Below are 144,179 nucleotides of genomic sequence, written 5' to 3'. Positions count from 1 at the left end.
GCTCCATTGGCTCCCCATCAAAGAAAGAATTAATTTCAAGGTCTGTACAAAGATTCATAAGATCATTTACGGAGAATCCCCTGGCTAAATGAATGACTTGGTCGATCTCCCAATCAGAAACAGATCAATGTCCTCACATACTTACCTCAACTTACACCTTCCCAATTGCAGAGGAATTAAATACAAAACCTACTATGCATCCAGTTTCTCCTTTCTGGGCAGCCAGCTTTGGAATGCTCTGCCAAGATATATCCGAACAATTCATGACTATTTACTCTTCAGGAAAATGTTGAAGACACACCTCTTCAAACAAGCTTACCATAATGACCCAACATAAGCTTATCAGCCCACCCAGATAACTTTGCTCTGACACTGTTACTGATTTTGACACAGATTATCTATTTTCTCTGTTTCTTTGATTCTATTTTATTTATTTATTTAATTTATTTATTTATTTATTGCATTTGTATCCCACATTTTCCCACCTTTTGCGGGTTCAGTGTGGCTTACAATATGAGTTGAATGTTGGAAATACAATTTGTTACAGATTGGTTATGGATTACATTTTGCATAGTTATGCGAAACAATTGAGGTGTCGTTAAGGAATGTAACAATGGAGCACAAACATTGAAACTTTGGAAGGAAACAATGGGAGCTTAGAGGGCGATAAAAAGGCATGAAGACATATGGTATATATCTTTCTGTGAGTAAAGGTATGAATGATGTGATAATACGGGAATGAGAGTTCAGAGGTGAATGTATGATGCATTAATGAACAGTAAGTGTGGACTTTATGTGTTTTGGTTTTTTCCGTAAATCTTTTCAAAAAGATGGGTCTTTAGTGATCTGCGGAAGGAAGCTTGCTCGTTGATTGTTCTTAAGTTTGATTCTAATTTAATTGCAACTGTATCACCTCTGATCTGGCAATAGCCTATCAGTGCATTGAGCCTGCAAAACTGTGGGAAAACGTGGGGTATAAATGTACAAATAAATTATACCATAGACCCCGTCTCCATATCTCCTTATATTCATCCCCTAATCTTTTTCTTCCCCATTCCTCCTATACCATATCCCTCCCTATCCCTTCCCGTACCCAATTCATTTATTCTAAAACCTTGTTTTTCAGCTTGTAATATTTCTCCTTACAAGACTCTGTAATTCTAATTACTACGTAAGCCGCATTGAACCTGCTATGTGTGGGAAAGCGCGGGGTACAAATGTAATAAATAAATAAATAAATACATATTTCCTCCTAGGCAAACAATTCTTGCAGCCAAGCACCACAGGATATCTTGAGTATCAAAGCCACTTCTAATACTGACCTGCCCACTGAACACCAATGGCCAAATCCTTAGGAAACAACAGACTACCAATACCCAAACCCTTCATTCTCAGTGCCTCTGGCTCCTCCAGCCAATGCTGATGACTCTTCTCTCCATGTGCTTTGGGGGTCTTCATACCAATCATGGTGGTCTCTTCCTCTTCTCTTCCTACCTTGAATTCTCCATGGCAGTGTTGCTGTTACTTTACTGCTCTCCCTGTGTCTTGTAAAACCCATGATATCTGCTTAATGCAGCTTAGTAAAAGAGCCCCTTAATGTAATCCCAAAATTCAGTAAACAAGAAGAAAATCATATAGGGGACATCAAAATAGAAAACCTCACTGTAGAGAGATTAGGAAGCCAACCCTTGAATTAAACAAAAAGGAACCAGAAAACAGAAAAGTTATGAGGTATTGCCACATCCCCTATCACCCTACCTATAACTCGAGGGCAATAAAGAGGATTCAGGCTTTGTGCAAGGTTTAGTGTGGCTTTAATGCACAATTTTGTGGGTGCACAATGCAGAAAGGGGTTCTGTGCACAAGCTAAGTCCACACAAAGCCTTGCACACTATATTTAAAAAAATATTAGCAAAGATTAGCATATGCTGGACCCTGATGAAGAAGCAAAGCAAGGCTCATTGTTGAGCTGTGAGTGAAGAACTGCTACATTTCTTTGAAGGGGTGAACAAAGATGTGGATAAAGGGGAGCCGGTAGATATTGTGAATCTGGATTTTCAAAATGCATTTGACAAAGTAAAAAGACTCCAGAGGAAATTGGAGAGTTATGGGATAGGAGGTAGTGTTCTATTGTGGATTAAAAACTGGTTAAAAGATAGAAAACAGAGAGTAGGGTTAAATGGTCAGTGTTCTCAATGGAGAGGGGTAGTTAGTGGGGTTCCCCAGGGGTCTGTGCTGGGACCGCTGCATTTTAACACATTTATAAATGATTTAGAGATTGGAGTAACTAGTGAGGTAATTAAATTTGCTGATGATGCAAAGTTATTCAAAGTTGTTAAATCGCGGGGGGATTGTGAAAAATTACGAGAGGACCTTGGGAGACTGGGCATCCAAATGGCAGATGACGTTTAATGTGAGCAATTGCAAAGTGATGCATGTGGGAAAGAGGATCCCGAATAACTTCCTGAGCCCCTACGTATTGCCCCATCCTGGGCCACCTTTAAATCTAGACTGAAAGCCCACCTCTTTAACATTGCTTTTGACTTGTAACCACTCGCCTCCACCTGCCCTCCTCTCTTCCTTCCTGTACACATTAATTGATTTGATTTGCTTACTTTATTTTTTGTCTATTAGATTGTAAGCTCTTTGAGCAGGGACTGTCTTTCTTCTATGTTTGTGCAGCGCTGCGTATGCCTTGTAGCGCTATAGAAATGCTAAATAGTAGTAGTAGTATAGCTACATAATGCAAGGCTCCATTTTAGGAATCACCGACCAAGAAAGGGATCTCAGTGTCATTGTTGATGATATGTTGAAACCTTCTGCTCAGTGTACTGTGGCAGCTAAGAAAGCAAATACAATGTTATGTATTATTAGGAAAGGAATGGAAAACAAAAATGAGGATGTTATAATGTCTTTGTATCGCTCCATGGTACGACCGCACCTTGAATATTGTGTTCAATTCTGGTCGCCACATCTCAAAAAAGATATAGTGGAATTAGAAAAGGTGCAGAGAAGGGCGACGAAAATGATAAAGGGGATGGGACGACTTCCCTATGAGGAAAGGCTAAAGCGGCTAGGGCTCTTCAGCTTGGAGAAAAGGCGGCTGAGGGGAGATATGATAGAGGTCTATAAAATAATGAGTGGAGTTGAATGGGTAGATGTGAAGCGTCTGTTTACGCTTTCCAAAAATACTAGGACTAGGGGGCATGCGATGAAGCTACAATATAGTAAATTTAAAACAAATCGGAGAAACGTTTCTACACTCAACATGTAATTAAACTCTGGAATTTGTTGCCAGAGAACGTGGTAAAGGTGGTTAGCTTAGCGGAGTTTAAAAAAGGTTTGGACGGCTTCCTAAAGGAAAAGTCCATAGACCATTATTAAATGGACTTGGAGAAAATCCACTATTTCTGGGATAAGCAGTGTAAAATGTTTTGTACATTTTTGGGATCTTGCCGGGTATTTGTGACCTGGATTGGCCACTGTTGGAAACAGGATGCTGGGCTCGATGGACCTTTGCTCTTTCCCAGTATGGCAATACTTATGTACTTATGTAAGTTCAGGAGAGGACAGACAGGGAGGTCTGGTCCTGAGTGGAGAGCTTGCTGCAAACAGCACTACAAGCACAGCCTTGGATTATTCTGCCCAAAAGGAAGGGAAGAGGAGTGATGGAGATGTACATACCCTAGGATTATAAGAGACTGCTGATTTAGAGAATAGTATTTTTACCAATGGTACATAAGTGTTGCCATACTGGGACAGACCAAAGGTCCATCAAGCCCAGCATCCTGTTTCCAACAGTGGCCAATCCAGGTCACAATATACCTGACAAGATCCCCAAAAAGTACAAAACATTTTATGCTGCTTATCCCAGAAGTAGTGGATTTTCCCCAAGTCCATTTAATAATGGTCTATGGACTTTTCCTTTAGGCACGAAAACCTCTTTCAGCAAGCTGAATTGTTTTGCTAAGAAGTGAACTGTTTGTTACTAAAAGTGATGTGGAGTTCATAAAACCTGGAGTGAAGAATTTTTTTGGAGCGAGAGTGAAGTTACTTTGCTCCCAGACTTTTAAAGAAATAAAGCCCTACGGCCTACCAGGATCAAGCCCAGCCCTGGCCTGTGCTCAGCTCAGTAAGAAATAAAACTTTTGTACTCTCCTTGGTTCAGGTGCTGACCCGAAGAGCTAGCTGGTGTCTGGAACCTTTGGTGAGACCAGGGTCTTATCTGCACCCTTCTCCTCCACTGCTAACTCCAGACTCAGTTCCTTTTATCTTGCTGCACCATATGCCTGGAATAAACTTCCTGAGCTGGTACGTCAAGCTCCATCTCTGACCGTCTTCAAATCTAAGCTAAAAGCCCACCTTTTTGATGCTGCTTTTAACTCCTAACCCTTATTTTGTCATCCTCACTTTAATATTCCCTTATCTCTTGTTTGTCCTGTTTGTCTGTCCTAATTAGATTGTAAGCTCTGTCGAGCAGGGACTGTGTCTTCATGTTCAAGTGTACAGCGCTGCGTACATCTAGTAGCGCTATAGAAATGATAAGTAGTAGTAGTAGGTTACACTTGGGTGCATAGGGAGAGGAATGGCCAGTAGGAAAACGGAGGTGATGATGCTCCTGTATAAGACTCTGGTGAGACCTCATTTAGAAGATTGTGCACAATTCTGGAGATGCACCTTCAAAAAGGTATAAACAGCAGACCTGCCGCAGGAGACTCCTGTACTCCTGCCAAAGTGGGAAAGTCTCCCACTGAGATGCGGAATCGGTTTTTCCTACCTCTGCTGCTGCTGCTTCTCCCAATGCAGCAGTGGCAGCCAAACAAAAACAACCAGAAAAAAAAGCGGACATGGAGTGTAGCAGCCTTTCAGGCATGCACTGTCAGTTCTGCTGGTCCTCTGCCCCCCGGAACTGGAAGTTGACATCAACGGGGACACAGGACCAGCAGAGCTGACAGCGTATGCCTGAAGGCTGCTGCAGCCATAGCCGCCAAGAGGGGGGGCAGGGGGGACAAAATTCCCTGGGCCTCTAAGGGGGGCCCATCGCCGCACTCCCACCCACCCTCCATCGTTGACCGTCTGCCCCCTGCATTGAAATCGCAGTCTCACCTCTGTGAAAGCAGCGCTGCAGGCAGCAGAACGCCTCCCTTCGGGCCTCCTTCCCTCCCTGTGTCTCGCCCTCGTCTGACGCAACTTCTGTGAGGGCGGGACGCATGGAGGGAAGGAGGGCCGAAGGGAGGCGTTCTACTGCCTGCAACGCTGCTTCCACGGAGGTGAGACTGTGATTTCAACGCAGGGGGCCCAGCCCGGTGGCGGGTGGAGGGGGGAGCAGTGGCTGCGGTGACCTCGGGGGTGGGCGGTGCCCCGGGGGTGGCCTTGCCCCGGGCCTGGCCCAGTCTCTCGGTGGCCCTGGCTGTGGCCCCGCGTTTGCTTTTTTTATTTTTGTCACGGCTTCATCATTGAGAGAGACGGGATGAAAAGTTGAAGCCAATAGGTTAGTCTCTGTTTCTCCTTCAACAAAGTAAGCAAACGGTAACCTATGAGCTGCTGCATCCACTTGGTCATTCTTTATTGTTGGTAGAATTTTTTTACATTTATCTCACTTATATTTTCAAACATTGCTGGCTTGTGCAGTTTACAGGTGTACACAGAGGACGTATAGTAAGGGTATAACTTTTCAAAGGTAGAGTAGTAATTTGTTAGAAAGTGTAATCAGTCTGTCATTTGCAGGAGATGGTTATAGGGACACCCTGACACTGTTATATTTGTGAAGAGATTTTTTTTTCTCTCAAGGTAAATGACCTCTAAAACAGACATCACGTTATGACAATCAGGTGCTCAACATTCAGAGTTTCTATTTATTTATTTACTTATTTATATCCCACATTAAACATGAATTGTGTAGAAACCTGGGAGCATTTAAAATCCTTTTTTTTTCCTATGCCTATATCAAAAGAAAAAGATGACATGAGCCAGGGTGGGTGGAGCCAAGCCAGAGTGGGTGGAGCCAAGCCAGAGTGGGCGGAGACAAGGTAGTGGGCATGGCTGGGGCGTGTACTAAAATCTGCTCAAAAATCGGGACCCCCTTGGCAGCTCTGAAACAGGATGAAGTCAGTACAGAGGATGACTAAAATGAGCAGTGGTCATCATAAAGCATAAGAGGACAGACTTAAAAATCTCAATATGGAAGAACAGTGGAAGATGTTATAGAGATATTTAAATACCCATGTGGCATAAATGCACAAAGGTGAGTCTCTTTCAACTGAAAGGAAGCTCTGGATCGAGGGAGCCCCTTTCTTTCCGAGCACTCTACCAAAACCCTCATCCACACCCTTGTCACCTCTCGTTTAGACTACTGCAATCTGCTTCTTGCTGGCCTCCCACTTAGTCACCTCTCCCCTCTCCAATCGGTTCAAAACTCTGCTGCCCGTCTCATCTTCCGCCAGGGTCGCTTTACTCATACTACCCCTCTCCTCAAGTCGCTTCACTGGCTCCCTATCCGTTTTTGTATCCTGTTCAAACTTCTTCTACTAACCTATAAATGTACTCACTCTGCTGCTCCCCAGTATCTCTCCACACTCGTCCTTCCCTACACCCCTTCCCGTGCACTCCGCTCCATGGATAAATCCTTCTTATCTGTTCCCTTCTCCACTACTGCCAACTCCAGACTTCGCGCCTTCTGTCTCGCTGCACCCTACGCCTGGAATAAACTTCCTGAGCCCCTACGTCTTGCCCCATCCTTGGCCACCTTTAAATCTAGACTGAAAGCCCACCTCTTTAACATTGCTTTTGACTCGTAACCACTTGTAACCACTCGCCTCCACCTACCCTCCTCTCTTCCTTCCCGTTCACATTAATTGATTTGATTACTTTATTTTTGTCTATTAGATTGTAAGCTCTTTGAGCAGGGACTGTCTTTCTTCTATGTTTGTGCAGCGCTGCGTACGCCTTGTAGCGCTATAGAAATGCTAAATAGTAGTAGTAGTATGAAGGAAATACTTCTTTACAGCAAGGGTGGTGAATTCGTGGAATGGCCTCCCGGCGGAAGTGGCGGAGACAAGAACAGTATATGAAAAAAAAAGAGCTTGGGACGCACAAGTACGTAAGATCTCTAAGGAAGTGATAGGGACAGTAGATGTCATGGATGGTGTTGGATTATTTGTAGTAAATAATTAGCAGATTTTAGTACACACAGCTTCAGCTTTAGAAATGTTAATTTCTTTCTTCATCTCTCTCTCATTCACCCCTGAATAATTCACTGCTGAGTCACTTTAAAGTTGAAGTAACAAAACATCTGTTTACTCACAGTTTGTAGTTAGATTATAATCAGACAGGCTTATATATACATATTACTATACATTTGTATTATCAGCTCCTTCCATGTGCTTAGATGGTAATGGATGCTCACACCACCATAGATCCTCTCAGGTTAGGAGAGATCATGAGCTCCATGTGCTCCATGTGCTGCATGTGCTGTGTCTGCAGTGTCTAACCCCCACAGGAAGTTGCATAGCAGTGTGACCTCTCTAAGTAATTCACATCAGAGGTCACAGAGTAATCACAGAGAAATAATAGGTGACAGGCAATGCATGTAAAATACAATTACATTCCAACAAACCCCTTCTCATGCATAACTGTCATGCAATTATTTATTCATACAAAGTCCAAGCTTTATACGCAGATTCACAAAATGTTCTCTGGGTAACGGTTTGGTCATGATGTCAGCTGTCATCTCACTGGTGTGACAATAGTGTAGACTGATGACCCCTTCTTTCGCCAACTCTCGCACGTTGTGGTATTTCGTTGCGATGTGCTTGGTGCGTGACTGAACCTTGTCATTCTGTGACAGTCGGATGCAGCTCTGATTATCTTCCATTATCTGGATTGGTCTCTGTTCAGCTATTCCAAAATCCAGCAAAAGTTTTTCAATCCACATCAGTTCTCTGCACGCTTCCGATACAGCCACATATTCAGCTTCTGTAGAAGACAGACTCACAATACTTTGTTTATGACTGGCCCATGAAATTTGTACATTTCCATACATAAACACATATCCACTTGTGGATTTATAATCAGAATGATCCCCTGCCCAATCTGAATCACAGTAACATATTAGTTTTGGATTACTATTGGCTGAAACCTTTAATTTACAATCAATGGTACCCTTTAAATACCTTACCATCCTTTTAACTGCAGTCCAATCTGATTTGGTAGGTGAGCTGACCCTTCTGCTCAAAATTCCTACTGCATTTGCTATATCAGCCCTGTATGTGGTAGCTAGATATAAAAGCTTACCTATGGCTGATCTATATTGGATGTTATCTGGTAAAGGTTCTCTTACTGTTTCATCCTTCAGAAAATCAGTGATCATGGGAGTGCTTACAACTTGGGCATCTTGCATACCTAAACTTTCAATAAGCTCATTTATTTTCTGCTTCTGGCTTAGAAGATAAGAACCATCATTTTGTTTCTCAATTTCTATACCAAGATAGTATGACACATTACCCAGTTCTTTTATCTCAACATTGTGGTTTAAATATTTTACAATGTCCTTGTACTCTTGCTCACTTTTGCTTGCAATGAGCAGATCATCAACAAAAGCTAAAATGTATGCATATTGTCCATTTGTGCACCTAGTGTACAAGCATTTATCTGCTTCACCTTGCTTAAATCCTAAATTTGTCAATATTTCATGCAATTTTTCATTCCAACATTTTGCACTTTGCTTTAATCCATAAAGACCTTTGTTTAATTTACACACTAGCTGTCTTTGTTTTGTATTTATGAAACCTGTTGGCTGTTCCATGTACAAGTCTTCAGTTATATCTCCGTGAAGAAACGCTGTTTTCACATCAATGTGGTCGACTTGCATGCCTTTTGAGACTGCAATGCTCAGAAGTGTTCTTATTGTCGTGTGTTTCACTACAGGTGCAAACACTTCATCAAAATCTTCTCCATATTTTTGAAGATATCCCTTTGCCACTAATCTGGCTTTATACCTTTCCACTTTTCCTTGTGCATTCCTTTTTAACTTGAATACCCATTTGCATCCTATAGCTTTCTTGCCAGGAGGTAATTTTGTAAGAATCCAAGTATTATTTTTATCCAATGCATCAATTTCTTCTTGTGCAGCTTTATGCCATTCAGCAGCTTCTTCTGCTGGCATTTTCTCAATCTCATCCCATGTTAAGGGCTCTTGAGCTTCTGCTGACTTTGTTAGGTAAGACAGTCTTGGGGGTGGAACACCTTTGTTTTCCCTGGATGAGCGTCTGACAACAGGTTTGTCTGACCTTTCCGCATCCTCTAAATCTGAGAGTCCTTCTCCAATTGATTCCCCTTCTCCAACTGTACTGTCTTCTTCAATGATCCTTTCTGTGTCTGCTTCCTCTGCCTGTTCCTCGTTAGATACAGATGAGTTGCTTTCAGACATCTGCCTTGGTATGGCATTTATATACACTGGCATGTCTATTATGGTTCTAGTTTCATATTCTGGATGATAAGGCTCATCTGGGATAATCCAGCCTTTATCAACCCTTTTGTTTTCATCAAAATATGTAACATGTCTTATGCCAACAATGCCAGTTTTCAGATTCAAAATTCTATATCCTTTGTGTCCTGGAGCATAGCCAACTAAAATGCCCCTTTCTGTTGTGGAATCCAGCTTATGCCTTCTTTGCTTTGGTACATGAGCATATGCTGTACTTCCAAATGTTCTTATGTGTGACAGGTTTGGCTTCCTACCATGCCATGTCTCATGTGGTGTGCGCTCAGCGCCTTTAGTTGGCATTCTGTTTTGTAGGTACACTGCTGTGAGAATGGCTTCCCCCCATAGTCTTTTAGGGAGATTGCTATCTGACAGCATACATCTGGTCATTTCCACAAGTGACCTAAATTTTCTCTCTGCAACAGAATTTTGCTCTGGTGTATAAGCTACTGTTGTGATATGCTGAATGCCTTCTTGTTCTAGAAATGTGCGCATGCTTTGTGAAATGAACTCACCACCATTGTCGGTCTGAAGAACCTTTGGTTTTCTTTCAAATTTATTGCTCACCATGGCTACGTATTTCTTCAGCATGTCTGTGACTTGACTTTTCTCTTTCAGCAAATAGGCCACACAATATCTAGAGAAATCATCCAAGAATATTAGCACAAATCTGTTATTTCCCAATGATGGGATATTAAACGGTCCACATAAGTCACTGTGTATTAAGTCCAGTACTTTATTACTCCTATTTCCTGTGTATTCAGGAAATGAGGGTCTCACACCTTTTTGAGTAACACAGTCTATGCATTTCTCCATTTTACCAGCATTTGCACTTATCTGAATGCCGGTGGCCAGTTGCTTACTGTAAAGATCCTGGATCACCTTAGAATCACGATGTCCCAGGCGGCGATGCCAGATTTCCAGACTACATTTACCATCATTCTTCCTTACTTGCGCCATATGTGAGGCTTCACCTGAAATGCTCAGTTTATAAACATCATTATGCATAAAAGCTTCAGCATACACTTCATCATTTTTAGAGATTGTGCACTTACTGTTTTCAAAATGAATCACAAATCCCTTCTTATCTAATGTAGATACACTAAGCATATTGCAAACTGCTTGGGGAATATACAAGACATCACTTACAGGAATTTCTTTAACTTCATTAGACACTTTGCATTTTAAGAATCCAATACCTTTTGCTTGGATCTTAGCAGTCCCTGCGTTTGCAGTTTTAAGAATACCTTCCTCTGGACACATTTCCTGAAAGAAATCCTTACAATTGGTTAAATGGCATGTGCTCCCTGAATCCAAAATCCAAGTACTTTCATTTGAATTATTATTTACCATAGTCAAAGATTTTTCTGCCATTAGAAAGCCCTTGTGTTTATCTTTGTCCTTCATACATTTCCTGGTTTGAAAATTCTTTAGTTCCATTGGCTTAGGTGAGCTAGAGGGAGTGTTTTGTGTTTCCTTACACCATTTAGATACATGTCCCTCCTTTCCACATGAGTAGCAAATCAGCTTGCCCTTGGGTGGAGTTTTCCCATAGCTCCGCCTTCCTCTGTTCTTTGCCAAGAAATTTGTTTCATTTCTCTCTGACTGACTTTGAGAACACATCTCCTCAGAATCATTTATTATGCATTCCTGCCTTAGTTTTGATGTTGCCTGTTCAAAAGATTGCCCTTCAATGGCCTCATTTACAGACCTAAAAACATCAAACTTCTTTGATAGTGAGGTAAAAAGAAATGCTCTTTTCAATGCATCACACATGGGAATTCCAGAAAGTTCTAGCTTTTGAAATGAAGACATAAGATGCATAATGTGATCATTACATTTACTTTTATCCCTTAATTTGGTTTCATTCAACTCTGCCAGCCAAATTGGTTGCTGCTTTGCATATGTAGTTGCATACATAGTTCTCAGTTTATATAAAATGTCCTTTGGTGTATCTTTTCCCTCCACTAATATGGCTTGTTTCTCTGAGAGAGCTTCCAAAAGCATGCACTTCACATAATAGTTTGCATTGTCCCATTCAGCCATATTTTCATCTGTTCTGTCTTGGTCTAAGCATATATTTAATCTTTTTGCTCGAAGGAGACATATGAATCTTAGTTCCCACTGCTGATAATTAAACTCAGTTAATCTAGGCACCTTGAGAGAATAGAAAAATGGTGAATTTCTTCCCTCAGCCATTTTCTTAGCCTTCTGTCTGCTGTGTGGGGGGAGAGAGAGACAGACTGAATCTTTCCTTTAAAACTTAAGAGAAAAATGTGGCCTTTTTTTTCTGCCTGGTAATATTTCTCTTCTTTTTCAATTCCTGGGCCTGGGCCCATAACCCTTTTGTTGGATTATTTGTAGTAAATAATTAGCAGATTTTAGTACACACAGCTTCAGCTTTAGAAATGTTAATTTCTTTCTTCATCTCTCTCTCATTCACCCCTGAATAATTCACTGCTGAGTCACTTTAAAGTTGAAGTAACAAAACATCTGTTTACTCACAGTTTGTAGTTAGATTATAATCAGACAGGCTTATATATACATATTACTATACATTTGTATTATCAGCTCCTTCCATGTGCTTAGATGGTAATGGATGCTCACACCACCATAGATCCTCTCAGGTTAGGAGAGATCATGAGCTCCATGTGCTGCATGTGCTGTGTCTGCAGTGTCTAACCCCCACAGGAAGTTGCATAGCAGTGTGACCTCTCTAAGTAATTCACATCAGAGGTCACAGAGTAATCACAGAGAAATAATAGGTGACAGGCAATGCATGTAAAATACAATTACATTCCAACAGATGGACCATATGGTCTTTGTCTGCCTACATTTTTCTCTGTTTCTATACAAGTACCTGCAGGTCCCAAAATGTAGATCTACTTCCTGTCGCTCATTTTCGCTCTCTAAAGTGTACCTGGCTAATAATGTTGATAGATGTTTCCTCCACAAACCTGCCCACTTCTCTTGCACCCTGCTGTCTTCATCAGTTTTTCATTTCCACCATTGGAAAATGATGGGGGTTTGAACTTTCTGTCACTGTAAACCTCCAGGAGCTGCAGAACTGTAAGAAGTGCTGCTCGATTACTTCTATGGACCCTATGACGAACTTTAATTTGAGGAATGTTTCTTTATTTTAACCTTCAGGCCACCTTCCTGAGAGCTTTATTGCTTTTTTCATAAGTTCTGTTCCAGCAGTATCGCATTCCTTTTGCTTTTCTCATTTTGCAGGCTTGTAAGTGCCCCCAGGTCACAGCTTGCCTGTGCTAGGCTCCTGGGGAGGGTATTTAGCTCTGGCATAGACTCTAAGGTGGCCTTCTGAAGTCGCAAGATGTCAGACCTAAAAGCATCCCAGACACACATAATAATCTTTTGAAAAATAATTCTTAAATAAAAAAATTAATGCAATTTTGTATTGAGTCAGCTGGTAATTTGTCAGTCACCCTATTAAGATTGGCAAAATTTGAGTCAGAGATCTATCTATGTGAAGGGTGTGATAAGAGCAGGGCAGTAGTTTCACTTTACATCTCCTTAAACTTGTGCTGGTCCTTGTTTTCCGAGTAAAAACTGGATCTTTCCTTGAGTAAATGTTACAGTAGAGACATGAAGCGAAGAGGCCACAATATGCAAATATGTTTTGGCAATTACCAGAAAAGCGCATGCCAATGGATTGTTTCAGCATTTAGTGGCTCAGGAAAAGGTTTTAGGACTAGATTCTGTGCGAGTTGTCCTAATGTCCTGCACGTAGGAACGTGCAGGACGCCAGGAGGACACAGAAACAGAATCCTTCCAGATCAGCTGCAGCAACATGTCGGCCCAGAGACCGGCGCTGAAGAGAACCGGTTGGTGGGGGTTGGTGACCCCCGCCAGCACAGATACCTGATGGCGGCGGTGGGGGAGGGTTGGTGGCAGCAGGGGGGAGCAGGGCCAAATCTGGGAGGCCCATGCCCCCGTGGCCCCACATAGCTACGCCCCTGGACAGGGGATCATCAGGCAACCAAAGACGCTTCCCCTTTATGGGCATAATTCCAACCTTTATCCCCTTTATCACTCCTCCCCCCTTCTCGTTCTCTACAAGGGCAACTCTTTTCCTGCATCCTATTTCAAAATCATTCCCCATGGGCTGGGCCTCCAGGGCTGGCGAAACCCGGTAAGTGCGGTAAGCGAGGTAAATGCGGCAGGGGGGCACCAGCCTTTGGAGGGCGCCTTCATGCTGACAGTCATTGCAGATGTGGGAACAAAACTTTTTACTGCCCTATGGGAATAGTAAAACGTTTTGTTCCCGCAGTAAAAAATCCTTTCCTCACTTCCCATCTTCTTCCCCGCAGGTCTCATGTACAGGATCCTGCAGCCAGCAGCAATTCACGGTAAGAGGCTGTCTCTGTGGCCTTCCTCCTCCTCCTCCTACTACTATTACTTAACATTTCTAAAGCGCTATTAGGGTTACGCAGCGCTGTACAACATAAAAGGACAGTCCCTGCTCAAAGAGCTTACAATCTAAAGGACAAGTGAATAGTCAGTTCCTGCCCTCTCTACTGCAGAGAGACACATTGGTGTGGAAGAGGAAGAGAGGGGAGAAGCTGGACACAGGGAGGTAACAAAAACATAGAAGAAATTATGTGCATGGGGGGAGCAACAGGGACACAATGGGGAGATGCAGTGTGGGGGTGGTATATGGACACAGAGGGGCAATGCCAGACACAGAAGGGAGATGTGGTTTGACACAAGGGGAGAGGATATGGAGTTAGAAAGGTGATGATGAATGTGGGAGATACTGGACAGGAAAGTATAGGGACACAGAATGGAGATGCTGAACGTAGGGGACGATAGGGTCACAGAAATAGAACATGGATGGTGAACATGGAGAGAGAAGAGGAGAACCTGGTGAGTGAGTTAAGAGAAGATAGAGGGAAGTAGAAATCAGAGCCTGAGACCAACATGACTTAAAAAATAAAATGGCCAACAACAAAAGGTAGAAAAAATATTTGTTTTGGTTTTTTTTATTTTTGTGATTAGAATATGTCAGATTTGAAATGTACAATATTACCAGAGTTAGTGTTAGACATGGCTGGGACCTAGGGCAGAAATTTGGGAGGGAACCCCCAAAACCCACTACCAGGCTGTTTCTGGTCAGAGGCCAAGGACAGTTGCCCAAGTTGACTCCCCTAACACCATCCCTGGCATGTGCCATCTTTATATTTTTCGCAATATAGGAATAAAAGCATCGTTGTCTATATCTCTGCCGTTATACTACATAAATGTTTGAGGTTTGTGGAGATGGGGTCAACTTTGTTCCCATGTCATTCTCTATGATCTTCTGAGGGAACCAATTTATAGGTTTATTGGGGGGGGGGGGGGGGGGGGGGGGGGAGGGCACCAGAAAGCATTGCTCCAGCCCTGTGGGTCTCCTCCCACCCAGGGACATCTTACCACTCCAGCCCTCTGGCAGACTCCCCCCCCCCCCCCCCCATGGCTCTGGAAAAATCTATCACTTTAGTAATGCCCATTCCCATCAAAGTAGTTGGACTTTCATGGCATAGCAATGATTAGATCTGGTGTTTCTCCTGATGACACCATGGATCTGCTCTGTTCTGCTGTAGTACAGAAGTTCCCCCCCCACCACTACTATCTCTTATATTATTATTATTATTTGTTACATTTGTATCCCACATTTTCCCATATATTTGCAGGCTCAATGTGGCTTACATAATACCGTGAAGGCTTTCGCCAAATCCGGTACGAGATAGGTACAAAATGTTGCATTGGGTTAGGGAAGATAAGATTCAATCAAGTTGGGTTGAAGTAAAAGAGTCCATTAATGTCCAATACGATCTTTAATAGTGAAGTATTGCAGGGTTAAGTCATTTAAGTTGGGTCATTCGGATATGCCCTTCCAAATAGGTGAGTCTTTAATGACTTTCTGAATTTTAGGTGATCATAAGTTGTTTTCTCCACTTGTGGCAATGCGTTCCACAGGCGCATGCCTATGTAAGAGAAGTTGGATGCATGGGTTGTCTTGTATTTTAGTCCTTTGCAATTTGGGTAATGGAGATTCAGGTAAGACCGTGATGAACTGGTACTATTTCTAATATCCATTTCCTGTGTGTTCAGAGCAGCCCAGATGAGAGGCTACTTTTAGTGTTATTAAGTGTGAAGTGGGGAAGGTTTGATCATGTCATTTGATTCGTACTTAATAGCAAAAACTATGGTGACCACAAAAGTCTCCAAATTACCCACAAAAGCCGATCACTCCATACAGGAATCTCACAGGGGATGTTGATTTTCTCTCCTTAAACTCCCAGATAAGAATGGATTTCGTAGCTCCTGAGGGATGAATCAATGCATGGTTCTTTTTATTCCAGCCTAATAAACACTTCCTGGGAGCAGTGAGTCATTAGGTTATTTATTGCATCGGTGTTTCCCTTAACATGTTCATCTCAGTCACTTTGTACTGCTCAGATGGGATACAGGATGTGCAGTCTTAAGAAAAAGGTTTATTAGAGATTCTGCATCCATAAGTAGTATAACCTTTGCATGGAAGTTCATAGCTGCCAAGACTTGTCACTGCTGGGTCTCAGTCTGGAGGCCTGGGCGGTAAGGGGGTCCCATGAGTTACCCTCCGAGATGGTGACACCAGAGGGGTCTGAGAAGAACCCATAAGAAATTCCCACAGTATAGCTTAGGGCTTTGTTGTAAACAATCTTAGTTTCCCCTTTAAGGTGTCAGGAGCCTGGAAGTTCTAAAATAAAAATCAGCATCCTGCACGTGGAATATCCAGACTTGTCCTAATCTTGTCATTTCTTTTTCCTGCCTGCCTTGGTGATGGTGACGCCAGAGGGGTTTGAGGTGCTATGGGAGAGAAACATCGCCTCCAGTCCATACCACATTATGGATCTGCTGTCATCTCGGTGTCTGGGAGCAGGCAGCCTCTTCAGACGCTCATTTACTGCTGCTCTTTGCAGGTTCAGCTTTCCAGCTTCATGAAAATGGCCTGTAATGAATTCTCTGAAGACTCAGCTTTCTTAAGCCACTTTTGCAATATTACTCTTATGATTTCCTGAAAAGCCATTATTTACTTGAAAGGTGTTGCACTTAATCTCCTTCTAATTTGTCTCCTTTAGTGTCACAGGTAAATAGAGCTGTGGAAAGGCTGCAGTGCCTGTCATTCCCCTCCCCCTCCTCGCATCAGAGAGAATTAGGAAAGTAGTTCTGAATCATTTCCATGGCAAACACATGAACTGCCTGCAGGGACTATAAGGCTGAAATCTCTATCCTATTGCTATTCAAAACCTCTGAAACATAATCACTCTTGTGAGGCACAGAAACAGGGTCCTTGCCATTTTTTTTACAGGGGTGTAGCCATACACCCAATTCTCAGTGGGCCTGGGACAAAGTTGGATGGGCAGAAGAACAATGCCCCACAGACAGATCTCTCAACCCCCAACCCCCACATACCTCATTGGCATTATGAAGCAACTTAAGAACATAAGTACATAAATATTGCCATTCTGAGACAGACTAAAGGTCCATCAAGCCCAGCATCCTGTTTCCAACAGTGGCCGATCCAGGTCACAAATACCTGGCAAGATCCCAAAACAGTGTAATACATTTTATGCTGCTTATCCCAGAAATAAGCAGTGAATTTTCCCCAGGTCCATTTTAATAACGGTCTATGGATTTTTCCTTTAGGAATCCATCTGAACCTTTTTAAAACCCCGCTAAGCTAACTGTTGGGGACCGGTAGTGCGTATGTGTCTGTGTGTGTGTATTTTGGGGAGGGGTTGTTTGTTTGTGTGTGTGTCTATGATTTTTGAGGAGGGGTAGTGTGTATATGTGCTGGGGACAGGTAGTTTCTGTGTGTTGGGGGTGGGTAGTGTGTATGTCTGTGTGTGTGTATTTTGGAGAGGGGTAGTTAGAGAAGCACATAAGTGTTGCCATACTGGAACAGACCGAAGGTCCATCATGCCCAGCATCCTGTTTCCAGCAGTGGCTAATCCAAGTTACAAGTGTCAAGTCTCTCGAGACTTGTATAGCTGTTTCTTAAGTTATTTAGCTATAAGTCTCAATATCTTGAAGTATAAACCCCTAGCACATCAACACACCTAAATCTCTTGTTCTTTTCTGAAGTTCCTTTATTGAATAACATAGATGATTACTCACAGTTAGATGTTCATAAGCACAAAGGAACCCTGTAGTTTCATGAGCTGTATCAGTGAAGAGAAGGTAGAAGTTTAAGTGGGATCAGCTCATTGCAGAGATAAGAAAAGTAGTTCCACAGATTGAGGCAGCTCGGAGTTAGGTGTTTGGGAGTGCAGTACCCTCTTTTAGGAGGATATTTTCAGGGTGAAAAGACTAGTGCTTTTCCAGAGCTACAACAGGATCATTGCTTTGTCCTGGAGCAAGATGAATACTGTCCTCCTCATGGACGGGGGGGGGGGGGGGGGGGGGCGGAGCTAGAAGCTCATACAGACTCAGAGAAGAAAGAGTAGAAAGGCCAATAGGGGCAAAGCCTGCCCTCGAGTGGCAAGGGCGGCTCTAGGGGGCAGCCCCTGATTGGAGGAAAAGGTCATACCTGGCTGACCTCTCAGGACAGAGATAGCAAGAATGGCCAGGAAGTGCTGGCACGTAAACAAAGAAGCCAAGCTTGGCTGAGACAGAGGAGTGATCTAAGCAGCATCACAACCAGTTGTAACGGATCTTATACAGACAAGCAAGTGGGGTTGCGTTGTCTGTGAACTACATTACACACAATGCATTGCTCACACACATATCCTAGCAGTGAAGACATTAACACATTTCAGGGTCACATTATAACTAGTGCCAGGCTGTCAGGGGACAGAACAACAAGTACCTGGCAAGATCCCAATTTTGACCCCCCCCCCCCTTTCAGCAGCCCTAATGGAGGCTGGAGGCAGGCAGAGCTCAGCAGTCTCACTGCATGGATGAGATGATGGTACAGAAAAGAGGGATTCCGATTTGAGAGGAATTGGGCATCATTCTGGGGAAGGGGGGCTCCAGTTTAACCGGAGTCGAACTAGGCTGCCGGCACTGAGATTAAGAAAAGAGAGAGCAGCTTTTAAACTTCCCACTACAGCTCCGTGTTTTGTTTTATTTCTATTTATTAACATTGAGTGAAGAAATGGAGGCAGAGCATGCAAATTACTCTAATGAATATTCATTGAATATCCTGAAAACCTAACTGGCTGGAGTGATTCCAGGACCAGGTTGGAGAACTGCTGTAGCCCATAGAAATAAGAAAACTGCTTATTTCTTGTTCCAGTTACAGTTTTAGTATTAAAGCTTATTATTTTGGCAGAGAAGAAGACAAATGACCAGGGTGGAATTTTAATTGATAATAAATATTTCAGAATGATTGATTACCAAAGGAAAATGTACTCCAAAGGCTGAGATCAAGTCATATATCAAGATGAACTAATCCAGGCTTATTCCTCACAGTGAGAATGACTTGCTTTTATGCTTCTGAAACAGAACTGCTTTATTTTGGCTTTACTACAGCTCTTAGGAACGGCAGCCCAGACAGAACAATTTGTAACAATTATAAACATAATACACAATCATAAATACCTTAAATTAAAAGGTTATCTTCATGAAATAATCCAGTTTGTTTCCACTGCCCAGCACCTCTCTAATGATCTTTCTTCCTGCACAAAAGACATTTTTAAGACCCGTTTTCATCAATGCAAATGAATTCCAAATGATTTTATTCCCATGAGGGCAAATATTGCCAGATATTTTGACTTTATCAAATTAAAGCCGCTATGTTCTCCTTTTTGTTGGTTACAACTTTTCTTCCGTGCCAAACGAATCTCATTGAATTCTTTGATTGGGTGACAGGAGAATTGAATCAGGGACGAGCTATGGACGTAATCTACTTAGATTTCAGCAAAGCTTTTGACACGGTTCCCCATAGGATGCTCTTAAATAAACTGGATGGACTGAAGATAGGACCCGAAGTGGTGAACTGGATTAGGAACTGGTTGACCGACAGACGTCAGAGGTTGGTGGTAAATGGAATTCGCTTGGAGGAGGGAAAGGTGAGTAGTGGAGTGCCTCAAGGATCGGTGCTGAGGCCGATTCTGTTCAATATATTTGTGAGTGACATTGCCGAAGGGTTAGAAGGTAAAGTTTGCCTATTTGCGGATGATACTAAGATCTGTAACAGAGTGGACACCCCGGAGGGAGTGGAAAACATGAAAAAGGACCTACGGAAGCTAGAAGAATGGTCTAAGGTTTGGCAATTAAAATTCAATGCGAAGAAATGCAAAGTGATGCACTTAGGGAATAGAAATCCACGGGAGACGTACGTGTTAGGCGGGGAGAATCTGATAGGTACGGACGGGGAGAGGGATCTTGGGGTGATAGTATCTGAGGATTTGAAGGCGACGAAACAGTGTGACAAGGCGGTGGCCGTAGCTAGAAGGTTGTTAGGCTGTATAGAGAGAGGTGTGACCAGCAGAAGAAAGGGGGTGTTGATGCCCCTGTATAAATCGTTGGTGAGGCCCCACCTAGAGTATTGTGTTCAGTTTTGGAGGCTGTATCTTGCTAAGAATGTAAAAAGAATTGAAGCGGTGCAAAGAAAAGCTACGAGAATGCTATGGGATGTGCGTTACAAGACGTATGAGGAGAGACTTGCTGACCTGAACATGTATACTCTGGAGGAAAGGAGAAACAGGGGTGATATGATACAGACATTCAAATATTTGAAAGGTATTAATCCGCAAACGAACCTTTTCTGGAGATGGGAAGGCGATAGAACTAGAGGGCACGATACGAGATTGAAGGGGGGCAGACTCAAGAAGAATGTCAGGAAGTATTTTTTCACGGAGAGAGTAGTGGATGCTTGGAATGCCCTCCCGCGGGAGGTGGTGGAAATGAAAACGGTAATGGAATTCAAACATGCATGGGATAAACTTAAAGAAATCCTGCTCAGAAGGAAGGGATCCCCAGGAGCTTAGCTGGTGGTGGGAGGCGGGGCTGGTGGTTGGGAGGTGGGGATAGTGCTGGGCAGACTTGTACGGTCTGTGCCCTGAAAAGGACAGATACAAATCAAAGTAGGGTATACACAAAAAGTAGCACATATGAGTTTATCTTGTTGGGCAGACTGGATGGACTGTGCAGGTCTTTTTCTGCCGTCATCTACTATGTTACTATCCTGCTTATAATCGAACGAGAAAAACGCCCAAGTTCCGACCTAAATCGGGAGATGGACGTTTATCTCACAAAAACGAATAAAGCGGTATAATCAAAAGCCGAATTTGGACGTTGTCAACTGCACTCCATCGCGGATGCGGACAAAGTTGATGGGGGTGTGTCAAAGGCGTGGTGAAGGTGGAACTGGGGCGTGGTTATCTGCCGATCAGAGATGGGCGCCTTTCGCCGATAATGGAAAATAAATATGTGCTTTTAGCGAGAAGTTGGGGCACTTTTCCTGGACCCTGTTTTTCCACGAATAAGGCCCCCAAAAGTGCCCTAAATGACCAGATGACCACTTGAGGGAATCGGGGATGACCTCCCCTGACTCCCCCAGTGGTCACTAACCCCCTCCCACCACAAAAAATGATGTTTCACAACTTTTTATTTTCACCCTCAAGTGTCATACCCACCTCCCTGGCAGCAGTATGCAGGTCCCTGGAGCAGTTGTTAGGGGGTGCAGTGGACTTCAGGCAGATGGACCCAGGCCCATCCCCCCCACCTGTCACAATTGTGCTGCTTAATGGTTAGTCGTCCAACCCCCCCAAACCCACTGTACCCACATGTAGGTGCCCCCCTTCACCCCTTAGGGCTATAGTAATGGTGTAGACTTGTGGGCAGTGGGTTTTGAGGGGGATTTGGGGGGCTCAACACACAAGGGAAGGGTGCTATGCACCTGGGAGCTCTTTTACCTTTTTTTTTTGTTTTTGTAAAAGTTCCCCCTAGGGTGCCCGGTTGGTGTCCTGGCATGTGAGGGGGACCAGTGCACTACGAATCCTGACCCCTCCCACGAACAAATGCCTTGGATTTATTTGTTTTTGAGCTGGCCGCTTTCATTTTCCATTATCGCTGAAAAACAAAAACGCCCAGCTCACACATTGTCGAATAAAACATGGACGTCTATTTTTTGCGAAAATACAGTTCGGTCCGCCCCTTCACGGACCCGTTCTCGGAGATAAACGCCCATGGAGATAGACGTTTCCGTTCGATTATGCCCCTCCAAGTATCATCTCTCTCCATCCAACTATTCACTCTACTGCCTTTCCAGGTAGCTCTCATTTATTGACCCCCACCCCCTCCTGACTTTCCTTCTTTCTCTTTCCCTTATTCTCGGGGATTTTAACATTGATGCTAATGACCCCTCTGCCTCTCAGCTTCTGGCTTTAACATGCTCATTCAGTCTTCAGTTGTGCCCCTCTACCCTTATTCACCAGCACGGACACTGCCTCAATCTTGTTTTCATCTCCAACTATTCACTCTAATTTCTCCACCTCAGTTCCCTTTCTGAGCATCATCTGATAAATTTCACACTTAATCACCTTCCCCCCTCCTACTTCCCCCCCCCCCCCCCAGTACTGTCCAATCTCTACCAATACATTTAGGGATCTTCAGGCTATTGACCCTTGCACTCTCTCCACCACTGTCTCATCCCTCTTCTCAACCACTACACATTATCTAACTTTGTCAATGACCTACTACTTATTATCATTTCTATAGCGCTAGTACACATACACATTATACACAGGTACTTTCTCTGTCCCTAGTGGGCTTTTTGTACTCTGTCAATGACTACTACTACTTCAGTAGAGGAGAAAAGTGGGAACTAAAAGCACGGATTCCAGAGACTGGAGCACGCAATGTCTAAATTTTAAAACAAGGTTTATTTAAAAATCACAAATGACTCAACACAAGGTTGTGTTTCGGCTGGAGGGCCTCCATCAGGAGTCTGTATAGAAGAACAAAACCAAAAATTTCAAACGGCTCAAAATCATGTAGAAAAACAGGACAGTCTTTATAAAGGCCGTTTGTTATTTCCGCTAATAAAGAGTTAGACTAAATGTGCCTTGCAAAAGCTTTTAATGTTAATAACCATCACCTTTTCTACTAATTTTGATTTTACTACTACTACTTATCATTTCTATAGCGCTACAAGGCATACGCAGCGCTATACACCATACACAAAAAAGACAGAGCTTACAATCTAGATAAGACAGGCAGACAGACAGAACAATTAAGAGTAAGGGAATAAAGAGGTGAGGATAAAAGGACAGGGCAAGTGAGTAGTGGTTAGGAGTCAAAAGCAGTGGTAAAGAGATGGGCTTTAAGTTTGGACTTGAAAACGGCCAAAGAGGGGGCTAGACGTACAGGTTAGGGAAGTCTATCTGATGAAGTATGTTTCAAAGCAGAACAAACTACTCCACATTTCCAACCTGGAGGACTGAACCCAGAGAAATGAATTTGACACACTGCTCTTTTGTGGTCTAACATTTATGATATGCAGGTACTTTCTCTGACCCTAGTGGGTTCACAGTCTAAGGAGCCTTTTAACGAAAGCTTAGCGAATGCTAATGGATATCAGTGAGCACTAAGTGCCATATGGCCCATAGGTAGAAAATACGACGGGCAGCATTTAGTGCAGGCTAAGCTTTAGTAAAAGGACCCCTAAGTTTTGTACCTGGGTCACTGGAGGGTTAAGTGATTTGCCCAGAGTCACAAGGAGCTGCTGTTCCCCAGGTTTTCAGGCCACTGCACTAACCACCAGGAAAATCCTCCAGTCCCAAACATAGAAACAGAGAAAATGTAAGCCAATAAAGACCATATGGCCTGCCCAGTCTGCCCATCCGTGCTATCTACTCTCCCTATCACTCCCTTCACTCAACGCGTAATTAAACTCTGGAATTCATTGCCGGAGAACGTGGTGAAGGCGTTTAGCTTAGCAGAGTTTAAAAAGGGATTAGACAGTTTCCTAAAGGACAAGTCCATGGACCACTACTGAATGGACTTGGGAAAAATCCACAATTCCAGGAATAACATGTATAGAATGTTTGTACGTTTGGGAAGCTCGCCAGGTATCCTTGGCCTGGATTGGCCGCTGTCGTGGACAGGATGCTGGGCTCGATGGACCCTTGGTCTTTTTCCAGTGTGGCATTACTTATGTACTTATGGACTTGTCACAAGCTCTATTGAATTCAGATACAGTATTTCCATAGGGAGGCCGTTCCATTCATTTTTCACCTTTCCCTTTTCACCTTTATCCTATGTCCTCTTCAGTGTGTTTTTTCTAGTGAAAAAGGTGCCGGTACTCAACTGCAAGGCCACCCTTCAAGGGTGGGGTGATCACTGAGGGACCCACCCCACAATAGCCAGGCCCCCTGCAACCAGTCACAGAATCTATGACAGGGCAGAATTGGTGTGTACGGCCTCAGCTGTTTCATTAAAACATGGGGACCATAGGTCAATTGTAGCAGACAATGGAAAAGGTGCCGGTACTCAGTACCCCCGAGTACCCCCTCAAAAAAAGCCCTGGTCCTCTTACTCCATGGCTTCCTTTCAGTTGAAAGAAACTTGCCTCCTCTGCATTTATACCAAAGAGGTATTTAAATATCTTTATCATATCTCCCCTCTCCCACCTATCTTCTAATGTATACGTATTGAGATTTTAAGTTCGTCCCCATACGCTTTACGATGAGAGTAGTTTGGAAGTAAGACCAGTGCTGGGCAGTGTTCCAAAAATAACAAAGACAGATCAGGATCAAGTATAGATATTTTATACCACATTCATATCATATGATATGAGTGCGAGTGCTATGCAATTCAGTGGGGGAGGGGGTGGACATCTTAAAGTTAAATTTAGTGAGTAAAATGTTGTTAGTTAATAACGTTGAATTGTTGATTAACCATGAATTGAGAATTGGGCAGACTGGATGGTCTGTGCAGGTCTTTACTTGCTGTCATTTATTATGAGTGCTTATTTTCGAAGCATATAGACATCTCAAAAGGCCAAAATGGACATCCATGTGCTTGAAATATCCAAGTACCAATTTTGCAAAGGCAGAAAAGGGAAAGCTAACACTGCAGTACATCCAGCACCAAGGGCATGTTGTGGGTGGGATTAGAGAGGGCCTAAAATCTGGACATCCAAGAGCAATTACCAAAGGGGAATAAATGTCGAAGTCTAAAAAGAAGGACGTCCCTATTTAGACCTGTTTCAGGACCATCTGTTCACTAAAGAGATTAAGGCATGATACCTCCTTAATCTGCCGGTGGCTGCTGTCCTCCTCCCTCTCCCCTGAAACTGAAAGGGGATTCCAGGCTTTATGACAGTGTCAGGTATTATGGATATTCTTGACAAAGCAAGTCTGAGTAGTAGCCTAGTGGTTAGTGCAGTGGATTTAAAACCAAGGGACGGTATCTCACCTTTTGTAGGCCTGAGTCCTGGGTAGGACATGAACCATCTTTTCTGAACAATGTCATCATGGATTCTGCATGATTTTCAGGAAGCACCGAGCTAGCTAGAATCATCCAAGGACATGCTGTCCACCTGCACTAGCCTTCCAGTCAATCTTGTGTGAGGTTGCGGAGAACAGAGTTTTCGCAGAAACAATGGAATGAGGTAATACGCTACCTTGTCAGTGAATCATCCTGTACCACACTTGATAAGGTGGACCATCTGGAAGCCGAAGGGCCCCTGATGGACAGATGTATACAGTTACTGATTGGTCCAGGATAGTCACTAGTGGACCACTGGGGCAGAGCTTACACTGGGCTTGGTGGAGAGTTTAGACCAGAGGACCAGAAGAAAAAAAAGACCTGGTGGTGTACGCATCTCTCTTAAGAGAGGGACTGACTTGTCCGTAACACCTGCGAACTGCATCTTTCTGTGCAAAGTGCAATTCAAGAAAGAGTTCAGGTGCTACAGTAAGGACACTGGTTGTTTTGCTCCTGTCCTTACTTTAAATTATCTAAATGTGCTTTGCTGAAGTTTTTTTATCCTCATGTCTAAATGGAGGGGGAAGTTAGATGCTTCTGCCCAGCTGCTGCAGAACTCTCCACTATGGCTGGCGGCTTCTTGTCTTCCTCGAATCGGGGCGTACTGGCTGGCCCGAGCATGAAGGAGAGCTCGAGCCTTGAGAGTGAAGTTTCACTTAGCCCTGCAGGACTGGTACCTCCTCAACAACCATGAGACCCCGCAGCTTCAGGAGGATACTGTGTCTAGAACAAGGTTGGGTGACCTAGCACAGGTTTCCCCACTTAGGAACTTAGTAGGAGGTCACTCGGAGGGGAGGGGAATTCCAGCTATCCTGCCTCTGGTGAGGCCTGCAAAGGTAACTCTTGATGCAATTTGGATGGTATATGCAGGAATTTCTCCTTTTATTCAGCAACATTCAGAAAGAATTGCTAAATGTGAAGAGGAGTTGAAAGCTCAATCAGAGAAGATTAATATTTTGGACTCTCAAATTAAAAAGTCTCAAGCAACTCAAGTGAGTTTAATTCAGGATAAAATGATAATACATCAGAAAATAGAAAATGTTAATATTTTTACTAGGCATTTAAATTTGAGACTTTTGAACATTCCAAAATTACTTACTACAACTGCAAAAGATTTGTTTTATAGATTTTTGAAAGAGAAATTTAAATACTCTGACTCTGGCTTACAGCCCCTTCATAAGATACACTACCAGTCGGATCCCTGGTTCTCCTGCTGGCAATTTGATTGTGGAAGTATTATCTGATAGTTTGAATATCACCAACATTTTGGAAAGTTTGGTTGAAGAAACGATCTCAAGAACTGCTTTATTGATCACTTTCGTTCTTCAGAAGGATAAAGAGGCACTTTTGATATCAGGTTTTTTGATGGGAAGATCTCTGTTTTTCCAGGTATTTCCAAGTGGACTCAAAGTAGGAATTCAGTGTTCCTTTCTTGATTTCTTGAGACTGTGCTTTTGTAAACTGCTCTGCTCTGCCTTGGCAGCTACAGTGGTGTAGTAAGTCTAAATAAACTAAAAGTAAAACTATAAACTATAACTATTGCGGTTTAAAAACTGGTTAAAAGATAGAAAACAGAGAGTAGAGTTAAATGGTCATTATTCTCAATTGAGAAGGGTAGTTAGTGGGTTCCTCAGGGGTCTGTGCTGGGACCGCTGCTTTTTAACTTATTTATAAATGTCCTAGAGATGGGAGTAACTAATGAGGTAATTAAATTTACTGATGACACAAAGTTATTCAAAGTCGTTAAATCGCGGGAGGATTGTGAAAAATTACAAGAGGACCTTACGAGACTGGGAGACTGGGTGTCTAAATGGCAGATGTCGTTTAATGTGAGCAAGTGCAAAGTGATGCATGTGGGAAAGAGGAACCCAAATTATAGCTACATCATGCAAGGTTCCACGTTAGGAGTCACAGACCAAGAAAGGGATCTAGGTGTCGTCGTTGATGATACGTTGAAACCTTCTGCTCAGTGTGCTGCTGCGGCTAAGAAAGCAAATACAATGTTAGGTATTAATAGGAAAGGTATGGAAAATAAAAATGAGGACATTATAATGTGTTTGTATTGGTCCATGGTGCGACCGCAACTCGAATATTGTGTTCAGTTCTGGTTACCGCATCTCTAAAAAGATATAGTGGAATTAGAAAAGGTACAGAGAAAGGTGACGAAAATGATAAAGGGGATGGGACGACTTCCCTATGAGGAAAGGCTAAAGCGGCTAGGGCTCTTCAGCTTGGAGAAGAGGCGGCAGAGGGGAGATATGATAGAGGTCTATAAAATAATGAGTGGAGTTGAACGGGTAGATGTGAAGCATCTGTTCACGCTTTCCAAAAATACTAGGACTAGGGGGCATGTAATGAAGCTACAATGTAGTAAATTTAAAACGAATCAGAGAAAACGTTTCTTCACTCAACATGTAATTAAACTCTGGAATTTGTTGCCAGAGAATGTGGCAAAGGCGGTTAGCTTATTAGAGTTTAAAAAAGGTTTGGACAGCTTCCTAAAGAAAAAAATCCATAGACCATTAATAAATGGACTTGGGGAAAATCCACTATTTCTGGAATAAGCAGTGTAAAATGTTTTGTACTTTTTTGGGATCTTGCTGGAGGAGTGGCCTAGTGGTTAGGATGGTGGACTTTGGTTCTGAGGAACTGAGTTTGATTCCCGGCACAGGCAGCTCCTTGTGACTCTGGGCAAGTCACTTAACCCTCCATTGCCCCATGTAAGCCTGCCATGAGTGGGAAAGCGTGGGGTACAAATGTAACAAAAAAAAATTTGTGACCTGGATTGGCCACTGTTGGAAACAGGATGCTGGGCTTGATGGACCTTTGGTCTGTCCCAGTATGGCCGTACTTATGTAAGTGTAGAAAGCTGCTAACAGTCTCCCAAGGTGAATACCAGTCCTGGCTCTGGTCCCAGCCAAACATATATACTGTATATGTAGGCATCCCCAGAACATGTGGGGTCATAATGGGTCCTGCCTTACACTTTCAAATATCAGGCTGTTTAGGTTGACTTTTCAGAGTGAATTTAAGTGAAATTTCACAGCTTTTTGGTTTTGCTTTCAGAATTATTTCAGGAAAGCTCATTGTCCATATTTACAAGCTGCTGTTTAGAGTACACATTTTTTTCTGGGCTGAAATATGTGTTTTCTCAAACAGCAAATTCAATTACATGTTTATAAGTACATAAGTACATAAGTAGTGCCATACTGGGAAAGACCAAAGGTCCATCTAGCCCAGCATCCTGTCACCGACAGTGGCCAATCCAGGTCAAGGGCACCTGGCACGCTCCCCAAACGTAAAAACATTCCAGACAAGTTATACCTAAAAATGCGGAATTTTTCCAAGTCCATTTAATAGCGGTCTATGGACTTGTCCTTTAGGAATCTATCTAACCCCTTTTTAAACTCCGTCAAGCTAACCGCCCGTACCACGTTCTCCGGCAACGAATTCCAGAGTCTAATTACATGTTGGGTGAAGAAAAATTTTCTCCGACTTGTTTTAAATTTACCACACTGTAGCTTCAACTCATGCCCTCTAGTCCTAGTATTTTTTGATAGCGTGAACAGTCTCTTCACATCCACCCGATCCATTCCACTCATTATTTTATACACTTCTATCATATCTCCCCTCAGCCGTCTCTTCTCCAAGCTAAAAAGCCCTAGCCTTCTCAGCCTCTCTTCATAGGAAAGTCGTCCCATCCCCACTATCATTTTCGTCGCCCTTCGCTGTACCTTTTCCAATTCTACTATATCTTTTTGAGATACGGAGACCAGTACTGAACACAATACTCCAGGTGCGGTCGCACCATGGAGCGATACAACGGCATTATAACATCCGCACACCTGGACTCCAGACCCTTCCTAATAACACCCAACATTCTATTCGCTTTCCTAGCCGCAGCAGCACACTGAGCAGAAGGTTTCAGCGTATCATCGACGACGACACCCAGATCCCTTTCTTGATCCGTAACTCCTAACGCGGAACCTTGCAAGACGTAGCTATAATTCGGGTTCCTCTTACCCACATGCATCACTTTGCACTTGTCAACATTGAACTTCATCTGCCACTTGCACGCCCATTCTCCCAGTCTCGCAAGGTCCTCCTGTAATCGTTCACATTCCTCCTGCGACTTGACGACCCTGAATAATTTTGTGTCATCGGCGAATTTAATTACCTCACTAGTTATTCCCATCTCTAGGTCATTTATAAATACATTAAAAAGCAACGGACCCAGCACAGACCCCTGCGGGACCCCACTAACTACCCTCCTCCACTGAGAATACTGGCCACGCAATCCTACTCTCTGCTTCCTATCTTTCAACCAGTTCTTAATCCATAATAATACCCTACCTCCGATTCCATGACTCTGCAATTTCTTCAGGAGTCTTTCGTGCGGCACTTTGTCAAACGCCTTCTGAAAATCCAGATATACAATATCAACCGGCTCCCCATTGTCCACATGTTTGCTTACCCCCTGCATATCAGCTTGGCAATTTCTGTGGGTAAAGCACAGTTTTACTGATGAAATTTCCTTTTAAAAATTACCGCCCATATTTTCAGTAGTTTCTACCCAGCTTGTAAGGCTTTCCTTGCTTTTCTAGATGCCTTCAGAGGTTTTGACGTCAATGAGCAAAGTTCACTTAATACCAACAAACAAAGATCTCCCAGGAGCTACTCCCTCCTCCAGTGACTTTTCAGCTCTGAATCCTAATCAGAAGTCCAGAACATATATTCTTGCAACTTTAGCTCTTTGAATGTGCTCAGTCCCACAGGCCTTTTGGAAGGATGGTGAAGGTCGTAAGCAGTGACCACCGTCCTCTTCCATGCTGAGAGCAGAGTGATTCTGTCAGTGCATAAAAGAGACTTAACTCCTGCTCGACATTTCCTGGGGCTAATGCACTGTAATGTTATGAGAGGCAGAAGATTACATGGACATTTTCTCTATTTTCTTAGTTTCTGTAATGAATCTTGCACATCCAAGGGCTGAAGGAGATCCGCCTAACCTTGCAAGTCTGTGCAGTTTCCAAGGAGCACAGAATTAATGATTTCAGCTCCTTAATAGCTCCACTAACCCAGAAACAATGTTAACGCTATTATTCCTGAGTTTAAGCAGAAGTTCAACCTTCAGCCCTTCAGAATATCAAATTACTCCTTTATAATGAAACAGACAATACTAAAGACATAAAATATCTATATCACAATATCAGTGTCTTACTGGGAGGAATTTATGTTCCCAAAAGCTAAGGATCCTCTGTGCTTATCCCAGAATTTACCCCTCACTCACTCCCCCCACAGCTAAGGATCCTCTGTGCTTATCCCAGGCTTTGCCCCTCACTCCCCCCCCCAAAGCTAAGGACCCTCTGTGCTTATCCCAGACTTTACCCCTCACTCACTCCCCCCACAGCTAAGGATCCTCTGTGCTTATCCCAGGCTTTGCCCCTCACTCACTCCCCCCACAGCTAAGGACCCTCTGTGCTTATCCCAGATTTTGCCCCTCACTCCCCCCCCCCAAAGCTAAGGACCCTCTGTGCTTATCCCAGACTTTACCCCTCACTCACTCCCCCCACAGCTAACGATCCTCTGTGCTTATCCCAGACTTTACCCCTCACTCACTCCCCCACAGCTAAGGATCCTCTGTGCTTATCCCAGGCTTTGCCCCTCACTTCCCCCCCCCCCAAAGCTAAGGACCCTCTGTGCTTATCCCAGACTTTACCCCTCACTCACTCCCCCCACAGCTAAGGATCCTCTGTGCTTATCCCAGACTTTACCCCTCACTCACTCCCCCCCACTGCTAAGGATCCTCTGTGCTTATCCCAGGCTTTGCCCCTCACTCCCCCCCCCCCCAAAGCTAAGGATCATCTGTGCTTATCCCAGAATTTACCCCTCACTCACTCCCCCCACAGCTAACGATCCTCTGTGCTTATCCCAGAATTTACCCCTCACTCACTCCCCCCCCACAGCTAAGGATCCTCTGTGCTTATCCCAGACTTTACCCCTCACTCACTCCCCCCACAGCTAACGATCCTCTGTGTTTATCCCAGGCTTTACCCCTCACTCACTCCCCCCACAGCTAAGAATCCTCTGTGTTTATCCCATACTTTACCCCTCACTCACTCCCCCCAAAGCTAAGAATCCTCTGTGTTTATCCCAGGCTTTACCCCTCACTCACTCCTCCCACAGCTAAGAATCCTCTGTGTTTATCCCAGACTTTACCCCTCACTCACTCCCCCCCACAGCTAAGGATCCTCTGTGTTTATCCCAGACTTTACCCCTCACTCACTCCCCCCAAAGCTAAGAATCCTCTGTGTTTATCCCAGGCTTTACCCCTCACTCACTCCCCCCCACAGCTAAGGATCCTCTGTGTTTATTGAGGAAAGACTTCCCTTGACTGAACCAGTAAACAAAGTTTATTTATGTGTTCAGTAATTATGTTATGTATTATAGTTTCTACTATTTTGCCCAGAATGAAAATCAGGTTTACTAATCTTTAGTATCTGAGTATCTGAGATTACCTCTTGAGCCCTTTTTGCAATTGGTGTTATATTGGCCACCTTCCAATGTTTAGGAGAACAGTAATGTCAAGTTATAGATTACCAATAATAGTTTGGAGTTTCGTGTTTGATTTCTTTCAATACTCTAGGCTGTATGCCATCCGGTCCAGATGATTTGCAGCTCATTAACTTTTTAATTTGGCTTATCACATCTTCCAGGATTGCTGAAATTTGATTCACTTCCTCATTATGGTCACCCTTAAATACCATTTCTGGCACAGGTATCTCTTTCACCTCTCCCTCAATAAAAACCTAAACAAAGAATTTCTTTAAGAACATAGAGAGGTGTGGTAGCCGTGTTAGTCCACTTTTAAAGGTAATCAATAGAAATAAAACATGGAAAAGAAAATAAGATGATACCTTTTTTATTGGACATAACTTAATACATTTCTTGATTAGCTTTCGAAGGTTGCCCTTCTTCGTCAGATCGGAAATAAGCAAATGTTGGTAGATGACAATATATATTTCAGTGACAGTCTAACAGGATGGGGGTGGATAGGTGAGGGACAGGGAGATATGCATGGAGACAGGAAGGTGACAGAGCGGTACAACTTTATGGTTTATAATGGGCTAGAAAACCCAGATCTTTGTTAAGTCCTGTCTGGTGGGTATCAAAATATTTAATCATTCTGACTTCAAAGGTCTTAAGTTCCTGTATTGTTTTAAAGTTACCTTTCAGGATTCTTACTATGAAATCACTGGTACAGTGTTCTGGTTTTGTAAAGTGCCGCCCCACAGTCGTGACATCCTGGCTGGCACTGGCATTTTTCATATGATGTCTATGTAAATTAAATCTTGTCTTTAGCATCTGGCTTGTTTCTCCAATATAGCATCCTTCGTCACATTTTTACACTGAATTTTTTTTTGTTACATTTATACCCCACACTTTCCCACTCATGGCAGGCTATGGAGGGTTAAGTGACTTGCCCAGAGTCACAAGGAGCTGCCTGTGCTGGGAATCGAACTCAGTTCCTCAGGATCAAAGTCCACCACCTTAACCACTAGGCCACTCCTCCACTAACTCCACTAATGATGTATACCACATTGGAAGATGGCCATGTAAAGGATTCCTTTATGTTGAATATTTTTCCTTTGTGAATGGACTTGGGGAAAATCCACTATTTCTGGGAAAAGCAGTATAAAATGTTTTGTATTTTTTTGGGATCTTGCCAGGTATTTGTGATCTGGATTGGCCACTGTTGGAAACAGGATGCTGGGCTTGATGGACCTTTGGTCTTTCCCAGTATGGCAATACCGTGGGGGGTCCTGTGAAATGTTTTGGCATAGTTTGCAGCTGGATATAGTGCAAGGATGTTTGCCATTCTCTTCTTTTTGAGTCTGTGTTGGAAGCTTACTTCTAATTAGCTTGTGTTTTAAGTTGGGTGGCTGTCGGAATTCATCCTCCTGGAGTAGAGGCTGCAGATATTTTATGATTTTTCTTAATTTTTCCAGCTCTGGGTTGTATGTCACTGTAAGGGGGATTCTACAAAGCAGCTAAAAGACCTTATCAGAACATTTCCTACACAAGCGCAGCCTCATCTGAAGAAACTCATACCAAACCAGCCTTCTGTGAGCACATTCTACATGCTACCCAAAATCCACAAACCTGGAAACCCTGGCAGATCAATCATATCGGGTACTGGCACACTCACGGAGGAAATATCTGGGCTCATAGAGGGAATTCTGAAACCTCTCGTGCACAAAACAAACAGTTTCATACAAGACACCACAGACTGTGGATAATGAGTGGAATGGAAAGGGTCGATGTGGAGCGTCTGTTTACGCTTTCCAAAAATACTAGGACAAGGGGGCATGCGATGAAGCTGAATTGTAGTAAATTTAGAATGAATCAGAGGAAATATTTCTTCACTCAACGCGTAGTTAGACTCTAGAATTCGTTGCCGGAAAAAGTGGTTAAGGCGGTTGACTTAGCAGAATTTTTTAAAGGGTTGGATGGCTTCCTGGAGGAAAAGGTCATAGAATGTTATTAAATGGACGTGGGAAAAATCCACTATTTTTGGGATGGGCAGGACAAATTGTTTGTTCTTTTGGCCGCTGTCGGAGACTGGGTGCTGGGCTCGATGGACCCTTGGTCTGTCCCAGCATGGCGATGCTTATGTACTTATACTTGGCACGACAGTCGGTTTAGGCAGTCAGTGCTGCAGAATCTGTTCGGGGTTTAGGATCCAACTCCACCCCCCCCCCCCCAGACCCATTTTTGTTCTGTTCCAGGCTGCACTCCCAGTTAGTTGTTTATGGTTTCAGGTCAATCTATGTTATGTCCTCGCCGTTGCGATGCCCAATTGACCAATATTCATTGTTTTGAGTGAGCCTGCTTGCTAGGGATACCCCACATGTGAGAATAAGCAGCCTGCTTGTCCTTGGAGAAAGCGAAGATACATACCTGTAGCAGATATTCTCCGAGGACAGCAGGCTGATTGTTCTCACAAACCCACCCTCCTCCCCTTTGAAGTTGTTGTTTGCTTATTTTTATGCTTTTTGATTAAACTGAGGTAGCACGCTCGCGCGGCGGGTGGGAAGTTGTTCGTGCCAGGGGCGTTGCCAGGCAACAGATTTTAGGTGGGCCTAGGCAAGAAGTGGGTGGGCACCAAGTGTTCTCCTCCCCCCCCAACACCAAAAAAATATCTCAGTTGGCAGAAAAATGGTCCGCGCATGAGTGGTGAGCGCAATTCGCGCGCCAGAACTCTCTGGCAAAACCTTTTGTTTATTTTGCTTGCAAAATTTCCGATTCCTGTGCTACCATGGATGTCGACCCACATGTGAGAACAATCAGCCTGCTGTCCTCGGAGAATACCTGCTACAGGTAAGTATCTTCGCTTTATGTAGTAAATACAGTATTGATGTGCCTTAATGATAGTTTAGTGTTATAGTTCTCGTGATTATTTTTTTTTACTTGAATTTGATACTGTAACCATTGCTCTGCTCTTGTATCTTTTCCCTCTATTTATGACTTTCTTTGTTTCTTATTTCTTTCCCTTTGATGCTTTGTTGTGAACCACACTGATATGTTTTATTTATATGCAGTTTATCAAATAAATGTGAACATATAAGGATGGCTGGGCTAAGGATCATGAAAGTAGAGCATCTGGATGATGGTCCCCAAGGGTATCTACCAAGTGCCCTACAGTGCACTCCATCCTCTCTGTGTGCTCCTGTATGACTCTTACTCTCTAGTCCAGAGCCTCCTAGAACCAGGCCGTCTCCTGTGCCAGTACAATGAATGCTTCATCTCCTGCAGGACCTGAGGTCATAGACAGAGCTGCTTCTTTCTCCACAGAGGATGGAGCATTGGCTACATGAGAGGCAGGAGATGGCCACTGCTGGACCTCCTCGCTGTCTGAGATGAGTATCACTGTCTAATCATTGTCATCCTCATCCTGGTAGTGGCACAATGGGATGGAGGGACGGAAGTTGCTGTGAGGGATGGTTGGGAGTGCAGGGAGTGACTCTTCCCTTCCTCCAAGTCCATAGTTTCTGGTTGATGGGCTAGGCCTTTGCCCTTACATCCTGGGGGTCCAGTATCTTGATGGACAAGCAAGACAGCTAGTCAAATCATGTTCCCATGTGAAATGCAATGAGAATATCTTCCTTATTTATCTATTTGCTGTGCAGGTGACATCTGGCCAGCAGGCAGATGTGTGCATTTCAGAGACAGGGTGATTAGTGGTTGCTATGCTTTGAGCTTTCACTAGACAGATATCTCTAGGGCACTCACAATGTGTAGATTGAGATGAGACTGGAGAGGCATACAAACTCCCATACTTAATCCCTTATCTCCTATATCTCACTGCTGAGCTTCGTAATAGTCTAAACAGCTATGAACGCTAATTAAGCTGTCACCGAAACATCCAGCTTCTTAGAGCACCAGGTTCTTAGCCAACAAAGAACCTGCCAGCATCAACCCAACTGGTTTCTTGTCAGTTAGATGCTGGTGCTTTCATGGTCTACAGTGTCAACTAGGTCATGCTCACATGTCCTCTCTCTGTCCTATATTTGTGTCCCTACTGCAGGGATGTGCTGGTAAATTTTTAACAACAGGCTCTTTCTCCGGACATAGCCAGCTCTGCAGTTGGAAGGGCCAGGGGAGGCCCGGGGGGGGGGGGGGGGTAGCAACACTTGTCTCCTCTCTCCTCCCTCCCTTCGTGCAGGCACGCTAGGCATACCTTTGCTGGCAGCCAATAAATGGACTGCCACCACTCCCAACGTCTTGCTCTAAGCAGCATGCTGGGAACTTCTTTCACATGCTTGAGAATTCCCAGCCTGCTGCCCAGAGCTGGAAACAAGGAGTGAGGAGCAGCAGCAGTCCTATTTACTTGGCTGGCAGGGCTTCAGCATCCCCCACCAGCAAAGTAAAAAGAGAATTCAGCAGGGAGCCCAAGCCACATTTTGGGAGACAAGTTGTTAAAGTAGCCATGGAGGGCTCTACTTTAACAACCGGCTCCCAAATTCTTATAAACTTAACAACCGGCTCTTGAGAGCCTGTGAGAGCCTGCTCCAGCACACCACTGCCCTACTGCCTTGTCCACAGCCTCTGGTCTTCAGGGAGTGAAGGGTGATACAATCACCCAGTTCTGTGCTATCACGTGCCCACTCTTCCTGTCTCAAACATTTCAATGTTGTCATGATTTTCCTCAGTTATTCCAGTCATTTATCCCCTGGTCTTCTTGCTGCTCCCTGTACCCTGCTCCCTTTTCTCTGACCCCCCCCCCCCCCCCCCCAATATACCCACACGTTTGTTTCCCTTTTATCTACTATTCACTCATCATACGGGAATATTATTTTTCTTTCTGCTCTCGACAGCTTGTGCTATTTAACAGTCAGTAGAAGTGAAAGCAGCAGATAATGAACAGAAATATAATTATACCGACTTTTTTATCCCTCATACAAACCATGACAGGGAAACATATATGAAGAATAATGACACAATAAACGCTGTATTTTATGAGCTCTTCCTGCACCAGGTAATAACATTTAATATGGTGAAAAATATCCTGGCTTCTAACAAAGTGAGGTTGGGGTGACAGTGTGGTTAATTGTTCAGAGCTAGGGGGTCAGGAGGACATAGGCCTTCCCTGCTGCTCTTAGTGACTCCTGGCTTCTCACACCGTTCCTAGCCTCATAAATTCTAATTCTTATCATTACTAATTACTAGATCAGAAGGGAGACCATCTCTCACCCCTGTCTTGCTTCCCCATCTTCTCCTTTTCAGGATCCTTCCTGAACCAGCTTCAGTTCTGGCCATTGATTTGATGGTTTAACATCCCCCGTATCCCTTAACCCTGCAAATAATTTGATCATAAATCAGTAAGTTACTGCTTGCTCCCTGTGTGTGTCCCTGTCTCCTCAGCTCGAAACTTGGGGTCATCTTTGACTCTTCTCTCTCCTTCTCTGCTCATATCCAGCAGATCGCCAAGACCTGTCGTTTCTTTCTTTACAACATCCGTAAAATCCGCCCCTTTCTTTCTGAGCACTCTACCAAAACCCTCATCCACACCCTTGTCACCTCTCGTTTGGACTACTGCAATCTGCTTCTTGCTGGCCTCCCACTTAGTCACCTCTCCCCTCTCCAGTCGGTTCAAAACTCTGCTGCCCATCTCGTCTTCCGCCAGGGTCGCTTTACTCATACTACCCCCTCTCCTCAAGACCCTTCACTGTTTCCATATCCGTTTTTCGCATTCCTGTTCAAACTTCTTCTACTAACTATAAATGTATTCACTCTGCTGCTCCCCAGTATCTCTCCACACTCGTCCTTCCCTACACCCCTTCCCGTGCACTCTGCTCCATGGATAAATCCTTCTTATCTGTTCCCTTCTCCGCTACTGCCAACTCCAGACTTCGTTCCTTCTGTCTTGCTGCGCCCTATGCCTGAAATAGACTTCCTGAGCCCCTACGTCTTGCCCCATCCTTGACCATCTTTAAATCTAGATTGAAAGCCCACCTCTTTAACATTGCTTTTGACTTGTAACCACTTGTATCCACTCGCCTCCACCTACCCCTACCCTCCTCTCCTCTTTCCTCTACACATTAATTGATTTGTTGCTTTATTTTTTGTCTACTAGATTGTAAGCTCTTTGAGCAGGGACTGTCTTTCTTCTATGTTTGTGCGCGCTGCGTATGCTTTGTAGCGCTATAGGAATGCTAAATAGTAGTATTAGTAGTAGTCCCCTCACCCTGAGTCTCTCCCTCTTCTGTCCTCATCCCTTCAACCTCACCATTACCCTTCCAGTGTCCACCCCATCTCCTTACTGACCTCTCGTCTTAGGCCGAAAACTATCCCCCTTTTTCCTCTCTCATTTATATCCTTCCCTCCGTCCCTCCCAGATGGTTTTCCTGTTATGCAGGTCAATTAGTCTGACCTCTCTGGTGGGTAAATTAGTGGAGGGTAACGGATTTTGTACAAACAAGTGCAGGATCGGAGGTAACTTGGTTTACTGGGGCAGAGCATGTCAATGTATTCATTCTTATGACTGGATAAGCAAAGACGATGGTCGTGATGCCTTTCCTTTCAAAACAAGGTTCAGAACTCCCAGAGTAGTACGCTGGATTAGAAACTGCCTGAAAAACAGAGGACATAATTGACGCTGAGTATAAGGGATAAGCCGTTGTTAAATGCAACAGAAGAAAGGCAGTCACATTTCCTTTGTTGTTTCCTGTCCATTGGCAAAGGAAAATAAACAGAAAAAGACGACATCGTGTTCTTTCATTTCCCAACGCAAGGAGGCCTGCCTCTCACCATACAAAGTTGTCCCCGTCCGATATGGCCAAGACTGACATTGAACCTGCCATGCAGTTACTAGACACACTGTGAGCTGAATACTGGCCTTGGCTTTATCAGCTACAACTGAAATCCCAGCTTCCTTCCCCAGCAATCCATCCCCCATCTAGGCCCCTATGGTGTAAGTACCCCCACCTAACCCATCTAGGCTGGTTCCATAAGTTCTCCTCCCTAGTAGAACCCCCCCCCCCCCCACCAAGCCTCCCTCCCATGATCAGGGACCTTTTCTCAACAACCTGATGTTGTAGGGAGTCCGTTGAGGCAAGAGTGATGCCTATGGCCACACTGAATCCCATATGAGGACTACAACTTCTCACCATAGTCTCGTGGCTCTGCTAGAGTTTGTGTAGTACCGCACAGCTATGGTGAGAGGTCGCAGCTGACAAATTGTATTTGGTATCCGCTATGGGAAGGAGGAAATGGCAACTGCTTCTGCTCCAACCAGTGATGTCGCTACGGGTAGCTACCATGACCTCTAGTGGCCACATTAAATCACAGCAGCTATTTTCAGAGTAGAGCTGGAGATCACTCCTGCTCTGACTAGCCACTAGACCACCAAGGATTGTAAGGTAGTTGGGGAGCTACTCTTTGCGTTCTTTTTGTCTGTATGTAATGTGATTGCAAAGTAATACAGTTATGATCTTGCATAGCAGTTTTTAAATGGTAAATAGAGTGCTCTAATAAATGCGTTTAAGTACATAATCATCGCCATGCTGGGACAGACCAAGGGTCCATCGAGCCCAGCACCCTGTCCTGACAGCGGCCAAAAGAACAAGCAATTTGTCCCGCCCATCCAAAAATAGTGGATTATTCTCAAATCATTCATAACATTCTATGGCCTTTTGCTCCAGGAAGCCGTCCAACCCTTTTTTTGAAATCTGCTAAGTTAAACCGCCTTAACCACCTTTTTCCGGCAGGGAATTCCAGAGTTTAACTACGCGTTGAGTGAAGAAAAATTTCCTCCGATTCGTTTTAAATTTACCACACTGCAGCTTCATCGCATGCCCCCTTGTCCTAGTATTTTTGGAAAGCGTAAACAGACGCTCCACATCGACCCGTTCCATTCCACTCATTATCTTATAGCCTCTATCGTATCTCCCCTCAAGACCGCTATCTATTTTGATACAAAAGTTAGCATGAGTTTAAGTCTGTAAATTTGGGATGATAAGTTCCTTAGGGATTAGCAGTGCACTCCATTGTAAAACACTGTGGTTTCTAGCAGGGCCGTGCCTAGGGTCTCCGGCGCCCCCCTGCAGTTGGCCTCTCCAGCGCCCCCCCCCCCTCAGTCGCCTCTCCGGCGCCCCCCTCCCCGAAAACGAGCGCTACACTACTAGCGCTCTTCTCCCCAGATCCATTTTTTTGTTTAAATTTACCTCTCCGGCGCTTGCAGCGTAGGCACGTTAATGAGAAGGAGGCGGCGCTCCCCCGCCCCGACGTGTCTTGCCTTCGCTGTGTCCCGCCTTCTTCTGACGTCAGAAATGACGTCAGAAGAAGGCGGAACCGAGCGAAGGGAAGACACGTCGGGGCGGCCGGGGAGCGCCGCCTCCTTCTCACTTACGCTGCCGCGCGCCGGAGAGGTAAATTTAATCCAAAAAAAAAAGGATCTGGGGAGAAGAGGGCGAGGTAAGCATGGTGCGGCGGGGCGCCCCCCAGAGGATGGCGCCCTCCTGCCATGCTTACCTCGCTTACCGCATCGGCACGGCCCTGGTTTCTAGCTTTTCATTAGCTGAGGTCCCTGTGTGCGGAGGTTATTTTGCTTGGAGGTAAAATATGGTCTTTCAATATTTAAATTATATATATTCTGTCTTGGATACTATTTGGGTGATCCATTGGTATGTTGAAGATGCAGTGTTTTAATCATTTTTGTAGCTTGCAAAACCTAAGTTTTATGAGAGAGGAACCTGCAATGATTGTTTTGGTCAGCTTATAATGGTAGTAGGGAAATTATATTACAGTGAAAATTTGAGAAATGAATTGCTCTTGATTATAATTTTTCAGAGCATATAAGCCTCGTATTCAGTAACATCGATGTGCCTTTTTTATTCTGGACTGTGCATCAGGCTGGTATAATGTCCGCAGTGTAGTCCTGTGTCTGGACTCCTTTTCTCTATTTTAATAAAATCTATATCGTGGTTGTTCTGTAACTAAATACAAAATGGCCGATTCAGGTCACAAGTACCTGGCACAAACCCAGTTAGTAGCACAATTCCATGCTACCAATCCCAGGGCAAGCAGTGGCTTCCCCTATGTCCATCTCAATAGCAGACTATGGACTTTTCCTCCAGGAACTTGTCCAAACCTCTTTTAAACCCAGATACGCTATAACCTCTGTTACCACATCGTCTGGCAGTGAGTTCCAGAGTTTAACTATTCATTGAGTGAAAAAATTTTCCTCCTATTGAAAGTATTTCCATGTAACTTCATTGAGTGTCCCCTGGTCTTTGTACTTTCTGAAAGAGTGAAAAATCAGTTCACGTCTACTCGTTCTACACCACTCAGGATTTTATAGACCTCAATCATACCCCCCCCCCCCCCCCCCGCCATCTCTTTTCCAAGCTGAAGAGCCCTAACCTCTTTAGTCTTTCCTTATATGAGAGGCTCTCCATTTCCTTTGGTAGCTCTTCTTTGAACCTTTTCTAATTCTGCTTTAACTTTTTTGAGACTTTTTTTTTTAGAAGTCTTTGTTAAAATGGTTCTCCCAGTTGCCAGCCTGTGCTTGCAATTCCTGGGACTGGAGGATCTGCCGACTGCAAGCTCTGACAATCTCCAGTGGGCCTCACTGGTTCACTTTCACACAACCAAACTTTAGTTTTCAGTTTTGACTTTGGCTAAAGCCAGGTGACAAGTTTTGGCTGCATGTTCGGTTTCGGCCGAAAGTGGTTAGATAGTTTTGGTAGCAGTTTCGGTTTCAGCCTCTAATGTTAATGAACTTTAAATCTAGACTGAAAGCCCACCTCTTTAACATTGCTTTTGACTCGTAACCACTTGTAACCATTCGCCTCCACCTACCCTCCTCTCTTCCTTCCCGTTCACATTAATTGATTTGATTTGCTTAATTTATTTTTTGTCTATTAGATTGTAAGCTCTTTGAGCAGGGACTGTCTTTCTTCTATGTTTGTGCAGCACTGCGTATGCCTTGTAGCGCTATAGAAATGCTAAATAGTAGTAGTAGTAATGAACTCTTCAATATCAATTTTAATCTCCTATAATGTTCTTTACTGATTCTTTTTCTTAGTGATTTCTGCTTGATAGTTGTTCCTTCCTCCCCTGCTAGATATTTATACACCTTCGTGTTCAATTTCCTTTATCTCACAGTTATCAGTGAGGCAGATGTTTTCAGTTTTGCTCAACTTTCCCCTACAGAAATTCACCTTAGCACAAAACTCAGTTTGAGTGGTGCTATATCCCTTCCCTTGTCATACATAGGATTCTATGCGTTTGATTAGGACATCTTTCAAACATTTTTTATGCTTGATGAGAAATGGAATGCTGGACATTTGACTTTTTAATAGCTCAATAATACTACTACTACTACTTAGCATTTCTATAGCGCTACTAGGGTTATGCAGCGCTGTACAAGTTAAAACATGGGGAAGGACAGTCCCTGCTCAAGAGAGCTTACAATCTGTGTAGTCAGTGTATCATGAATGGGGAAGGTGGTTAGGCGCCAAAAGCAAGGGAGAAGAGATGGGTTTTGAGTAAGGACTTAAAGATGGGCAGGGAGGGCGCATGGCATATGGGCTCGGGGAGTCTGTTCCAGGCATAAGGTGATGCGAGGCAGAAGGGATGGAGTCTGGAGTTAGCGGTGGGTGGAGAAGGGTACAGATAGGAGTTGATTTGTCCTGAGAGCGGAGGTTACGGGTTGGGACATAGTGGAGAGGGAAAGGGTAGAGAGGTAATGGGGGGCTGCAGATTGAGTGCATTTGAAGGTCATTAGGAGAAGCTTGAACTGAATACGGTAGTGAATCGGGAGCCAGTGAAGCGACTTGAGGAGAGGGGTGATATGAGAGTATCGGTTCATGCGGTAGAATAAGACTGCAGTGGAATTTGTGGACAGATTGAAGGGGGATAGGTGGCTAAGCGGGAGACAGCAAGGAGAAGGTTGCAATAGTCAAGACGAGAGGTAACAAGTGAGTGGACGAGGGTTCGGGTGGTCTGTTCAGAGAGGAATGGGCGGATTTTGCTAATATTATAGAGGAGAAGCGACAGGTCCTTAGCTGTCTGCTGGATAGGGCAGAGAAGGAGAGGGAGGAGTCGAAAATGACTCCGAGATTGCGGGCTGACGAGACGGGGAGGATGAGGGCGTTGTCAACAGAGACAGAGAGTGGGGGAAGAGGAGAGGAGGGTTTGGGTGGGAAGACGAAGGAGCTCAGTCTTTGCCATGTTCAGTTTCAGATGACGGTTGGACATCCAGGCGCGATATCTGAGAGTGCAGGCCGAGACTTTGGCCTGGGTTTCGACTGTGATGTCGGGAGTGGAGAGGGTAGAGCTGGGTGTCATCGGCATAGAGATGGTACTGGAAACCATGTGATGAGATCAGTGAGCCCAGGGAAGAGGTGTATATTGAGAAAAGAAGCGGTCCAAGGGCAGATCCTTGGGAACCCCAACAGAGAGCGGGACGGGGGTGGAAGAAGAGCCATTAGAAAATACTCTGAAGGTGCATTGGGAAAGATACGAGGAGAACCAGGAGAGGACGGGGCCCTGGAATCCAAATGAGGACAGTGTGTCAAGAAGTAAATTATGATTGACGGTGTCGAAGGCGGCAGATAAGTCAAGGAGGATAAGGATGGAGTAGTGACCTTTGGATTTGGCAAGGAACAGGTCATTGCAGACTTTGGAGAGAGCTTTTCTGTTGAGTGTAGTGGGCGAAAGCCGGATTGAAGCGGATCAAGGATGGCCTGAGAGGAGAGGAAATCAAGGCAGCGGCTGTGGACAGCGCGTTCAAGTAATTTGGAGAGGAAGGGTAGAAGGGAGATGGGGCGGTATTGGAGGGACAGGTGGGGTCAAGTGATGGTTTTTTAAGAAGTGGAGTGACTACAGCGTGCTTGAAGGTGTCAGGGACAGTAGCAGTGGAGAGAGAGAGGTTGAGGATGTGACAGATTGAGGGGTTAACTGTAGGAGAGATGTTGGTAAGCAGATTGGTGGGAATGGGGTCAGACGAACAGGTGGTGCACTTAGAGGAAGAAAGAAGGCGAGCAGTTTCCTCTTCGGTGATCTCAGGGAAGGAGGAGAAGGAGGACAGGTTAGGTTGGTTGAGGGAGTGGGTTAAGAAGTCACAGGGAGGAGAAGGCTTGGAGGTGAATTCAAGGTTTATCTTCTGCACTTTATCGCGGAAGTAGTCCAGCTAATGTTTGAGGAGAGAGTGGAGGGGGGGGGGGGTGGGAGCGGAGGGCACTTTAAGTAGGGAGTTGAGGGTTGCGAAGAGGCGACGAGGGTTTGGAGCCAGAGAATTGGTTAATTGAGAATAATGTTCCTGTTTGGCAAGGAATAGGGAGGACTGGAAGGAGGATAGCATGAATTTGTAATGGGTGAATTCTGACAGGGTGCGAGATTTCCTCCAGAGTCGTTCAGGCAGATCGGGTGCAGGAGCGAAGGTAACGGATGCATGGGGTTAACCAGGGCTGAGGATTAATGCGCTTAGTGGGGCGAGAGACAGATGGTGCTAGGGTATCCAGAGCAGTGGAGAGAATTTCATTGTAGGTAGAGACAGCCGTGTCGACAGATTCAGAAGACGAGATGGATGGAAGAGATTGGAGATGTGAGAGGATAGGGTAGGGGGGTCGACAGCTTGGAGATTCCTGAAGGTAGTGGTTATAGTTGGGCCGAGGTTGAGGGGGAGGTGATGAAGTGTGAGGGTGATTAGGTGATGATCTGAGATAGGAAGGACTGAGGTGCAGAAATTAGAAGGTGAGCAGGAAGAGAAGAGACCGAGGTCGAGACAATGGCCAATCACGGTGAGTAGGGGGCGGTAGAGGATAGTCGGAGGTTAAAGGAGGAATCAGGGTGAGGAATTTAGAAGCGTAGGAGTTGGATGGGTTGTCAAACGTGAATGTTAAATCACCAAGAATGAGGGATGGAGATGCGGGATCGAGAAAGACGGTGAGCCAGGCGTCGAAGTCAGTAAGGAATGAAGAGAGGGGCTTATCAGGGGGGCGGTAGATGATGGCAACTCTGAGTGGTACTGGGTGAATAGTCGGATGGAGTGAGCTTCAAAGGACGAGAAAGCAGTGAGACTGCGGCAGGAGGAGGGGTTGGAAAACTACAGGAGGGCGAGAGAAGTAGCCCGACGCCTCCGCCGCGGCCATCTGGGCGGGGAGTGTGGGAGAAGAGATACCTCCATGACAAAGGGCGGCGACTGAGGCAGAGTAGTTGTCAGGGGAGAGCCAGGTTTCGGTTAGGGCGAGTAGTTTGAAGGGGAGCGAGAGATGAAGAGATCGTGGATGAAGGGCAGTTTGTTGCAGACTGAGTGGGCATTCCACAAAGCACATGAGAAGGGGAGGGAAGAGGGGGGGAGGGAGGGATAGAGACGAGATTGGAGGCGTTACGGAATCGTTTGTTGTGGTAGGAGGAGGACAGGTAGGGGGACCTGGATTAGTGATTAATGTCTCCCACGATAGCAGGAGGAGGAGCAGGAGAGTGCGGAGGAGGTGGGGGAGGTCGGGCGACGAAGGGCGACGAAGACGGGTGCACTTAAGAGAATGGTGAAGGGTTAATGGTAGGAAGGAGGTGTTGAAGATTAAGGGCTAGGAAGGAGGAGGGGGACAAGAGAGATGGTGAGGTGGTGAGGGATGGGGGTGGATAGGGTAATTGCCGTAGTGGGCAGGTTGGGAGGGAACACAGGGGGCAATGAGTTCCAGCAGTGGACAGCGGTAAGGGGAGGGGAAAAAGATTAGGAAGGGACGGGCAAGGAAGAGGATGTGGACAGGGGCCATAAGTAGTGATTGCGGTGTAAGTGGTAGAGACCTGAGGTGAGAAGTAGATAGATAGAGCGGAGAGTCGGAGGCTTGGAATGGAGGGATAGATGGACTGGAGAGCAGGTAAGTCAATGGCTGACAAGTTAGCAGGCAGGCAAGGTGAGGGCAGTGGCTGCCAAACTAGCAGGCGGGCTGAAGCAAGCTGATGCGGATGGACAGGGATGAGCAGGGAGAGGCTGGGGGGTAGGTAGGTCAATAGCTGACAAGTTGTAGGTAGGCAAGTAAATCAGTGGTTGACAAGCTAGTAGGCGGGTTGGGGCATGCTGGAGCCCGGTGGACAAGAACAAGCAGGGAGATTCTGAGAGAAGCATAAAGACAAGGCTGACAAGTTAGCAGGCAGGCGAGTAAGTCAATGGCTGACAAGCTAGCAGGCAGGCTGGAACAAGCTGGTGCAGATGAGCAGGGAGAAGCTGGAGCAAGCAGGCTGGAGCAGATGGACTGGAACAGGCAGGGAGAAGCTGGTTCAGGTGGATCGGAGCACGCTGGAGCAGATGTACTGGAGCGGGCAGGCTGGAGCAGGTGTATGGAATAAGCAGGGAGAAGCTGGTTCAGGCAGACTGGAGCCGGTGTACTGGAACAAGCAGGGAGAAGCTGGTTCAGGCGGACTGGAACACGCTGGAGCAGATGTACTGGAGTAGGCAGGCTGGAGCAGGTGTACCGGAGTAGGCAGGCTGGAGCAGGTGTACTGGAACAAGCAGGGAGGAGCTGGATCAGGCGGACTGGAACACGCTGGAGCAGATGTACTGGAGTAGGCAGGCTGGAGCAGGTGTACCGGAGTAGGCAGGCTGGAGCAGGTGTACTGGAGCAAGTAGGTGTACTGGAGCAGATGGGCTGGAACAAGCAGGGAGAAGCCTGACTGGAACACTGGAGCAAGCAGGGGAAGCTGGGTCGGCGTACTGGAGCAAGCTGGGATCGACGTACTGGAACAAGCTGGGATCACGAGATGGGATCATGCAGACAGGAGTAGGCTTGGGAGCAGGCGGACTGGAACACACTAGGGCAGGAACATGCTAGCAGGGAGAAGCTGGATCAGGCGGACCAGAACAGACTGGAGATGCTGGATCAGGCGGACTGGAGTGACTGGAGCAGATGGACTGGAACGAGCAGGGAGAAGCAGCTGGATTAGGCAGGCTGGAACAAGCAGGAAGAAGCTGGATCAGTCGGACCGGGACAGGCTGGAAAAGGTGGCTGGAACAGGCGGACTGGAACAAGCAGGAAGGAGCTGGATCAGGCGGACCGGGGCAAGCCGGAGCAGGAGGCAGGAACAGGCAGGGAGAGGCTGGAACTGCGGACTGGGACAGGCAGGAAGAAGCTTCTTTCTGGGGGTCAGCAGCTCTGCTGGCTTCTGTCTGTGTTTGTCTTGTCTCTAGTCTCTGTGCTGATTGCTTCACTAGACCTCACCTGTGTGGGCTATGCCTCTCTAGAATCATTATTGACATCTCGATGGTGGGCTGGTTCATTTTGCAACTGTTGTGTTGTACGATCCCTGATTGAGGCGTTGAGTGTTGAAACATTGCCCGTGTCGGGTCATTGATATATAGCATTGGTTCACGATGTGTTCTGGTTTTGAAGGCTCTTGGTACTTCTTTGCTTGAATTACATCTTTCAAACCACACACATGTGTGGAATCTACATGTACTGTTACACACTATACATATTGAAGAAATATTTTTTTGCTTAGGCTCTGGAATTTGTTGCAAAGATGATGTAGTAAAAGAAGTGGGTTTAAAAAGGTTTTGGAAAAGTTCCGGAAGAATAAGTCTGTGTTATTAAGGCCGACTTGGAAAAAGTGACTTCTTATCTCTGGGGTATGTGGCATAGAGCTGCCCTATCTTTTCAGATCTTACCAGGTATTTGTTACCTGAATGGAAACAGGATGCTTTAGTTTGATGGACGTTTGGTCTGACCGTGTTTGGCAAATCTTATTCTCTTATGACTTTACATCAGTTTTGAAAGGGAAGAATTTCTCATGTCCAAAGATCTGCAGCTGCCATTAATGTAGGTACTCATATATTTGGAAATCTGAAAGTATGTGTTTACGTGCAACTCTCTGTCCCCAAAATGTTCTTTCAACTCTCTGAATACAAATACGAGAAGCCCAAAAAACAAGACCAGAGAGTTAGAGTGTATAGCACTACTACTACTACTACTTATCATTTCTATAGCGCTACTAGACATACGCAGCGCTGTACACCTGACTAAGAGGCCCTTTGACCCAGCGGTGGTACAGCTACCGACACTTGGTCATACGCCAATCTGGCAACTACTGCCAGGCCTAACGTCAGAGCGGTGGTAAAGCCACCCCCAGCAAACACCATTTCTGGCACCACCAGAAATTTCTTTTTACCTCCAGGAGTTACCCAGCACCAGGATAGTGCAGGACCCCTTACAGTCAGCTAAATGAGTGGGGGTAAGGGTTCCCCACGGAAATGGCCATGCAGCAACTATTTATTTACCATAAGTACATAAGTGTTGCATACTGGACGGACCAAAGGTCCATCGAGCCCAGCATCCTGTTTCCAACAGTGGCAATCCAGGTCACAAGTACCTGCAGAAACCCAAAGAGTAGCAACATTCCATGTAGAACCCAAAGAGTAGCAAGATTCCATTCAGCAATCCCAAGTACATAAGTATTGCCATACTGGGACGGACCAAAGGTCCATCAAGCCCAGCATCCTGTTTCCAACAGTGGCCAATCCAGGTTACAAGTACCTGGCAAGATCACAAAACAGTACAATACATTTATGCTGCTTATCCCAGAAATAGTGGATTTTCCCCAAGTCCATTTAATAATGGTCTATGGACTGTTCCTTTAGGAATGCCGTCCAAAAACTTTTTTAACATAGAGCCATTTCCCTTTTTTTGTCTTTTTACTCGCTGTAGTAAAAGGGGTTCTCGCTGCACAGCAAATCCATGTGCTGATGCAACCACAGGCCCCTTGATAAAAGCAGCCCAAACTGAAGCGGTAGATATAATACCTTGAGTGAATTCCTTTAAAAAGGCAGTAAATAAATCCTAATAAATAAATAGGCATCTTAGAGACCTGATGGAAAGGGACAATCAATGGCACACCTATCATTATCAAGATAAACCTAGAGTGGATCACATCACATTGGTAGCGGGGAGCGTGTGCATATGTTAAAGAAGGAATCGAGTCACGCAGAACAACATTTAGCAGAAACAGGACTGAAGGGTAGAATCATGCTAATTTGTCTGATACTGCTGCACTGGCGTTGCGGACCGTCTTCCTTGCCTCTGTTGTTCCAGGACTGACAGCCTTGCTGGACTCCCTCCCGATTTTGCCCAAGCTCCACCCCACAAGGTGTCACATGTGAGTGCAATTGTGCAATAGCCCATCATGATTGGTTATAGTAATTCTTATATTTAGGCTTAAAACTGATCTCCAAGATTGATATTTTGAAAATCACAAATAGATCGTTACTCCATTGCTGAGGGCAAGGTGAAGAGTGGGAACTGGACGCGGAGACGTTGGTGCTCTTTCCACTTTCGTGGTTCTTACATTGGCTGCCAGGTGCCAAAGCTCGGATTGATTTTAAAGTGTTATGTTTGGTCTTTAAGGGGGTTCCTTTTACTGAAGCTTAGCTCGAGGCCTAAAGGATTAAAATGGGGTCCCTGCTGCAGATACTTGAGCTAAACTTTAGTAAAAGACCCCCTAAGTTTTTAGATGGTCATCAATTGATAAAAATGTTACTAAAACAACTTCCAGGGCCTGTAATTATTTCCTATTAACTTTTCCCTCAACTAAAAGTGTGAGGTATAAACCTTATTTTCTCACTCTTTTTTCTTTCTGGCCATTGGATTACGGAATAATCTTCCTGATGAATTATATTTAGAAATAAATTATTATTCATTTCGTAAAGCTTTTTAAAACTCATTTGCATACTAATTTATGATTGACCTGATAATTACTGTTGTTTAATCTGTCTTAAGTTGTTTTGGCGAGGGAATTGGCGAGAGATAAGTCTTTTTTTAACATAACATAATGTTGTGAGTGATGACACTCCTTTGCCTAACACTCAGGCAGGAACCCCTGTCAAGGACTCTTGAGCTTGTTAACTTGAGGCATCAATGTCTTGGCTGTTATAATCTTGGCCACACCAATCACCTGAAGTCTCTATTATTTTTATGAAGTCTCTTTTATTGAATAAATCACAGATAATTTACTCACCAGTCAGATGTTCAGAAGTGCTGCCCCAGGGCACAGAGACTCCGCCGTTCTGGGAGCTGTTTCAGTGGTTGGAGGTGAGATCTGAGGAGAGGTAGCTTTATTGCAGGGGAGAAAGATAGTTGGACAGGTAGAAAATGCTTCAAAGCTGGGTGACTGAGATGTGCGATATCTCATTAGGGAGGAGATGTTTCAAGGTAAAAAACCCAAGTTCATTGCCGGGCAGTTCCAGGCAGGACAAAGCTGTCTGGGCCAAGATGATGGAATGCCTCATGGCTGAAGGGACAAAGGGGTGTTGAAGCTTCACATAGGCTCGGGGAGGAGCAGATAGAGACCAATGGGGACGAACCTGCAACCGGGGTGGCAAGGGAGGTGCTAGAGGACAGCCCTCGATTGGAGGGAAAGGTCATGCCTGGCTGACCTCCCAGGACAGAGATAGTGAGAATGACCAGGAAATGATAGCAGGAAGACAAAAGAGCCAAGCTTTGGCAGAGAGATAGAGGAGGTCTGGGCAGCCTCACAACCCGTGGTAAACAGTGTCTTACACAGCCAAGCAAGTGCGGTTGCATTGCTTATGAACTACATTACACATAATGCCTTGCTCACGCACCTTTGCAGAGTGAGAACTGCAGCAATGATAGTCCTTAGAAATGAGAATAACAGTAAAGGCATTACACACCTTTTAGGATCACACTATAAACTAGTGCGAGGCTGTCAGAGGACAGAACACCCCCTTCTCCCGGTTAATTTCTGAGGACTGATGAAGAGGATTGGGTTGGCACAGGTACAGCCTTCAAAACCCCTTTACACTTGGCATGAGGCATATTCTAAGGGGGGGACAGCGGTTCACAAACCCCCAAAGCGTCAAGCGATGTGAAACTCCAAACTAGCATGCCGCCATTTTGGCCACTCCACCCAAGCAGATTGTTTTTTTAAGACCCTGAAATTACCTACTTAACACCGTCTACCTTTTCTGAAATGTGAATGCAATTTCCCAGCAGATAATACTCACCAGTGCACTTTTTCCTTCCTGCAGGACCTGTCTCAGTACGTTGTCAACACGGAGAGCAACTGAGCTCTGGTTACCTATAATTCACCTTCATCTAATCACCCACTTATTTATTCCAGTTTCTTTGTCTTTCCCATCTTTTTGTCTATTAAGATGTCACAATGTATTTTATTATGTATGTAAATTTCTTCTCCACTTAGGATGCCATGATAATACGGGCTACAAATAAATATACTATTATTATTGTGCAGAATTCATGAATAATTCTACTGTTGCAGCCTGTTATGTTGTATCATTTATATTCTGCCGATATTTTCATTCTCCGAGGACAAGCAGGCTGAGTTGTTCTCAAAACTGGGTCGACGGTCCGCGGCCGGCCTAGGAACCGGCATTGCCATAACAAAAAGAAAACTTTGCTAGAGCCTTCTGGCGTGTGTGCAGTGCCACGCAAGCGCGTATCTCAGGTTTCTTTTCTTTCTGTGACGAGGTGCTGCAGGTTCATTCTATGCTCCTTGTTAGTGCCCGGGAAAAGAGCCTTCTCTTTTTGATATTTGAGATTTGTCGTGGTTTTTCCCCCTCATTTCTTTTCTCTTAGGCCACGCAGTCGGGTTCTTCTACCCTTTTCACTTAGCACAATCGAGTGCCGTTTTTCCTTCCATGTCATCAAAAACACCCAGCGGCTTCAAACGTTGTACTTGCTGCAACCGGACTATCTCAGGTACAGATACCCATTCTTGGTGTATTCAGTGCCTTGGGCCCGACCATAGGCCAGGCCCGTTGTGACCTGTGTCTTCGTATGAGAAAGGGACCCAACGGCTCGAGAAGGCCCAACGCAAGAAACTGTTTGGGGTTCGGGTCCGGGTCCTTCGACGTTGGCATCGGTACCGAGGTTGGCGACATCAACATCAAGGAACGCATCGATATCAGGAGCAGAGGTACACATGGCTGCTGAGAGGCCACTGGGAGTAGTGAGACATCGAGTGGATCTCCACCTATCTCGAGGCCTCCTGCTGCGCAGGCCCCCTAGGACTGTCCATTGTCGGATCCGACCCCGAGACGACGTGAGGATTCGACGTCATCCCTGTCGGCACCAAGGAGCCTTGGTGACGGGCATCAAGCAAAGGTGAAGAAGCTCCATCATCAATCTCCTTCTTCACGCAGTGCCGGGAGCTCTGGGGCTTGAGGGATTCAGTGCCCGAGAAGCATCGGCGCTAGGAGGACCACTCCCTCTTCATACAAGATGTACGATGTGTTGGCCTCTTAGCAGTCCAGTTCCAGCTCCCGAGCCCTCAACCAATTCTGCCACCGACTGCTCCACCAGTCCCCACAGCCTTCTCCAATGGCGGCTTCTCGACGAGCACATCTGGGCCTTACTTCCAGAGCTTCTGGATGAACTGCTGCGTCAGACTGCTTTGGCATTGGGGGTGCTTGTGCCTGCCATGCCACCTCTGCAGCTGTGTCTGGCCTTTCACCTGCGGTGAGGTCTCCAACCTCGGTGCTGCTTTGCAGCTCCGGTGTCGGTTGCCACTCAGGTCGACTCCCCAATGACATCAGTGGAGGAAGCTTCGTTGCAGTCCATGCGGGTGTCGGCCCCTCGACATCACCATCAAGAATGTTGATCCTCAGCATCGAGGCAGGCTCAGTCTCGGAGCTCCCTTAGGGAAGTGCTTTCTGATACTGAGGAGGAGCGCTCGTGGGAATCAGAGGAAGATCCCAGGTACTTAATACATAAGTACATAAGTAATGCCATACTGGGAAAAGATCAAGGGTCCATCGAGCCCAGCATCCTGTCCATGACAGCGGCCAATCCAGGCCAAGGGCACCTGGCAAGCTTCCCAAACGTACAAACATTCTATACATGTTATTGCTGGAATTGTGGATCTTTCCCAAGTCCATTTAGTAGTTTATGGACTTGTCCTTTAGGAAACCATCCAACCTCTTTTTAAACTCTGCTAAGCTAACCGCCTTCACCACTTTCTCTGGCAACGAATTCCAGAGTTTAATTATACCGTTGGGTGAAGAAAATTTTCTCCGATTTGTTTTAAATTTACTACACTGTAGTTTCATCGCATGCCCCCTAGTCCTAGTATTTTTGGAAAGCGTGAACAGACGCTTCACATCCACCTGTTCCACTCCACTCATTATTTTATATACCTCTGTCATGTCTCCCCTCAGCCGTCTCTTCTCCAAGCTGAATAGCCCTAGCCTCCTTAATCTTTCTTCATAGGGAAGTCGTCCCATCCCCGCTATCATTTTAGTCGCCCTTCGCTGCACCTTTTCCAATTCTACTATATCTTTCTTGAGATGCGGCGACCAGAATTGAACACAATACTCAAGGTGCGGTCACACCATGGAGCGATACAACGGCATTATAACATCCTCACACCTGTTTTCCATACCTTTCCTAATAATACCCAACATTCTATTCGCTTTCCTAGCCGCAGCAGCACACTGAGCAGAAGGTTTCAGCGTATTATTGACGACGACACCCAGATCCCTTTCTTGGTCCATAACTCCTAACGTGGAACCTTGCATGACGTAGCTATAATTCGGGTTCTTTTTTCCCACATGCATCACCTTGCACTTGCTCACATTAAACGTCATCTGCCATTTAGCTGCCCAGTCTCCCAGTCTCGTAAGGTTCTCTTGTAATTTTTCACAATCCTGTCGCGATTTAACAACTTTGAATAACTTTGTGTCATCAGCAAATTTAATTACCTCGCTAGTTACTCCCATCTCTAAATCATTTATAAATATATTAAAAAGCAGCGGTCCCAGCACAGACCCCTGAGGAACCCCACTAACTACCCTTCTCCATTGTGAATACTGACCATTTAACCCCACTCTCTGTTTCCTATCCTTCAACCAGTTTTTAATCCACAATAGGACATTTCCTCCTATCCCATGACCCTCCAATTTCCTCTGTAGCCTTTCATGAGGTACCTTGTCAAACGCCTTTTGAAAATCCAGATACACAATATCAACCGGTTCCCCTTTGTCCACATGTTTGTTTACTCCTTCAAAGAATTGAAGTAAATTGGTCTTTTGGGATTCCCTCCTTCCCCTCCACCTGAAAGGAGACTGTCTCCTCCTGAGAGCCTCTCCTTTACATCGTTTGTTCGGGAAATGGCTGAGGCCATTCCATTCCCTATGGAAGTGGAGGATGAGGTCAAGGCTGAGATGCTCGAGGTCCTGGACTATTTCTCTCCACCTAAGGGAAAGGGGAAAGGGAAATGGGACTTGATATACCGCCTTTCTGAGGTTTTTGCAACTACATTCAAAGCGGGTTACATATATTCAGGTACTTATTTTGTACCAGGGGCAATGGAGGGTTTGGTGACTTGCCCAGAGTCACAAGGAGCTGCAGTGGGAATCAAACTCAGTTCCCCAGGATCAAAGTCCACTGCACTAGCCAATAGGCTACTCCTTCACTCTCAGTAGGCTCCCTTGTATAAGGTACTCCAGGAAGTCCTTATGCGGAACTGGTCGTTCCCTCAGTGTGGTCCCGTGATCCCTAAGAAGACTGATTCCCAGTATCAAATCCATGGTAAATCTGGGTTGATGAGGTCTCAGGTACCCCACTACTCCATGGTGGTGGACTTTGCCCTCAAGAGAGTCTAGAGACTATGCCTCGGTGCCCCCAGGCAGAGAAGCTAGGACCTTGGACTCTTTTGGGAGGAAGACGTATCAGGCTGCTATGCTCGCTGCCCATATCCAATCTTACCAGCTCTTCATGAGCATTCACTTACAGAACTTGGTGAGGAAGCTGTCTACCTTGGTTGATGCCCTCCCTTGAGAGCAGGCTGAGCCTTTTCGCCAGGTGGTCAGGCAGCAGAAGGCGTGTCGTAAATTCCTGGCCATGGGCGCTTACGATACTTTTGATGTGGCATCCAGAACTCTGCTCAGGGTATAACAATGAGCAGACTCTCATGGCCGCATGTCTCTGACCTAGACCATTCGGTCCAGCAGAGGATGGCGGATGTACCTTTCCAGGGGGATAATCTTTTCAGAGAGAAGGTAGAAGACCTGGTTGGCCAGATCAAGAAGCACAATGATGCTATGGCTTGTCTCTCCCATACAGCCTACTCAACTAGGAGGCTTTTTGGGGGGCCACTGAGTGCTCCCTATTGCTATGCTAGGTGTAGGTACACTCTGGCGTTCCGACAGCCTATTCAGGCTCAGCCCCAGTGTGCTTGTTCTCATCAACAGCGTGTGCCTAAGGCCCCCCGCTGCTCCCCAGCAAAAGCAAGGGACGGGATTTTGACTGGCTCCAGTTAAGCATAGCCTCAATTAAATTTGCAGATGACACAAAACTATTCCAAGTTGTTAAAAGACATGCGGACTGTGAAAAATTGCAGGAAGACCTTAGGAAGCTTGAAGATTAGGCATCCAAATGGCAGATGAAATTTAATGTGGACAAACAGCTATGCGATGTTAGGTTCAACATTAAAAGTCTCCACCCAAGAAAAAGATGTAGGCGTCATGTGGGCAATACGTTGAAATCTTCTGCCCCGTGTGCAGCAGCAGACCCCAAAAAAGCAGGATGATAGAAAATATTAGGAAAGGAATAGATAATTAGAAGGATGCAAGGCCTGCCTAGAGAGAGGCATAAGCAGTTGATAGGAGGAGTTAAAATTGCCCTTGTACAAGTCATTGGTGAGGCCCCACTGTGTTCAGTTCTAGAAGCTGTATTTTGCTAAGGATGTAAAAAGACTTGAAGTGGTTCAGAGAAAGGTGACCAAAATGGTGAACGTTCTGCGACAGAAGATGTATGAGAAGAGACTTGAAGACCTAAATGTCTATACCATGGAGTAAGAGGGAAAACAGGGGTGATAGTATAATGACATTTAAATACTTGAGAAGTATCAATACACACAAGACTTTTTCAAAGTTGGGGAATCTGTACAACTAGAGGACATGAAATGAAGCTATTATGAGGAAAGACTAAAGAGGTTAGGTCTCTTCAGCTTGGAAAATGACTTCGGTGGTGAGTAAACTAATGGAAATGCTTCTAAAGCAGAGGATTGTAAGGTTTCTCAAATCGAATGGACTGCAGGACCCGTGGCAGCATGGTTTCACTAGAGGCAGGTCATGTCAGACAAATATGATTGATTTCTTTGACTGGGTGACCAAACAGTTGGACGAGGGAGAGGCACTAGATATGGTGTACTTGGATTTTAGCAAAGCCTTTGACACGGTTCTGCGCAGGGCCTTGCCTAGGGTCTCTGGTGCCCCCCTGCAGACTATCGGTTGGCGCCCCCCCCCCATCCAGCAGAGCAGGAACAGAAGGGAGCAGGCAAGTAAGCTGGACCTCAGGAAAAAATAGCACTGTATGTATCCCTCATTGATAAGTCTCTGACTCTAAAGTTTAGCAATTTCATTAAAGCAAAATGTATTTTCACATATCACATCCTATCCAAGGAGAATGTTTTATATATGTCACCCGTCTGTGGTAAAACTTCACACAGTATCAAAATACCTCTAATATGTAGTCGTGCCAGCCGAGGAAACTAACTGTGCTCAGCTCACAAGAGACAGAGTGAACATAAAATAAAACTTCATCCTTAAAAGATAATATCGGATGAATGCATGAAGGTGAAGGTGAATATGAATTCCTGTGAATGGAATCAATTTGATTTACAATAAATCCAGATACTATTCCCTCATATATATAACAAAAAATTATTTAAGTGGAATGGAATTATTTGACTGTACTGGTAAACAGAAAGAAATACTCTATTGCATTCTAATCTCCTTTGCACCAAAGGATATAATTCAGATCAAACATTTATCTCTGATCAACTATCTCAGATCAAATATTTATTTCAGATCAAATATTAAGGTTTCCTTGCTTACAGTCACTTAAATCTACCTAGCCTTTATATAGCTTATAGGATTTAAACACTCTTAAACTGAAATTCACCCTTTTCTATTCTTCATAAACTTCAAGTAATCCTGAAATATTCCGATCCTTTTCTCACTAGAGAAACTTCAATCGCCACCAATCTCTTTTCACTTATATTTTCTCATTTACCACAATCAGGCACTCTTTTATAATTTCAGTCAACAAACACAGGAAGTCACAGCTGGATGTCTCTCTTGGCAAAGGACAGCTCTCACTCTGTTCACTTCCCCGGCAGATTTCTTAACAGAAGCTGATCATCCAATCAGAGAGCGCTATTTGAATGCAGATTAACATACAGACACTCATGGGAATGTTTAGTGAAAAACACCGGACTAATTTGCATATGATTTAAACAAATCTGAGCATATGACAACCAAGTACAGACTCCCAGCACCTGAATTCTGCAATTAGATTTAAGGCAAATACTTTTAAAACTTATTTTTAGCACTTTTAAAATTTCAGGTTCTCTTTAATTTGAATGCTGTTTCAAGCTCTGAAACTCACCCTGACTGAGGAGCTAGCCCTAAACTGAAGCATAAATAGCAATCTGGTTGTATTCTCATGTAACTTGAAGAGCGTGCCTGCCTCAATTAATACTGCTCCTTTGCATGAAAAGGGAGGGCAGCGGAAATAGGAGAATCACAAGTTCATGTGAAAGATTTTGCAAGTGAGCAGACGGAGGCAGGGCAGTGGCGCCCCCCTGCGGCACTTACCGCATCAGCACGGCCCTGGTTCTGCGCAGGCAATGTATAAATAAACTGAGGGACCTTGGTATGTGCCCTCTTACTCCGTAGGGTGTGGATGGCATGAGGAAGGATCTAGCGAAGCTTGAAGAATGATCCGATAAATGGCAACTAAGATTTAATGCTAAGAAATGCAGGGTCATGCACTTGGGTTAAAAGAATCCTAGGGAATATAGGGGGTGAAGTGCTTCTGTGTACGAAAGAAGAGTGGGACTTGGGGTGACTGTGTCTGATGACCTCAAGGTTTCCAAATAGGTAGAAAAAGCGACAGTCAAAGCCAGAAGGATGCTCGGGTGCATAAGGAGAGGGATGACCAGCAGGAAAAAAGAGGTGATAGTGTCCCTGTATAAATAAGTCTCTGGTGAGGCCCAATTTAGAGTACTCCATGCAATTCTGGAGACCACACCTACAAAAATATATAAACAGGATAGAGTCGATCCAGAAGGCGGCTACAAAATTGGTAAGTGGTCTCCGTCATAAAACATACAGGGACAGACTTATGAACCTCAACATAAGAACATAAGTATTGCCATACTGGGACAGACCGAAGGTCCATCAAGTCCAGCATCCTATTTCCAACAGTGGCCAATCCAGGTTGCAAGTACCTGGCAAGATCCCAAAACAGTAAACACATTTAAGCTGCTTATGCTAGAAATAAGCAGTAGATTTTCCCTAAGTCTATTGTATACACTGGAAGAGAGGCGGGAGAGAGGGGATAAAAAACCTCAAGACTCACCTCTTCCGGAAAACCTACCCAGCAGACCTGAACTAATTCATGAACAATGCATCACATCTATCAAACTAAAAAATGAACAATACCCCTTCCACATAGTCCTATTACTTCAAACTCTATGAATTTTACCACTCCAGTTATAAGTGTACTTCTTGTATTGCTCACTAGAAGCTGTAGCCCCATCCCCGGAGACTTATCAGCCTCATTGGGATTACTTCTCTCTATATATTCGTCCCAGAGTTGTATTCTCTTTTCCGGAACCTTATCAGCTTCCTTGCACCTACTGTTACTCTATTTTCCACTCTGTATATATTCCCGGAGTTAGTACTTTCCTCTCCGGAACCTGTAAGCCACATTGAGCCTACTGCTATGCGGGAAAATGTGGGATACGAATGTAATAAATAAATAAATAAAATATGATAGAGACATTTAAATATCTCAGGGGCAATAATGGACAGGAAGAAAGCCTTTTTCAAATGAAGGAAACCTCTGGAATGAGAGGGCATAGGATGTAGTTAAGAGGAAATAGGCTTAGGAGGAATCTAAGAACATACTGTTTTATGGAAAGGGTGGTAGATGCATGGAATGGCCTCCCGGGGAGGTTGTGGAGACAAGGACTGTGCCAGAATTTTAAAAAAGGGTGAGGCAGGCATGTGGGATCTCTTAGGGAAAGGGGGAGATAGTGGTTACTGAGGATGGGCAGACTAGATGGGACATTTAGCCCTTATCTGCCATCATGTTTCTATGAAAAGAGATGGCTATGGGGGGAAATGACTGAAGTCTACATAAGCCAGAGTGGTGTAGAATGAGTAGAAGTGAATCGATTTTTCAGTTTTTCAAAAAGTACAAAGACCAGGAGACACTTAATGAAATTACATGGAAATACTTTTAAAACAAATAGGAGGAAATATTTTTCACTCAAAGAATAATTAAGTTTTGGAACTCATTGCCAGAGGATGTGGTAACAGCAGTTAGCATATCCGGGTTTAAAAAAAGGTTTGGACAAGTTCCTGGAGGAAAAGTCCACAGTGTGTTATTGAGACAGACATGGGAAGCCATGGAATGTTGCTACTATTTGGGTTTCTGCCAGGTACTTTTGACCTGGATTAGCCACTGCTGGAAGAGGATAACTGGACTAGATCTGGACCCAATAGGTCCAGAGAGGATTACAGGTATAGGGGCTTGTTTTAGAAAGCAGTGCTATCGATCAGCAGCAGGCTGAATGTGAAGAATGCCATTCAATTCCCATGGGTTTCCTGACATTCAGTGGTAAAAGGAGCCCATAGAAAAGTAATTGTAATATACAAACAAACTAACATAAGCACAAAGTACACCAAAATCGTTAATATATAATTACAAATACACTAAAAAAATTGGCTACAAAATAATCAAATTAACATATATTGAGAAATAGCCCTAAATCAAGTTACTAATAAAAACTAAAAGTTAAATTAAAGGAACAGAGTCTGAATTAAGCGAAAAATGAGCAAACAAAATAGTTTTAACAGGGTTTTGAAAGTGTAAATAACAATTACTGTTCCTAATTTGGGTTGGAAGAACATTCTGTATTGAGACAGCCTGATAAGAAAAATGCTTGACAGACAAACATTATTAAGAGTGTGCATTTTTGGCAGAGGAAACGCAAAGGGAAAACTGACTGTCTGAACATAAAGATCTCTGGTGAAATGGAAAAAAAAAATCAGTAAATGCAATATATATTCTGGCATGCAACCATTTAAGACCTTAGAGGCCCTTTAACTAAGGCACACCCTAAAGTGGCCTGAGCTGGTGTAGGCGTGTGCTTTGGATGCAACGCTGGTCCATTTCCTGAATGCGCCTGGAGAAAAGGCATTTTTTTATTGTGCCGGAAAATGGACATGTGGCAAAATGAAAACCAGTGCGTGTCCATTTTCGTCCTGAGACCTTAATGCCACCCATTGACTTAGCAGTAAGGTCTCCCGCAGTAACCGGGTCCAGCACGCACCAACTGCCGATTACTGCCAGGTAAGCGCCCCGTGGTAGAAACTAGAAAATATTTTCAACCCTGTGTTTTGGGTCCCTTAATAACTAAGCGTAACCGTTGAAAGGATTTCTTGCCTGTACTGACAACCAGTGCAATGTACATAGCAAAGGAGAAGATTTGTCATATTTCTGTTGCTTAATGTAAGTTTAGCTGCTGTATCTGCAGCAGCTGTAATCTGCCATCTCACAAAATAATAGCACATTTTGAACAGGTACAGAGACGGGCAACAACAATGATAAAGGGGATGGGACGACTTCCCTAAGCGGAAAGGCTGAAATGGCTAGGGCTCTTCAGCTTGGAGAAAAGATGGCTGAGAGGAGATATGATAGAGGTCTATAAAATAATGAGTGGAGTGGAATGGGTAGACGTGAATTCCTCGTTTACGCTTTCCAAAAATATTAGGAGTAGGGGGCACGCAATAAAGCTACAAAGTAGTAAATCTAATAATTCGCACCTCCAGCATTCTGAAGCTGACTCCGTGACAGTGAAGCTGTGTAGTGTTCGTAGGGTTCGTAATCGCCCCGCCCTCGAGAGAACTCTGTATAGTTGCCAGGGAAAGAAGGAGAAGGGACCAACCACAGGCCTCGCACTCACTCTCAGTGCCCCACCCTGGGAGGGAAGGAAAGGCTGCATATAATGTTCACCCACTGGAAATTCGTTCCCTCCCTCCGAGTTCCAGGGTCGCTGTCTGTCCCCCCTCCCTCCATCCCAATTCCAGGGTCCCCCCTCCCTCCCAGTTCCAGGGTCATCGTCCCTCCCTCCCTTCCAGTTCTAGGCCCCCTCCCTCCGAATTTTAAAAGTCATCCTGACTTACCTCGCGGGGTAAAAAGCGTGCGGGCTTGGCACTTATTTCAGTTTTCCCTTCTCTGTCTCTCAGCTCTGGTCCCGCCCTTGTGGAAACAGGAAATGAGGGCGGGACCACAGCTGAGAGACAGAGAAGGGAAAACTGAAATAAGTGCCGAGCCTGCACGCTTTTTACCGCTGCTGCTGGCTGCCATAACCCCAACAGGTAAGTCAGGATGACTTTAAAATTCGGAGGGAGGGGGCCTGGAACTGGAAGGGAGGGAGGGAGGGACGATGACCCTGGAAATTGGAGGGAGGGACAACGACCCTGGAACTGGGAAGAAGGGAGGGGGTACCCTGGAACTGGGAGGGAGGGAGGAAGGGAAGGGGGACCCTGGAACTGGGAGGGAGGGAGGGAGGGAGAGAGAGAGGGGGGACCCTGGAACTGGGAGGGAGGGAGGGAGGGAGAGAGAGAAGGGGGACCCTGGAATTGGGAGGGAGGGAGGGAGAGAGAGAGGGAGGACCCTGGAACTGGGAGGGAGGGAGGGAGGGAGAGAGAGAAGGGGGACCCTGGAATTGGGAGGGAGGGGGACCCTGGAATTGGAAGGGATGGAGGGGGGACGCTGGAACTTCCCTTAAAAACATTAATGTTAGAAGGTGATTACCATGCTAGTGCCAGTTTCATTTCAATGAGAAATAGGCTTTTTTTTACTAGTTTAAAAGAAATCGGCAAAAATATTTCTTTGCTCAGCATGTAATTAAACTCTGGAATTTGTTGCCAGAGAATGAGGTAAAAGCAGCTGGCTTAGCGGAGTTTAAAAAAAGGTTTGGATAGCTTCCTAAAAGAAAAGTCCATAAGCCATTATTAAAATGGACTTGGGAAAATCCACTGCTTATTTCTGGGATAAGCAGCATAAAATGTACTGTTTTGGGATCTTGTCAGGTACTTGTGACCTGGATTGACCACTGTTGGAAACAGGATACTGGGCTTGATGAACCCTTGGTCTGACCCAGTTTGGCAATTCGTATGTACTTACAGTAAGTGGTTATAATTTGCCAACAGGAACACTCCTCTGATATGTCCATACACTTATGCACATATATTTGAGCAATTTTGTCATGCAAGTGTTTGTACTGAAAGTAGCAATACAGATGCTGCAGGAAATAGGAAAAGGAAGAATCAGAAGAGGAAAAGACATGAGAGAGCCTTACTTAGCTCAGGGATGGGGCATCAGCATCTGAAAGAATCAGGGATTCAGAAAGACTGAATTGTCCAAAGGTTTCTCACATAGGCAACCGAGACCCCTCGGACCAGCCGTCCGGGCTCCGCCCAGGGGTTTTTAAACCCCTCTTCTCTCTCCTCCCATACCAGCGGGGTAAACTTGGCCGGCAGGAACCTGCCCGCCATGCCTCGCTCGCACCCCGCTGGCATCGGCGCGCAATGCCCATCAGGGCACGGCGCCATGTTATAGGCGGCTCCATGCACCGTGGGGCACTGCGCCTTGCTTTTTTCAGAACGAGGGTCACATTCTGTTTCGTGGGTTTTCCAGGTAAACTCTGGACCTGCTTCTCTCGGGGCAGAACCTGCAGCCGAAATAACCCCACCAAAGTCCTTGTCCAGGGTTTGCTGGTTCTGCCCTCTCACCTGCCTCTGGACCATGGATAAAAGTTCCCACACTACTTTCAGTCACATTGAGGAGCAACTTTCAGCTCATGGTGTTACACAGGTGACTATTACTCCCCAGGTTAATAAATCTCTTGTTTTTTAGTTTTCTAATTGAGAAGTGCAACGCCGCCTACTCGGGACGTTAGAGTTTTCCCCTTCTTCAAGATAAGCAGATTCTGACCTGTACCCTGTGGCTAAGAAATCAAAGACCCACCTGGAGCTCAGAGGAAGAATATTCAAAACTTGGGTCACAATTAGTTAGAAAGAGAAAGCGATCTCATATTCTAAAGTCAGCAGGGGAGGTGCAGACAGTCCTGGGTTGGGTCTTGCAGTTCTCCTTCCACTAGGAAGAGCAGGACTAGAAGTCCCAGAATGCACTGAGGAGGGAAGCCAGCTGAGACCTGACACATCAGAATGTTAGTGCATGTCACCAGGATGTCATGTGTCCTTGTGATGTCACAGGAGCTGCTTTCCCTGCACTTTCAGTCTCTGGCGCCCTGCTCAATGGACTTCTCCTAGACCATGTGTGGGGTTAAAGGGCAAGCCCAGCATTAGGGCGGATGTGGGCCGAAAATTATGTGATGAATGTGTGGCTCTGCCTTCTTCTGTGGGTCACCGAAAGCTACGCGACAGGTAAGAACCAGCCCTTGTTAGAGCTCTCTGACCATCACACCAGCTGTGCTATAATTCCTGGATACAGGATAGGTAACAACCAGCACTTGTTAGTGTATCTGGGTTTAAAAAAGGTTTGGACAAGTTCCTGGAGGAAAACTCCACAGTCTGGCATGGAAATGTTACTATTTGGGTTCTGCCAGGTACTTGTGACCTGGATTGGCCACTGTTGGAAGCAGGATACTGTGGGCTAGATGGAACATTGGTCTGACCCATGTGGCTATTCTTATGCTCTTATGACAACCACCTTCCTTGCCTAATATCATTCATTCAAGTATTTATATAACACTTAGACACAAATGGTTTACAGTTTCACTTTACAGGTACTGAGTGTGTCCCTATTGGGCTCACAATCTAGATGCTACTGTTATATCTGTGGCAGAGAAGGGACTTGGTCATACTCAGCTGCAGAGTGAATTATTATTATTATTATTGAACCTGGCTCCCCAGGATCTCAACCCATCAGGCAACAGTGGGAATCAAACTCAGTTCCCCAGATCCACAACCCACTACACTAACCATTAGGCCACTCCTCCACTCCAAAGGTACCCAAACTTCCTAAAGAAATGTAGCCAATCATAATTCCAACCACAGAAAAAAAGCTCCCATGTCACTTCTGCCCTGGCTGTTACCCCACCCCTTTCCTTCTGCCTACACCTCCACCCATTCACTTAGCCCTGTATCATTCATAACTCCCATCTACTTGTTCAGATCCCACCACCAGTCATAATCTCCCCGTCCACGTCCTCATTCAGACCTTCCACTGCTCATAAATCCCTATCCAATAACACACAAAGAAGCCACTCCCATTAGTGAACTGCACCTCGTGTGACACAAAGCATGCACTCTTCAACTTGCCTGCAACGCATTTATAACCTTCTATCTATATAATGATTCAGACTTCTGTTACTTTTAAACTCCACTCCCACTCATTCACTCACTCAGAAACATCCCAGAAGCCACTCCCATTAGTGAACTGCACCTCGTGTGACACTTACAGCATGTACTCTTCAACTTGCAACGCATTCATAACCCTCCATCTATATAATGATTCAGTCTTGTTACTTTTAAACTCCACCCCTCCACTCACTCATTCACTCACTCAGAGACATCCCAGAAGCCACTCCCATTAGTGAACTGCACCTCGTGTGACACAGCATGTAGTCTTCAAAATTACCTGCAATGCATTCATAACACTCCATCTATATAATGATTCAGACTTCTGTTACTTTTAAACTCCACTCCCACTCATTCACTCACTCAGAAACATCCCAGAAGCCACTCCCATTAGTGAACTGCACCTCGTGTGACACTTACAGCATGTACTCTTCAACTTGCCTGCAACGCATTCATAACACTCCATCTATATAATGATTCAGTCTTGTTACTTTTAAACTCCACCCCTCCACTCACTCATTCACTCACTCAGAGACATCCCAGAAGCCACTCCCATTAGTGAACTGCACCTCGTGTGACACAGCATGTAGTCTTCAAAATTACCTGCAATGCATTCATAACACTCCATCTATATAATGATTCAGACTTCTGTTACTTTTAAACTCCACCCCTCCACTCACTCATTCACTCACTCAGAAACATCCCAGAACCCACTCCCATTAGTGAACCACGCCCATGCAATGCTTTGAGGATACACTCTTCAACTTCTTTTTTTTCTTGTTATATTTGCATCTTGGTCTTGATGTGATTTATATTTAAAATTTATATAAATTAAAAGTGAAAATATACTTTTAATGTGTAATAGTATTAGATAAGTCTCTGACCACAGACCCGCCAGTGTTTGCAGTGCAAGGGGAGAGTGTGACCAGCTTCTGTCTGCAGTGCGTGACCCACCAGTGTCCCACAGTGCAAGAGCGTGACTGCCTCTGTCTGCAGTGCAAGAGGAGAGTGTGACCCACCACTGCCTGCAATGTGAGTGTGACCCACCACTGTAGTTCAAAGGGAGAGTGTGACCTACCACTGTCTGCAGTGAATGAGTGTGACCCACCACTGTCTGTAGTGCAAGGGGAGAGTGTGACCTGCCACAGTCTGCAGTGTCTAAGTGTGTGTGAGCAGCCTCTGTCTGCAGTGCAAGGGGAGAGTGTGACCCACAGTATGTATAACGCAAGAGTGTCCTGCAACTGTCTGCAGAGCAAGAGCGTTATCAGCCTCTGTCTGCAGTGCAATGCAAGAGTGTGACTTGTCACTTTTTGCAGTTCAGAGGAAGTGTAACCAGCCTCTTTCTGCAGTGCAAGGGGGGAGTGTGATCACATGTCTCTGTTTTTGGAAGCACTCTGAATTCTGATTGAGCCTTGTTGCACTGCAGGATTTCGACGCCCTTGGTTTATTCTTTTCTTGTTTTGTTTTGGTTTTTTGAGGGGGGGGGGTTATTTATTTATTTGGAAACGCTGGAATTAGAATGAAGCAGAACCAGGACTAGCTCTGCCTTTTATCATTTCCTGGAACCATGAGGTCACCCTATCCACGGTTGGAGATTTGAGCTAAGTTGAGTTAGTAAAAATGAAACCTGTGTGCTGGGAGTCTCTCAAGGGAAGAATAAATTCAGAACTTTGGGCATTTAACGCAAAGATCCATTATTTTCAGACTGTGGAGTTCGTCCTGAATTTGACCAACAGCCCAGCAAGTTCCGTGTCAACAGTGGCAAGAACTCCTTCCCAGGAGAGTGGCCATGGATGGTCAGTCTTCAGATCCAGCACCATCACTTCTGTGGAGGATCCATCCTGAGCAAGTGGTGGATCCTCACAGCTGCTCACTGCTTTCATGACTCAGTGTGAGTAACTCATCTTCCCTGTGCTCAAATCCTTCCAGCCTCCTGCACTTTCACATTCCCTGGGATCTTCAATTCTCTGTACTTTACCTCAGTTTGCTCTGGTACTTTCAACTGTGCATTTTACTACAGTTTGCTCTGGCATTTTTACTTTTTCTAAATTTTAAATTTTCTGTTGTTACTTTTAGTCCTGAATTCTTTGTTTTGCTTGAATGTCTGCTAACTAACTAACTAACTATATATTTGTTGCATTTGTATCCCACATTTTCCCACCTATTTGCAGGCTCAATATGGCTTACATAGTACTGTGATGGCGAACGCCAATTCCGGTATGAGAAATACAGAGTGGTAATTGCGTTATAGTTCATGAGTAACAGAGTGTCTTAGGTAGTTAAGGAGGAAGAATTAAGTGTCCTGTTCTGGTACAAGTTTCGTTGTGTTGCAGGGTTCGGGTGTTTAGGTTGGATCGTTATGGTAAGCCTTTTTGAACAAATTGGTCTTTAATGATTTCTGAAATATTGTTAGGTCGTGCTTTGTTTTCATGACGTTTGGTAGTGCATTCCATATTTGTGTGCTTATGTAGGAGAAGCTGGATGCATATGTTGATTTATATTTTAGTCCTTTGCAGCTTGGGTAGTGGAGATTTCGGTATGTGCGTGATGACCTTTTTGTGTTTCTGGTTGGTAAGTCTATGAAGTCCGACATGTAGATCGGGGCAACACCATAGGCGCCCGGTATAAGAGGCTTGGGGAGGCTAAGCCTCCCCAGCCAGAAGTTCAGCAAGGGCGGGGCGGACTGCCCCGGGTGCAGTTCCCGCTGCCTTGAACATCTCCCCCCGACTGGTGCGTGTGATCTTTACCCTCCCCCCCGACTACCTCGATATTGCTCTCCCCCTCCGCTCCTGTCCTGTCACGTCGTCTTTGAACTTCGAGGATTCCTTCTGGTAGCAGCAGCAGCAGCATCGGCAATGATGTAAGCGCTGCTTTCAGCCTGCCCCGGAAGCAATCTCTGGACAGCGTCCCTCCTACGCGGGAAACTGTACAGAGAGTGCTTCCGGGGCAGGCTGAAAGCAGCGCTTACATCATTGCCGATGCTGCTGCTGCTACCGGAAGGAAGCCTCAAAGTCCAAAGACATGACAGGAGCGGAGGGGGAGAGCGATACCGAACTAGTCCGGGGGGGGGGGGGGAGCAATGCATCATGCCAGCCAGCTGCCAAACCAAAGGGAAAGGGGGTGGAGAGGATGTGAGGTGCCACATCTAAGGGGAAGAGGGAGGAAGGAAAGCAATGGCAGGGAATGGGAAAAGGGGGGGTGGAGAAAGGAGTGAGAGTGATGGAAGCAAGAAGGGGAGGGAAGAGAAAGGTGGGATGCATGAGGACGCTAGAGGAGAGAGAGAGAAAGTGGAAAAGTGCAGGGGAGAGCCAGGGACATGCAAAAGAGCAGGGGAGAGTCAGAGAGAGATGGGGAGCGAAAGAGGGGACATGGAAGAGAGCAGGGGAGAGCCAGAGAGAAGATGCTGGATGGAAGAGGGGTACAGAGAGAGAGAGAGATTAGTGGAAAGATGGGGAGAGAAAGAGGGGACATGGGCAGGAGAGAGAGAGAAGCTGCTGGAGAGAAACTGGGGGAGATCCTAGCTGTCAGATGGAGAAATGCTGAATGAAAGGAGGGAGAAAGAGGGAAAATGCTGGAGGGAGGGGGCAGAAAGAGGGAAGATACTGGGCGTAAGGGTAGGGAGGGAAAGAGGAAAGACACTGGGATAGAGAGGACATGCTGAAAGGGTCAAGAGAGAGAACTGTTTAGAAGGAAGGAGATATAGAGGGAGACAATGGATGGAAGGAGAGGGAGACAATAGACGGAAGGATTGGGAGAGGGTAATGGGTAGAAGGATGGAGAGAGAAAGAGGGATGACACTGGATGGAAGGGAAAGAGAAAGAGGGAAGGTGCTGGACATGGATGGAGGGAAGAGAGGAGAAATCTGGACATGGATGGAGAGTATATTGCTGCATTTAAGGGCTGGATTGGAATACTTTGAGGGCAGATGCTGAAACTGGAGAAAGGATAGGGTGGTAGACAGGACGCATAAGGACACAGGAGGATGGTGGACATGTTGAGAGAAAAAATATCAAATGGAAAGAAGACACTGGGACCAAAGTGAATAGAAAAACTAAATGCTCAGACAACAAAGGTAGAAAAAAGTATTTTATTCAGAATTTATTGGAATACGTCAGCTTTTGGAAATGTGCATCTGTGATATTTTGCATGTAAGTTTCAATTTTTCTGGTATTGCTGCATGCTGAGTCTGACTTCTTCAGGTAACTTTCCATTTCAGTATTTTGCCTTCATATTATTTTTATTTCTAGTTCCTTGTGTCATATCTGTTGTCATGTGTTTTTCATGTGTGATCAAGGTGCAGTATTCTGCTAGTGTGTAGTATTTACAGCCCATTTTGGGTTTGTTTTTTTTGTTTCACTAGGTTGTGTACTGGTATTTTAGAGCCCAGTGTAATTACAGTGCTGCTTTTCCACGCATAAGGTTGTAGCTTGTTCTGTCCTTGGAATTAGTGCTGTTATGGTTTGCTAAGGTTATGAGTGTTTTTGCACAAGTTTGTGTATAGTGTTTTGCAGTGGAGAGATTGTGTATTGGCCTTACTGAGGTGGCACCAAATCATCAGAAAGGGTTTTAGAGCCTAAATCACGACACACTACCTTGAAGGATCTATATATGGTCGTTAATAAAAGGAGCTCATTGTGAACACTAGCCACCCTAAAAGGGTGTTTTGTGGCTCTACATGAGAATTGTGATGTTATGATCCCTTGTTTCATATTGTTGACGGTCTGCATTTTCCATATGGGTGGTATATTGGTGTATTAGGGTCTGCCTAGTGTTATGGTAAAGTAAGATTCTGAGTGTGTTTTTGCACAAATTTGTGCATAGTGTTTTACAGTTGAGCGATTGTGGTTAGTATATGCTTTGAGCAACCACTTTATTCTTTGACATATGATACATATCTAATATCTAAATTTAATAAAAGGTATTAATTGTGACTATTTTATTTTTACTTATTTTTTTCTGTGTTAATTGTGGCTATAAGCTCTGCCCCTGGCTCCACCCCCTAACCCCCGCCTCCTTTAGCCTCCCCAAACAGTTGGGCCACCGACCGCCTATGGGCATCACCGTGAATAATTTTGTGAACCAGGGTGCAGATTTTGAGCGCAATTCGTTCGTTGATTGGGAGCCAATGCAGTTTTTCACGTAGGGGTTTGGCGTATCTTGTTTTTCCAAATATGAGTCTGGCTGTGGTGTTTTGGGCAGTTTGAAGTTTCTTAATAATTTGTTCTTTGCATCCGGCATAGATTGCATTGCAGTAGTCTAGGTGATTTAGCACCATTGATTTTACCAAGCTGCAGAATATTTCCCTTGGGAAGAAAGGTTTTACTCATTTGAGTTTCCACATTGAGAGGAATATTTTCTTTGTTGTAATTTTCGCTTGGCTTTCTAGCGTCATGTTTCGGTCGATGGTGACTCTGAGAATTTTCAGGCTGTCTGAGACATGAAGAGTGTAATCTGGGGTGTTAAACCAAACGATGTGATACCCGCAAGCGTGCCTTCTCCGGAGTAGCCCCCACACTCTGGAATGCATTGCCTGAAAGGCTTCACTTAACACAAGACTATCTCTACTTCAGGAAGCAGGTGAAAGCTTGGCTTTTCGACCAGGCCTTTAATGGAAGAAGTAACTAACTTGTTAGTCTCACTCACACACACAAAGATTGACTTGGGCTGCACATACTGGAGCAGGACATGTTTATCCACTCCTACCCTAGCTGTGATAATATTTAACCATCTGTCTGACCTCACGTGCAACTTTCTTCAAATCAATCACCTTACTTTCTAAATCTTCCTACTTTCTTACTCATCTATATGTTACAACTTTGCCTTACCCTTCACTACCAATTATAACGTTCTATTACATATTGTGTTGTCATTGCAAGTAGTACATGCCATACTTCGTATTGCTGTTCGAATATTTTTACTGCTGTAATTGTCTATTGCTCATGTTTGATCTATTCTTACTGTACACCGCCCTGAGTGAATTCCTTCAAAAAGGCGGTAAATAAATCCTAATAAATAAATACACAAATGCTACACAAAACAAAATATATTTTAAGGAAAAACCAGGTGCTCAAAACTCTTAGCCAATCTCAAACAAAGATAGAGCAATAAAATACTCATCACTTCACCTGGAAAAAAAACCCTTCAAAAGTAACCAAGTTCATCAGCTCACAAACAGTGAATGTCAAAATGAAAACATTTATTAAAATGTTTTTAAAAAAAAGAGAACCCCCCCTAACTTATCTGAAAAGATCAGTAGATGTCTCACTGTAGTCAAGTTCAATATTTAGAGCCTCTAATATAAAAATCAATATTATTCACATGACCCTTTTACTAAAGCGTAATAAGGCTCCTAAACATTTTCTCTCACATGCATTGCCATCCTGAAGAAGAAAAATGCACCATCCACGTGACGATGTGATTTTATATGGTTAGGGTCTGAGCAGTACTTGCAAGAATTTTTTCACTGGTTGAATAATTGTGGTAATAACACTAAATTTACCATGACTACCAGTTTGACTTCCAAACAGTTTTGGAATATTCTTTTGACTCTTCAGGGGTTTCACACATCACTATTGCAGAAGCCCACTGACAGGAATATCTTGTTACAATATTACTACTACTTAACATTTCTAGAGTGCTACTAGGGTTACGCAGCGCTGTACAGTTTAACAAAGAAGGACAGTCCCTGCTCCAAGGAGCTTACAATCTAAAGGACGAAATGTCAAGTTGGGACAGTCAAGATTTCCTGAATAGAGGTATAGTGGTTAGGTGCCGAAGGCGACATTGAAGAGGTGGGCTTTGAGCAAGGATTTGAAGATGGGCAGGGAGGGGGCTTGGCGTATGGGCTCAGGGAGTTTATTCCAGGCATGGGGTGAGGCGAGGCAGAAAGGGCAGAGCCTGGAGTTGGCAGTGGTGGAGAAGGGTACTGAGAGGAGGGATTTGTCTTGAGAGCGGAGGTTGCGGGTAGGAACATAAGGGGAGATGAGGGTAGAGAGGTAGGGAGGGGCTGCAGATCAAACAATATCGAAGTTTTCGTCCCTGCCATTTGTGAGACATCTGGGAAAAATATACTTTTCTTGTGGGGACATTTTGTTGTAAGTGTCCTCTATGAAGCAATGATTTTGGACCAGAGCTATTTTGTTTTAAATCATTTCTATAGTGCTACTAGACAAACAAAGTACTGTACACATTATATACAGGTACTGTCTCTGTCCCTAGGGGGCTCACAGTCTAAGGGAACACTCTCCCTAGACCTATCCAAGCAATCCATGACCACCTACCATTCAGAAAAGCACTAAAAACCCATCTATTCAAACAAGCCTACCCAAAAGACCCAGATTAATCTCATGAACCCATCTACCTTACATATACTGAAGAGAAAATGACATTGACCCAGAATCTATCTCCCACCCTACCCTCCTCTCTCTATCACCTGTCTCTACCTACCTCCCATCCATTTACTCCCATCCATCCTTCTATTATGTTATACTTAATTTCCTACTTTACATAACAAAATTCTATGTTACCTATTACTATGTAAGCCGCATTGAGCCTGCTTTTAGTGGGAAAGTGTGGGATACAAATATAATAAATAAATAAGTTTGTTTTGGTACCTGGGACAATGGAGGGTTAAGTGACTTGCCCAAGGTCACAAGGAGCTGCAGTGGGAATTGAACCCAGATTGCCAGAATCAAAGCCTCCTGCAATAACCATTAGGCTACTCCTGCACTCCTTAGGGTGGATAACAAACTATACAGGCATACCCTGTATGCTGGAAGAGCGTGGTTATTTAACTCATCCAGATGACACTATGGGATCTATGCAGTGGCGTAGCTATGTGGGCCCCTGTAGATTTAGCCCTGGACCCCCCTGCCGACGACCCTCTCGACCCCCTCTCCCGCCGCCAACCCCCCCCCCCCCCACCGCCGTCGCCACCTTTGCTGGCAGGGGACCCCAACCCCTGCCAGCCGAGGTCCTCTTCTCCGTACAACGTGCAGGACATCTTGACGACTGAGAAACAGAACGAAGCCTTGCGCCGGAAGAAGAGGACCTCGGCTGGCGGGGATTGCCCCATCCTCCTATGTACCTAAATCCTTCTTGGTGACACCAGTCTTTGAGCCAGCTATTGAATTTCTCAGTACTTTGCGATCTTTTCTCTCCCTTTCCAAAGGTAGGTAGTACTTCAGAGAAAGCAATTGTTTGTACCAAAGGTTTTAACCCCTCTCCCAGCTCCTGAAAAGCTCTCCGTGTGGCAAGTGGGGTATTACTGGACAAGTCATTTGTTCCTAGGTGGATAACAACATCAGTGTTTGACTCCTCTGATTATAGAGATTATTTGCTTGGTACTCCTGGTAGCTGAAGAGCCTGGAAGGCATTTCACTTTGGCCCCTTGAACTGTGTTTCAAAGTTAATGCCTCTGATAATGGAATCCCCTGGTAGCAACAGTTTCCTGGTATGAGTTTCAACATTAGTGATTTGAGGGTGTCTTTTCTCTTTGGGCATATTCATATCTTTTTGTTCTGCCTCATTTCTACTTCTGCCTTACATCAATGTCCGTTAGCGCATTCAACTTTAGTAACCTTATCGATTGGTGTGTAATTTGGATATTCTCTGACCTTGAATTGTTTTTCTGTTGCATTGTGACTTGTTTTGAATTGTATTCATTTTTTATGTGCTGTGTAATGAAGTTTAGTAAATATCATTTCCTTTGTGTTCACTGCATCACAGTTTTGCATTGAAAAGCCATCTTTCAAACCATTAACCAAACCACGTTGGACCTACTATTACATGGGAAAATGTAGGGTACAACTGCAGAAATAAATTAAATTAGATAATAAACATTTAAACATTAAATGACAACATTTTTTATTAAGATCCATTCTAAAGTGTGCAGTCGGCTCCCTGGAGGTAGCAGAAAGCCTAATTCTTCACCAAATCTTTTCTGTACAGTTTCAGATCTACACACTTGAGAGTGGAACTGGGTTCGACAATTCTGCACCGGGAAAAGGAGGTGAAAGAGGTGAAGAAGCTGTTTACTCACGGGAAATACAGTCAGAGGACCTTTGACAACGACATTGCTCTGCTGCTTGTTTCCTCCCCCATACACTTCGACAAATGGAGGTTGCCCATCTGCATGCCACCTCTGGGGGAGTTCAACATGCGAGACTGGAAAATATGCTATGTGGTTGGGTGGGGTTCAGCCATGACCGGTGAGTGCTAGTGATAATTCAGCTTCACCAGGGTAAAGGACAGAAGCTGATGTTTATATCTCATACCAAATAAGGATTATACAGAAAAAATTGCAATTCAGTTGAAGATTCTGTTGTTTCTTTCAAATCATTTGATTAATAAACATTTTTTTAACATCGGTTGCAACCTTAGCATATGCAAATTGAAGTAGATGCCTGCATTAATTAATAGCTTAACACATATTAAATTGATTATGAATGCACTAATTTATCTAAAGCATACTCACAAATTGAATGTGCACTAACGAAGGTTCATCCCTACCCAGTGGCATACTTTAGTTACCACACTTGGCAGAGCAATACCCCCCCCCCCCCCACGGGAGAAGCAGCCCCCTTCTCTGAGCAAGGGGGTGCACTGAGCCGTCTTGCGGCTGTCAGCTCTGCCAATCTCCTGCCCCCTCTGATGTCAACTTCCTGTTCCGGGGCAGGGAAACGGCAGAGCCGACAGTCGTACAACTACCCGTAGCACCCAGAAGCAGAGCCAGGTTGACGGCGTGGGGGGAGTGAAAGCGGACTTCCGCCGGTGCTAGAGCACATTTTCAATCCAACACATTGAAAAAATATAGGCGCCAGCGCCGGCAAAACTCCGTTTGGGGGAGCGGCCGCTCCCCTCGCGCCCCCCCCCCCCGGCTACGCCACTGGTAGCACCCCATTGCTGTCTGCACCTGGTGTGGACGACGGCCACTGCCCCACTCTTGGTACGCTAGAGTCCCTACCTACAGCTGTACTGAATAAGAATATTTTATATTCAGCCAAAAACTAATCATGAAAAATATGATTCGGCCGAATACAAATACTGAATACGAATAATGAGCTTTAACATAAATAATAAAAAAAGCAATGTAAAATCAGAGATCATGTGTTTATTTCAGAAGGATTTAGCACAGTAAAGCCCCGGATTATTCTTATTCAAATTTAAATCACTATTTGATTAAATACGAATAATGTATTAAGGGCTGAATTGAATTGAATCGAACACAAAGAATCGGTACAGCAATAACCAGCGGTTTGATATACTTTTATTATTTTAGTGATTGTTTTAGTTTCCATTTTTAAATTCTATTTTGTGAATTTTTAAATTGTACTACATGAATTGTATTTTAGAAATTCCATTATATTTTAACTCTGCTGTAGGCTGGTTTGAAAATTCATAGACACAGATCTGACCCTATGCACAGACGGCTGTGGTTTTTGCACATGGCTATGCTCTTTGGCCTAATCTGATTAATACAAATATTTATGCAAATTATGCCCCATAGTGAGTTTTTACATGTTACCCCTAATAATGAGCAGTGAACGACCAAACAAATTTCCTAAGAAAAGCACTTACTCATCTACATTTTGAATAGACAGTGCAGAAAGGCAATATTTGTTGTGATCCTAGGTGGTGAGCTCTAGGACCACAGACGGATTCCCAACCATGACAGATAGGTCACTTCCGGGTTTGAAGGAGAAGAGGCAAGACAAGAGCTTGGCACAGCAGGAAGCTAGGAGTCAAGACGGAAGGTTGGCAAGGCAAGGGATCAGGAGACAAACTGGACTTGACAAAGCAGGAACCAGTTGCAAAGGCACTCAAAGTGGGGCTGGGCAGTGGAGGAGTGGCCTAGTGGTTAGGGTGGTGGACTTTGGTCCTGGGGAACTGAGGAACTGAGTTCGATTCCCACTTCAGGCACAGGCAGCTCCTTGTGACTCCAGGCAAGTCACTTAACCCTCCATTGCCCCATGTAAGCCGCATTGAGCCTGCCATGAGTAGGAAATCGTGGGGTACAAATGTAACAATAAATAAATAAATAAAAAGCACCCAGGCCCATGACATCACTCCGCTGTGCCTCTCTTTCATCCCGCCACTAGCCCTATAGCATTAGGGTTGTGGAGTGCGTGACAGTGGGCGCGAAAGGACGTCGTCCCACGAGGGTAAGTGTGGCAGGGGTCAGAGCCAGGATCATGGCAGCCCCATGACAGTACCTCCGCCGCAATGCCCCTCTCCCCCCACGCATGGGCCTGCGTTTGGATTTGTGAGGAAACAGGCGGTGAAACCAGCAGATGAGGAATGGAGCATGGACTTGAGCCTCGGTGTCAAAGCCCTTCCAAGCAATGAAATATCTCAATCTGCCTCGTACCCTTCAGGAGTCCAGAATACCCTGCACTTCGTACTCTTTGTTGGGGTCCACATCAACCGGTAGCGGTGTAGGGAAAGCCTTAGTTGTTTTCCTCAATAACAGAGGTTTCGGTAAGGACACATGAAAGCTGTTGTGGATCCGCAAGTTAGCTGGTAGGTTTAGTTGGTACATGACGGGTCCCTGGGTATGGCCCAATGAACTGAAGGGCAAACTGGGCTGAAGGCATTTTAAGGCATAGAATCCATGTGGAAAGCCATACCAGGTCCCCTATCTGGAAGTGGGGTGTGTGGCATCTCTTTTTGTTGGCCTGTTGCTTGAATCTCTCTTGAGCAGGGACTATCCTTCCCCATGTTAAACTTGTACAGCGCTGCGTAACCCTGGCAGCACTATAGAAATGCTAAGTAGTAGTAGTCGTCTGAAGTAGGAGCTCCCAGGTGGTCTTCCAGATCTGAGAAAGTGAGATGATAGACTTTGCAACCGCAGGGACTTCTGGGGCCAGGGGTACAGGCATAGGTACTCGGGAGTGTTGACCAAAGACAATCCAAAAAGGGAGGCCCCAGTGGACAAACACATGATTATTAGGACAGAACTCTGCCCATGGTAGCAGTTGAGACCAGTTGTCCTGTAAGACAGAGACATAGAGGCATATTTTCAAAGCACTTAGCCTTCCAAAGTTCCATAGAAACCTATGGAACTTAGCCTCCCAAAGTGCTTTGAAAATATGCCTAATAGGCTCACAAGAAGTCCTTCAGATTCTGATTCATTCTTTCAGTTTGACCGCTAGTCTATGGATGGTATCCTGAGGAGAATTCCAGTTTTACCAGCAGGGAGTGATTGAGGCTTCACCAGAACTTTGAGGTGAACTATACACCCCATTCAGAGATGATGGACACAGGTAAGATGGGCAATCATAAGACATCCTTGAGAAAGTGCTGGACCAATGTGGATGCAGTTGGTAATCCAGCAAGGGGCACATTTCGAGAAGTGGTCCAATAACAACCCATATGGTAGTGTAACCTTTAAAGTGGTGGAGATCCATAATGAAATCCATCGCAATGTGCGTCCAGGGTTTCTTAGGTACTGGAAGTGGTTGCAAAAGGCCTCAAGGATCGGCATGGGAGAGTTTCTGGTGGGCACACACAGGACAGGCCAAAACGAATTTCCTTACATCTTTCTTGAGAGTGGGCCACCAATATGAGCAGGAGATAAGCTCTGTGGTACATTGGATTCCAGAATGACCAACAATTCTAGAATTGTGCCCCCACTCGAGGACATCCTCCCAAAGTAGTCTAAGGATGATAGTCTTGCTCGGCAGCACCAATGAGACAGTAGCAGTCAAGATGCGGGCTGGGTCAATGACGTGCTGGAGGTTGGATGTCTCTTCATCCATTTCTAAGGATTGTGACAGGGCATCTGCCTTATTATTCTTCTCTGCTGGTCAAAAGCATAGTTAGAAATCAAAACATGAGAAAAACATGAACCATTGGGCTTGTTGTGGGTTAAGCTGCCTCTTGTAGATATAGCAAATTCTTATGGTTGGTCAGTACAATGACAGGGGATTTGCCCCCTCAAGTAAGTGGTGCCACTCCTCCAGCGCCAATTTTATGGCCAAATGTTCCTGGTCTTCTATAGTATATTTTCTCACAGCTGGGGAAAACTTCCATGAGAAGAAAGCACAGTGAAGCAGTTTCCTGCAGGTATGGGTCTGGGATAGTATGACCCTTCTCCAATGGCTGAGGCATCTACTTCAACAGAACCACTTTCCAGGATCAGTTATCAAAAGACCGGAGCAGTCATAAAGGCCTGCTTCAGATGCTCTAACACAACTACGGCTTCTGGTGACTAGTCACAGGGATTCACCTCCTTCTGAGTGAGAGCAGTCAGAGGTGCTGCAATAGCAGAGTAATTCAGGATGAACTGCCGGTAATAGTTGGCGAAGCCCAGAAATCTCTGGACAGTTCTGCGATCTAAAGGTCGAAGCCAGTCAAGAATAGCAGACAGCTTGGCTGGGTCCATTCGTAGCCCCTGATCAGAGATAATATACCCCAAAAAGGGTAATTCGGAGCGTTCAAAGACACATTTTTCCAAGTTGACGAATAGTCAGTTCAGGCGCAGACGGTGGGGCACCATCATGACATGCTGCCTATGTTGTTGCAACGAACGGGAGAAGATCAGGATGTCACTGAGATGGACAACAATGCATTTGTATAACAGATCTCGGAATATAAGAACATAAGAATAGCCATACTGGGTCAGACCAATGGTCCATCTAGCCTAGTATCCTGTTTTCCAAACAGTGACCAAGCCAGGTCACAAGTACCTGGCAGAAACCCTGGGGCAAGCAGTTGCTTCCCCATATCTGTCTCAATAGCAGACTATGGACTATTCCTCCAGGAATTTGTCTAAACCTTTTTTTAAACCCATATATGCTAACCGCAGCTACTACATGCTCCAGAAAGAGTTCCAGAGCTTAACTATTCGTTGATTGAAAATATATTTCCTCCTATTTGTTTTAAAAATATTTCCATGTAAGTTCCTTGAGTGTCCCCTAGTCTTTGTACTTTTGGAATGAGTAAAGAATTGATTTACTTCTACTTGTTCTACACCACTCAGGATTTTGTAGACCTCAATCATATCTCCCCTCCTCTGTCTCTTTTCCAAGCTGAAGAGCCCTAACCTCTTTAGCCTTTCCTCATATGAGAGGAGTTCCATCCCCTTTATTATTTTGGTGGCTACTACTACTACTATTTAGCATTTTTATAGTGCTACAAAGCTCTTCTCTGAACCTTTTCTAATTCCATTATATCTTTTTTGAGATATGGCAACCAGAACTGAATGCATTACTCAAGATGTGGTTGCACCATGGAGTGATACAAAGGCATTATAGTATTTTCAGTCTTATCCACCATCCCTAATAATTCCTTACATCCTGTTTGCTTTTTTGGCCACTGCCAAACACTGAGCAGATTTCAGCGTATTATCTACAACGACACCCAGATCTTTTTCTTGAGTGCTGACCACCAAGGTGTACCCTTTCCCTCAGGTAACTATGATTTCTATTATTCTTTCCAATGTGCATCACCTTGCATTTGTCCACATTAAACTTCATCTGCTATTTGGATGCCCAGTTTCCCATTTCCTAAGGTCTTCCTGAAATATTTCACAATCTGCTCGTGTTTTATCAGCCTTGAATAGTTTTGTATCATCTGCAAATGTAATCACCTCACTTGTATTTCCTATTTCCATATCATTTATAAATATGTTAAATAGCACCAGTCTCAATACAGATCCAAAGAGTCCCACAAGGATCACCTCTCTCTCCAACTATATTCAACCTAATGATGATCCCTTTAGCCAAACTCCTATCAAACCATAACCTCAACCCGTATATATACGCCGATGATGTGACAATATACATCCCATTCAAACAAGACATCAAAGAAATCTCCAGCGAAATCAATCAAAGTCTACACATCATGAACACATGGGCAGATGCATTCCGCCTGAAACTAAACGCAGAAAAAACCCAATGCCTGATACTCACCTCCCAATACAACACAACTGAATTCAACGTGATAAACACACCAAACCTAAAACTTCCAATCTCAGAAACGCTAAAAATCCTTGGAGTGACTATCGACCGCCACCTAACACTCGAAACTCACGCAAACAACATAACCAAGAAGATGTTCTTCAGCATGTGGAAATTGAAAAGGATTAGACCATTCTTCCCAAGATTCGTCTTCCGCAGCCTAGTGCAATCCCTCGTCCTTAGCCACTTGGATTACTGCAACTCATTATACGCAGGCTGCAAAGAGCAAATACTGAGGAAACTTCAAACAGCCCAGAACACAGCAGCCAGGCTCATCTTCGGAAAACCTAAATATGAAAGGGCAAAACCACTACGAGAGAAACTACTCAAGGACCGCGTTACTTTTAAAACTTGCACACTAGTCCATAAGATCATTTACGGTGAAGCCCCAGCGTACATGTCTGATTTAATAGACCTACCACCTAGAAACGCCAAAAGATCATCCCGAACTCACCTCAAACTTCACTACCCAAACTGCAAGGGCTTGAAGTACAAGACGATACACGCGTCAACCTTTTCCTACAAGAGCACGAAGTCTTGGAATACATTACCGCGCAACCTAAGAATGATTAACGAACAAGCCTCCTTCCGTAAACTACTGAAGACACACCTGTTTGAACAAACTTACGGAAAGAGCCAAAACACATAGAGACCACACTCACTGTTCACAATGCAATACACATCCACATCCACATCTGATCCATCATCCCTTTATCCAGTCAATCACACATTTATCCACGGAACTATGTACACTATATGTCTAGGTGTCTAATAATGCCCTTTTTTCCCATTGTCTCCTTCTAATGTTTCTATGTTGATGTCCCATTGTTATACTCCCAATGATATTCGAATGTCTCGCACAACTCTTTTCAATGTAATCCATAACCTAGTCGTAACAAATGTATTTCTATTATTCAAGTCTTATTGTAAGCCACACTGAGCCCGCAAATAGGTGGGAAAATGTGGGATACAAATGCAATAAATAAATAAATAAATCCCTGTGGCATTCCAACCTCCTCCATTGAGAGAAATGACAATTTAACCCTACCCTCTGTTTCCTGTCCAATAACCAATTCCTAATCCACACCAGAGCCTTACTACTACTACTTATCATTTCTATAGCGCTATCAGACACACACAGTGCTGTGCACTTGAACATGAACAAACAGTCCCTGCTTGACAGAGCTTACAATCTAATTAGGACAGACAAACAGGACAAATAAGAGATAAGGGAATTACTAAGGTGGGAATGATAAATTAAGGGTACTGAACAAGTGAGTAATGGTTAGGAGTTAAAAGCAGCATCAAAAAGGTGGGCTTTTAGCCTACATTTGAAGACGGCCAGAGATGGAGCTTGACGTACCGGCTCAGGAAGTCTATTCCAGGTATATGGTGCAGCAAGATAAAAGGAACGGAGTCTGGAGTTAGCGGTGGAGGAGAAGGGTGCAGATAAGAGAGATTTACCCAGTGAATGGAGTTCCCAGGAAGGAATGTAGGGAGAGATGAGAGTGGAGAGGTACTGAGGAGCTGCAGAGTGAATGCACTTATAGGTCAATAAGAGGAGTTTGAAGTGTATGCGGAAACGGATAGGAAGCCAGTGAAGTGACTTGAGGAGAGGGCTAATATGAGCATAGCGACACTGGCGGAATATTAGTTGTGCAGCAGAATTTTGAACAGATTGAAGAGGAGAGAGATGGCTAAGTGGGAGACCTGTGAGAAGCAAGTTGCCATAGTCTAAGCAAGAGATGAAAAGAGTGTGGATAAGGGTTCTGGTAGTGTGCTCAGAAGGATAGGGCACATTTTGGTGATATTATAGAGAAAGAAATGACAGGATTTAGCAGTCTGCTGAATATGTGCAGAAAAGGAGAGAGAGGAGTCAAAGATGACCCCAAAGTTACGAGCTGATGAGACAGGAAGGATGAGAGTGTTATCCACAGAAATAGAGAATGGGGGAAGAGGAGAGGTTGGTTTAGGGGGAAAGATAAGAAGCTCAGTCTTGGTCATGTTTAGTTTCAGATGACGGTGAGACATCCAGACAGCAATGTCAGACAGGCAGGCGGATATAACATAGTAACATAGTAGATGACGACAGAAAAAGACCTACACGGTCCATCCAGTCTGGATTCCTGCTGAGATTTCTGGTGTGGAGAGGTAGATCTGGGAGTCATCAGCGTAAAGATGACACTGAAAACCCTGGGATGAGATCAGAGTACCAAGGGAAGAAGTATAGATGGAGAAAAGAAGAGGTCCCAGGACAGATCCCTGAGGTACACCAACTGACAGTGGGATAGAAGTGGAGGAGGATCCACCAGAAAGTATACACTAAAAGTACTATGGGAGAGATAAGAAGAAAACCAGGAAAGAACAGAGCCCTGAAATCCAAGTGAGGACAGTGTATCAAGGAGTAGGCTGTGATCAACAGTGTCAAAAGCAGCAGATAGATCAAGAAGGATGAGAATAGAATAGAGACCTTTGGATCTGGCCAGGAACAGATCAGTGGAGACTTTAGCAAGCGCTGTTTCAGTTGAATGAAGACAGCGAAAGCCAGATTGAAGTGGATCAAGAATAGCTTGAGATGAAAGAAAGTCAGGACAGCAGTGAACAGCATGTTCAAGTATCTTGGATAGGAAAGGGAGGAGAGAGATGGGGCGATAGTTGGAAGGACAGGTAGGGTCCAATGAAGGTTTCTTAAGGAGTGGTGTGACTACGGCATGTTTGAAGGCATCAGGAACAGTCGCAGTGGAAAGTGAAAGATTGAGGAGATGACAGATAAAAGGGATGACAGTAAGAGAGATAGTGTTAAGTAGATGTGTGGGAATAGGATCAGAGGAACAGGTAGTTAGTTTCGAGGAGGAAATAAGATGTGTAGTTTCCTCTTCAGTGATTTCAGAAATGGAAGAAAGGAGGCAGGGGTTGGAGGGTTGAGAGAATTGTCTAAGGGAAGGAGAGGTGGAGGTGACTTGGTTGAGAATTCAAGGTTAATCTTCTGAACCTTATCATGAAAGTACTCAGCCAGAGTCTGGGGAGAAAGTGAAGGGGGAGTTGGAGTTGAAGGCACTTTGAGGAGAGAGGTCAGTGCGGCAAAGAGACGTTGAGGGTTTGAGCCAAGAGAATTTGTCAACTGGATGTAATAGTCCTGTTTGGCAAGTAAAAGAGCAAACTCTTTAATTTTCTCAGGAGTCTCTCATGAGGAACTTTTTTTAAAAAGCTTTTGGAAAATCTAGATACACTACTTCAACCAGCTCACCTTTATCCACATGTTTATTCATGCCTTCAAAGAAATGAAGCAGATTGGTGAGGCAAGACTTTCTTTAGCTGAAGCTATGATGACTGTTCCATTAAACCATGTTCGTCTACATGTTCCGTAATTTTATTCGGATCGAGTCTGTTCTGCCAACAAGGCCCTTGTTTCACCAACAAACTTGTGCCACTTTATCAAGGTTTGAATGAGCACCAGCATTTCCCCTCCCCTCCCCTCCCCAAACAGACACCCCCACAGGCTGCCCCTGAACAAACAGATGAGCTGAACTGTGCATCGGAGTGAATTCCTTCAAATAAGTGGTACATAAATCCTAACAAATTAATAGTTAAACTGGATCGTGAAAGTGTATGTGTCAATCCCGAAAGAACCGCTCAGCACCTCTGTTTTAGGAGCCTACAGTTTGGCAAAATTTCAGTTGCAATTGGCTGTCTCAGTTGCATAACCTAGGAATGTAAACCAGAGGCACCTAATTTCAGGCCTGCTTATCATGGGTCTAAATTTAGGAGCTTAATTTAGGAGTGTAAGTGCTGGATGTCAGCAGTGAGCACCTGCTTGTCTTTTTCCCTGCCCAGGCCCTGCCTCATCTCCATTAAGAAGATTATATTTAGAAGCTCAGCCTTGAGTCAGTTTTCAAAGCATATGGGGTTAGAAATGTTCTGGAGTCTTACATCAAAGAAGAAAAGTCACAGTGGGTAGCAATGATGGAAAGGAAGCTGTATCAGCATACAACGTCAAAGCTGGTGGATCGGGAGAGGCAAAAGCTCAGGGCCTGAGCTAAAATGAAGACAACTTTCCCAGGGGTGGAGGAGTGGCCTAGTGGTTAGAGTGGTGGACTTTAGTCCTGGGGAACTGAGGAACTGAGTTTGATTCCCACTTCAGGCACAGGCAGCTCCTTGTGACTCTGGGCAAGTCACTTAACCCTCCATTGCCCCATGTAAGCCACATTGAGCCTGCCATGAGTGGAAAGTGTGGGGTACAAATGTAACAAAAAAAAAAAAAAAAGAGAGAGAGAGACTTCGACAGGGTGGTATCTGCAGAATAGAAAGCATCTTTATTGGTCACCCCCATAAATAAAGCCCCTCAGTTCTTAAGCACCATTTGTGAGCTGTGTGTCTAAGCATTCTTCAGTAATTACATACTAAATTGCAATGGGATGTTCACATGGGAGGAGCATGAGCGTGTCATAAGCTGGCAGCTTACAGATTCATGTAAATGCTACATGTATGTCTGCCATAGACCTGGCATAACAGTGCAGAGCTAGGTTTAGCTTTATAAAGGACTCTTACCCACACAAGAGTCCCCGTAGAAGAGGCTCACAGCCCGTGGAAATTTGGCACCTACATTTTGATGACATCTTATACAATCGTCTCCCTTGTGTGTACCAAAATCAATATAAAAGTAAAAAGAAAGTTCAATGAATGGAAGTACCACTTCGTTCTCAAAAAGCCATTCTCACTAGTTCAGTGTCCTTGACACACAATCCTTCTCCTCCACTTAGTTACTTGTGGGTCCAGGGCTGGACACTTGAATCTCTGTTGTCTCAGCCTCTGCAACAAAATTCCAAACCCACGACTCCAAAAACCTAGTACCTCAAACAGGCGTCAACAGTGTCTACTGTGCTGCACATTAATGCAAAGTCCAAACACCATCAAGTTTCAGAATATATGTCCGAGGTGGAAAAAAGTTTGGGAATATTTCCTCTCATTCCTAAGAGAGCAAATATTAGAACATGTCATGAAAAATATCAATCATAGTAACATAGTGACGGCAGATAAAGACCTGAATGGTTCATCCAGTCTGCCCAACAATTGCACTAAGACATAAGCATCGCCATGCTGGGACAGACCAAGGGTCCATCGAGCCCAGCACCCTGTCACTGACAGTGGCCAAAAGAACAAGCAATTTGTCCCACCCATCCTAGAAATACTGTATTATTCCCTCATCCATTCAATAACATTCTATGGCTTTTTCCTCCAGGAAGCCATCCAACCCTTTTTTGAAGTCCACTAAGTTAACCGCCTTAACCACCTTTTCCGGCAGCGAATTCCAGAGTTTAACTACGCGTTGAGTGAAGAAAAATTTCCTCTGATTCATTTTAAATTTACCACACTGCAGCTTCATCACATGCCCCCTTGTCCTAGTATTTTTGGAAAGCGTAAACAGATGCTCCACATTGACCCGTTCCATTCCACGCATTATCTTATAGACCTCTATCATATCTCCCCTCGGCCGCCTTTTCTCCAAGCTGAGAGCCCCAGCCTCTTCAGCCTATCCTGATAGGGAAGCCATCCCATCCCCTCTATCATCTTTGTCGCCCTTCTCTGCACCTTTTCCAATTCCACTATTTCTTTTTTGAGGTGCGGCGACCAGAATTGAACACAATACTTGAGGTGCGGTCGCACCATGGAGCTATACAACGGCAGAATAATATCCTTATTTTTGTTTTCAATCCCATTCCTACTGATACACAACATTCTATTTGCTTTCCTAGCCGCAGCATCACATTGAGCAGAAGCTTTCAATGTATCATCAATGACGACACCTAGATCCCTTTCTCAATTCTAGATTAAATCAACAATGAACATGATATTATATATCTTAGGTACATAAGTACATAAGTACATAAGTAGTGCCATACTGGGAAAGACCAAAGGTCCATCTAGCCCAGCATCCTGTCACCGACAGTGGCCAATCCAGGTCAAGGGCACCTGGCACGCTCCCCAAACGTAAAAACATTCCAGACAAGTTATACCTAAAAATGCGGAATTTTTCCAAGTCCATTTAATAGCGGTCTATGGACTTGTCCTTTAGGATTCTATCTAACCCCTTTTTAAACTCCGTCAAGCTAACCGCCCGTACCACGTTCTCCGGCAACGAATTCCAGAGTCTAATTACACGTTGGGTGAAGAAAAATTTTCTCCGATTCGTTTTAAATTTACCACACTGTAGCTTCAACTCATGCCCTCTAGTCCTAGTATTTTGGATAGCGTGAACAGTCGCTTCACATCCACCCGATCCATTCCACTCATTATTTTATACACTTCTATCATATCTCCCCTCAGCCGTCTCTTCTCCAAGCTGAAAAGCCCTAGCCTTCTCAGCCTCTCTTCATAGGAAAGTCGTCCCATCCCCACTATCATTTTCGTCGCCCTTCGCTGTACCTTTTCCAATTCTACTATATCTTTTTTGAGATACGGAGACCAGTACTGAACACAATACTCCAGGTGCGGTCGCACCATGGAGCGATACAACGGCATTATAACATCCGCACACCTGGACTCCATACCCTTCCTAATAACACCCAACATTCTATTCGCTTTCCTAGCCGCAGCAGCACACTGAGCAGAAGGTTTCAGCGTATCATCGACGACGACACCCAGATCCCTTTCTTGATCCGTAACTCCTAACGTGGAACCTTGCAAGACGTAGCTATAATTCGGGTTCCTCTTACCCACATGCATCACTTTGCACTTGTCAACATTGAACTTCATCTGCCACTTGCACGCCCATTCTCCCAGTCTCGCAAGGTCCTCCTGTAATCGTTCACATTCCTCCTGCGACTTGACGACCCTGAATAATTTTGTGTCATCGGCGAATTTAATTACCTCACTAGTTATTCCCATCTCTAGGTCATTTATAAATACATTAAAAAGCAACGGACCCAGCACAGACCCCTGCGGGACCCCACTAACTACCTTCCTCCACTGAGAATACTGGCCACGCAATCCTACTCTCTGCTTCCTATCTTTCAACCAGTTCTTAATCCATAATAATACCCTACCTCCGATTCCATGACTCTGCAATTTCTTCAGGAGTCTTTCGTGCGGCACTTTGTCAAACGCCTTCTGAAAATCCAGATATACAATATCAACCGGCTCCCCATTGTCCACATGTTTGCTTACCCCCTCAAAAAAATGCATTAGATTGGTGAGGCAAGACTTCCCTTCACTAAATCCGTGCTGACTTTGTCTCATCAGTCCATGTTTTTGTATATGCTCTGCAATTTTATTCTTAATAATAGCCTCCACCATCTTGCCCGGCACCGACGTCAGACTCACCGGTCTATAATTTCCCGGATCTCCTCTGGAACCCTTCTTAAAAATCGGAGTAACATTGGCTACCCTCCAGTCTTCCGGTACTACACTCGATTTTAGGGACAGATTGCATATTTCTAACAGTAGCTCCGCAAGTTCATTTTTTAGTTCTATTAATACTCTGGGATGAATACCATCAGGTCCCGGTGATTTACAACTCTTCAGCTTGCTGAACTGACCCATTACATCCTCCAAGGTTACAGAGAATTTGTTTAGTTTCTCCGACTCCCCCGCTTCAAATATTCTTTCCAGCACCGGTGTCCCCCCCAAATCCTCCTCGGTGAAGACCGAAGCAAAGAATTCATTTAATTTCTCCACTACGGCTTTGTCCTCCTTGATCGCCCCTTTAACACCATTTTCGTCCAGCGGCCCAACCGACTCTTTGGCCGGTTTCCTGCTTTTAATGTATCTAAAAAAATTTTTACTATGTATTTTTGCTTCCAACGCTAATTTCTTCTCAAAGTCCTTTTTTGCCCTCCTTATCTCCGCTTTGCATTTGGCTTGGCATTCCTTATGATCTATCCTGTTACTTTCAGTTGGTTCTCTTCTCCACTTTCTGAAGGTAGATAGCTGAAGTCCAGATTCTCCAGGATAGCATTTTCAGAGATGCTCCCCGTTCCACGCGCAGGACCCAAAAGGAAGGCAGAGCTCTGGAGTCTCAATGTGTGGTTGAGACAATGGTGCTGTGCTGAAGGATTTAGATTTGTTAGGAACTGGACAACATTGTGGGAAATGGGGAGACTGTTCCGACAGGATGGGCTCCACCTTAACCAGGATAGAACCAGGCTCCTGGTGCTAACTTTTAAAAAGGAGATAGAGCAGCTTTTAAACTAGAATGGGGGGGGGGGGGGAGTCAACAGTTGCCCAGGAGTGCATGGTTTGGTGTGCAGTATCCTTGAAAGATACTATTGAAACAGGACATTTAGGGAATCGCAGTAGAGCAGTTTCAACAATGCGGAAAGTAAGCCAGGTGTGCTTAATGAGAGAGCAGGATAAAGGATGCACATTATCCCCATCAACTTCTAAGCAGCTTGTAGATCAAAGGAAAAATCCCAATTTGAAGTGCCTGTATACAAATGTTGGAAGCCCAAAAAATAAGATGAGAGAGTGTATAGCACTAAATGATGAGGTAGATACAGTAGGTATCTCAGAGACGTGGTGGAAAGAGGACAATCAATGGGGACACTGTGTTAGCAGGGTACAAATTGTATCGCAATGATAGAGATGATCAAATTGGAGGGGGGGGGGGTTGCGCTATATGTTAAAGAGGGAATTGAATCAAATAAAATAAACATTCCATATGAAACAGATAGCAGCGTGAAATGATTATAGATAGAAATTGCATGTGTGAAGGGAAGGAGTATTCTAGTAGGGCTGTACTACTGTTTGCCAGGACAGAATGAACACATAGATGAAGAAATGTTTACAAAGATTAGGAAAGCTGGCAAAGTGGAGGAGTGGCCTAGTGGTTAGGGTGGTGGACTTTGGTCCTGGGGAACTGAGGAACTGAGTTCAATTCCCACTTCAGGCACAGCCAGCTCCTTGTGACTCTGGGCAAGTCACTTAACCATCCATTGCCCCATGTAAGCCGCATTGAGCCTGCCATGAGTGGGAAAGCGCAGGGTACAAATGTAACAAAAATAAAATAGATACTATTGGAGATTATACATGGAAAGTTGCTATTCCACTAGCAACATTCCATGTAGAAGGCTGTGCAGGCTTCTGTTTCTGTGAGTCTGACGTCCTACATGACTCACAGAAGCAGAAGCCTGCACGGCCACATTGGTGATCTGCAAGGGCCGACTTCTACATGGAATCATGGACTGGTGGAATAGCAACATTCCATGTAGAATCTCAAATAGTAGCAACAGTGGAGGAGTGGCCTAGTGATTAGGGAGGTGGACTTTGGTCCTGAGTTCGATTCCCACTGACACTTCTCTTGGAATTGGAGGTAAAGTTCTCTTCAGCTCCAGAGTCTAGCTTACAGGCTTTAGATTGGCAAGGAAGATAATATAGAAAGTGACACGAGCAGAGCCATTGAACTTGGAAGCATCAAGCAAGCCTGAGAGGGAACCCTTTGAGTGGCTGGCTGGATCTGTGCCTGAGGGGGGATTGGAGTGGAGGAGTGGCCTAGTGGTTAGGATGGTGGACTTTGGTCCTGAGGAACTGAGTTTGATTCCCACTTCAGGCAGCTCCTTGTGACTCTGGGCAAGTCACTTAACCCTCCATTGCCCCATGTAAGCTGCATTGAGCCTGCCATGAGTGGGAAAGCGTGGGGTACAAATGTAACAAAAATAAAAAATTGGGCAATAATAATAAGTGATTTCAATTACCCTGATATTGACTGGATAAATGTTACATCAGGGAGTGCCAAGGAGGTAAAATTTCTAGATGTAATAAACTGACGAGAGGGGGAGCCATTTTGGATCTGGTCCTTGGTGGTGTGGAAGGCATAGTGCAAGAGGTGGTGGTGCTGTGTCCCTTGGGAAACAGTGATCATAATATCATCAAGTTTCAGCTACTATCTGGGATGAACCTGCAAAGGAAATGTACTATAGTGACTATAATAAAATGAGGAAAATGGTTAAAAAGAAACTAAATGGATCAGCTTCTAAGGTTAGGACACTAAAGGTATGGACGTTATTAAAAAATACCACCTTGGAAGACCAGTCCAGATGCATCCCACATATTTGCAAATGAAAGAAGAGTTACCAAAATGATAAAGAGGATGGAACTCCTCTCATATGAGAAAAGGCTAGAGAGGTTAGGGCTCTTCAGCTTGGAAAAGAGACTGATGAGGGGGGATATGGTTGAGGTCTACTAAATCCTGAGTGGTGTAGAAGTGAATCAATTTTTTACTCTTTCAAAAAGTACAAAAACCAGGGGACACTGAATGAAATTACATGAAAATACTTTAAAAACAAATAGGAGGAAATATTTTTTCTCTCAAAGAATAGTTAAAGCTCTGGAACGTTGCCAAAGGATGTGGTAACAGCAGTTAGCATATCTGGGTTTACAAAAGGTTTGGACAAGTTCCTGGAGGATAAAGCCCTTGATAAAGCTGCTCGGTGAAACGGGACCCCATTGGGACCTTTAAGACAAGTGCCACATTGTTTATGAAAATATTTCGATACACAAGTTGATATTAAGTTTTTTATTGAACACTGATTCAAAAGGATAAAGACAAAAAGATTTGAAAGAGATAAAAAAATACCTTTTGGAGGTTTTTCTGGCCACTGATGTTGATGTCTGTTGAGTACTCAATGGAAGGAAACTGATGGTTGCAAGTTGTGTGGGGTAAGGAAAGGAAAACAGACACAGATGGGATATGAGTGGGTGTGGACAGATAGTGAAGGGATCAGAAAGAGTGTGGGAGAGAGTGAGGGGATCAGAGAGGGGGGTAGGATAGTGGGGAAGATGATCTAATGGGATCAGAGGTGTGAGAGTGTGTAAGAGGGTAGGGGAGAATGAGAAAATGTGAGAGGGTAGAGATAAGGGAATGGCAGGGAATGTGGGAACTTGGTGGGACAAAATGAAGAGATCTTTATGGTGGGAATAGAACAAGAGTTTTAGCTATGCATCCCACTCTTCTCGGTGTTCCCTATGAGTAGATGTCATGGTCGCTATTTCTAAAATGAAGCTGTTACAGGCAGGAGTGAGGGGGGTTTGATCTTGCCCCACTGGACCACCAGGGAGTAAGGTAGGCCCAGGAGGGCCTCCTCTAACTTGGCAGGGAAGGCAGCAGGTCCTTGTGGGGGAGGGGGTTGAGAAGGGAGCTGGTGACGGGTGGGAGGGAGGGGTGCTGATTCTTGTATGTGTGGGGAGGGGAATTGAAGCTGGTGCCAAGTGGGAGGGAGGGATGGTGGCTGGTCTTTGTACCAGAAGTGTTGAGATGGGATCGATGCTCTCCAGGGTGGGAGAGCAGGACAGTGTATCTTGCAGGCCAGTACCTGGAAGTTAAGTGGGTTCCAGCCGATACTGAGTGCTGATACCTGCATAGGTAATGGAGGAAAGTTAGGACTGCTTTTCATCATTTATTCATTTTCAGGGACTTTTTATCGGTCTTACATGCTCAGTTGGATATGCGGGTGCTGTCATACAACTCCCAGCTTCTCCCTAGCTCCTCCCCCTGTAAAACCCCTGAACTGCCCACTTGTGACATGGCTGGAATTAGCGATAATCAGCACTGTCCAGGTCAGGGGCTAGACAGGCACAAGTGATTTAAACAGGTAGGAGGCTGTCCTGCCCATTTAAATCACTTTGGATATCGGGATATGGCTTTTGTAATGTCACAGTGCAGCAGATTCCTAAGATCCAACCCCCCCCCCCTCCGAAAAAAACCCGAATAAATTAAGTAGGCACAAAAATGTCAGAAAAATAGGTTTATTCTTTTACAAGTAATAATAGAAATAAAACAAAACATAGAAAAGAAAATAAAATGATATATTTTTCACTGGACTAACTTAATACATTTTTGATCAGCTTTCGAAGGTGACCCTTTTTCTTCAGATCAGAAAACAAGAATAACAAACATGCAGATACCCACACCCAGTCAGTCCACTTGAGAAAAGGTCTTTTTAAAAAGGCGACCCTGCATCCGAAAATTGACTTGTCTGTAGTAGATCTCTTTGCAGACAGGGGAAGAAGCGTTAGTACTGGGAGGGAAAACTGGGATTCAAGTTTTTTCTTCTGCATTTATGGTGCACAGGACGCTAGAGGATTACAGGCCACTAAACAGAGCCAGACAGCTCAGGAGCTGAGCAGAAACTGGAAGAAGTGGTCCATGAAAAATGAATTCAGACTGTACTGGAAATGGTGGACGTGTCTGCGGGGCCATAATGTGAAATATTTCAGGAAGCAGCTGAGGGAGATAAATATTCACGGTGAACTGCTGTGAGAGGGGTGGATTAGAGTATGGATAGGATAAACTTACAACAATGCTGAATTACTCTTTTGCTAAACAATTTAGAAGTAATGTAGCACAATAATCAATATACGATTATGATAGACACCTTTTGCCCAGCTACCATTTTATATATATTTTGCTAGACATATGTTTTCTCTTCTTATGGTTCTGTAATATAGTCAATGCCTGAATTAAAACTATTGTTTTCAACATCCTGTTCTTGTTACCGATGTTGGCTTTGTAAACATTCTAAATACCAATCAAAATAATTGACCTATAAAAACTTAACAATGTGTTTTGCTTTAGGAATAAGTTCCCGAATATTACAGAAGATGGAATTGACTCTGATAGACTGGAAGTTATGTATAGACTGGCTCTGGAAAATTACAAAGAACATGCTATGTGCAGCTTTGGATCGCGGAGGATACGATACTTGCCAGGTGATCCATTTTTCACACTGATACGACATGTATATGATATCATGATACTTAACTATTGGCAACATAGAAATTACGGTGGTTGGGCAGGTTTTTGACTAGCCAAGAGATTCCGGTTGTCCAGTGAATCTGCAAGCTGGGAATTAGGTTAAATTCGATTCTGGATTCGTGGTGTGGTGAAGATGTTATTGTTTAAAATTGCGGTTGGTGGGTAGGTTAAAAATATTCATCTTTCTGATGATTGTAGATCAATTGTGCAACGTATGATTATCAACGGTTTCGATTATTGCAATTCTTTATACTTAGACTGAAGTCATTGCAAATGCTACACGCTACTGCCTGTTCTCGTTTCCAGCATGTGACTCCATTTCTTGAGCAGCTACGGTGAATTCCAATTACTGAAATAATTCATTTTAAAATGCTTCTTTTAACACACAAAGAGTTACTTCTGCTCTGTCCTTAAGAGTTACACTCAGAAGGTGCTGCTTAACAATTTCTGCCTTAAGAAAGATTCGTTTAAAAAAAAAAAAACTAGAAAGACCAGTTTTTCCATTTCATATCCAGGAATGTGCAACCAACATTTTGTACAAGTTAGACTGACCATGTTTCAAAATGACTGAAGGATACCTAATTGCCCAAGCACTTGATATATCTATGCGATGTTTGTATATGGTGAGATAGAAAGATGCTGAAGCATTTATTACTTTTCAGGTATCGTTATCTTATTTTAGTCTGTTTTAAATTATGCATGTTTTTATGTAATCCATTTTGGTCCAAGAAGAATATAAGCCAATAAAACCACAAACCATAAAAGTGTGTGTGGTCTAACTATGTAACAGCCACCAAAGGAGGGGAGAAGCTGACACCAAAGAAAATCCATCCACCCTCTGACAGGTGAGAGTCCGAGGCAGTTTGGGGTTAATGGATATTTTGCCCAAGAGACAATGAGCGTCAATCTAGCCAGGACCCCAGTTCCAACTCCTGTGAGCCCTTTCTAGCTGTTCCTCACCTGTGGGGGACATTTCCTTTAGCTTCTCCTTTCTCTCTAGGAAACAGTTTTCTCAGGCTTCTACTCCAAACTGAAATCTGGTCCAGGTCACTGTACTTCAGTGGTTCCATTCCTTTCTGTCTCAACGTTCTTTATACACTTCCTTTAATGGCTTATCACCATAGAGGTACTGTATCTACTATGTCTCAGTCCTTTCACCTCTATTGTTCAACATGTTCCTGAGCCCTTTAGTGTTCCTGATCCAATCCTAGGAATCTGCATCCACACGTTTGCCGATGACATTCAGTTGGTTGCCTTATCTTGAACCTTCCAAACCTGATCTTGCCTCTCTAAATTCCTGCCTTTCAGCAGTCTCCTTGCGGTCTGAATCACACTACCTGAAACTTACTCTTTCAAAATCAAGAAGATCAGAAGGACGGTAACCCCATCCACAGCTCCTCTTCTTGCAGGACATAACACAGAAATGGCTCCTGGCTGGTTCAATCGCTTGCTCAGATATCATCACAGACTGCTAAACTCAAAGCCGGCCATTTTGTGGGCGGTCCAGGGGTGGAGGGAGCACTTATATGGTTAAGCGTCGATATTCAGAACTTAAGCGCCTAAGTTTAGTGGTTAAATCAGATCGCATAAAATTCAGTCCTATCTTTATGTGGTATTGTTATGATTCTGCCGGCTTGGCAGGGAGAGAGGGGAGACGTCTCTTCTGATTGGCTGCCAGGGTTTGTGCTGACATTTGTGAGTCTACTTAAGCCTGCGTGTTACTCCCTGCCTTGCTTTGGCATTACTCACACTCTTGTGGTGACTTGAAAGCCGCAGTTCTTGGTCAGAACGTGCTCTGACTTTGATCTGAGTTCCCTGTTCAGGGATTTCTTTCCTTTCCCTTTGTGTGTGTTAGCTGGGGGCAGCGTGTGTGTGTGTTTAATTAGTTCTCTTGCCTCCAGTTGGGCTTCCCTTCGCTGGCTGCTGCTCTCTGTGGGAAGCCAGCTGCTTGTTCCTCAGTGGGGGCTGGGCTTTTTTCAGCTTTCGTCTCAGCTAGGCTGCTTGTCTGAGAGCGTCCTCTCTGGTTGTTTGTTTACTCTAAGGATTTCTCTTCCCAGTGTCCTGGCCTGCTGGCTCAGTGAGTTTAACCCTTTGTGTACTGTGTGTTCTGTGTCCCTGCCTCTGACAGTGTGTTTGTTCTATCGGCCCTGCTTCCCCTCGGGGAAGTGTTCTGTTTGTTTGTTGATTTAGGGAGCTCTCTCTCTCTCTCTCTGGTGTGCCTTCTGGCTCTACAAGCTTAACCCTTTGTGTTCTGGTTGCCTCTGTCTGCTGTGGGTTTGAGGCAAAGGCTTTCTGCCTTCCTTTTGTGTCTGGTTCCTCTGGCTTCTGTCTGGGGCTTCCTAACCCTTTTGGGGGTTGCTGTGTTAGTTCCCCTGCCCTGCGCTAGTCCCCTGGGTGGATGTGGCCCGCTCTGGTTCTTTTGTTTCTCCCTCTGCCCTATGGCTGGTGTTCAGTGCATGTCTGACATCTTGGGGTCCCGGGGGCCCTCTGGGTTCTTTCACCCCCCCCCCCCGTGTGTGTCTGGGTTCCTGTTCGGCCCTGAGGCCCGCACGAGTGGCTCTGTGTGTGTGGGTTCCAGTTCGGCCGTGAGGCCTGCCTGTTTGCCTATTTCCCTACTTCCTGAGGGAATGCGGGGAGGGGTAGTTTAGGGGTATTGTGTAGCTGGGGTGTGTGGTGGTGGGTCGGTCCCCCCTTGGCCTGGGTCAGCGCCCCACTGGCCTTGGCCAGGGCCCAAGGGCTCACGACCAACCCAGTGGATTACAGGTATCACTTATGCTGAATATTGCACTTAATCACATAAGAGATAACCGGTTGCATAAACCTTGATATTTAATTCTGGTGCCCAGACATGGCCTGGCATTGAATATCCAGAAATAACTCCAGTGGCATCTAAAATAAAATGCTCACTGCCACTGGCTGAATATCTACTCTAAAAGGTTGTCTTATCGATACCCAGCTCAGTTTTGCTTTCTAAATCTCCTCAGTGGTCAACCCTGCATTTTCCTGCCCTGATTGATTTGGACCATTAGACCCTTTCTAGACAGATCTTCTTTGTTCATACGGATTTTTACTCTCCTGGTTAGTTGCTTGGACTAATGCATTTTGATTTACAATGGCCTCCCATTCTCCCTTACCAGAGCGGGGCAGACTAGGGAAACAGGTTTCAAGTTTCAACAACTTTATTGATCAACAAGCACATAGATATCATATGGCCATGTTTCGCCTAGGTAGGCTGCATCAGGGGTCACAAAACATAAAAATGGACTCTGTTCACTCAAGTCACAACAGTAAAACTAAATCACAACTGCAACTCCTTGGAAACAGGAGACTGTTCCAAATATATATATTATTCCTTTACATATATTTTCATATGTTAAGGGATTTCAGAGGGAAAACAGCGGTACACAGAGAAGTGGGAACAGAGGAAGGCTTGACAAACTTCAGGAATAAAACAATTAAAATGTATTACTTAAAATTTGTATAAAACCAATATAAAATAAACATTCAAAAAGAATATGTGCACATTAAAACAAAAGGCCAATCATGTGCACTGAAGTAAATGAATGGTCAACAAACACAGACACCATTCAATTCCTCCAAGAATGGAATGACATATGTAAAACAACATTAGACACAATTGCCCCAATCCAAACCAGAACATCACACAGGAAAAAATCAAATCCATGGTTCACCGAAGAGCTGAAAGAACTCAAAACACAAGTCAGAAAACTAGAATGCGCATGGAACAAAAAGAAAGATGAACACACACTAAATGCTTGGAAATCACTTCGGAGGAAATACAAATATACCATAAAACAGACCAAAAGACTACACTACAAAACAATGATTGGACCTAACTACAAAGACACACACAAACTCTTCTACCTTGTAAATAAACTGCTGGACACCACACCAGTTACAAACAACAGCAAAGATACTCCAGGGGTCGACGACCTTGCGAAATACTTCAAGGAAAAAAATCATACAATTACGACTTAAAATACCCACCAGTCCCACCGAATATGCCACACTCCTAAACTGTTTAGACCCAGAAGACGGAATATATCCAGCAGACAGAACCTGGACCGAATTTGAATCACTGTCAGAGGACCTCATCTCCAAAACGCTCAAAAGATTCGCCAAATCCCACTGCAAACTAGATATCTGCCCAAACAACCTCATGAAATCAGTTCCTCAACAATTCATAATAGACCTAACGAACCACGTGAACTTCATGCTGCAAAACGGACTTTTCCCAAAGGATAAAGGAAAACTTCTACTCACCCCAATACCCAAAGACACAAAGAAAAACGCAAGCGAAATAACTAACTACAGACCAGTTGCATCCATACCATTAATAACCAAAATAACCGAAGGGATGGTAACCAAACAACTCACAAACTATCTCAACAAGTTCTCAATACTGCATGATGCCCAATCAGGGTTCCGGTCAAACCACAGCACAGAAACAGTACTAATTACCCTAATGACCAAATTTAAGCAAATGATTGCAACCGGCTCCAACATACTCCTCTTACAATTTGACATGTCAAGTGCCTTTGATATGGTTGATCACGGAATCCTACTACACATACTTGAATATTTTGGCATCGGAGGCAATGTCCTAAACTGGTTCAAGGGGTTCCTAACCCAGCGCTCATATCAGGTCACATCAAACTCAACCACGTCTGCTGCATGGACACCTGAATGTGGAGTACCGCAGGGATCCCCCCTCTCACCAACCATTTTCAACCTAATGATGATTCCCTTGGCAAAACTTCTATCGAATCATAACCTTAACCCATACATACAGTGGTGGAAATAAGTATTTGATCCCTTGCTGATTTTGTAAGTTTGCCCACTGACAAAGACATGAGCAGCCCATAATTGAAGGGTAGGTTATTGGTAACAGTGAGAGATAGCACATCACAAATTAAATCCGGAAAATCACATTGTGGAAAGTATATGAATTTATTTGCATTCTGCAGAGGGAAATAAGTATTTGATCCCCCACCAACCAGTAAGAGATCTGGCCCCTACAGACCAGGTAGATGCTCCAAATCAACTCGTTACCTGCATGACAGACAGCTGTTGGCAATGGTCACCTGTATGAAAGACACCTGTCCACAGACTCAGTGAATCAGTCAGACTCTAACCTCTACAAAATGGCCAAGAGCAAGGAGCTGTCTAAGGATGTCAGGGACAAGATCATACACCTGCACAAGGCTGGAATGGGCTACAAAACCATCAGTAAGACGCTGGGCGAGAAGGAGACAACTGTTGGTGCCATAGTAAGAAAATGGAAGAAGTACAAAATGACTGTCAATCGACAAAGATCTGGGGCTCCACGCAAAATCTCACCTCGTGGGGTATCCTTGATCATGAGGAAGGTTAGAAATCAGCCTACAACTACAAGGGGGGAACTTGTCAATGATCTCAAGGCAGCTGGGACCACTGACACCACGAAAACCATTGGTAACACATTACGACATAACGGATTGCAATCCTGCAGTGCCCGCAAGGTCCCCCTGCTCCGGAAGGCACATGTGACGGCCCGTCTGAAGTTTGCCAGTGAACACCTGGATGATGCCGAGAGTGATTGGGAGAAGGTGCTGTGGTCAGATGAGACAAAAATTGAGCTCTTTGGCATGAACTCAACTCGCCGTGTTTGGAGGAAGAGAAATGCTGCCTATGACTCAAAGAACACCGTCCCCACTGTCAAGCATGGAGGTGGAAATGTTATGTTTTGGGGGTGTTTCTCTGCTAAGGGCACAGGACTACTTCACCGCATCAATGAAGGAATGGATGGGGCCATGTACCGTACAATTCCTTCCCTCCGCCAGGGCCTTAAAAATGGGTCGTGGCTGGGTCTTCCAGCACGACAATGACCCAAAACATACAGCCAAGGCAACAAAGGAGTGGCTCAGGAAGAAGCACATTAGGGTCATGGAGTGGCCTAGCCAGTCACCAGACCTTAATCCCATTGAAAACTTATGGAGGGAGCTGAAGCTGCGAGTTGCCAAGCGACAGCCCAGAACTCTTAATGATTTAGAGATGATCTGCAAAGAGGAGTGGACCAAAATTCCTCCTGACATGTGTGCAAACCTCATCATCAACTACAGAAGACGTCTGACCGCTGTGCTTGCCAACAAGGGTTTTGCCACCAAGTATTAGGTCTTGTTTGCCAGAGGGATTAAATACTTATTTCCCTCTGCAGAATGCAAATAAATTCATATACTTTCCACAATGTGATTTTCCGGATTTAATTTGTGATGTGCTATCTCTCACTGTTACCAATAACCTACCCTTCAATTATGGGCTGCTCATGTCTTTGTCAGTGGGCAAACTTACAAAATCAGCAAGGGATCAAATACTTATTTCCACCACTGTATATGCCGATGATGTAACAATATATATTCCATTCAAACAAGACATTAATGAAATCTCCAACGAAATCAACCAAAGTCTACACATCATGAACACCTGGGCAGATGCATTCCGATTGAAACTGAATGCAGAAAAAACTCAATGCCTCATACTTACCTCCCAATACAACATGAATAAATTCACCGCTATTAACACACCTAAACTAAATCTACCAATCTCAGAAACTTTAAAAATCCTTGGAGTCACTATTGACCGCCACCTAACACTTGAGACTCATGCGAACAACACAACCAAAAAGATGTTCTACTCCATGTGGAAACTGAAAAGACTAAGACCATTCTTCCCAAGATCTGTCTTCCGCAGCCTAGTGCAATCACTCGTACTCAGCCACCTGGACTACTGCAATTCACTATACGCAGGCTGCAAAGAGCAAATACTGAGGAAACTTCAGACTGCCCAGAACACAGCAGCCAGACTCATCTTCGGAAAGCCAAAATACGAAAGTGCAAAACCCTTACGTGAGAAACTACACTGGCTCCCACTCAAGGAACGCATCACCTTTAAAGTATGCACCTTGGTTCACAAAATCATTCATGGTGAAGCCCCTGCATACACGTCTGACTTAATAGACCTACCACCCAGAAACGCTAAAAGATCATCCCGAACTTTCCTCAATCTCCACTTCCCGAAGTGCAAAGGTATAAAATACAAAGTACTGCATGCATCAACCTTCCCTTATATGAGCACGCACTACTGGAATACACTACCACGCAACCTGAAAATGACCTATGAACTAACCGACTTCCGCAAACTACTGAAGACTCATCTCTTCGAAAAAATCTATTGCAAGGATCAGAACACATGAATTCCATACACACTAATAAAAATGCATCAATACACTCTCTTCTGAATTCTCTTCCCTGTACTTTCACCACACTTAAAATTCTACCCTCAGATAAAATTGCTATACCCTAAGGCTCTCTTGCTATTGTTCTATCGCCCTATCATTTCCCCATCGATACACTGCATTGTTCTATCCACTAATGATATTTTTTCCATTGATACATTCCACTGTTCTATTTTCCCAAATGATATTTTGATTTTCACTTTGCCTTCACAAAACTCCTCACTATGTAACCATAACAGTACTGTAACAAATTGTAACAAATTGTATTTCCATCATTCACAATATATTGTAAGCCACACTGAGCCCGCAAAGAGGTGGGAAAATGTGGGATACAAATGCAATAAAATAAATAAAAATAAATCTACTGAAAGTCCAATAGTTTAAGTTATAATTAATATCAAAGGTCAAGTGTTAAACCTCAAGTCTTCCAGTAGATTTACTTCAATGCACATTATTAGACTTTTGTTTGCACATATTCCTTTTCTTTTGAATGTTTTATACAAATTTTAAGTAATAAATTTTGTTTTATTCCTGAGGTTTGTCAAGCCTTCCTCTGTTCCCACTTCTCTGTGTATCGTGGCTTGTCCAGAGGGAAAACAGCAACATTTTTTTAAAATGCTGGTCCCCGCCGATACTGAGATGGGATCTGCATAACTGGCTAATGTGGGCCCCAGCTGAATATCGACCGAGAACCACATAAGCTCTGGTAGCCAGCACCTAACCAATTTGGCCCAAATATTCAGTACAGTTGCCTGGACACGACCTGGCCCTGAATATCTGGCCTAATTCTGCCCGCAGGTGTCAGCATTTAAAAAGACGCTGATCTCCGCAGGCTAAATATCTATCCTACAAAGTATTACAAGAAGGGTTGATAGGAAAAGGTTAGAGCAAGAGGAAGGTAAGACATCTCTTATTCATTTGGGAAATGTAGGCCATTCTGGGAGAAAAAGAAAACCAGTGGAATAAGCAATCAGTTCTAAATGAACATAAAGAGGGAGTGAATTCCACAGAGAAGGTGTCGAGACACTGAAACAAGAGTCTTAGATAGCTATCCTATCCATTCACCATGTTCACCTTGATACTAAGACATTTTTCTGGGAAGATGAAGAGAGGGAATGAGATGGGTAGCTAAAGATGCTGTAGAGCCTGAGGTCTGAATTTTATGACTTAATGCTAGAATTTTAAAGGGTATCATACATGCAATGGGGAGCCAGTGCTCTACTATGAAAAGAGGGTTATGTGATCAAACTTCTTGTAGCTGTGAAGTACTTTAATGGCCATATTTTGAACAAGTTGTAGTCTATTGAAATCCAATGAGAAGTGCAAATTGATACAAAGTCTTATAGAGGGCAAAAGCAAAACAAATCCATTGAAGCAAAAAGAAGCAAGATAAAGCTACCCAAGAGATATGAAGATGAAAGGAAAGAGTGGCAGAGGGAGAACTCTTCTAACAGTTGATAACGATTGGATCATATTGGACCTAGTTTATGAATGGGGAGAGTGTTTCTGATGCTATAGTGCAGGGGTGGGCAGTCTTGTTCCTTGATGGCCACAGCCCAGTTGGGTTTTCTGAATTTCCCCAATGAATATGCATGACAACTATTTGCATACAATGGAGGCAGTGCATGCAAATAGATCTCATGCATGTTCATTGGGGAAATCCTGAAAACTCTGCTGCATTGTGGCCCTCAAGGACTGAAGTTGCCCACCTGTGTTATAGTGAGTAATTGTCACAAAATGCCTAGCCATCCACCTGGGGTTACCCCGTGGCCACTTAGAGGGTCTATCCTCAGCACAGCTTAGGTCCACCTGCTGCTTGTGCTGTATACTAGCACTCTCCTCCCACCGACTGGGTCACAACTGGCTCTGGGCAAGTCTGCTGCTCTCAAATTAGCCCCACTTATTTCTAGGTTACTGGAGGCCACACTCCCAGTGGTCCCACAGTTCCCAGAAAGCACTCTCAGACCCAACACACAAAGCACCAGGTTTCTTTATCAGTCCAGGCAAGCAGGGCGAACAAACAATTATGCTTATTCTCTTTAAAATATTGAACAGTGGAACAAAAATAGTCAAATAGCAAACAATAAGAGGTAACTGAAATATGGGTCAATTATAACATTAACTAATCATTTGCATACTTCGTAGTAAGTACTTGGGGCGATCAGGACATATATTTCACTGAGCCTCAGCAAAGAGATCTGTTTCTCTTTACTCACCAGGCTAAGGGGTGTGTTTACTAAGGTGCATTAGCGTTTTTAACGCGCCTGTAAATTTAAGACGCATTAAACGCTAACGTGCCTATACGTTTCTATGGGCACATTAACGTTTAATGCATGTACACTATTTATGCTGTTAAAAATGCTGCTAACACACCCATAACTCTTCTTAGTAAACCTAGCTGTCAGACTGGAAGGGAAATGGGACTTGATATACTGCCTTTCTGAGGTTTTTTGCAACTACATTGAAAGCAGTTTACATATATTCAGGTACTTATTTTGTACCAGGGACAATGGAGGGTTAAGTGACTTGCCCGTGGTCACAAGGAGCTGCAGTGGGAATCGAACTCAGTTCCCCAGGATCAAAGTCCACTGCACTAACCACTAGGCTACTCCTCCACTGTAAGCACCAGCCAGCAACAACTGCTGGGTAATTTCAAACTCCAGACCAATCAGAGCCCAGTCAACAAGTTTTAAAAGTATACTGCTGCTTGCTTTCAGCTTCTGTTAAAGAAAAAAGAACATTCAGTTCCCTATAACAGCTTTACAGCAAAGAAACACCACCTGCTAGCCAAAAAGGAGAAATACACTTAACATAATTAAAATAGGAAAAAATCTAATACATTTTACAGGCTTAAAACACACTGTTTCTTCACAGTGGTTATCTGGCATCCGGTGATCACCGGATGGTATGGTTCAATATTAAGACAGGTGCGGAGCTCTGTAATGTGTAGAAAAATTTTTACTTAGCTTAGGGCTAGAGTGAATAGAGCTAGAGTGGGTGTTGTGCTCTTCAGCAGTACCACAGCTTTCACTGATGATATATTTTTTTACACATTACAGAGATCCTAATGGCCTGTGTTTGATTGCCAAGATCATTGATTATTAGCATAGTGGCGGTAGGTAGGGCAGGGGTGCAATGATGTTTGACTACTTCATGTTGCTTTTTAGCAGCCCAGCCGTGGCAGCATGTTTTTACTGAGCACTCTTAAAAACATTCGCTTTATGCTATCACTTTTTTGATGTGTTATTCACAGCAATTATAAAAACGAAATAAAAAATAAGTAATTCAAGTAGTGTACAACGGTTTCTCCTGTGTGTATATGGAAGCATAATTCTGACACCAGAACGTTTTGTTTACCCCAGAGTTATCTTAGTACGATAATATTACGGGGATCTAATATGGCCACCGGGTGGTCGTCTAAGTCTGGCCTGTCGAATGACAGGATCTGTGAACTAATGGGCGGTGAGCGTCTGTTCAGTGAGGGTGAGACTGAAGACACAGTGGATTGGGATGATTTACTAAGAATAAGTAAAACATGGGTACGTACACAATATCATGTGAAAACACTCAATGAATATTGTCATGCACTGCGTATCCCACGTGGTCTACGGTGGAATAAGGAATGACAGAGAATTTGTTTCTCAATGGAATGCCGTGATATCCAGGTGCTCACTGGATTTAATGCTGCTGACCCTTGATAAACTTAAAAAGGAGTTGGATATCCAGCAAGCTGAGATGGATGCTAAGATGGAACAATTAAGAAACAAGGATGCAGCAATGTTTGAAAATCACTACCAACAGCACACGGCTGAAATTCGTAAGCAGAAAATAATGACATTTAAAAGAGACGAATTCGGCTACACCAAGGGCCTGATTAACTTAAGACATAAGACATAAGCTTGTATCCTGTTTGCCTCTATGTCCTTAACCTCCACCATTTTGATCCAGCCCATCATTTTGATATAATTAAATGAGTGTCCCGTTGGTTGTCCTCCTTTCATCAGGTTTCAAAGATGCCTCTTACGTCTACATTCTAATTCTCTCATCGTATTTTGTAGACTTCTAACATCTACATACAAGCATTTTAAGTATGTTTTTTTTATTTGTGTTCACAATCTGTTTTGCAGTTGATGGGATAGTTTGGAATCATTTATCTCTGTCTGTTTGTTATTTAAATGCAATTTAATGATCAATTTAGGGAAGTCAAAAAATGATTGCTCTGACATAAAGTCCCTCTGGCGCCGATTTACCCAGCCAAATTAAAATTAACTTGGAACAGAAAAGAAAACTAATTTACCTTTGTAAAAAAAAGGTCCATGAATTTCTGAAATTTTACCAGCCAGATGATCTCATTAGTAATGCACAAGGGAAAGAAGCATGAAAACCTACCACTGAAAACCAAGCTACAAGCTGCTTCTGCTGAAAAGTCAGTTCCTTGAGAAGGACTCTGGAAATGATCAGTTATATCCCAAATTATTCAGAGATGGATTCTGAAGTTTCAAGTGATCATTATTTACAGCATAACTCTCAACCTTAGAAGGGGCCTACATGATGTCTTAGGGCGGAGTCCGAGCAGATGCAAACTTCTGATCAGTCAAGGAAAGGTCGTGATCTTCAGCACCAGTAGCTGTAATATACTTGCAGAGAAAGCAACATTTGTTTTGACCCCAAATCATTATAACAATAAAACATGAAACAAAGAGTAGAAGAAAAACAATGTATACAATGGTCAAATACTGGTAAGTAAATATATAACACGCAATATTATACACTGTAAAAATAATAAAATCAATATGAAAAATCATATTTTAAAAAGCTAAAAATAAAAAACATTTTTAGGCTAAAAACAAAAGCAGAACAAAAACAGAAAAATAAACAAACCATCCATCAAAAAAAAAAAAAGCGTCAGCCTATTCATAGCAGTAAACATCAATGTTCATAATTGAATCAAATGCCCTGTATCTTCATTATTATTATTATTATTAATTACATTTGTACCCCGCGCTTTCCCACACATAGCAGGTTCAATGTGGCTTACATAGTAAATAGAATTACAAAGTCTTGAAGGAGAATGTTACAAGTTGTAGTAAACATAGTAGTAGTGGGGTTTTGAGGATATGTAAATTGAGCATGGAGAGGTAAACAAAGATAGGATGAGCAAAAGGAGAAGAGATTGGGAGGGGTAAGGAGTAGGAAGGATGGAGAGGAAGAGATTGAGGAATGAACGTAAGGAGATTGTGAGACATGGTCAGAGCTATAATAATCGTCGGGGCAGGAATCATGTGGGTGGGCTTAAAAAGTTAAGTTGGGTCATTAGGCTAAGCTTTCTTGAAGAGATGGGTCTTCAACTTTTTTCTGAATGGTAGATGGTCGTTGATTGTTCGGATGGATCTTGGCAGAGCGTTCCAAAGCTGGCTGCCCAAAAAGGAGAAACTGGATGCATAGGAGGTCTTGTATTTAATACCTTTGCAGTTGGGAAGGTACAACCAGAAGAGCACCAGCGTATCTACAGTGATGTAGCAATGTCCATAAATGTATAAAATGCCTGTACCTTTTATGTCCTGAATAAATTATTAACCTCTCTGTTGGGATTGTGCCAGGTAATTCTGACCTGGATTGGCCACAGTTGGAAGCAAGATACTTGGTTAGATGGACCATTGGTATGACTGTTCTTATGTTCTTCTGATGTCTAACTTTGGCCAGGATCTCTTGAAGATATTTCAAACTACGTGCTCCTAAGTGTCTGCTTTTCCCAGGTGCTCTATCTCATTTTTAAAGGTTAGCACCAACCGCCCATCTTTCTGGAATAGGCTCCCCCTTCCTCAAAATGTTGTCTCATTCATATCAAATCTAAAACCCTGCTCCTTGCACCATCATCTCATCCACACATTGAGACTCCAGAGCACTGCCTGCCTCTGGGATCCTGCACATGGAACAGGGAGCTTTTCTATATAAGTACATAAGTATTGCCATACTGGGACAGACCGAAGGTCCATCAAGCCCAGCATCCTGTTTCCAACAGTGGCCAATCCAGGTCACAAATACCTGGCAAGATGCCCAACATTGTACAAAACATTTTGTGCTGCTTATCCTAGAAATAATGGTCTATGGACTTTTCCTTTAGGAAGCCATCCAAAGGTTTACCTTTTTTAAACCCCGCTAAGCTAACTGCTTTTACTACATTCTCTGGCAACGAATTCCAGAGTTTAATTACACATTGAGTGTAGAAATATTTTCTCCGATTCGTTTTAAATTTACTGCTCTCATCCTTCCTGTCTCATCAGCTCGTAACCTTAGGGTCATCTTCGACTCCTCCCTCTCCTTCTCTGCACATATTCCGCAGACTGCTAAAACCCGTCGTTCCTTTCTCTATAATATCAGCAAAATTTGCCCTTTCCTTTCTGAGCACACTACCAGAACCTTCATCCACACTCTTATCACCTCTCACTTAGACTATTGCAACTTGCTTCTCACAGGTCTTCCACTTAGCCACCTCTCTCCTCTTCAATCTGTTCAAAATTCTGCTGCACCACTAATATTCCACCAGTGTCGTTATGCTCATATTAGCCCTCTCCTCAAGTCACTTCACTGGCTTCCTATCCGTTTCCGCATACAGTTCAAACTCCTCTTATTGACCTGTAAGTGGATTCACTCTGCAGCTCCTCAGTACCTCTCCACTCTCATCTCTCCCTACATTCCTCCCCGGGAACTCCGTTCACTGGGTAAATCTCTCTTATCTGCACCCTTCTCCTCCACTGCTAACTCCAGACTCCGTTCCTTTTATCTTGCTGCACCATATGCCTGGAATATGCTGAAAACCCACCTTTTCACCACTGCTTTTGGCTCCTAGCCACTACTCAATTGCCCTCCCCTTCTTCCTTCTCACCCAGTACTTCCCTCACCCTTAATTGTCTTGTCTGTCTGTATTGTTAGATTGTAAGCTCTTTTGAGCAGGGACTGTCTCTCTGTGTCAGTTGTTCAGCGCTGTGTGCATCTGGTAGCGCTATACAAATGCTAATAATAATAATAGACTTCCTGAGCCGGTACGTCAAGCTCCATCTCTGGCCGTCTTCAAATCTAAGCTAAAAGCCCACCTTTTTGATGCAGCTTTTAATTCCTAACCCTTATTCACTTGTTCAGAACCCTTATTTTATCATCCTCACTTTAATATTCCTTTATCTCTTGTTTGTCCTGTTTGTCTGTCCTAATTAGATTGTAAACTCTGTCAAGCAGGGACTGTCTTTTCATGTTCAAGTGTACAGCGCTGCGTATGTCTAGTAGCGCTATAGAAATGATAAGTAGTAGTAGTAGTTTGTAACTTCATTGCATACCCCCTAGTCCTAGTATTTTTCGAAAGAATAAACAAGCAATTCACGTCTACCCATTCCACTCCACTGATTATTTTATAGAACTCTATCACATCTCCCCTCAGCCATCTTTTCTCCAAGCTGAAGAGCCCTAGGGGCTGATTTGAGAAGGTAACTAGGGCATTTATCAAGTAGGCCTTGTTATTTAGCGTATTTGTGAAGAGTGCATTTGACTTGATCAGTTGTAAATGGGTGAAAGGCCGACCAGATTCTGTCTGCTTGGGATCATAGTGGTGAAGGATTATGTAGATTAAGAAAATGATCTATTGATGTTATTGAGTTATTTAGTGGATCAGCTGTTGGTGTGGGTTTGCTTGTATATATGATGCCCACAGTTCAAAGATAAATGAATTAAATAAATTGATGTTAACAATCAATTAGTGCAGTTAAGTGGCATTAATTAGATTTTGTAAACGCATCTTCCTGCTCTCTCTTCTATAATTCTGTGCGCCTAAATCCCCCAGCTTGCTACTCAAAAGGAGGCATTGCATTTATACAGCTGGAGTGAATCTCAGCACCCCAAAAGTGGGCGTTGAAATAGGATCTAAGACGTATTCTGTAGTGCTCTGTATAAAATAGCGCTCTGGGAAATGATGGGAGTGGCCAAGAGTGAGCAGTTGGCTCTCTGTTTTGCTGAAAGAGTTTTACTCAGAAAACTATGCCTCACATGAAAACAAAGGGATCGTTAAGGTCTTACTGCTGTTGGCCAGAACTTCTTCCCCGTTCAGCAAACTCTAGACTGCTATTCAACTCGACGTCCACTAGATAATGCTGGTATGAACACTGAGAGGCAGCAAGAATGAGCTTCTGCTTCATTGGAGCACGACACGCCATTGTCTCCGCCAGAAACCGACGTCTCCCCATGCCCTGCCCCTATCCAGGAGGAGAAGCTGAACTTAATGTTGATGGAAGTCACTGAGCTGGGGTCTAGCGGCAGCAGAGCTCCCATTGGGGAAACTTCGACAGGAAGTATGATATCAACAGAGAAGGGGATTTCTGTTTCTGTGGTGATAGCGACACTGGATGCTCTCTGGAGGGGACAGAGAGGCTGAATGCTTCTGTTGTAAAATTGACTCAGGAAACAACAAATCTTGCTTCTAAAGTTGAAACATGACTCTTCTGAGCAGGTACAAGAAATTCAAACGGAGGTAAACTCTATTAAAGACACCATGACAACATTGGCGAAAGATAACTTGATTATACATCATATGTTGGACCAGATTGAAAATTTTAACAGACGATTAAATCTTAGGTTTCTGAACTTTCCTAAACCTGTTGGTGCCTCCCCTTTAGTTTGCTTAAGATATATTTTTTTGAATGTTTAAAGTCTTCCTCTGAACATATTCCTCCGTTCAATAAGGTTTACTGTCTACCAGTAAAGAAAGCAGTGGGGGAGGCACAGCACAGTTACAGTGAAGTTTAGTTCAAATTCAAGATTAGAAATAAGATAATGATTTAAAAGATTTGTCTGCAATATTGGAAGATTCACTTAATGATCTGTCTAATAGAGCAACCTTATTGGTTTCTTTGGTATTTGTGTTACAAGAAATGATTTATCTTGGGGGAAGAGCTCTAGAGCACTTGCTAATGTTTATAATTTTTAAGTGCAGGCGCTGTATTCATAAATTTTAGGATATTAATTTCTCCACCACTTACCTATAAGGTAAGATGATTCACAATTACACTGAATGAAAGAAATTAAGTATATTTATTGGATTACATTAACCTGCATTACCAGGTTTAAGAAAGAACAGGAACACCACATATTTAGATTCAAAAGGGTTTATTAAGTTCCAATTTTAGCAATTAATGTTGCAGCGAGAGATGAGTCTTAAGAGATCTTACAGAGAATCTGTGCTTAAGTAAGGTAAATATGAATTATTAGTTACTTACAAGTCCTTGTTACAAAGCTGAGTGATGAGCACATGGCACATGGTTACAGGAGAGAAGGGTAGAGCTGTAGGTCCCCAGAGCAGCAGATCCCAAGAAGAAACAGGTCCCAAGAGGGCAAGCTGGGCTATTTCCAGGCTTTTTATAGTTAGCAGAGAAGCATGGTGGGTGCATGTCCTGGATCATTTGCTTCCTGGTTTGCACTGGATATTTTGCAAGGCATTATGGTTATTGTAGTCTGTTCACATGATTACATTATAAGTCTTTCCTTTCTGCACATGTCTTGGCGTCTTCATGTCTGATAGCTGATGGGAGGGGGCAGGTATACCTCTGATGACAGGCAAATGTTTTGTTTATGGTTTTCCTCTGAGTTCTTTGTTGTCAATAGCTGGAGTTACGCCTTCCCAGACCCTCTGTCTGCAATTGTGTTTTGATGTTGGTGAGCCTTCAGGTACCCACCTTAGTCATGCTTTTGTTACCAGTCCTTCAAGTGGGAGGAGAAAGAAGTTTTATATCTCTGTGAAGCAGTGCCCTTTTGTCTCTGTTAAGTGTTCCCAAAAGTTTCCCAGGAAAAGGGAGGGGGGAAGATGGGCTTGAAATGAGAGCCAGTTTCTGCTGCAGTTTCAAATATATTTTTAAAGCTGTATTTTTGTATTGCTATATATATTTGTATCTGATTCAGCACAATCAACTGACATACTGCTCAATAATTCTGACACCATGTTACATTTGAACAGGATTCAAATGCTGTATTAAGACTATTTCAAGAACTCTGTGGTCAGAAATTATGGATTTATCCAGACGTTACCAAAACCACACAAGATAGGCAAAAGGTCCTTCATGGGTATGAGAGATACTGTTAAAGCTTTGAGTGTGACTTTTTTTACTGGCACATGCGTGTTCAAGTGTATAGTACGTTATTTAGATGTGAATTATGTTTTATTTATTCCAGATATTTCATTGACCTGAAGCGACTATCCAGAGATGTTGTAACAGCTTGAAGTTAGTGATTTAAGGGTTGACAGTGGCTATATAACCAGGGCCTTTGTTTTCTTTTTCTGTGTATTCTCCTTCATTTCCCTTGTTAGTCTCCCTCTTGATTGTGGTCTAAGGAAGGGTTATAGTAATCTGTTTCTTTACCCTGTGTTGCTTGTCACAAGTGGATACTTGTACTGTTATTTGGATAAATTGATAAATAATTTAAAAAAAATAATATAGCTCTAGGCTAGTTTTGGGGGTCATTTACTGAATGCGGCCTAGTTTGTCTAATCTGATCTTGATGAATAATTTGAAAAGAAAGTACCACAAATAAGGTTTTATGAGATGATCTTCGTATCCCAGCTGAGAATCAGTGTAAACTTGAAAAGGCGATTGAGTTTCTTGTCAGTAAAGTGAGGTCTTGGCTTTTAAGATTTGCTGTGCTAATAGCCTGCTTTTTATGCAGTTTCTCCTCTTTTCTCTTCTTCCATCTCTGTAATGTTGTAACTAAGCCTCCTTGTCACAACTGGCACGAAAGTGTTGAAGAATTTGACAGCTTTGCTCATTTGACACAGTGTGGGGGCCCGTTCTTGACACCTGAAGATTGTTCCTGTATTAAATAGATTACTTAATACTTAAATTAACTAATGTAACTACTTGAAACTATATGATTGTGTGAAAAGTTTGTTCATTTGAATGAAAAATGCATAAATAAAGACAAAGTTTGAAAGAAACTTCTAGAATAAAGCAAACTGATTAGAACCTGAAGGCATGACTAGCTTTTCGTGCTATTCCCAGTCCTCCTCAATATCCTACATGAGCCCAACTGGTGACATTATCAAGTCCTTCAACATCACATGTCAATGACATTTAATGATGTGAAAATAAGGCCTCACCAAGCCACAGATCTCTCAGATGTCAATAAAAGTGTCTCTGCAGTAGGAACTATGACACAACAAATACAAACTCAGTCTTAGGCACTCCAGGTCCGAGCTTGTCTGCTTAAGTTGACTTGGACAATCTTTCAACTTTAAGCTCCTCACTAAGAGCTATTTTACTCAAAGGATCAGTTCATGGTCTGTGGGTTCAGTTCTCACGATTGAAACCCACAGCACAACCTTTTATACGTTTGTACCAAATTTGGCACCTGTACATTTCTTTCAAGAAACAAGATCTAGCGACTATCGTATACTTACTGGTCACTAATTATTATTATTAGCATTAGTATAGCACTACCAGACGCACCCAGCGCTGAACACCTGATACAAAGAGACAGTCTTTGCTCAAAAGAGCTTACAATCTAAATAACACAGACAGACAAGACAGTTACGGGTGAGGGAAATAATGGGTGAGAAGGAAGGAAGGAACAAGGGAAGGGTAATTGGGTAGTGGCTAGGAGCCAAAGCAGTGGTGAAAAGGTGGGTTTTCAGCACTGATTTGAAAACAGGTAGAGATGGAGCTAGACGTACAGGCTCAGGAAGTCTATTCCAGGCATAAGGTGCCGCGAGAGAAAAGGAGCGAAGCCTGGAGTTAGCAGTGGAGGAGAAGGGGGACGACAAGAAAGATTTGTCCAGTGAGCGGAGTTCACGAGGAGGAATGTAGGGAGAGATGAGAGTGGAGAGGTAATGGGGGGGCTGCAGAGTGGATGCATTTAAAGGTCAGTACTACAAAGGTAAGACAGGCGCAATAAGTTACAGCATTTACAGAGCATGCAAGTAAGACTGCTAGGAGCGGCCAAATCCAATGACTACATGAGGACAAGTTTAGAGTAGCTCCGGTGGCTCATCTCCTGAGTATCTCTCCCAACTGCTCCCACAAGGGAACTCTGGTCCTCCCAGCTGCTCCTTCTCACCTCCCTACTACTACTACTTATCATTTCTATAGCGCTACCAGACGTACGCAGCGCTTCACACTTGAACATGGAGAGACAGTCCCTGCTCAATAGAGCTTACAATCTAATTATGACAGACAGACAGGACAAGTAAGGGATAAGGGTTAGGACAGACAGGACATATCAGGGATACGGGACAGTTGAAGGTTTAGGTTTAGGAGTTAAAAGCAGCATCGAAGAGGTGGGTTTTTAGCCTAGATTTGAAGATGGCCAGAGATGAGGCTTGGCATACTGGCTCAGGAAGTCTATTCCAGGCATACAGTGCAGCAAGATAGAAGGAACGGAGTCTGGAGTTAGCGGTGGAGGAGAAGGGTGCAGATAAGAGAGATTTACCCAGTGAATGGAGTTCCCGGGGAGGAATGTAGGGAGAGATGAGAGTGGAGAGGTACTGAGGAGCTGCAGAGTGAATGCATTTGTAAGTCAGTAAGAGGGCAAAATTAGTATGAATGAGGCTTCTGGCTTTCAGCTGCTTTGCACCCAATTTAAGAACTACTCACAGAAACTTGCTATCTTCCCAAAGTTTTTTTTGTGAACAGAGGCCTTCTCCTAGGCTCCTAGCAGAGGCTCACTTCCCATCAAAGTCCTGTCTTAGTTATTTCTTCATTCATTTATTATTATTAGATTCTTGAAATACTGCCTTTCAGTTATCATATCCAACTGTATGCTTAATGCTTAATTTTCTTTGTAATGCACGCAGCTCTCATGCACAGCGAGGATATGTATATAACAAAGTGCATAAATGACCATAGCTGGTGTGACAGTGCAGGCAGGGTTAGTCTCCTGGGCTTTCCTCAGAACAAGGGCAAAACAGGTTTCATAAAATATAAAAACCATCTATATGAATATGGGAAAGGAAAAGTAACAATCAGACAGAGGTACTGTTCATTTGAGGTAGAGTTATTAAAAACACAACTCTGGAATTTGTTGCCAGAGGATGTGGTATCAGCAGTTAGCATATTAAGATTAAAAAGGTTTGGACAAGTTCCTGGAGGAAAAGTTCCTAGTCAGGTATTGAGATAGACACGGGGAAGCCACTGCTTGTCCCTGGGAACAGTAGCATGAATCTTGTTGCTATATTTGAACCAAAGGTCCATCAAGACCAGTATCCTGTTTCCAACAGTGGACAATCCAGATCACGAGTACCTGGCAAGATCCCAGAACAGTAAAATAGATTTTATTCTGCTTATTCTGCTTATACAGTGGATTATTCCCAAGTCCATCTTAATAAAGGCTTATGGACTTTTCTTTTAGGAAGTTAGTCAAACCTTTTTTTAAACCCCACTAAACTAACTGCTTTTACCACATTCTCTGACAATGAATTCAGACTTTTATTACATATTGAGTGAAGAAATATTTTCTCCAATTTGTTTTAAATACTAATAGCTTCATTGCGTGCCCCCTAGTACTAGTATTTTTGGAAAGCGCAAACAAGCGATTCACGTTCACCCATTCCATTCCACTCATTATTTTATAGACCTCTATCATATCTCCTCTCAGCCATCTTTTCTCCAAGCTGAAGAGCCGTAACCGCTTCAGTCTTTCCTCATAGGGAATTCGTCCCATCACATTTATTATTTTCGTCATCCTCTGTACCTTTTCTAATTCCACTATATATTTTTTGAGATGCAGTGACCAGAATTGCACACAATATTAGAGGTGCAGTCGTACCATGAAGCAATACAAAGGCATTATAACATTTTTGGTTTTGTTTTCTATTCCTTTCCTAATAAGTCAGAATGATTGAATATTTTGACACCCAACAGACAGGACTTAACAAGGATCTGGGTTTTCTAGCCCATTATAAACCATAAAGTTGTATCGCTCTGTTTATCACTCTCCTCTCAACTACCCACACCCATCCTGTTAGACTATCAATGAAATTAAATGCTTTGATGTACCCATGCATACCTCCTACCCACCCCCACCTTGCTAGACTGTCATTGAAATGCTTTGATGCTTCACTTATATATACTATCAACTAACACATTTGCTTATTTCCGATCTGACGAAGAAGGGCAACCTTCGAAAGTTAATCAAGAAATGTATTAAGTTATGTCCAATAAAAAAGGTAGTATCTTGCTTTCTTTTCCATGTTTTATTTTGTTTGATTTCTATTGATAACCTAATAATACCTAACATTCTATTTGATTTCTTAGCTTCCATCACACATTGAGCAGAGGGTTTCAACGTATTATCAACGATGACACCTAGATCCTTTTCCTGGTTGGTGACACCTATTGTGGAACCTTAAATAAGAACATAAGAGGTGCCATACTGGGACAGGTACATCAAGCCTAGTATCCTGTTTCCAACAGTGCCCAACGCAGGTCACAAGTACCTGGCAAGATCTCAAAACAGTACAATACATTTTATGCTGCTTATTCTAGAAATAAGAAGTGGATTTTCCCCACTCACTCACTTGTGTACCTAAAGCTGTTTGTATTTCATTGTACGAAACACATTATTATTATTATTATTATTTGTTGCATTTGTATCCCACCTTATCCCACCTCTTTGCAGGCTCAAAGTGGCTTACAATACATCATGAGTAGTGGAAGAATGTTAGTAAATAAACATTTAGTATTGCAGGATCTTGGTCAGCATGATGATAATAAAACAAAGTTATAGTATACAAGCAGATATTGTGAAACAGTTCTGAATATAGATGGGTGAGCTGTGTATATTCACATTTGTTGATCTTTGTGGTACGCTTTATTAGAGAGGGGTCTTCAGTAATATGCAGAAGTTCATTCTTTCGTAGATCGATTTCAAGCTGCGCGGCAGTGCGTTCCATAACTGTGTGTTCAGGTAGGTAAAGTTTGATGCATGCATTAGTTTGTATTTCATTCCTTTGCAGCTGGGGAAGTGCAGATCAAGGAATGTACGGGATGATCTTTTGGCATTCCTAGGTGGTAGGTCTATCAGGTCTGACATGTAAGCTGGTGCGTCTCCTTGGATAATTTTGTGAACTAGTGAGCATACTTTGAACGTGATGCATTCCTTAAGTGGGAGCCAGTGTAATTTTTCTCGTAAGGGCTTGGCACTTTCAAATTTTGGTTTGCCAAATATGAGTCTAGCTGCAGTGTTCTGGGCTGTCTGGAGTTTCTTGATTATTTGTTCTTTGCAGCCGGCATATAGTGCATTGCAATAGTCTAGATGACTGAGCAACGTTGATTGTACCAGGTTGCGGAAAACACTCCTTGGGAAGAAAGGTCTTATTCTTTTTAATTTCCACATTGAGTGGAACATCTTCTTGGTTGTGTTTTTTGCGTGGTTCTCTAGTGTTAGGTGTCGATCAATGGTGACTCCAAGAATTTTTAGGGTTTCTGAAATAGGAAGGTTTAGAGTTGGTGTGTTAATGGCGGTGAATTTTTTCTTGTTGTGTTGGGAGGTGAGTATTAGGAACTGGGTTTTTTCTGCATTGAGTTTTAGCCGAAATGCGTCCGCCTAGGAATGCATGATATTGAGACTTTGGTTGATGTCATTGGAAATTTCTTTTAGGTCATGTTTCAATGGGATGTAGATCGTTACGTCATCTGCATAAATGTATGGATTAAGGTTTTGATTTGATAGTAATTTTGCCAAGGGTATCATCATTAAGTTGATAGAGTCGGCGAGAGGGGGGATCCTTGTGGTACTCCGCATTCAGGTACCCATGCGGCTGAAATAGTCGAGTTAGATGTTACTTGGTATGATCTTGTGGTTAGGAATCCCTTGAACCAATTGAGGACGTTGCCTCCGATTCCGAAGTATTCAAGGATATGTAATAAAATTCCGTGGTCAACCATGTCGAAAGTGCTTGACATGTCAAATTGTAAAAGTAGTATATTCTTACCGGATGCAATCGTTTGTTTGAATTTAGTCATGAGAGTTACTAATACTGTTTCGGTACTGTGGTTAGACCGAAATCCTGACTGGGAATCGTGAAGTATTGAAAATTTATCTAGATAGTTTGTAAGTTGCTTGGTCACCAACCCTTCCGTTAATTTGGTTATTAAGGGAATGGATGCTACTGGTCTGTAGTTAGTTAATTCACTGGCACTTTTCTTTGCGTCTTTGGGTATGGGGGTGAGTAAAATGTTTCCTTTTTCCTTCGGGAAGAGTCCATTTTGTAGCATGTAATTCAGGTGTTTCGTTATGTCGTTTATAAATTGTTGAGGAGCAGATGTCATCAGGTTGTTTGGGCATATATCTAGTTTGCAGTGAGATTTGGCAAATCTTTTGAGCGTTTGGGAGATGATGTTCTCCGATAATATCTCGAAGTTAGTCCAGGTCCTGTCCGCTGGGTGAATGCCAGGGACTGGGTCTAGGCAGTTAAGGAGTTCAGCATAGTCGATGGTACTGACAGGTATTTTAAGTCGTAGTTGTACTATTTTTTTGTTGAAGTATCTTGCGAGATTGTCTGCTCCAGGAGTGTCTTTGCTGTTGGTTGTGACTGGTGTGATATCTAATAGTTTGTTCTCGAGGTGGAAAAGTTTATGTGTGTGTCCTTGTAATTTGGTCCAATTATTAACATCATTTCTGTGTTATTTGAATATTCAAATGTGTTGTCTATAAAGGTGATTCATTTGTACAGTGATGATATTGTGAATCTCATATCTGTTATATGAATTTTCTTCCATGCAGCCTATTAAAGGTATCATTCGCCTTCTGATATTTATCATATTTCTGTTATTTGATTGTTCTGCGGTGCTGTTAAACATTTACATTTCTGATACTATTATCGTCTTATTCCTATTACCAGAATTTCCATTTGCCATTTCCAAGTTTAGCTCATTCATTGCAGTTATGTTTATATCTCGTCATTCCACTATAGTTATGCTGTTAAAACATTTTTGGGCCAATATTTAGCCAGTGGCAGTCAACGTTTTTTTATTTTTTTTTGTACAGTTAATGTCACCAGCTAAATTAGCCCTGGATATTCAGTGCTGAGCCATGTGAAGGCAGTGGGACTGAATATCGGGTTCTGGTCCAGGGCCTAAGACAGTTCTAGGGACTGCGAGTCCTGGTTATCGACCGGGACCCACATTTAAAAAAGTCCAGTTTTCCTCTGCTTCCCCCTCCCCCACCATGGTCATCAGCTCCCCCCTCCCAACCCAATGCTTAATAGTGAAGATCCCCAACTCATCCCCCCATAGGTCCTTACCCCTTCCCATCCACCCCCACTTGTACAGTTTCCCTCTGCTCCTCCCTTCCTCCCATGGTCAATAGCTGCTCTCCCAACCCACTGCTGAAGAGTGATCCCCTTAACCCCCCTCCCAGTCACCCCACCTCCAAACCAGGATAAACCCCCCCCCCCCCATTGAGCTTACCAGAGGTCCCTGGTGATCCAGTGGGGGAGGGGGGAGTGGAAGCAGGCATAAAACCCACTCACTGCTGCCCCTAGTGGTTGTGAATCCAAAATGGCTACTCTGACCGCTTGCAGCCTGTAGAGTTCATGGCAGCCATTTTGTTAAGGCAGCCACTAGGGGCAGGAGTGAGCGGGCTTTCCTCCTGCCTCCACCACCCTCTCTCTCACTGAACCACTAGGGACCTCAGTTAGGCCTGGGGGAGCCTATCCTGGGTTGGAAGTAGGGGATAGGGATGGGGGATCTTTACTCTTCAGCAGTGGGTTGGGAGGAGGCTATGAACCACGGGAGGGGGGAGTGGGGAGCGGAGGGAAAATTTACTTTTTTATTCAATTTGGTCCTGAGATGTTCAGTGCCTGGGAATTTAGTTTTCAGCTGTCCTAAATTCACCTGCTCAGCTATGCATGCCTATTACTACTACTACTTAGCATTTCTATAGCGCTACTGGACGTAAGCAGCGCTGAATTTCTTCATAAAGGCAGTTATTAAATAAAATATGTGCAGTGCTGCACGACAGAGATATGGATGTTGTAGGGGCAGAGCCGGGGATCGTCACCCCACTCCCTAAGGTTGGCTCTGTATGAGTAACGGCAACTTTTTCCTAGTAAAAAAGCACTGGACTAATCACTTGTTTATTTACCGAAGCTTGAGATGCCACTACTCAGAAAATTGCATCAAAGCAGTTTAGAGAGTATCTTTATAAAAGTTCAATGGACATGCAGAAAAGGGAAGAGAAGACAATGTTGAATTTAAGGGACAGGATCAATGTGGAAAAAGTTTGTATGAACAGCAAAGTTCTGAGCAGTTTTTAAAATCTAGGATAGGAAGGTTCTGAGTTAATAGTTATTGGTAAGTTATTCCAAAGTTTAGGTATAGGCAGTTTCGCAAGAGGGCCAGGATAGTAACTGACTTCAAGACGGGGGTGGATGTGACTAGCGAATCCTTAGTAATGACCAAGTCAAGTCAGAGGATCACTGTACGATGAGGAAAGAAACACACTAGATGATCCTTGAGGTTTCAAAGGTTCTTCATTCTAGCATCCTTCATGGGAATAATATCGATTTTATAGTAGCATATTTTCTCTTGTCCTTGCAGGGTGACAGTGGTGGGCCTCTGGCATGCAAGAGTCGGAGAGAGAATATCTGGTACCAGGTGGGAATAGTAAGCTGGCGTGTGAGCTGTGGCAGGAAGAAGAGTCCTGGAGTCTACACTGTGGTATCCAACTATCTGGAATGGATCGAAGAAGTGACAGCTGAAGCTGGGGAACCATTTCACCCAGATCCATCAGCTGGACAAGAGTCCATCGTTGCTATCTATACTCCCTCTTTCTCCACTTCCTCTTCCACCTTCACCAACCCCAACTATGCCTCAACACAATCCCCTACTCCTGCAACCGAGAACACTTCGTCCATTGATACTAAAAAAACTAACGCATATTCCATCAGCACCATCTCTAGTCCCTCTTCCACTCCCAGCCAAGTCACTGACACTCCCAGCCAAGTCACTGACACTCCCAGTCAAGTCACTGACACTCCCAGCCAAGTCACAGACACTCCCAGCCAGTTCACTGACACTCCCAGCCAAGTCACTGACACTCCCAGCCAAGTCATCACCACTCCCAGCCAAGTCACCGCTACTCCAGGCCAGCTCACCACCACTCCCATCCAAGACACTGCCACTCCCAGCCAAGTCACAGCCAGCCAGAATTATACCACTACCGGCTTCACAGATGCCACTGACACGTCTCAGGTACGCACATTCCCTACATATACCACAGCCGCTGCCACTGGTGACCTGACTGATGATAACACTACCCCTACCAATGCTACTGGCGGCACTGTTCCGGACACTGCTTCTGATGCAGTGAACCTAACAACTGTGGTGACAGATACCCCTATTGTTACTGGAGACACCCTCACTGATGTCCAGAAGACTTCCCCGATTGGTACTTCCCTTTTCATCGCCAACACCCCTGTTACTACCACCCCTCCCTTAGACTCTGAAGCCATAAGTACTCCCACTCCCAACCCCAACTTTGTCACTGACACCTCTACAGATATCGCTCTCACCCCTAGCTTTGATACTGACGCCACCCCCGTCTTTTCCATGGACACCCCTACGGATATTACTACCACCCCTACCCTTGACACAGATTCCATCACGCCTTCTTTTGACTATTCTGCGGATATCAGTATGACTCCCACCGTTGCTGGCCAGATCTCCACAGATGCCAATGACATCAGTACCCCTACTAGTACCGAGGCCTCAGACAATCCTACCACTCCTGCCTATTCCTCTGAATCCAGTTACGTCAGCTCTTTCTACGTACCGGCCTACATTGCTGCCACCCCCACATATGGCAGTATTTATGCACCTCCTAACTACATATCTCCCACCCCCTCATATGTCAATCATTTCTATATTACTTCCTCACCCAGTAATACCACCACATATGAAAGTACTACCCACAAAGCTGACACAACCACTAACGAAAGCAGTTATACCCGTACTACACACACGGTGATTATCCCCTTCTACCATGGAAATGCCATCGTACCCTCGTATTCGGATCCTAAGGAGGCCCCCAAATCAATAGACACCCGCAGCTATCAGGATGCCACCAATACCGAGGCAAATTGCGTGGCGCCCCCTGCTGCAGGCAACACTTTCTGGATATTGGTAACTCTCACTCTTCTCTGCACTGCTCACTGCCTTCCCTGAGCTTACCGATGTGAATGATGAACTAATCAATGAAAAAGCTACCCAGTACGTTCATCCCTGTCTATTGTACAATTATTTGCAGTGTTATGCAACGATGATAGTCATGAATTTATAGCAGTCAGTTTTCAAAGGATACACGATCCTAGTCATAAATCGATCACTTTGAAAACTGTCTGGGGCAGAGCTCCCAAATTTGGATGCCAGAGTCATGCAATAAGGAATGGAGTCTGATTGCAAACTAGGAACTGGCTAAAAGACAGAAAAGAGAGTACAAGTAAATGGTCAGCTTTCCAAATGGAAAACGCTACCCCAAGAATCTGTACTGTGACATTGCACCTGTTTATAAATGATCTGGAAAAAGAAGCAATGTGTGAGGTGATCAATTTGTGGATGGCACACAGGTCCAGCTCAGGGATTCATGATGTCCTGAGCCAGTGTTTGGAGGGTGAGAACCAGGGAAGCCATTTTCAAATCCACTGATGTAACTGTGACCTTGAGCAAGTCACTTAACTAGGGTTACCATATGGCTCCAGAAAAAGGAGGACAGGTTGAGCCAGTCTGGGTTTTACTTCCATTCCTTTCAATGGAAGCAAAACCCGGATTGGATCAATGTGTCCTCCTTTTTCTGGAGCCATATGGTAACCCTACGACTTAACCCTCCATTGCCTCAGATACAAACTAGACTGTAAACCCTCCAATGATAAGAATATTGTGATAAGTATGAGGCTGTCCTACCCTGGTTAGGCCCCTAGAGGGCGCTGTTCCCCTATAATGTCCAGGGAGAAGGACTGGGTGAGTCACTAACAGTAAGGGGATGTATAGCAGGAGGTCGCTAGGACCGAGGAGAGTCCTGGAGGAGGAAACAGATGCAGCAGGTTATGGGCTGGGTCCTGTTTAGCCGTTAACCACTTAATACCCCACCTTCGTGGGAGGCAGTGTTGCCAGGTGGGTGGTTTTACTGCCCAATTGGGCGGTTTTCTGCGACCCGCCGCGGGAAATTTTTGCCCGCGGCAGGTTGCGGTTTTTTGGGCTTCTTTTTTTTTTGGGCGGTTTTCAGGCGGTTTTTTCGGCCGTGGGGGCGGGGTTAGTGACATTTTGGGCGGGGTTAGTGACGTTCTGGGCAGGGCCGGTGACGGGGGAGGCGGGGCCGGTGACGGCGGGGGCGGGGTTGATGACGCGGGGGTGGGGGTGTCAGGGGCGGGGTTTGAGTTTGGGCGGGTTTTGGGCTGTTTTTAGGCTGGATTGGGTGGGAAAAAAAATTTCCACCTGGCAACCCTGGTGGGAGGGAAAGAGGAGAGCTAGCAGCTGAAGCAGAGAGCTAGGAGGTGGTGGTGGTGGTGGTGGTGGTGGTGTCACAATATACATATTCTTGATTGACCATGGAAAAGAGGTGAACTAAATGTAGATACCCTCTCCTTTCCTTCCACGCCCCCATCTTGGGACCACTATTGCAATATGATCCACGCCGATGTGAGAGCTTGAACCATGAACCATGAAAATGGGTCCAAAAGCAGAAGGTACATTTGTTGTTTGATTGTTTTATTTTTAGAGTCAGGTTGGGCCTAGTTTCTTTACCACTTCCTCTTGTTGATTTTCTTGTAAGTCCTTTTCCATGATCTCAATTCCATTTTAAGTGTCTTTACTCTCCATTCTTAAAAGCAACAGGAAGAAGGAAGAGAACCTCCACGAATGGAGCAAACCAAAATCTAAATGAAGGAAGTGGAGTCAGTCAATAAAAATAGGAACCAGATGATGGGATCCCAACAAAGCTACATATTGGTGCTACATGCGCCTGATTCAGGGGTCAAGGCTTCTTGTTTGGAGACAAACGCTCAATGAGTGAAATGCAATCTGTGACGCAGCATCTCGCTGAGAGTAAACAGATTGCATTTCACTTGCTGAGTGTTGTTTTAGCTGCTGACAAGCAACCATTGAGCACAGAACCAGTCCCATGTTCAGTTCTCCCTTGTTTTCAACTCTTGAATACAATAAAGAATCATCTGGTTACTTTTTTTTATAAACACTGACCTTGGCCAGCTAAATTTGCCCCAGATCTTCAGAGCTGGGCAAATGTGCAGACATCAGTAGTGAAATTTTCAGTGGGGCTGGCCATTGGAGCTTATGTGGGACAGTTATGTGGGCCCCAGTTGAATATCATCGAGATTCGCATAACTGCAAAATCCTTAGAAGGCACAGGAGCCCCAGATCCCAAAACCCCCAATCACATAATCACCCCCCCCCCCCATCCTTCTAACAATCCGTATAGGCCCCCTGTGCCTACCTGCATATCCCTGGTGGTCCAGCAGGGCAGTGGAGGGGGGGGGGGGGCAGGAGCAAAGCCCATTCACTCCAGTTCCAAATGGTTGCCATTTCAATATAGCACAGCTGAACCACCAGGGATAGTAGCCTAGGGGGGCGGGGGGGGGGGGGTCTATCCTGCATGTTAGAAGGATTGGGGAGGGGTTTGTGCCATCAGGGGGAGGGGGGATCAGAGGCTCCCATGTCAGGGGGAGTGGGTGGATCAGAGCACTATGTGGGGTTTTTTGGGGGGGGAGGGAGTGGGGAAGAATAAGAAGGCTTTTTAAGGGTTTTCCAGTTACGCAGGTCACAACCAGTATTCCATCTCTTGTACTTTACAGGGAGCAGAGAAAACTGAGAGGTAAAGTAATAAGATACAGACTATGGGGAGAATTGAAAGGTAAAGTACTGAAAGAGACTATGGTGAGTGGGAAGAACTGAGAGGGACTGTGGGAGTGGGGAGAATTGAGGGGTAATCTATCTATCTCTCCCTCCCTCAGTCCTTTGCAGTGCTTTGCAAATACATTTTCTTTCCCCTTTTGGCCTTTTGTGTTCCATGAAAGCCATCACTTATCCCTCCTTTTTGTTTGATATTTACCCAAGGCAATGTACAATAAGTATAGCCTGACACAAGAAAATACCTACAATTGATATGATACAGACGTTCAAATATTTGAAAGGTATTAATCCGCAAACGAACCTTTTCCGGAGAGGGGAAGGCGGTAGAACTAGAAGACATGAAATGAGATTGAAGAGGGGCAGACTCAAGAAAAATGTCAGGAAGTATTTTTTCACGAAGAGAGTGGTGGATGCTTGGAATGCCCTCCCGCGGGAGGTGGTGGAGATGAAAACGGTAACGGAATTCAAACATGCGTGGGATAAACTTAAAGGAATCCTCCTCAGAAGGAAGGGATCCCCAGAAGCTTAGCCGGTGGTGGGAGGCAGGGCTGGTGGTTGGGAGGTGGGGATAGTGCTGGGCAGACTTACTGTATATGGTCTGTGCCAGAGCCGGTGGTGGGTGGCGGGGCGGGTGGTTGGGAGGTGGGGATAGTGCTGGGCAGACTTATAGGGTCTGTGCCCTGAAAAAGACAGGTACAAATCAAGGTAAGGTATACACAAAAAATGGCACATGTGAGTTTATCTTGTTGGGCAGACTGGGTGGACTGTGCAGGTCTTTTTCTGCCGCCATCTACTATGTTACTATGTTACTATCCTGCTTATAATCGAAATAGAAAAACGCCTATATTGTGACCCAAATCAGGAGATAGACGTTTATCTCACAAAAACGAATAAAGCGGTATAATCGAAAGCCGAATTTGGACGTTTTCAACTGCACTCCGTCGCGGATGCGGACAAAGTTGATGGGGGCGTGTCGAAGGCGTGGTGAAGGCGGAACTGGGGCGTGGTTATCGGGCGATCAGAGATGGGCGCCTTTCGCCGATAATGGAAAAAAAATATGCGTTTTTAGCGAGAATTTAGGGCACTTTTCCTGGACCCTGTTTTTTCACGAATAAGGCCCCAAAAAGTGCCCTAAATGACCAGATAACACCCAGAGGGAATTGGGGATGACCTCCCCTGACTCCCCCAGTGGTCACTAACCTCCTCCCACCACAAAAAATGATGTTTCACAACTTTTTATTTTCACCCTCAAATGTCATACCCACCTCCCTGGCAGCAGTATGCAGGTCACTGGAGCAGTTATTAGAGGGTGCAGTGGACTTCAGGCAGGTGGACCCAGGCCCATCCCCCCCCCCACCTGTTACACTTGTGCTGGTAAATGGGAGCCCTCCAAACCGCCCCCCCAAACCCACTGTACCCACATGTAGGTGCCCCCCTTCACCCCTTAGGGCTATAGTAATGGTGTAGACTTGTGGGCAGTGGGTTTTGAGGGGGATTTGGGGGGCTCAACACCCAAGGGAAGGGTGCTATGCACCTGGGAGCTCTATTACCTTGTTTTTGTTTTTTTTTTTAAGCGCCCCCTAGGGTGCCCGGTTGGTGTCCTGGCATGTGAGGGGGACCAGTGCACTACGAATCCTGGCCCCTCCCACGAATAAATGTCTTGGAGTTATTCGTTTTTGAGCTGGGCGCTTTCGGTTTCCATTATCGCTGAAAAACAAAAACGCCCAGCTCAAAAAAAGATAATCGGCCATGTTTTTCGAAAATACGCTTCGGTCCGCCCCTTCACGGACCCGTTCTCGGAGATAAATGCCCATGGAGATAGACGTTTCCGTTCGATTATGCCCCTCCTAGTAATTGTGTGAACAACATAAGAATAGTAAAGTAACCAAATTTCAGTGTAAAACACTGTTAATATTTATTTATTTATTTTATTTAATTATTTAGCACATTTATACCCCACTTCTTTCCCACATTGTTGCAGGCTCAAAGTGGCTTACAATGTACTGATAAGGCTATCGCCAGACCAGTGGTTAAACGATTACAATTAAATCAGGTAAGATAGAAGAAACGGGGGTAGAAGGAAATAGGGAAAGGGAAGAGAATCTAAAATGGTCCATGGAAGTGTTGTTAGAAAGGACTTTATGGAGCAGATTGCATTCTTGAAGTTGGCTGAATCTTTTCCGGCTGGAAGAGATGTAAATCGTCCGGACAGACCAAGTTGATCTTGCATGGTGGAAATGGAGTTGAAATCCGCTCCTCCAACCGGCCACTCCAGCTCCCAGGACAACTGGTGCAATGACCCGCTCACACCCTGACATCTACAACGATAGACAGCTGATGGAAACGCAGAAGCCAACTAACAGTAGGCAGTCAAATCAGGCCGCATTCACCAGTTATATAGTGAGGTAAACCAGGAGATTGTCCATATTAAATCCTATTAATAGCAATAATGCACACATTAAAACAGTGCAGAAAACATGTATATAACAGAAATATGATAAAGGTTATCAGAATAGAATGAAACTACAATGAGTAGCATGGAAAAAAATTTCATTTATCATAGATATGGTATTCACAATGTTAAAACAATACAAACAAAAATACATTATTAAGCCATTAGAATATTAAAACATCATAGACATTATACTCACAATGTCAGTAAGTGTTGCGTTCTCGAGGGCCTTGGCATTCTGTCAGGTCCTCGAGGCAGGACTGGAGTTTGTGAGCCCTTGGGCCACTGCCGAGGAGCGGCAGCGGCAGGCAACTAGAACAGACGAAACAGGAACAGCTTCACCTGCACTTAGCCACCGTCCTCCGGAGTTGAGCTCCGAAGTGCTGGTGGCCGGCAGGACTTGCAGGATAAGGCAGGAACTGAAGATCCAGAGGACCCACCCTGGGTCTCGGATACACGAGGGAGACCAGACTAGGAACTAAACACAGACAGTGTGCTGCTGCACAGCCACTAGCAAGACCCAGAAGACAGACCAAGAAACACAAGGCGTACAGAAGCCTAGCATGAGCAAGGACTAGGGCAGCATACACACTAGGCAAAACGGAGATCCGGGAATACCCACAGGGTAAACCCTCTAGCTAGGTAGAGACAGGATACAGGAAACCACCCAGGAAATACACACTAGCTAGACAGATACAGGATTCAGGATATACACTCAGGATATACAAGCAGGGTAGGCACACAGGCTAGGCAAGGCAGAACTTAGGGTAAAGAGAGCAAACCAGGAAGAACAGGCCAGGGGTCTTGGGCTGGCAGCAGAGCAAACAGAGTAACCAGGAATAACAGGCCAAGGGTCTTTGGGGCAGACAGGAGAACATACAGAGTAAACCAGGACAAAGGCTTCACCCCAAACACAGGGTAAGCCAGGAACAGAGGCTTCACCCCAAACACAGAGTAAGCCAGGAAGGACCCGCAGTCCACAGACAGAGGCTTCACCCCAACTCAGGGTAAGCCAGGAAGGACCGCAGTCCACAGACAGACAGTGGCAGGGAAGACCCCCCACGGAAGGACAACAGAGACACAGACACAGAAAGAAGCTGGGCTGGAACCCAGAGAGAGGCTAAGCAGTAGTGCAGCAGACACTTACTAACCTGACCTGGCCTAAGAGCATAACACTTATGCAAAAGGCCCCGACTGCAAGCACAGCACATCCTTATGAAGGCTCTCACTGATGAGTCACCAGCAGCAGGATAGAAGCAGGAAGTACACTGACCCCAAAGAGAGGCTTGACACACATAGGAAGTGAGCCCACAGGAAAGACAAGCAGGAGCCATCTTGGAAGCTGGCACAGAGCCGGTGGCAGCCATCTTAGATACTGGCTCCCTAGAGAGACATAGCCCACACAGGTGAGGTCTAGTGAAGCAATCAGGTTCATGCTGGACGCAGCAAGCACACCAGGACAGAGACAAGACTAACACAAACACAGACAGAAGCCAGCAGAGCTGCTGACCCCCAGAAAGAAGGTAAGGCTGAGGGTGGTCACGGCCACAGACGTGACAGTAAGATTCAGCAGATTATCTTAATAAGCATCTACAGGAGCAAATGCATTTGAGGCCTGTAAATTGCATTTTAGAAAGGAAAACGCAGCAAGAACAGAAGCAAAAACCTTGTACCAACACAACAAATGCCAAAGCAGAGCAGAGATAGTCCAGAGAAGAAAAGAACCACAAGTCCAGCCACAGATGAGTTTATTGTGAAATCACCCAACAGGCCAAGTTTTGGCAGTCATGCCTTCATCAGGGGTCACAATTCAGTTCTTCATAAGCACATAAAAGCATAATTATAACTGTATCCAAATGCTGGAGAGACAGTACGAACACTACGCTGGCAGCATAACGGCATAATTCCATATTATAGAAAGGAAACCAAATCATAAAAAGGACATCAAGTTGATCCACTGCTGGTGGTGCTAATATTTTAAAACGGGGACGGTGGATGAACTGCTTATTCTAAAATATACGAGAAATGGACATACATCTACAATGAACATCCATTTTACAAACTGAAATGTCTAAACTATGAATGAGGCAAAGCAAGAGACATAGGTAACTGAAAAGGTAAGGGGGAAAGAGGTCAGCCTTCATAAATTACAAGACACCTCTGAAAAGGGAAGAGAGGTAAAAGTATCTGGAAAAGCTAAGGGAAGTTGGAAGCGTTGTCAGGAAAACAAAGATCTAAATGGAAGAAAAAATAGCCAATATGGTAAAATTGGGAGACGTGACATTTTTTAGATATGTGAATGATAGGAGGAAGTGCCAAGGTAGCTTTTTGAGGCTCAAGGGTGATGGAGCTGATAAGGATAAAGCTGAACTGCTTAACGATTATTTCTGCTCTGTGTTCATGGATGAATGGCCAGAAGTAAGACTACAGAAAACAAATGCTAATAGGAATGGATGTGTGGTAGACCTGGACCAATTCTTAGAAAACTGTGTTCATGAGGACCTTTTTCAGATATATTGGTAAAAGGAAAAATAATAGGAATGGAACTGTAAGACTGAAGGATGCTGAGAATGACTATGTGGAGAGTGATGAGGATAAAGCAAATGTGAGAAACAAATATTTCTCTTCGGTGTTCACGAAAGAAAATCCTGGAGAAGAAGCATGGTCAGCTGCAAAGGGAGTATCTGGGAATGGAGTGGATATTGCACCGTTCATGGATCTAAAAGTGGACAAAGCTACGGGGCTGGATGGGATACATCCCAGGATACTGAAGGAGTTCACAGAAGTCCTGGCAGGACCTCTTAATGATATTTATTTAATAAATCTTTAGAAACGGGAGAGATTCTGCGGGATTGGAGACGAGCTGATGAGGCCCCTCTTCACAAAAGTGGAGACAGGGTAGAAGTGGGAAACTACAGGCCAGTAAGTCTCACGTCCGTGTTAGGAAAAATAATGGAGTCGCTACTGAAGGAAAGGATAGTTAACTTTCTAGACACCAACGGGTTACAGGATCCGAGGCAACATGGCCTTACGAAAGGAAACTCCTGCCAAACGAATCCAATTGATTCTTTGAATGGGTGACCAAAGAACTGGATGAAGGACATGCAGTACATGTAATCTATTTGGATTTCAGCAACGCCTTTGATATGGTGCCTCACAGAAGACTCATGAATAAGCTGAGAGGACCCAAAGAGGTGAACTGGATTGGAAAATGGTTGACTAACACCCTCATCCTCCCCGTCTCATCTGCCCGCAACCTCGGAGTCATCTTCGACTCCTCCCTCTCCATCTCTGTTCATATCCAGCAGATAGTCAAGACCTGTCGCTTCTTCCTCTATAACATTAGCAAAATTCGCCCTTTCCTCTCCGAGCACACCACCCGAACTCTCATCCACTCTCTCATTACCTCTCGCCTTGACTACTGCAACCTACTCCTCACTGGCCTCCCACTTAGCCATCTATCCCCCCTTCAGTCCATTCAGAACTCTGCTGCACGTCTTATCTTCCGCCTGGACCGATATACTCATATCACCCCTCTCCTCAAGTCACTGCACTGGCTTCCGATTAGGTACCGCATACAGTTCAAGCTTCTCCTACTAACCTACAAATGCACTCGATCTGCAGCCCCTCCCTACCTCTCTACCCTCATCTCCCCCTACGTTCCTACCCGTAACCTCGGCTCTCAAGACAAATCCCTCCTTTCAGTACCCTTCTCCACCACCGCCAACTCCAGGCTCCGCCCTTTCTGCCTCGCCTCACCCCATGCTTGGAATAAACTCCCTGAGCCCATATGCCAGGCCCCCTCCCTGCCCATCTTCAAATCCTTGCTCAAAGCCCACCTCTTCAATGTCGCATTCAGCACCTAACCACCATACCTCTATTCAGGAAATCTTGACATTTCGTCCTTTAGATTGTAAGCTCCATTGAGCAGGGACTGTCTTTCTTTGTTAAACTGTACAGCGCTGCGTAACCCTAGTAGTGCTCTAGAAATGTTAAGTAGTAGTAGTACTAACAAACGACAGAGTGTGGTGGTAAATGGAGTCCATTCAGAGGAAAGAAAGGTGAGTAATGGAATGCCTCAGGAGTCAGTGCTGGGGACAATTCTGTTTAATATATTTGTGAGAGAACTGGCAGAAGGGTTAGAAAGAAAAGTTTGCCTGGATGACCTGAAGATAGCCAATAAGAGTGGATACTGTGGAGGGAGTAGAAACAATGAGAAGCGATCTCCAAATGCTGGAAAAATGGTCAAGAGTCTGGTAGTTAAAATTTAATACCAAGAAGTGCAGAGTGAGGAGATAAAAAGGGGCATAATCGAACTGGTCGCCCAGGTTTTCCTGAGGGTGTCTTTGCAGGACGTCCCCGCGAAGGGGCGGGGAAACCTGAATTATTGAAACAAGATGGGCGGCCATCTTTTGTTTCGATAATACGGTCGGGGACACCCAAATCTCAACATTTAGGTTGACCTTAGAGTTGGTCGTCCCTGGTTTTCGGCAATAATGGAAACTGAGGACGCCCATCTCAAAAACGACCAAATCCAACTCATTTGGTCATGGGAGGACCCAGCATTCGTAGTGCACTGGTCCCCCTGACATGCCAGGACACCAACTGGGCACCCTAGGGGGCACTGCAGTGGACTAACTGATGCAATAACTGAACAGAAAAAGCTCTTCCCTTACCGATCCCTTAGTGATTCAGAAAGGAACGGGCATGCATGAAGGAAATCGCATGCAAATGAGCTGCTCACTGTTAGCTCATTTGCACATGATTTTCTTCCTAAGGAGGGGAAGCCAGTGCAGAGCAGCTGTTATGCGTTAAGCGTGGCTACTATGCGCATGTCAAAGACGGCTTCATACACGCAGACAAGCTGTGTGTATAATAGCTGTCTACCACCTTAAAAAAACACAAGTCCAGGTGAAAACGTCCAAGTGATTGTCAGGGACATCTTTTTTTTGTTTGTTTTTGGAGTGTGGGTGAAGGACGTCCAAGTGTTAGGTGCCTTTGAGGCATATTTTCAAAGCACTTTGGGAGGCTAAGTTCCATAGGTTTCTATGGAACTTTGGGAGGCTAAGTGCTTTGAAAATGAGCCCGTTTGAGGCATATTTTCAAATTACTTAGCCTTTGAAAGTTCCATTTTGCTATGCCTCTGTCCCTGTGACAGGCAGTTGAGGATGTCCAAAACGTGGATGTTTCTTTATTTGGATTTTGGATCACAAGTAGTGACAGTGGGGTTTGAACTGGCCACCTCTGGATTGTAAGGCCAGTGCTCTAACCATTAGGCCACTCCTCCACTCCACTTCACTCCATTCCCTTGAAATTTGGCCATCCCTGTGGAGGGGGGGGGGGGCAGCTCAGGACGTCCAAAATGTTTGAAAGAAGGACGTCCACGCCTTTGCTATGCTTCCACTGACACACACACATCTCCCCACCCCCCATCCCCCCAGGGACCTGCATACTGCTGCGATGGACCTGAGTATGATATTTGAGGCTGGCAAAAAAAGTTTTTAAAGTTTTTTTTTAGGGTGGGAGGGGGTTAGTCACCACTGGGGGAGTCAGGGGAGGTCATTCCCGATTCCATCTGGTGGTCATCTGGTCAGTTCGGGCACCTTTTTGAGGCTTGGTCGTAAGAAAAAATGGACCAAGTAAAGTCGGCCAAGTGCTCGTCAGGGATGCCCTTCTTTTTCCATTATCGCTCGAGGACACCCATCTGTTAGGCACGCCCCAGTCCCGCCTTCACTACGCCTCCGATACTCCCCTGGCAACATTGGTCGTCCCCGCGACAGGAAGCAGTTGGGGATGCCCAAAATCGGCTTTCAATTATGCCGATTTGGGTGACCCTGAGAGAAGGACGCCCATCTCCCGATTTGTGTCGAAAGATGAGCGCCCTTCTCTTTCGAAAATAATCTTGACAGTCTCTCTTCCATTTTGAAAATGCTGTTAGCTGAAAGTTTTTTCTTGGAAGTTGCACATTTTTTGCTATTTTGGATTGAACATAACATAATAATTTTCTCCCCTGAAGCAGCCTGAAGTGGTGAAACAGGGAACCCCTGTCGGGATTTGGGATTTATTAAGTTCAATCGGATCGCATTATTGCAAGATGGAAGTGAGACTGTATCTCCAAGATAAGTTCTATGCATATAATTGATGGCAACATTTTGTCTGTATGCTTTTCTAAGCTTATTCTGTGTCTTAAAAAGGGTTTGTCGTTTTGAAGAACATTGAACAAATAATACTATAGGTGGAGGTTTTTTTAATGACTGATGATTATGAAGAGCCTCCTACATTTATGAAGGTTTTGCCTTACAAGTAGGCGTGTCTATTTTCCATTCTGAAGTCTTTTTTGTCCACTTGTTTATATATGATTGGATTGGATGACATTCCTTTAGATACAGACAGTGGCGTACTAAGGGGGGGGGGGCGGTGGGTGCGGCCCGCCCTGGGTGCACGCTGCTGGGGAGGTGCCGCGCACCGGTCAGCTTCGTTGTTTCCATGCTCCCTCTGCCCCAGAACAGGTTACTTCCTGTTCCGGGGCAGAGGGAGCATGGAAACAACGAAGCTGACTGGCGCGCGGCACCCCCCCCCCCCCAGCGGCGGCGTGCACCCGGTGGGGGGGGGGTGATGAGGGGGTTCACGCTGCACCGGGGGGCGGGGCGCATCGGCGACCGCCCCGGGTGTCAGCGCCCCTAGGAACGCCACTGGATACAGAACATTGTTGTAGAAGTTTTCTTGTAATTTATGAGGTAATTGAAATTGCCCAATTTGCCAGCTTTCCTAATTTCTATAAACATTTCTTCATCTGTCTGTTCGTTCTGTCCTGGCTGAAGGTAATACAGCTCTACAAGAATACTCCTTCCCTTCACACAAATATTTAAATATCATCATGGCATTAATGTAAAGGATGCAAGTCTATTTCAGTTGATGAAAAACTCTGTAATGAGAGAGCATAGGATGAAGTTAAAAGGTTGTAGGCTCAGGAGTAATCTAAGGAAATACTTTTCTTTTCCAGAAAGGGTAGTGGATGCATGGAATGGCCTCCTGGTGGAAGTGGTGGAGACAAAGAATGTATCTGAATTCAAGAAAGTATGGTACAAGCAAGTGGGATCTCTTAGCGAAAGGAGGAGATAGTGGATGGTATGGATGGGCCTACTGGATGGGCCATTTGGCTTTTATCTGCTCTCATGTTTCTATGTTGCACCACAGGAACATCCATAATGATAGATATCCATGTGGAATGGAGGAGTAGCCTAATGGTTAGAACCTGGGGCTGAGACCTCAGGGACCCTGGCTCAAATTCAACTACAGCTCATTATGAAATTTTCATTTTTTTAAACAAGTGAACCTGAACGTATACCTCTTCAGTAACCTTTGAACTTGCACGTGGTGTACAAGATATCAATTTTTAAAACAATTTAGTACCACGAATATCCTGAAACTGTAACAAAGCCCAGTATCCCATGCCAATTGCACATAGGAGGGGGGAGCAGTACCCACTGAGGGATTAAAGGAGCGATTTCCATTAATCCCTCCAGTGAAGAGCTGCTCTGTTACCTGGACATACCATGTACCAACGCCCCTTTTTTTGGACATAGACATCCCTTCCCGTTCTGGAATCGTAGTCAAATGTCAGTATTTTGGCCCCTCCTTAGTCCTGCCCACATCCTCTTGCCATAAGGACATACGGCCATTCCAGACAGACACCCATGCAGTATGAATGTCTAAATGCCAGTTTTCAGGCATGCAAAGTTATTCAAAGTTGTTAAATCACAAGAAGATTGTGAAAAATTACAAATGGACCTTACGAGACTAACATAGTAACATAGTAACATAGTAGATGACGGCAGAAAAAGACCTGCATGGTCCATCCAGTCTGCCCAAGACAAACTCATATGTGTATACCTTACCTTGAATTTGTACCTGTCCTTTTCAGGGCACAGACCATAAAAGTCTGCCCAGCAGTATTTCCCGCCTCCCAACCACCAGTCCCGCCTCCCATCACCGGCTCTGGTACAGACCGTATAAGTCTGCCCTCCCCTATCCTCTCCTCCCAATCACCACCCCCTCTTCCCCTCACCTGCTCCGCCACCCAATTTCAGCTAAGCTTCTGAGGATCCATTCCTTCTGCACAGGATTCCTCTATGCATATCCCACGCATGTTTGAACTCAGTTACCGTTTTCATCTCCACCACCTCCCGCGGGAGGGCATTCCAAGCGTCCACCACCCTCTCCGTGACAAAATACTTCCTGACATCTTTCCTGAGTCTGCCCCCCTTCAATCTCATTTCATGTCCTCTCGTTCTACCGCCTTCCCATCTCCGGAAAAGATTTGTTTGCGGATTAATACCTTTCAAATATCTGAACGTCTGTATCATATCACCCCTGTTCCTCCTTTCCTCCAGGGTGTACATGTTCAGGTCTGCAAGCCTCTCTTCATACGTCTTGGAACGTAAATCCCATACCATCCTCGTAGCTTTTCTTTGCACCGCTTCCATTTTTTTTAACATCCTTCGCAAGGTACGGCCTCCAAAACTGAACACAGTACTCTGGGCATCCAAATGGTAGATGCTGTTTAATGTGGGCAAGTGTAAAGTGATGCATGTGGGAAAGAGGAACCCAAACTATAGCTATGTGATGCAAGGTTCCACTCAGTCTAGTCATCAGCAGTCAAAGAGCAATAATCTGCACATTCTTGATCGAGTGACAGGTTGAAAGTCAGCAAGGTGTAGCCTCTGCAAAACTCCGTATGGTTGATCATCAACGTGCTATCTTTCATATGAATTCACTTACGCAGTGACTATGTTCAAAGTCTGGTTGAAGAGGTTTTTGCAGCACTTATTCACTGTCCACATACAGAGTGTCAAAGTTGATATCATAATGTTGAAAACCCCATGATGATGAGCTTGGGCAACTGTCCTAGAAAGGCGCTTTCCTGGTTGGTAACATAAGCTCCGGTGGGTATACTAAATACCTTCATTGCCATGCGACCTATGGCATATTTAACATTGGCCTTTAGCAGCACTTCCATTTGACCCAACCTCAGGCCTGGGGACACTTACAGGCTTATTTTCGAAAGAGAAGGGCGCCCATCTTTCGACACATCGGGAGATGAGAGCCCTTCTCCCAGGGTCGCCCAAATCGGCATAATTGAAAGCCCATTTTGGGCGTCCCCAACTGCTTTCCATCGCGGGGACAACCAAAGTTCCCGGGGGCATGTCGGAAGATTAGCGACGGCGGGACTGGGGCGTGCTTAACACATGGGCGTCCTCGGCCGATAATGGGAAAAAGAAGGGCGTCCCTGACGAACACTTGGCCTACTTTACTTGGTCCATTTTTTCTTGCGACCAAGTCTCAAAAAGGTGCCCGAACTGACCAGATGACCACCGGAGGGAATCGGGGATGATCTCCCCTTACTCCCCCGGTGGTCACTAACCCCCTCCCACCCTAAAAAAATACTTTAAAAATATTTTTCCAGCCTCAAATGTCATACCCAGCTCCCTGACAGCAGTATGCAGGTCCCTGGAGCAGTTTTAGTGGGTGCAGTGCACTTCAGGCAGGCGGACCAGGTCCATCCCCCCACCTGTTACACTTTTATGGTGGTAAATGTGAGCCCTTCAAAACCCACCACAAACCCACTGTACCCACATGTAGGTGCCTCCCTTCACCCCTTAGGGCTATGGTAGAGTTGTACAGTTGTGGGGAGTGGGTTTTGGGGGGAGTTTGGGGGGCTCGGCACCCAAGGTAAGGGAGCTATGCACCTACTACTACTACTACTTAACATTTCTATAGCGCTACTAATTGTACGCAGCACTGTACACCTGAACATGAAGAGAGAGTCCCTGCTCGAAAGAGCTTACAATCTAATTTGGACAGACGAACAGACACCTAGGAGCAATTTATGAAGTCCACTGCAGTGCCCCCTAGGGTGCCCGGGTTGGTGTCCTGGCATGTCAGAGGGACCAGTGCACTATGAATGCTGGCTCCTCCCATGACCAAAGGGCTTGCATTTGGTCATTTCTGAGATGGGCGTCCTCGGTTTCCATTATTGCCAAAAACCGTGGACGACCATCTCTAAGGTCGACCTAAATGTTGAGATTTGGGTGTTCCTGACCGTATTATCGAAACAAAAGATGGATGCCCATCTTGTTTTAATAATACGGGTTTCCCTGCCTCTTCGCTGGGACGTCCTGTGAGGACGTCCTCAGGAAAACTTGGCCGCCCCGTTCGATTATGCCCCTCTTAGTCTCTTTACAAACAGAGAAGCAGATAGAATCACCAGGGTCATCAGGTTTTGTTTTATCTGATAAGCATGTTGACGCTTTACTATCCAAGACACGAACTGCGGTCGGAAACTGCTATGAGACTTTCAACTGATACAGTGACTCAGCTACGGTATGCAGATACATGGGCCATAGCTTTTATTTCTGCAGGGATTACACTGTGGAATGCAATAAATACTCAATGAATTATTGGTGTTAACGATCACTGAATTGGCAGTAAATTAAGAATATTCCACCAAAAAATACTTGGGAAAAATTAAACTAAATAACCATTCATACATATAATCGTTAATATAATTATTTAAATTTTAGATTGTGCTCAGTCCATATCCATTACACCCATAGCGTTCCCAGGGAAAGCATGTGGTAGTATTTAGATGGAACCATCATAGCACAGCCTGTGTTCCACCTCCTCAAAATGTATGCGCACACACCTACTGTTACTTGTAATGCAACTTGCAGTTAATGATGTTTCAAATTTTTAAGACAGATCTCATTAAATCAACTATACAATCAAACCATATAACAGTTAGTTCTTATTATACCCCACAACAAGTAACTGCAGTTATAATATAAATCCTAATTATAAGTAACACTCATTTGTAAATCACATACAGCTAATAGTAACCATTAAATTCTACACATACCACAAACACATACTCAAAAAACCTGAATATGTAAAAAAGAAAAACAAAAAATAACTTCCCTTAGGAACCCAGTGTGCTCGTGCAGGTGATTTAAAATTTCATCAAAGGTTCATTCGTGCTCTTCAACACCATCTCACTTTTCCCTTTAACTCAAGCTGAGTTTCGAATATCTTCCTCAGAAAGGGAACTACAAACATAAATTTACATTAATAATCTAAACAATATTTTCACCCTATACTAGAATATAATTAAATATTTATACAGCTTCAGTTTCAAAACTTAAATTCAATTACTCACATAAATCCAATTCATTGTTACCATCAATGTCAGGTACTATCCCTGAGCAGGTAATGTCTGGAACCCTCCTTACTCTCCAAACCAAACAGCTGCCCAACACCTTACTCTGTTCAAATACCCAAGGGGAACCTCCCCATTGGTTCCCATGCAGCCAATAAGATTGAGAGAGGGAAAGGGACTCAAAATAGCTGGAAACACCCAAAATTATTTAAAGGGGCCATTACTCTCAGGGAATTCTGGCCCCACATTTCATAACCATTCAACCTCTCTATTTAAACCCCGGGGATAAACAGTGTCCCATATATAAATAAACCGTTGTTCCTTCCTAATCAAAATATCACTCAAATTTCCTCCCCTCTGTAATTCAATTTGAAGGATCACTGTATATTTCAAATCTTCAATCTGATGATGAAACTCACTCCAATGCTCACTCAGAGGAGCTTCCCTTTTACAGGTACGAATGTTACTAATGTGTTCCCCAATGCGTATTTTAATCTTCCTCTTCGTGTGCCCTATATAACAAAGTCCACATGGACACCATATACAGTACACAACTCCAGCTGAATTACAATCAGTCCTGCTATGCATGTAAAAGTTTCGATGATTATTATTGGGTACACTAATTTTGTTACCCTCATAAACATGCTGACAATATATGCAGGATCCACATTTAAAATGTCCCGGTTGTTTATGCCATTCCGGACACCGACCAGATAACATCTCTCCCAAATTACGCCCTCTCTTATACGCAAAACAAGGGCGATCTACCAAGGGTGCATGTACTTGAAGAACATGCCAATGTTTACATATTCATTGTCGGATCAAGTTGGACATATTTGAAAAAGGAAGTACACAAACCAGAGGATATGAATTGTCTTGATCCTTAGATTGCAATAGCCATTGACGTTCCGCATTGGAAGCCCTTTTATAAGCCTTCCGGATAATCTTGTCAGGATATCCACGCTGATAAAAGCGCTGGCACATAGCTGCTGCTTGTATTTTGTAATCTTTCTTATCTGTGCAGATGCGTTTTAATCGCAAAAGCTGACCGGAAGGAATATATCATCCCGTAAGTGTCTGGGATGAAAACTTGAGTAGTGGAGCACCATATTGCTATCAGTCTCTTTCCTGTAAATCGAAGTACATAATTTTCCTTCCTGTAACATAATACTCATGTCGAGAAAGCTGATAACAGAAGAATGCCAAGTAGCTGTAAATCTCATATGTGCATTCGCACTATTAAGAAACGACACAAATTGCTGGAAATCTTCCTCAGTTCCATCCCAAATGATGAGGATGTCATCAATATAACGCTTCCATACCAAAACCTTACCTATCATAGGGGCAGTATATACATGTTCATTTTCAAAGTTAGTCATGTAAAGGCAAGCTATAGACGGAGTGACTGTAGCGCCCATGGCCACTCCCTTGATCTGATGGTAATAAGTATCTTCAAAACAAAAATAGTTATTTTTGACGACAAGCTCACTCATATGGTTCAGTAACCGAATTTTCTCATATGGAAGACGCAAAGGTGATAAATATTTACCTATAATCCCCAACGCATCTGACTGAGGAATGTTCGTGTACAAAGCCACTACATCTAAGGTGGCTAAAAGTACTGATTTGGTAGTAGGGATGCTGATCTGATCAAGAATTTCCAGCAAATGAGCCGTGTCCCTTACATAAGATCGTGCTTCTTCTACATATGGTTTGATATAGTGATCCACATACTCAGAAAGTGGCTCCAACACTGAGCCACAACCGGACACAATCGGTCGACCAGGCGGGGCAATCAGCGACTTATGAATCTTCGGGAGGAAATAAATATGAGGGGCACGGGGATACTCCCGATATAGATATTTAAATTCCCTATGGGTGATAGTACCAGCTGCAGTGGCCTCCGTAAGTATTGACAAAACTTCCTTTTTAATCTGAAGGGTAGGATCAGCAGGCAACACTTGATAATGAGCTATATTTGACAACTGAGCTAGTGCTTCCTGGAGATACTGAGATTTATCCTGAACAACAACTGCCCCTCCCTTGTCAGCTCGTTTTATGACAAGGGAGGTATCTGCAAGTAAATCTGCAAGGGCTTTCCTTTGATCTCTACTCAAATTCCGCCCATTCCTCCTATTATTGTTTTTAGTCTCCTGAAGAGCAAGTTCTCTTAAAACCAATCTTTCAAAAGCCACAATAGAGGCATCAGGAATGCCCCCTGGGACCCATGTAGACTGTATCCTGCCCTGCAACGGGAAATCAGTCTCAGGGCTCGATTGTCGTTGATGCTGAAAAAATACCTTTAATTTCAAGAGGCGAAAAAACCTATACAAACTACAACGTGTTTCAAATGCATCATAAGAACAAAAGGGCACAAATGACAAGCCTAATCTCAGTACCTCCAACTGAGCACTAGTAAGATGTTTTGAGGATATATTAAATACCCCTAATGACGCACCCTCCCCTGTCGTTTGGAGCGTGTTACCCTTGTATCGTCCTGCTGTCCCCCTTGTTGTGGCACCATCGAAGGGAGTCGTAAAAAAGACTCAGATAATGTTGGATGAGTCTGGCCCCGACCATCCGGTAGATCAGAAAGATGTTCCGGGGCTTGGGTCATTGTACCACCATCTCCTGATGAATCACTAGACGAGGAGAGTTTAAACTCCACCTTCCTACCTTTTCTACCTCTTGTTTTATTAAAACGTTTATTCTTATTCATCCAAGGATACACAAAACCTTTGGTATAATCAAGTTCATCCCGTTTGAACTTATTTATCTTAATAGCACGTTGTTCAGTCCTATATATGTCCATGGATTGCATGTGATCACTGTGTGCCTTATCAAATATTTCTCTATTCTCAGACTGTCTTAAAGCCTCTAATTTACTAACTCTTTCTTCTGTTCGTTAATAATGGGTTGTAAAGCATCCACAGTGATCAACATGAGATCCAGCGAACATTGCGAAATCACTCTGTTCCAATTAGCGACATAATCCTGATTACCCATAAAACGGGGTTCTTTATATATCCTCAAGCCCCTAGGTATCCGTTGCAAATGGCAGTATTCAACTAATGCTGCCGAATGCAATTCCGATCTAATCAATGCTTTATTAATTTTCCGGATTTCATCCCAGTCCACCGTATTGTCAGGGCCAGACCCACCAAATAAGCGTGCTGTAGCCAAAAGTAATTCCACCCTTTCTTGGGAGAGTCCAGACTTTGATTCCCACCCCGGTGTAGCCATTTCTTCCACAATTATGTATAAACTCTCTACTCAACTGGAAGAAAAAACATATAGACTACCCAAGTCCTCAAATATGAATATTCCACCAAAAAATACTTGGGAAAAATTAAACTAAATAACCATTCATACATATAATCGTTAATATAATTATTTAAATATTAGATTGTGCTCAGTCCATATCCATTACACCCATAGCGTTCCCAGGGAAAGCATGTGGTAGTATTTAGATGGAACCATCATAGCACAGCCTGTGTTCCACCTCCTCAAAATGTATGCGCACACACCTACTGTTACTTGTAATGCAACTTGCAGTTAATGATGTTTCAAATTTTTAAGACAGATCTCATTAAATCAACTATACAATCAAACCATATAACAGTTAGTTCTTATTATACCCCACAACAAGTAACTGCAGTTATAATATAAATCCTAATTATAAGTAACACTCACTTGTAAATCACATACAGCTAATAGTAACCATTAAATTCTACACATACCACAAACACATACTCAAAAAACCTGAATATGTAAAAAAGAAAAACAAAAAATAACTTCCCTTAGGAACCCAGTGTGCTCGTGCAGGTGAATAATTTTGGGTGTTTCCAGCTATTTTGAGTCCCTTTCCCTCTCTCAATCTTATTGGCTGCATGGGAACCAATGGGGAGGTTCCCCTTGGGTATTTGAACAGAGTAAGGTGTTGGGCAGCTGTTTGGTTTGGAGAGTAAGGAGGGTTCCAGACATTACCTGCTCAGGGATAGTACCTGACATTGATGGTAACAATGAATTGGATTTATGTGAGTAATTGAATTTAAGTTTTGAAACTGAAGCTGTATAAATATTTAATTATATTCTAGTATAGGGTGAAAATATTGTTTAGATTATTAATGTAAATTTATGTTTGTAGTTCCCTTTCTGAGGAAGATATTCGAAACTCAGCTTGAGTTAAAGGGAAAAGTGAGATGGTGTTGAAGAGCACGAATGAACCTTTGATGAAATTTTAAATCACCTGCACGAGCACACTGGGTTCCTAAGGGAAGTTATTTTTTGTTTTTCTTTTTTACATATTCAGGTTTTTTGAGTATGTGTTTGTGGTATGTGTAGAATTTAATGGTTACTATTAGCTGTATGTGATTTACAAGTGAGTGTTACTTATAATTAGGATTTATATTATAACTGCAGTTACTTGTTGTGGGGTATAATAAGAACTAACTGTTATATGGTTTGATTGTATAGTTGATTTAATGAGATCTGTCTTAAAAATTTGAAACATCATTAACTGCAAGTTGCATTACAAGTAACAGTAGGTGTGTGCGCATACATTTTGAGGAGGTGGAACACAGGCTGTGCTATGATGGTTCCATCTAAATACTACCACATGCTTTCCCTGGGAACGCTATGGGTGTAATGGATATGGACTGAGCACAATCTAAAATTTAAATAATTATATTAACGATTATATGTATGAATGGTTATTTAGTTTAATTTTTCCCAAGTATTTTTTGGTGGAATATTCATATTTGAGGACTTGGGTAGTCTATATGTTTTTTCTTCCGGTTGAGTAGAGAGTAAATTAAGAATTACACGTGGATCTGCCCTACGCCATATTCTGTAACATGTTTGCCTATATGTCATAGCACATGACTGCAAAGGGGGTGTGGCCACAGGAGGGGCATGGGATTCATACATCTAACTGCCATTAATTGAGCGCCAGGCATAAGTTATTTACAGAACGTGCGCTATTCTACAAAGAACATTCCACGAGAGTGCTCTTCACAGAATTCCAGCTTAGCACCGATCAGCCTTGTGCCATTTACTGAATTCTGTCCCTAAATGACTTCAGAGGACAGAAAAGCTCTTGTCCCTTGCAGTACCTGCATTACAGGAAGAGTTACTGAGGTGCTTCAATGCATTAAGACGCTTTCCCCCGATTCTATATAGAACGACTTAAGTTGCATTGTGGAATCATACCTTTAAAAAAATATATATTTTTATATGCTGTTAAATGTTTCTATTTCTCACTCTTCAAAATCCATTTGAAATTGGTGCGCAAGAGGCATCGTGGTCTGACTTTTCAGAGATAGATAATTTTGTGAAATTGATGGTTTGAGCTGGTGGTGTTTTCAGTTTCCATTTTTAATGGGTCTTACTAAGCTGATTACCAGGTCTCAATGCTACTCATTGCTCTGTGGACCACTTTCCATCTACGTGGGTGATGCTGCTTGTTGTGATAAACACAGAACATGCCCTACCCTGAAGAGGCCACCAGAGGGGGCTCTCATGGTGAAATGCTGATGCTGTAAAGGAACCACTAGAGGCAGCTCCAGCAAAGGCTAGGAACATAGAGACCAGGGAGGGCCCATAGCAGTGGATTCCCTTTAAGCAGGAAACACCCTGGAGAAGGTACTGGACCTTTCTGGAACCAGGAGGAGGGGCCCAGAAGGAGTGTGGTGGGTTATTACTTACCCTATAAAAAAGGCACCTTCCAGGAGGAGCTACTGAAGAAGAAAAGGAGATCTGAAGAGAAAGGAGGCATGCAGAGCACCTGGTAACCTAAGAGGCAAGTTAGAATGGGCTGTGAACCCTGGGGCACAGACCCCTAAGAAGAAACTAGATCTAGAAGGCCAGAGATGAGAATCTCTACCAGATGCCTGGGGATGTTGCGGTAAGTTTCCACATCCCAAAATCAAGGAAAAGGTACTTACCATATTGCTACACTGAATAAGCAAATACCTGTTGTAGAACCCAGTGTGACATAACATTGGGTGGTATGACTTAACAACTGGACTAACAGCTGGGGTGGAGGACAGGACTGTAAAGTTGTGGTAGAAGTTGAAAGTCCTGTCCAGGGGTGGAGGCTGTTTTAACGGAGACTCAGGTCTCCCGAAGGAGGGCTCAGTTAAAGAGTGAAACAGGAACTGTTTGCTTATGAGAAGAATTTCCCTCCAGAATGGTTAGGAAGGCTAATTTGGAGTGCATTTGCATATGGATGGACTAATTTGCATAATCTCATGAAACCTGCATATTTATTTCTATAAGAGGCACCAGGGGACACTTGTGAAGTACCAGAACTATTGTTTACTACTACTGGAAATTTTTTTTTACCAGTAGTAGTAAGACTGGAGGATATGGATTAGTCACCCTAAGTGTTACGTGTTCCCCAATCTAGGATACTGAGACTACTGGCTGAGGAGTACTGTCTCTGCGCTCTGGTTAGTTCCGGCAGGAAGCTTGTGGTACAGGCCATAGCCACAAGGGGGCCCCATCATATAATAGTACCTCAGGTGGAATGTGCTTGAAGAGTCAACACATAGTGAACTGGCTATGTAATCAAATCTATAAACCAGCAAACTCATACCAAAACCCTCATCCACACTCTTGTCACCTCTCATTTAGACTACTGCAATCTGCTTCTTGCTGGTCTCCCACTTAGTCACTTCTCCCCTCTCCAATCAGTTCAAAACTCTGCTGCCCGTCTTGTTTTCCGCCAGGGTCGCTTTACTCATACTACCCCTCTCCTCAAGTCGCTTCACTGGCTCCCTATCCGTTTTCGCATCCTGTTCAAACTTCTTTTACTAACCTATAAATGTACTCACTCTGCTGCTCCCCAGTATCTCTCCACACTCGTCCTTCCCTACACCCCTTCCCGTGCACTCCGCTCCATGGAGAAATCCTTCTTATCTGTTCCCTTCTCCACTACTGCCAACTCCAGACTTCGCGCCTTCTGTCTCGCTGCACCCTACGCCTGGAATAAACTTCCTGAGCCCCTACGTCTTGCCCCATCCTTGGCCACCTTTAAATCTAGACTGAAAGCCCACCTCTTTAACATTGCTTTTGACTCATAACCACTTGTAACCACTCGCCTCCACCTACCCTCCTCTCCTCCTTCCTGTACACATTAATTGATTTGATTTGCTTACTTTATTTTTTGTCTATTAGATTGTAAGCTCTTTGAGCAGGGACTGTCTTTCTTCTATGTTTGTGCAGCACTGCGTACACCTATAGCTATAGAAATGCTAAATAGTAGTAGTAGTAGTACCAAAGCTTTTACTGTCTGAAAAACCGGTCAAAATCCAGACAGTCTCCAGTGAGAGAGGAAATTAGATCAGTGGTTCCCAAACCTGGTCTTAAAGGCACTCCAGCCAGTCATGTTTTCAGCAGATCCTCAATGAATATTCATGAGGGAGATTTGCATGTAGTAGAGGCAGTGCATGCAAATCTCTCTCATGAATATTCATTATGGATAGCCTGAAAACCCAACTGGATAGGGTGCCTCCAGGACCAGGCTTGGGAACCAATGGATTAGATGTAATGGGCCCTTGGCTACAAGGGGCTCATCTTACTGTTCATGGGTTATTACTTTTACTACTATCGATGGTAACCCAAAGTCTATCGATAGGACAATCCCAGATTATTGGACATGAGCAATGATTTGACCGATATTTCCTGGCGACTTCTGTTCCAGCTAATTATAGAGTGGTGTCCAACTTATGTTTTTTTAATTAAAAAATCACTGAAAGGAGCTGGTAATATTTTTATATGTGGCAGTATTTAACCTACCAAATATTGGAGTTTTTCTTTCCTGATTGGAGTAAAACCAGAAACAGATGGGGGTTGCTTTTTGTGGGATTTAAGAACCTGCAGACAGCTATTGGCATAGTTTGAGTGCTACTCTTACCTTGCAGTAAACAGCTTCACTGGCAAAATGGTAGAGACTATTATAAAGAACAAAATTACAGAGCATATTCAAAAGCATGGATTAATGAGACAAAGTCAACATGGATTTAGTGAAGGGAAATCTTGCCTCACCAATCTACTACATTTCTTTGAAGGGGTGAACAAACATGTGGATGAAGGGGAGCCGGTTGAAATTGTGTATCTGGATTTCCAGAAGGCGTTTGATAAAGTACCTCATGAAAGACTCCAGAGGAAATTGGAGAGTCATGGGATAGGAGGTATTGTCCTATTGTGGATTAAAAACTGGTTAAAAGATAGAAAACAGAGAGTAGGGTTAAATGGTCAGTATTCTCAATGGAGAAGGGTAGATAGTGGGGTTCCCCAGGGGTCTGTGCTTGGACCACTGCTTTCTAACATGTTTATAAATGATCTAGAGATGGAAGTAACTGTGTCGTCAGCAAATTTAATTACCTTACTAAAGTTATTCAAAATTATTACATCACGAGAGGATTATGAAAAATTACAAGAAGACCTTACGAGACTGGGAGACTGGGCGCCTAAGTGGTAGATGACATTTATTTATTTATTTATGGCATTTATACCCTGCTCTTTCCCGCTCGATAGCAGGCTCAGTGTGGCTTACAGGATATGGTACAGAGTATCATAGAGATAACACAAAGTAAGGTACAAGGTACACAGAGTATGGTACGAAGTATAACAGGGATAATCCAGTTGTAAGGAGTAGGACAATTGGGAGAGTTGTGGGGGAGAGGATTGGGGTATGGGTAGTGTGGTT

At 44.1% G+C, this 144,179-nt stretch overlaps 1 protein-coding gene across 1 annotated transcript; it reads left to right on the top strand.

Moving 5' to 3' along the window:
• Nucleotides 1-44,255: 44,255 nt before the first annotated feature.
• LOC115464838 (mucin-2-like) lies at nt 44,256-119,589 on the top strand. Its single transcript, XM_030195197.1, has 5 exons — nt 44,256-44,268; nt 65,610-65,796; nt 72,855-73,114; nt 91,434-91,567; nt 117,477-119,589. Exons 1-5 carry the CDS (start codon nt 44,256-44,258, stop codon nt 119,100-119,102), a joined length of 2,220 nt encoding a protein of 739 aa, XP_030051057.1. The 3' UTR covers nt 119,103-119,589.
• The last annotated feature ends 24,590 nt before the right edge of the window (nt 119,590-144,179 follow it).

This window comes from Microcaecilia unicolor, chromosome 3 (assembly GCF_901765095.1).
Source record: "Microcaecilia unicolor chromosome 3, aMicUni1.1, whole genome shotgun sequence".
In the NCBI taxonomy this organism is placed as follows: domain Eukaryota; kingdom Metazoa; phylum Chordata; class Amphibia; order Gymnophiona; family Siphonopidae; genus Microcaecilia; species Microcaecilia unicolor.
Note: the sequence above shows the minus strand (reverse complement) of the source record. Positions and strands in the feature narration are given on the sequence as shown.

Bases quoted from the DNA above. Each gene is read 5' to 3' on its own strand.
- LOC115464838 (XM_030195197.1), top strand. The intron at 73,115-91,433 runs GTGAGTGCTAGT...GTTTTGCTTTAG, and splicing joins GTGGGGTTCAGCCATGACCG to GAATAAGTTCCCGAATATTA. The intron at 91,568-117,476 runs GTGATCCATTTT...TTGTCCTTGCAG, and splicing joins GAGGATACGATACTTGCCAG to GGTGACAGTGGTGGGCCTCT.